Here is a 144179-nt window from a genome sequence, read left to right on the forward strand (position 1 = left end):
AAATCATCAATTACTGGTTTTATTCCATATTTCATATGCATCAATGGGTATTGTCGCACACAAGGTCTGTATTCAGTTTTAGGCCTAATTTGTTCGGGCAGGGTTCCATTTATTAACCCAATATCAGTGGAATCTTTAGAACATAATTTCTCTAGTATATGTTTTCACAGCTCTTCCTCTCTTTTTTCTGTTGACAATGAATCACATTCTTCTATTCAATCTTAATCTCCTCTTTTCTTATCAGGACAATCTCTAGCTATATGTCCTTCCTTCAGATTAATGTAAACTCCTTTTGTGATATGGTGCCAAAGTGAAACATTTATAATCACATTTTTACCCTATAATTTGAACTAACTCAGGGACATAAATCCTTATACTTTCAATGGGCTTACAAATTCATATTCACACTGTTCTTGCCATACACATATGGTTGGATCTTATCTTAACTTTGGGTGACCTTCTTTCAGCCAGGTGGCTTGTTTGATACAAATATTCCAATCAGCTAACCCCTATAGTTTACACAAGATGTATACCAGACACTGAAACACTCACCACAGTTTATATCAATTACTTATATAGTTTATACATTCAAATGACCATTTTATTTCAGTAGGATATGTGCGCTAGTTTTCTTTTTCTTGTTTTGCCTTTTTACTTTTCTTTTGTTTTTACTTTTATCTATTTTAATTTTTTTTCAATTATGTTGTAGCTACCCTTTTTAAAAAAAAAATTTTTTTATAATTACTTCCTGAAGTGCTGCCATGTTTATGTGTTCAATTTACCTCCAATGTATACTATCATCTATTATTATCTATCTAAATTTTAAACTTTTTTAGGATCCTGTTTATCGATAAGTTTCCAATCTTAACACTGCAGTGTATCTTTGGGTTTTATTTTTCTAATTCCTTTGCCCCATTTTTAGGAAATTTAGTCCAGTCTGTCAACACCTAGGGTGTTCTTGAAACTGGTTTTCAATCACTAGGGCAGCAACTTAAATTTTCTGTTGTGGTAATTCTCACTCTTTCGAGTGGAGGATTCTTGCCTTTGCATCCATGCCAGTCTGCTGCTTACGATCCTACTGTTTTAGTCAGTCAGTCAGTCAGTCATCTTCAGATTACCATCGCTATGTCTGCCGCAGCGGGTCACGGGGAGCCGGAGTCTATCTCGGCGGCATAGGGCATGAGGCTGGGGACACTCCGGGCACGACGCCAGTGCACCACAGAGCCACACACAAAGACATACAAACACACACACACACACACACACACACACACACACACACACACACACACACACACACACACACACACACACACACACACACACACACACACACATTTTGGAGGGGGCCCTGCGATGTTTGGAGAAGTCTGGACAGTGCTGGGCTCCCTCCAGACTTTTAATACACCACATTTGACACAGGGTAACACAGTAGCACAGGGTCGGGAGAATGCACACTCACTCCAACGGGCAATTTGGGACTGGCCAATCAACCTGAAGTGCATGCTTTTGGAGGTGGGAAGAAGCCGGAGAACCCGGACAGAACCCATGCAGACACGGGGAGCGAGCGTGTCTGCGGTTCGAGTACTGCACAGAGCGTGACTCAAACCCGGATCCGCCGTATTGTGAGGCGACAACGCTAACCACCGCACCACCGTGCCACACCCTAATGAATCATTAAAATGCAAAACATGTCAAGGACACAGAGTTGAATGTTGGCTTACCCTTTTAAAGGAAAAGCCTGTTGGTAGCTTGCTATTTAGTTGCATTATTTAGAGGCATGTTATACTACATTTTGAACTGCTGTATTGAGTCAGCTTTAGTATTCATTTTGATTGAGAGTCTGCTTATGTGCATATTTGAGACTCAGCCTTATTTTATTTCTGAATTGTATTTATTTGTATTCGTATTGCATTTTTGAGAAATGCACCTGGCCTAATAGGTTTGCTGATGTGTTTGGCCTTTTTTCTTTTGAATTTCATTTATAAAGCACACTTAACCAATTAAAGTGTGGATTTGAAATCTTCTCTTCTTGGTGCATTCTATTGATTAGTCATGCACTACAATTTTCTAATGTCCTAGAATTCAAATTCTTAGTTTGGGGTCCTTTAGCAGGTATGAGATTAAAATGCAATTAATTAGATTAATTAATGTCATGACTCATATGTCATTTCTGTCATGACTCACCTCAAGTTATTTCTGTTGTGACTTGTATCATGGTTCTTCTCGAATCAATTTGCTAAGTCTGTCCAGCACACAGATTAATTTGTGCAGGGTGTTTGTTTTTTATACAAACCTGGCTTTTGTTTTACGGGGAGGGGTGTTACCAGCATGTTTGCATGGGCGTGTGTGTATTTGTTTGGTTCCCCCTCAACACTTCACCGCCCTCCAGTCCTGGCTCCTCCCACTCCACCAGTTCCATCTCCGGCTCCTGATTGGTGCGGTGTGCTTCCGTTGAAGTTCTCCAATCCAAGAACCTCAATCAGAGCGGGAGCCCTCAAATACTCTTCAGGCGTTCAGATGTGGTAGCTGTTTCCCCATGGACAGTTTGCCTCATTTGCTCCTGCGACATGAGATGCTATGTATTAACCAAATTTGTGACCACATTGTGGAAGAGTGGGCCAATTTAGTCAACTGTCAGTTGCAGGTAGGCACTTGATTGTGTTAGCATCAGGAGTAGGGGTGCTGGTCACCACTTTTTTTGCAACTGTAATTAGATGACTTTGTGGATTTTGTTTTCACTTGTAATTTATAGAATAATTCAGCAGACCTCGTATGGTTATATTTGTTTGTTTGAGAAGCATCCTTTGGGTCTTTTGTTAGTTTTGAAAATCTTTCTTCTGTGAAGGGATTTAAAATAATATTTGGTTTATTAAATATTGTTATTTTAACCCTTTGACATCTGATTCTTCTTGTTGCAACTCCTTTAATGAGCTGGGTCATAAGAGGGATTTTGAATTTTAATCACTACTTTGAACACAACTGTTTGGGCTGGCGGGCTCCTAGACCCACTTCCCATACCTAAGTGACATGATCAAAAGGCTACTCTTCTTCTTGTAAAGATGCTCTCCTTGGCCTTCACATGAATACTGGTGACAAGGAAGAACAGTTTATTCTTTTCCTTTTGTTAAACTAATAAGGTTAGCTATAAATGATAGGTGACAGCCCTGAATCAACTACATTAAATAACTAATTGTATTTTTTCAAAGTGATATATAGAAGAAATAATCCTCTGTCGGTAAATTAGAGATTTTATTTATGAACATTTTCAATTTCATGAGACTAGTCACTGACCGTGACTCCGATCAAATCTGAAGCTCCTTGACTTCTAAAGATCCAGTCACTTCCATCATTACAAACCCTTTTATGTAGTAAATCAAATCAAAAATCAATACACAATTTCATTGATTTTGGCTTCACATTTGAGTGAATACATTTTTCCTTCATTAAGGTGCATAAAAGTTGATATGAAGTGAAGTTGGAGCTCACAATGTGTCCACACACACAAAAGAATCTTCATATAAGTTGGGTCAGAAAGTATACACACACACACACACACAAAGTGATCGAAAAAAACAACACATCACTATATATTTTTTGTACAGAAAAACAAAATGCCATAATGAAAATTGTATTTATTGTGTAACTAAAAGCAAAGAAATGTGAAAAAAATTAATTTGAGGTCAACTTAAACTTAAATTCATTGAGTGATTATATTTCAATGTTAAAATATTTTAACTGGCAAGTGCTAAACCAGAATTTAAAAGTCCAGTATTTCAATAGCCATTGACATTTCGCTGCAAGACTTAAAAATCATTTTATATCCATGTGCAGGACTGCAGGAGAACCCATTAGCTTCTAAAATCTTTTTTTTTAAAAACAAAAAAACATAACAGTACTGAACAAATGTGATGGATGGAAGGCTGATTTCATTGCAATACTCATATTCAGGTCAAGACCCAATCAATTATACTTGTAGACCGATGTGAGGTTAGATCCGATCCTAACAGACAATGGATATGAGGTTGGCTACATCTTGCACAAGTCACCACTTTTCAGTTCCTGAACAATGAAAGATGTAATTTGCATGTCTTTGTTAAATTTTGTCCATTTTGTCAGGTTTTTGTGATTTATATCCAGTCCATTTAATAATTTGCTTGTCTTTCTTGACCTTTATGCCAGTTTTGAGGTTAAAGTTAAGTTAAAGTATTCAATTCAAATACAAAAAAATTAGGTCAAAGACCAAGTTATTAATCAGGAAAATAATGAGCTAAGTGATTAATATGAATTGCTAAAAAATCATAATGTGATATAGCCATCCACTGTTACCCTACATGCCTCTGTATTACATAGTAGTTATGTGAGTGGGTAATCATTCCACACCACATAATTAAGTCACTACCAGCACACCAACACTGAGTCACAGTGTGCATAGCATTGTGAAGATCAAGCAGCATTACTGGTGTCACAGCATCCTTCCTCATTCCTGCTGGTAACCTAGTGAAGTTAGAGGAAGTATTAGAATGGCTAGGAAACTGACCGTCACAAACCAAACAATTAACACCAACACCAAGGAGAAATGAAGGGAAAAAAAGACATGCTGAAGATGATGTAATCGAATCAATAGGGTCAGCATTAAAGAGTCAAAGTCAAATTTACATGACTTCTTAATTTAATTGTGCAACACAAAACATCAAAATGCAGGGGAGAAAGGAATAGCAGACAAAGACCTTAGGTTTGCAAGAACAGAGTTGATGATCAGAGATGAACATTTAATCTGCAGAACAACCTTCTTGACTGTAAATCAGGGTGTTTGTAAAGACATTCAGTATAAACAAATAGCTGACATAATGGAGTTCCACCTTACAGTACACTAAAACATCTTATGTGGGAATCTGTCATTGACAGGAGATAACAGATGTGTGTCATCTTTTGTCAGAGGGTTTGTCTTTGATGAAGTGATGTCTATCTGTAGATTTTAAGGTTTGCTTGTGTTTTTAATCTTATTATAGAGGACATCATACACATTTAAATAGGTCATGAATTACACTGAGCACTGAGACTGAGCTTGGATATTTAAAGGTCCCATATTATGCTTATTTATATTAACATTCAGCTGCCAGATGTCCAACTACATTGTATTTGAAAAGCCTTGCCCCAAACTGATCCATGGTCCTCAAAATCTTTGAATATTGAAAGAATCACTTCCGGTCCAGACCCTTCGTTTAAAAGAGTCTTGTACCTCTGTCCATACTGCACGTGAACACTCATGCCACCGTCCGCTTTCCGTCCGCTTACACTTAGTCCAGGTTTTTAAAACTTTCCGTAACTTCGGTACTACATATTCCGCTCTTATTTTTCTCTTTTTTTCACTCTTGTTTTTCATGATATAACTTAATTTTTCTGCGGTGTGGAAAGCTTTCTCAGTCAGCTGAATGTGACTTGAAGCTCTATTGTGTAAACACAAGATGGCTGATCCAGGATTTGTGGAGAAAAACACAGTGTTTGCAAATGGGACAGAAATCAGTGGAGACGACAGCAGATGATTACGAACAGGAGGTAACTGAAGCTGTGTTTGTCACGTACAATGAGAGATCACTGGCTAACAACAGCGGGGAGCTAAGCTAACGCAGTCTAATGTACTTCAGTGAAACATGGGATGTTATCGAAGCGATAAGATGAAATGTAGAGGTCTTATATATGTGATGTATATTGAACAACTGTTTGCAGTTGGGCGTTGTCCCTATATTCCCTCCATCCGCTAACCCGCAGTGAGGAGGACAAAAGGAAGCTAGGACACTAAAGACTGTATATACCTGTGTATAAATTGTTATTCAGCTATTCTCTATTCTAATTTCTTTTTAGCTCTTCATCACTCTGTCAATCATTAAGTCAAGACGGGAGCTGTGACAAAACGTATCGTTTTGATCCTGTCTATCCAAACATTCCAAAAGATTCCAAATATTAATTGATGCAGGAAGCATTTGTTTTCCAGGTTAAAGGAGTTGGTAGGGTTAGAGAGGACCACTATGTATATGCAGAGAACTGAAAAATGTGTTTTTCATAAAAGGACCACTTTACGTTAATGGTATCATGTTGGAGTTTGTTGTCAACAGCTAGAGTTCTTTTAATAATCTGTTTGTAACGATGTACAGTATGTATTGTTGGAGTCTAATTACTTCATTTAATCCAGTTCTTAAACACATTTTCAGAACTAGGCTTAAAATCAAAAAATACATGATTTATATCCATATGTCTGTGTTGATTTGTAATATCTTTTTGTTTTTGATGAAAAATGTTAGAGCTGTTGATTTATGGAACAATACAAAACCATTAGCAGGAATGTGTGACATCCACTGCATCTTTATGCATGTGCTCATAAAACATTTACTCAATACTCGAATTGTGGTTAAAATTTCTACATATTGTCTTTTAATGTAACTCTGAATTCAGTTGTGTGAACATCTTAATTAAAACAAGACATTAACAATCTTTACGAGATCAAAGGCAGACATGATAATCACTAAGATGGATCACTTCACTCCCGGTATCTGCAAACTGACTTTTAAAAAATAATGAAATGAAAGAAGACAAAAGGTTTTTGTGAAGAAAGACAAATATTAATTTCACTTTAGGACGCTTGATTAATAAAGATTATGGTACCTTATAAATAAAAATTAAGGACAGTGCAGTAGAACTACAGAAAACTTGTGCTTGTTTTTCTTTCACTGTGTGGACATGCTACAATTACACCACAGACTAAGTAGTGACTTGTAACTCCTATGTCTGATCTGCAATCAAGCTAATCTAAAGTTACTTTTATTTCAAATTTCGATGGGATGATTCTTTGAGGAAAATAAGTGTTGTCCCCTGTGGGAGAGAGGAATGGAGCAGTGCGCTTGACCTGCACCAACCAACTCCAAACATGCACCACATAAAGTTCATTCAGAGAGCAAGAAAGTCAAAATTGAGAAACCAACCCACAAAGAGAGAACATCCAGAGAGGGAGAGGAAGCATTTGCCACTCCATGTACATAAAAGGAAAAAACAAAAAAACAGAATGTGGAAGATCATTTTGAAGTTTTTTTTTTCTTGATTCCAGTAATGTTTTATTACAGCTCTTTATACCTTGCTCCTGAAGAGGGGTTTAGCACCGGGACCACAGTACTCGTTGTATATGAGCTTGAAGAGGAATAGGTGGAAGAGTGTTATGAGTGAGGTCACACTGAACCAGAAGAGGAAGGGCAGACCTGGGTACCTGTTGGCCATGTGCTCCTCGTGGGCCAAGATGGCCTTGAGGTGCAAAGTGTGGCGGAGGTCTTGTAGGTGGCGCAAGTCTGTGGAGATATACAGCAGTGGTGTGATTGGTTGGGTCACCATCACAGGGAAAATGTGCCCTTTCATCTCTGAGGTCAGCTCCACAGGATCATTGAGACAGCCTGCCTCGCAGGCATAGAGCTTTACTGGCTTTTCCTGGGGTTTCACTGACAAATGAAGAAAAGGCTTTGCCTCCATGTCCAGTAACACAGCCAGATTGATGAGATCTTGGTTGTAGTGGATCCCTCGTAGGGCATAGCTATTGTGTAACACATCTGGGTCTGCCTGGAACTGAAGGTGATTCTCGGTGAACTGAAGGCCACCAAAGCTAAGCACCATACCCTGCATGGCTCCATGGGCTCCTGCAGCAACCAGCACCTTGCAGCCTCTTTTTTGTAGAGTCAAAGTCCACAATGTAAACAGCTGCAGGATCTGAGCAGTACTACTCACTCGCTCAGGCCACAGGTTTTCTGCATGCATGGTGGCATGGCCACTGAAACAGTGGTCTGCATAGTTGAGACTGGACTCGAGACTACTACGCTCCTCACCACTTAGTCTTTGATCCAGCAGGGGAGCTATGGATGAGGACAGGATATAGTACAGGGTGGTATTGACTGTGCGACTTGATGGTGTGTGGGAGTCTGTGATCTTCCTCATTTCAACACCTGAGAGAACAAAGAATCATTAACAGAACATGAAATAACTCATATTATCAATGCTGTAATGGTACATATTCAGTTGAAATTCTGAAAAAAATATTCTCAAGTTTGGAATTGTTTCTAATAAAATAAGAAAATTATAAAATGTAATGCCACGCAGTAAGGACAGTACAGTGGTTTAAAATATTCTTGATGACTTTACAGAGAGCAGTTATTGTATTGTGGTATACAGAGGTTAAAATAAGTATTGAACATGTCACAATTGTTCTGAGCTAATATATTTATAAAGGTGCTATTGAAAAAAATGTCACCAGATGTCGGTAACAATCCATGCCAGCCACACATGCAAAGAAATAAAATAGTAGAAGTACATAAATTAAGTAATGTGTGATAAAAGGGAATGACAGAGGGGAAAACTCTTAAACACTTAAGCAATGGAGGGGGAAAAAAGCATGGAAAGCCAAAACACCAGCTGAAATCCACTAGTAATGAAAAAGCAATCCTGCCCCTTGTCAGTGAAAATTGATATCAGCTTTTTCAGTTTCAAATGATGGTCAATAAAAAGGTGTCTTATTGCCCAGGTGATGAACAAGAGACATTTCATGGAGGGTAAAAGCAAAATGGTCTCTCAAGACCTTCACAATCTTTTTAATGTTAAACATACTGATGACATTGGTTACAGAAGGAATTGTAGGCTACTGGATGTTTCACTGAACATTGTTGGAGCCATAATCTGAAAATGGAAACAACACCAGTTCACCATAAAAAAGCCACAACTAGGTGCTCCTTTAAAGATTTCTGATAGACGAGTTATAAGAATTATCAGAAGAGTTGTACAGGAGCCAAGGACCATTTCAGGAGACCTTCAGGAAGACCTGGCATCAGCAGGTATAATTGTTTAAAGGAAATGCACTCAACAGACAACGAAAAACAACTGATGAACGCGTGAGGAAGCACCTGTGTTTGCTGCTGTCCGGTCTCAGCTGGCGTTAGCTACCCACAAGCTGAAGCCGATCAATAAAGTGGTATTTTTCCCATTTATATAACTTATTTTAAACACATATTTTTCTAACAACACTCCACCTACTATGGCTTCTCCTGCCAGCCTCTCCTCCGTCTCTTCCCCCATCTAATCTTGCTCCAAATGTCTTATGTTCAGTTACACCTCGACCTCCATTAGCGAGTCAGGAATCTGTTTAAAGTATAGCTTTGTTTTAACGCTGGAGGCGAGGCTTAGGTCTCGTCCACACGATGATGGATTTTTTTAAAAATGCAACTTTTTAAAAACGCATCGAAAACGATTTGCGTCCACACGACAGCGTATTCAAAAAAATCTCCATCCACACGTAAACGCAGCAGTGCGTTTTCGAAGACGGCTATAAGCATGCCAAACCATGTGGTGGCAGTATTGAGTCAAATATGATCCAATAGGAATCCTCCGTGTTTTGTTGTCAGAACACACGGGCCCATAAATATGATGTCATAGCGGTTTTCGTCGCAGGCAAGACATCAGCATTTTTAAAAAGTTGCAAAAACGCCGTCCACACGACAACGCAGACCCAGCGTTTTTTTAAAAATCCACCTCGGCCAGCGTTTTTAAAAAGTTGCGTTTTCGTTCCGGATATCTGCGTTGTCGCGTGGACGGAAGGCGTAAACGCAACAAAAAAAGTTGCGTTTTCAAAAAGTTCTGGCATCGTGTGGACAGGGCCTTAGTCAGGTCGAGGGGCGACTCCGTTCCATCGAGCACAGGCATAGCCCCGCAAAAAGCAGCCCCCAGACAGGTTTAGCGGGAGCGGAGCACCCTAGCTTAGCGCCGCAGCTAGTAGGCTCGGCTACCACTAGCGGTAGCGTAGTTCCGCAGCTAGTAGGTCCCGCTGGCACTAATCCTAGCCGCCCACCACCCTCAGCGTCCCCCGAGCAGCTGGAGAAACAGCATGGTTGGATAACTGTGAGGGGGAGACGTAGGCAGAAGAAGCCTACTGGACACCACCAACCTCAAACTACCCCCCCCCCCCATTTGTGTCTCAAACAAGTTTGCCCCCTCAGTTGCACACCGACTGAGAAGCACACTCTGGTTATTGGCTCTTCCATTTTGAGACACGTTAATTTAAGACAGCCAGGGGCCACAGTTAGCTCATCCCTGGGGCCAGAGCAGGTGACAGAGAGGGAGAGTTAAAGTTAATGAGTAAAACTAAACGGAGGTTTAAACAAATTGTAATTCATTGTGGAGTAAATGATGCTCGCCTAAGAAAGTCAGAGGTCCTAAAAGCTAACGTTGAGTCGGTATGCACATTTGCGAAGACACTGGCTAACAAAGTACTTTTCTCTGGTCCCCTCCCAATTTAACTAACGATGAGATGTTTAGCCACATGTCATCTTTTAATTGTTGGCTGACTAGGTGGTGTCCCAATAACTCAGTAGGCTTCATTGATAATTGGAAAGCTTTTAGGGGCAAGCCTAGTCTCATTAGGAGGGATGACATACATCCTACCTGGGATGGTGCAGCCCTCTTATCTAAATATATAGTTCAAAGTCTATCCTGTAAATCTTGACACGCCAGAATGGAGATCAGGCAACAGCGTTGCAGTCCTACACGCTTGTCTGAGTTTCCCCTACTACAGTCCCCAGCCATAGCTAACTCTAATTTACGATATACGATGTCGCCGCGGATGGACGCCTCGGCACAGAGCTCTCTCTTGTTCTACTTCATTTTGTGTTTTTTGTCGACCTTCGGGTCTTTTTCTGAGTGCTATCCCATCACCTACTCCTCTGAAAAACTGCTGGCCATCAGACAGTTCTTACCCGGTAATTTTATTCCGCAGTTTGCGTCAGATCCGAGCAGTTTTGCGGAGATCTTGATCGGCGGAGCTGCGGCCCTTTATGGGTTGCGGCCACGCAGACGTCGGGGTAAGAGAGCTGGCGTGCTGGTGAGACTCCGCCAGCAGGGATTCAGGACCCCGCTGCCATCAATACATCTGGCTAACCTCCGCTCACTACCCAATAAACTGGACGAGCTGCACCTCCTCTGCGGGAAAAATATGGACTTTGCACGTTCCGCTGCCCTGTGTTTCACTGAAACTTGGCTCAGTGAATCGATCCCCGACGGCGCTCTGCATCTGCCGGACTTCACCCTTCACAGAGCAGACCGCGTCAAGGAGCGGTCGGGGAAAACCAAGGGCGGTGGATTATGTTTCTACATCAACGAAGGTTGGTGTAAGGATGTCACAGTGCTCAGCAGGTTCTGTGGACCGAACATTGAGACATTCTGCATCAACTGCAAGCCCTTTTATTCCCCGCGGGAGTTCTCCTCTTTTGTGTTCGTCGGTGTTTACATTCCACCGCAAGCTAATGTGGATGTCGCACTCCATACATTAGCGGAACAAATCACGGACATTGAAAGGAAACACCCGGACTCATTTTTAATCATCCTGGGGGACTTCAACAGAGCGAAACTAAGCAACGAGCTCCCTAAATACAGGCAGCATGTGACCTGTCCGACGAGGGACAACAACACGCTGGATCACTGCTACACGGTAACTAGGGACGCTTATCGCTCGGTCCCCCGCGCAGCTTTGGGAAACTCCGATCACTGCCTCGTCCACCTCATCCCAGCCTACAGGCAGAGACTGAGAACATCTCGGCCTGTGGTGAAAACGGTGAAGAAATGGACCAACGAGGCAAAGCAGGAACTGCAGGAATGTTTTGACTGCACCGACTGGAGTGTTTTTGAAGCTGCTACAAACAACCTGGATGATTACACGGACACTGTGACAGCCTACATTAGCTTCTGTGAGGACCTGTGTGTGCCAACCAAGACCTTCCGCACATACAGCAACAACAAGCCATGGTTCACAGCCAAGCTTAGACAACTGCGCTTGGCTAAGGAGGAGGCCTACAGATCTGGGGATAGGGCTCTGTACCGGCAGACCAAGAACACACTGACCCCCCTCAGTGTGACCGTCCAGGAGGTGAGTCAGCAGTTCCACAGACAAAAGATCAGGAAGGCGCCAGGCCCTGATGGTGTCTCCCCCTCCTGCCTCAAGGTCTGTGCGGATCAGCTGGCTCCGGTCTTCACACAGATCTTCAACAGATCCCTCCAGCTGTATGAGGTACCCTCCTGCCTCAAGCGCTCCACCATCATCCCGGTCCCCAAGAAACCCTCCACCACAGGACTAAAAGACTTCCGGCCTGTCGCTCTGACATCTGTGGTCATGAAGTCCCTTGAACGCCTCGTGTTGAGCCACCTGAAGGACATCACAGGACCCCTGCTGGACCCCCTGCAGTTTGCCTATCGGGCAAACAGGTCAGTGGATGATGCAGTCAACATGGGACTGCATTTCATCCTGGATCATCTCGACCACCCAGGGACATATGCACGGATCCTGTTCGCTGACTTCAGCTCGGCGTTCAACACCATCATCCCTGAGCTGCTATCCTCCAAACTTCACCAGCTCACAGTCCCCTCTGTCATGTGTCAGTGGATCACCAGCTTCCTGACAGACAGGACACAGCAGGTGAGGCTGGGGGCGATCACCTCAGACACTCGAACAGTCAGCACCGGTGCCCCCCAGGGTTGCGTCCTCTCTCCGCTGCCCTTCTCCGTCTACACCAACGACTGCACATCTACGCACCAGGCCGTCAAACTCCTGAAGTTTGCAGATGACACAACTGTCATTGGACTCATCCAAGGCGGGGATGAGTCTGCATACCGACAGGAGGAGAGACAGCTAGTGGACTGGTGTAGTCGCAACAACCTGGAGCTGAACACGCTCAAGACTGTGGAGATGACAGTGGACTTTAGGAAGTTACCCTCCCCTCTGCTCCCCCTCACCATCGCAAACAGTCCTGTGGACTCTGTGGAGAGCTTCAAGTTCCTGGGGACTACTGTTTCCCGGGACCTGAAGTGGACTCTCCACATCAGCTGCATCCTCAAGAAGGCCCAGCAGAGGATGTACTTTCTCAGGCAGCTAAGGAAGCACGGTCTGCCACAGGAGCTGTTGGTCCTGTTCTACACGGCAGTCATTGAATCGGTTCTGTGTTCCTCCATCACAGTCTGGTTCGGTGCTGCCACCCAAAGGGACAGAACAAGACTACAAAGGACAATCAGGTCAGCTGAGAAGATCACTGGGACCTCCCTGCCCTCCCTCCAAAAGCTGTACTCCTCAAGAATTAGGAGTCGGGCAGGGAAGATCATCTCAGACCCAACACACCCTGGACACTGTCTATTTAAAAGTCTACCCTCTGGGAGGCGCTACAGAGCCCTCCTCTCAAAAACAACCAGACTTAAGAACAGTTTCTTCCCCGAAGCCATAAGACACTTCAACAACAAACGTTAAATATCTGTCTCCAAATCCCTGCAACATGCACTCAGCACCTGTACATTGTGCCCCCCCCCCCACCTACTGCATTTTGCATCTTACATTTTGTATTTAGTATAGTTATTTATAATATTTAAAGTATTTAGAATAGTTAAGTTATGAATGCACAGTTTGAGACACCACCTGCCGGAAACAAATTCCTCGTCTGCTTTCTACAAACGATGGCCAATAAAGCTGATTCTGATTCTGATTAACTAATACACACCCCATTAAGACTGTCTGTCCCTCGGACCTATAGAAGTGTTAGACTGCTAAAATCTAGAAATACTTCAATTAACCATAGTAACTTAATTCACATTAAATGTGTACTCAGACAAAATTCAGACAGGATAATTAAATGTGGTCTTTTAAATATTAGATCATTATCATCTTAGGCTCTTTTAGTTAATGATCTAATAACCGATCACAGCACTGATATGTTTGGACTAACCAAAACCTGGCTACATAAGGATGAATATGTTAGTCTTAATGAAGCTTCTCATCCCAGCCACATCAACAGTCATATAGCGCGTGATAGTGGACGAGGAGGTGGCGTGGCAGCCATTTACATCTCTAACTTTGCAATAAACCCAAAACCTGAGTCTACCTACAGTACTTTTGAGAGCCTTAGCATGCATGTGCTACAATCCTCAAATAAACTAACTGATTCTATTGAATTTGTAATTGTATATCGTCCTCCTGGACAATCTTTTTTGATAGAATTTTCTGAATTTCTATCTAATTTGGTTGCTACCAAAGATAAAGTTATAGTAATAGGAGAATTCAATGTTCATTTCGACAGTGTGAATGATAGTTTCTGCGTTGGGTTCAAGTCTATGCTAGATTCTCTAGGCTTCTCACAGTTGATGGATGGTCCTACCCATAAATACCATCACACCCTCGATCTTATTCTTACCCACGGTAGATATAAGGCACTTGACTATTTTCCCCACAAAATGAGTTCTTGTCAGATCACTCCCCAGTTACTTTTGACTTTGGCCTAATTAACAATAACCCAAAAATAAAACGATCTTGACTAGATCAATCACTGATTAAGTAATAACGAAATTTAAAGAAAAAATCCACTCAGCCTTGGAGTCAGTATGCTCCCCTGACCCCCATTCCAGTACTAGCCAAAATGAATTTCTCACAGTGTCACTAACATGCTAAAACAACTCTAAAACAAACTCCCAGCCTCGGTCCGGGGGGTACTCATCTTATTTAAGAGTAGACTAAAAACTCTCCTCTTTGATAGAGCCTACAATTAGAAATAACATCCCTCCCACTAGATATGCTGCTATAGGCTTAGGCCACTGAGGGTATTTTTCTCTGGAGCTTTGTCACTTCTCCTTCTCTATCTTTCTATGCTCCTAGAATTTATTAACACTGTCAAATCACACACTTTGTCTGCACGATACTGCCGCTGTCTTTGTGCCTCTGTTCCACAGGTGGAGAACGCGGATGGAAGACAGGATATCCAAAGGCCCCCAATTCAGCGACAGCTCACTATGGACATTAAACTTTAACTGGCCTATCTGCCACTCTCTCTCTCTCTCTCTCCCTCTGTCTCTTTTACTTGACCTATCTCTTTCCCCAATGTATTTCTCTTTCCCAACCAACAGTCAAGGCGGACGACCGCCCTCCAGAGCCTGGGTCCTGCCCGGAGTTTCTTTCTCAATGAGGGAGTTTTTCCCCTGCCACCGTCGCTTATGGTTGCTCTGGAGGGCATTGTTGGCTTTCTATCTGTAAAACGCTTTGAAATGTCTTCAGATGTGATTAAGCGCTATATAAATAAAAGTTGATGAGTCAATTGAACAGCCATGGCCTGTATGCATTGTTGGGGGTCAAATGTGTTTATGTTTACACTGTTTATGTTAAATTATTATGATAATTATAATTATTAATTAGGTTTTTAACTAACTAATTTTAAACCAATGTTAAAACCAACTAGTTTTTGAACTAAGGTTTTGAATTAACTAGGTTTTAAACTAGCTAGCTTTTAAGACTAATTTTTGAACGAACTAACTAGGTTTGGAACTAACTAGTTCTTGAATTAACTATGTTTTAAACTATGTTTTGAAAAGAACTAACTAGGTTTTAAACACATTTTTGTACTAACTAGGTTTTAAACTAGGTTTTTAAAAGAACTAGTTTTTGAACTAAATAACTAACCCACCATGTTTTAAACAAACTAGGCTCTAAACTAAATTATGTACAAAATTATGTAAAAATAAACCAATAAATACCTGAAATTGTTTAAATTGGGGGCCATAAAGGTACAATATGAAAGTTTAACTTTCTTAATGGAATTATGGAAATTAAACAACTTTTCCACGACATTCTAATTTTTTGAAAAGGGTCTGTATTATGTTATTATTTAATTACATCCCGCTTCAAAGTGGTGATGTAATTGTCAGTGTTTGGATAACATAGAAAGACAAGGGAGGACAGTGTGAGTAAGACCATAGATCAAAGCAATAGCTTTGATCTATGAAAGTAGGTCAGAGCACTAGCTTTGATCGTCGACCTATGCAAGTAGGTCAGGGTAAAATTTTAAATTCATGAGTGTCATGGGATATTGCAGTCTGTGACTGCCTTGGTTCTTGTTCTTATTTACTTACATACATACATTTTCTGCCGCTTCATCCGCCATAGCGGGGGTCAGGGGGAGCTGGAGCCTATCTCAGCTGGCATAGGGCGTGAGGCGGGGGACACTCCGGGCACGACGACAGTGCACCGTGGAGCCACAGAGACACAGACAACCACGCACACACACACTCACTCACTCCTACAGGCAATTTGGGACCGGTCAATCAACCTGAAGCGCATGCTTTTGGAGGTGGGAGGAAGCCTGAGAACCCGGAAAGAACCCACGCAGACACAATTTGTTTTTGTTTATGTTTACACTTCTTACATTTACACTGTATATTTACACTTTTACACCTATCCAGCTCTATTTGCTTTCAGTTGCCCCTTGGGGACTAATAAAGTTTTTTTTAATTGAATTGTATTGAATTGAATTGGCACTGCGCAACTGTTTGGAGTTGGGAACATCGTGTGTGGCAAATCTCATATACAGTAATTGAAGAATAAATGGAAAAATTCATCCTGCTATCTGCCAGGATGAAGAAGATGAAATGAGGGGTGAAAAATTCAGCGACATGAATCCCAAATAAGCAACCAAACACTTCATTTCAGAGAAAGGAATTAAAGCTGCAAGAATGGCTCGGCCAATCCCCTGACTTGAATCCAATAGAAAATCTCCAAACAGGACTAAAAATCGGAGTTCATAGAAGAAGTCAAAAAACATTTAAGCCTTAAAGACTGTTTGTGAGGAAGAATGAGTCAAAATTCTACCTGAACAACACATACAACTAGTTTCTGCATACAGGCGGTATCTTCAGGCTGTAACTACACAGATGCATGTGAATGAAGTGTGTCATTCAAAGTATCTTAATAAATAACTAAATCCTTTAATAATACCCATAAGAAAATTACTTTTTTTTCCACTTCAAAAATTCATATATCTACATATATCGCACAAACAAACACACATGACTGTAGGCATGCGGGAGGTAGAGTGACAGGCTGCTCTCATGTGGACGGCAACATGAGCAACTTGTAAGGGTGCAATGCCTTGTTCAAGGGCAACTCGGCAGTGAGCAGACGGTGAACTGGTACCTCCCGCTGTCAGTTCACAGTCAAAATATTTTGGCCCACACGGGTATTTGGTTTTGGCCCTCCGGTCCCTAGCCCAAGTCTTAGTGGACTGAGCTACTGCCGGCCAAATTATTTCTTCTGCATTTTGTTTCCACCTGCTCCTTTGTTAAATTCTTTGATTAATTTGTCAGTAACATTACGAAAAACTTAGCAGATTCAGATTTTTCCTATTATATTAGATGTAGACTTTCAACATTTTTTAACTATGCCAAACTACCAAACTGATTTCCACAAAAGTTAATACGAATCCCATTATAAGTGTAAATTAAGTATTCAACATAAAGCAAATAACAAGACTGAGAGACTACCTTTTCCTTGACTGCTGGTGATATATCTCAACTTCTTTCCGATCAATTAACCGATTAATATTATTTTGAATACCCGATTCTGTTCGAGAACATTAAAAAATATAAAGTTTTTGGTTTTGTTTTCATTCCTGGTAAAATACAAAAAAGTTTCTGGTTTTCGTTTTCATTCCACGACTAGTTCAAATCCCTGCTTCCAATGTCTGTAAAGCATGAGTGCGAATACAACTTGATACAGCTCCACCTGTAACTGCAATCTCCCTTAAGTATCTGACTGCAAGACTTATTTTGAGATTATCACATAGTTTCTGCTGTTAGAATTATACTGACCTCATTTATCTCCCTGCTTAAAATTAGTTTAGTTTGAGACAGAATGCCAGATCCCTAAGGAATTTTGTGTTATTTTTTTGTGTGGTTTCTATTTATCGATTACTACAGTATTAACCTACTTCTAGAGGAAAAAACAACAACAACATTTACATTCACTCTGATACTTGTTACAGGAAATTAAAAGGTATAAATAAAACTTTTGAAAATAACAGGCTACATTTTCTTGTACATGCAATAGTAATAACTTACTGTTATTTGTGACAACCATTTTTTTGTTGACAGAATTTTTTTTTCAAGTGATATTATTATAGATGTGTATGATGTCTATTTTCCTTTTTAATCTAAAATCACTTATGTCTGATCTGGCTTTCAGGTCAAATTAGGTTAAATCACTCTGTTTGGTTGGTCTTATAATCCAAGTACTTTTTTCCTGAAATTTTGTGAGTTTTTATGAGCATCATCCATAAAAGACAACATTTTGACCATTTTTAAAAAAAAAAAATCAATGTGAAGTTTGTTTGCTCTATTTAACCCCAATAAAAAACATTAAAACAATTAACCCCACTTCACCTGAAATGAAGAGGTCCATCCAGGCCTGTTGGTGATCCACAATGAGCTCATCCACACTGGCTGTCAACAACTCTGCCAGCTCCTTTTTTGCTCCATCTTTGAGGGCACTGAAGGTCTCCTCTGATTTAGAAGACTCAATGGGTCCTGAGGTCCACACAACTGACAAGATATTATCAGTGTATTCTGATTTAGCAGAGACCTGGATCCTGTTGTCCATCTTCTTGGAGATCACCACCACCAATATGATACGGTTATTCTCCACTGATACTCTGCCGGAGGAGAGTATGATCTCTCTGGACTCCAGGTTCTCCACACTAGTGGAGAACTTATTACCATAGGAAATTTCAGAGGAAACGTCCAAAATGGCAGCTCTGTCAGACGGGTTACTGATGTGTATTCTTTGGACGTAAACGTTAGGTCTGCTTCTGTGTGCAATAAACTCCTCTCTGATGGTGATACAGTCCCGGGGGGTTTGCGGGGCAGCTGGTGAGGCACATCGAACCGACAGAACAGACCCTTTTCTGAACCACAACATCGTAGCCTGAGCTTCTGCCCTCTTCCCCTCGAGATGGACTCCAAATCTCGGGGAGTATTCAGTCTGGTGGACCGGAGCCGAGCCGGGTTGCGAAGATGACGCTACCCATAGTTTGTTCGAGTCAATATCAATCAGAATATGGCCATTTCCTGATACAAAGGGTGTATCGAGTTGTTCTTCGGATGTGCTGTATAAGCCCTCGCCTCGATCTACAAGCGAGTTCCACCTGTGGATTTCAGACAACAAACACTGTCCAGCTGCACCTCCAGGCATATCCGAGTCGCCGAAAAACTTCCATCTGCGTTCTGTTCCCAGGTACCAGTAAAACATGAGAAACAACAAAAGTCCAATGAGGAGTCTTCTCAACCAGCTGCTCGATAACAATCCTGGTAGACTTTTCAGTCTTTGCTGTAACCACATTGTGATTTTAAATTACGTAATCTTGGCTATGGGTAATTTAGGATGTCACATTAAATTATTTTGCATTCAAAGTATAGTCCACAACAGCGAAAGCTAACAAATTGGTCTTCGCTACTTTCTTGCTGAATTGGCGTTGCTAGCTCAAGTAGCACTGGGAACGAAAGCTGTCAAAAATGTGTTGTTTGCCGCATCGTGTTTTTGTCATGTTTTTCACCTGGTCTGTTTAAAAAAATCCAGCAATTGTATCAACAGTTATTGCGTGGTCTGTTTAGCTGGACTCAGGCTGAAAACACCACTCGTCTTTACAAATTAGCCTACAACCAGCACTCGACACTTCTGGTTTGTCACAACTGTCGTAAAGCGAAACGAAACAGCAACAACCGGAAATGTCGCGAAAAAACAGTAACCTGTAAATGTGCATGTATTTAATGAAACTGGTATATACGATCCAATAAAAAAATCACAAATCACTGAAGTATATTATAACATGGAAGAGAAATCTATTCATATGAGTTAATTTCTTAACTTAACATATAAATAATGTTGCTAAAAGGCAAAATGTGTAAATCCAAGGAGTTAATCATTCTTAACAATTGTTACGGATTACACTTCCATTGATAAGTGTTGAAGATATTTCAAAAATAAAAATTTTTAAATTCCATTCCTGTCTTTTGATTGGGTGAAGAAAATGAAGATGCGTCTCAAACTCGTTCCTACCTCCGGCTCCGGACACAATCACGTAGACGTAGCAGGGTGAGGGGCTACCGCTGTTGGAGTTTATGGTCCTAAGAAGTTCGCATTCTCGAACAAATTTTTAGCACTGTACTATTAAATTAAAAGTATTAAGTTTGCGCCTCGGGTATTAAAAAGACTGTGGGGTAAACTAGGTAAAATGACACTGTCGTCTTTGCTATTGTTTGTAGCATTTTTTGTTGGTGTTTTTTTCCCACTGAAAAAGTGTGAAGAGCAGCAACCCCCCGAAGGTACGTTAGGAATTGAGTTCGAGATTGGCGTTGTTCATCCACTCTACCTAAATATACGTCGTGTTATCTATAAATTCTGTTGTTAATAATGGAGTCTGACATCACTTTGTCTCAGACCGTAACAATATCGTTTAGGAGAGTAAGACTGTTTTGTGCTGAGGGAGATGTGTTATCCCCTTTGAAATGAAAATCTCGAACATTGGTATTTCCGCCACAGACATTAATGCTTAGCTGCACATTCTAGCAGAGTTGGTAGTGAATAAATCGTTTTGATATTAAGAGGAAAACACCTGCATTATGTGTTTCAACTATCCAGAGTAATAGTACTGTACTCTGGATAGTTGATAAAGTACTTTTCTGCAGAACAGGAACAGTTGCTGCTGGCATAACATTAAGCGTAAGCGACATGAATTTATAGGTTACTCGTAAGTTCTTCAAATATTAAAACTCGACAAGAGAAAGCTACAATTCATGATTCTATGCCGCTGACGTGGACGGTACTGTGTTGGTAGGGTCCGGCTATGAGCGCTGCTATTCATAGTATGGTTAGAACAATCACAACGTTTAATTAGCATGGAACAAAAAAGTACAAATATTAGGAAGCAATATATTTTATGTCAAAACTTCAATGAACAAAACTGACCAAGAAGTAACAATTTTATTGCTTCATTGGGAAACAATTAGGGGTTAGATGGCAATAGGAGCCACTTCCTTATGTCGTTGAAGATGGTGTAGAGATCAACTGAGAGTGAGACGTTCGCTGGAGTATGACCGTAAAATGGAGGAAAGTATTTAGGAAAATACCATCGATCCGCCTATCCATTCGTTTTCTTGTAGACGAGACAATTGAAATCGCCTATAATAAATTGATTATTCACAACAAAAATGCTTAATGTGGGGATGTGAATGGTTAGTAATGCTTGAACTGGTTTCCTGATGGTTGCTGGGTTATTGCTGTTGTTACTTTGTGAATGCAAGACTATCATCAGTAATAATCAAAACACATAACTGTATTTTTTTGTATCTGTGGATTGCTTCATAGGATGTAATGTATCAATGTTTTGAAATTGTCTGTCTCTTCTTCCAGACAAACTTCTAGTTGTGACCATTGCAACCAGAGAGACTGATGGTTTCAAGCGTTTTTTAAGGTCGGCTAAATATTTTAACTACACTGTCAAGGTAGGAGTCTCTAGAGAAGGAATAAATTTTTATAATAAATAATTTTCTTGTCTTGTCAGTAAAGCCTCATTTTGTGTTCTTAAAAAGATAAGACATCAATGTTTTATGAACGAAATAGGTTGTCTCTACTGCAGTCAATGTTGTTACATTACAATGAAACGAATTTGAGTCACCAAATTCTTCTTTTTTTCAAAAGAAATTCTTAGGAATTATTTATTCATGTAACACGAAAGAAAACTATTGAATTATTGTCTTGACACTTAAGTAAGTGGATGTCTGTCTTTTAAGGTTCTTGGTCAAGGTCATAAATGGAAGAGCGACGGTTATATGGAAACCCCAGGAGGAGGTCAGAAAGTACGACTCCTAAAAACTGCACTAGAGGAGCTGAAGATTCAAGATAAAATCATCCTTTTTATTGACAGGTAAGGTGTCTTTCTTGCAAGTAGAATTTTGTGTTTGGTGGTGACTTACAGGAGTGTTTTATAATTTATATGTTCACCCCCAGGGCGGCACGGTGGCGCTGTGGGTAGCGCTGCCGCCGTACAACAAGGCGGGTCCAGGTTCGAGCCTCGCTCTGTGCGGAGTTTTGCTTGTTCTTCCCATGTCTGCGTGGGTTTTCTCTGGGTTCTCCGGCTTCCTCCCACCTCCAAAAACATGCACTTAAGGTTAATTGGCTGTTCCAAATTGCCCGTAGGAGTGATTGTGTGTGCGTGTTTGTATGTCTTGTATGTGGTTCCGCGGTGCACTGGCGTCGTGCCCAGAGTGTCCCCCGCCTCACGTCTTATTGCCAGCTGGGATAGGCTCCAGCTCCCCGTGACCTGCTACAGCAGAGGTACATGAAAATGAAATGAAAATGAAACAAACCCAGGTACAATTCCTTACCACTGCCTCATCCATCAGAATGTACTTTTGTGCCATTCTATGCGAAAATGTTGTTAAGAGTAATGAGCACAGCGATGAAACTCATCAACTTCCTTAGGACATCCACAACCCTTCAGTTTGTATGTCTCTGTGTAGCTCCGCATTGCACTGACGGCGCCTCATGCTCTATGCCAGCTGGGATAGGCTCCAGCTCCCCATGACACGCGCAAGCGGATGAAATGGGTAGGAAAATGAATGAAATGAATGATGATGTTCTCTCCCTTTTTGACACAGCTATGATGTGCTTTTTGCCTCGGGACCTAAAGAGCTGTTGAAGAAGTTCCACCAGGCTGGACACAAAGTGGTGTTTTCTTCTGAGAGCTTGATCTGGCCTGACAGACACCTAGAAGACAAACACCCTCATGTTACAGAAGGCAACAGATTCTTGAACTCAGGGGGTACGTTATTATGTTTTCCTGTCTTGTTACACAGCTGTGGTGGGTCACATTGTAGTAGGGCTTCCATAAATTAGTTTTTAAGTCATACAAAGCTCTTGTAATAATAAACCAATTTTTTTTTTAGTTTTTTTTGTTGGTCCAACTTTGGACAACGCAAGTTAGACGTGTTACTTAATGTAGCAAACCCCCTGTTCAGAGATGGCTTCTCCACTTTGACATGTCAAATGTCCATGTCAAAGTGCGACATCACCTTTCGCCCATTTACAATTAGGTCCTTTCAAAACTCCCAAAGAGAATGTCTCAGCAGATTAACCCAGGTGATATGTCTCATGCTAATGACCCTCATTGGTATACGAAGGCTTGGTGAAACTCACATTTCAACAACCCCATTAGGCATCGTTGAGGAGCCAGACTGGTTTCAACTATGGTTGTTGAAATGTGAATAGCACTGACCACACCCCACAGGGTTAATAAGCTGGGACAAGACCAGCCACCTTCAGAACTGACAAAGCCTCTTGGATGAGAGGCGAAATGTTTTCAAGAAACTTTCTTAAGTCGATTGATTTAAACAGTTTTAGATAACCATGACCTGGATAACTGAGAACCTACACAGACTACATAAATGTACTTTGATCACTACCTTTTTGGATTTTCCCTTTGTAGAAACGGATTTTCTTTCTCATTGTTAATTTGAGATAGAGGGTGTGGCCACATGTATGTGTGTACCAATGGACACACGTCCAAGTGGTGCTAATTCACATTGAGCACAGACGAAAGTGGGGAAATTTGTGCGATTGTGGCAGCGGGGGAGTCATACATACATACTTAAATAATACATACATATTAACATATGTATGAAATATACATATTCACATAAACATATTAACATTTATTATATTATCAACAATTTAAAATTTACATCAACACTACATACTACAAAGTACAGATTACATTGGTCATCACTTAGCTTTCGAACGTGGTGTTCTCTGAGAGGCCTGCTGGAAGGACTGCTGGTTGTATAACCTGACTGCCGAGGGCATGGTGGATCTGCTATAGCGTTCCTTCACACATCTCGGGTGATGCAACCTATCACTGAAGAAGCTCTCCAGTGATTGTAGCGTTTCCTGCAGAGGGTGGGAGTGGTTATTCATTATTGATGAGAGCTTGGCTGTCATCCTCCTCTCCACCACCACCTCCACTGAGTCCAGGGAGCATCCTAGACAGAGCCTGTCTTCCTGATCAGCCTGTCCAGTCTTTTCCTGTCGGCCGCAGTGATGCTGCTGCCCCAGCAGACCACCCAATGAAAAATAGCTGAGGCTACTACAGTGTCATAGTAGGTCTTGAGGAGTGCCCCCTGCACTCCAAAAGACCTCAGCCTCCTGAGCAGATAGAGTCTGCTCTGCTTACTAATCATGAGATTGGGAAAGGAGTTAACTGAAAAGGAAAAGGTACCTGTCAAAAGAGCAAGTTGTCCTAGTTTTCCCAGGGTCAAGGTCATCATCTCTTTTTCATCCCCTTTGCCGCCTGAGTAATGTGCCTTTTTGTTTCATCTTTCTATCAGCAATGGTTGTGAAGATATTCGGTGGACGACAGACAGACGAACACATGAACACTGACAAATTACAATACATCATCGCTTCGAAGCAGGATGTAAGAACAAAGACAACATCAAAGGCATATGAGACATATTAGATAGTGTTATTAAAATGATGTGAAACAACAGAGCTATTCTCAATATTTTATTGATAATAATATTAGAAGGGACAATATGAATATTGTAGAGTACCAGTCGAAATAAGTGGAAGCCAGGACTGATGTTGTAATGACTTTTAATAAAGGATTCGGTTCACAGACCAACAGTTCACAGACCAACGTAAGAGCTAAAATGAAACAACATGAAACAATGAGACAACAGCACATTAGCTTACTCTGCAAATAATAGTTTTTACAATATAAAATCAAAAATATGTACAATAAACATGAAATCTGCATTCCTTCCACCTCCAAAAGCATGCGCTTCAGGTTGATCGGCCGTTCCAAATTGCCTGTAGGAATGAGTCTGTGTGTGCATGATTGTCTGTCTTTGTGTGTGGCTCCGTGGTGCACTGGCGTCGTGCCCAGAGTGTCCCCCGACTCACGCCCTATGCCACCGAGATAGGCTCCGGCTCCCCATGACCCGCTGCAGCGGATATAGCGGTGGTAATCTGAAGATGACTGACTGACCTTTTCTCCACTCTCGACTGAAGCTAAAGTCCTTCGAACAGTTTACTCCCCCTTTTGTTTATAATGTTTTTATCACTGTTTCTCTCCCCGTACTCCTTGCCGTTTCTACACTAATTACCTTTTTTTTTACCTTGTGCCGCTACGTTTGTTCTGTGACCTTTCAAAATAAAACTTTCTTATTCACAGGAAATGGCAACATTAGAAAATAGCAGTGCGTTTCAAAACAAATCTTAACTATTTTACACACAGTGAATTGGGGTCATTTACACTCCCACCAAATTATTATGTGTTTTACATACAGAATAACTCAAAACACAAATAATTTCCTAACATGGATGGCCCGAGAATAAAACATGCATCTCAACCCTTAGTTCTCACATTCCACTTTTGCTTAAGGGCCTTTAGTAGCAGAACTAATTTATGAACTGGACGTTCAACTACAGATGTTTTGTGGGGATGACAGTCGTGTGCTTGAATAAGCTAACAAGGTTTGAACAACGTATTCTTCCTCCCACCTTGAGCACACCATCTCTGTCTAAAAAAACATCAAGATGATACAACTTGTTGTACTTTGCCAGCTGTTTCCCTTTGTGTAGTGCTTTGATTTCTTCCTGATATGTTTGACATTGCAAGTCTTTGATGATCACAAGCTCTGCGTTTTGTCGTTCATTCACAGTAGTGTGAGCATTTGACTTGTCTTTTAGGACTTGCCGTCTGATACAGGCTACAGCAGTGACAGCCTGAGACCAGGATGAAAACTTCTCCAGGCGGTCAGAAAGACTCACTTTTGTCGTTGTATACAATGTTTGAGCCCTTTTTACTTCTGAATCTCCGATTGGAAGCTCCAGCATTTCATTTTCTGGGGGGTGTATTTCCTTTTCACACATGAACTTGGGATCCACAAGCCAAGTGGATGACAGCAGTTCATCCACTGTTGTTCCCCTTGACACCTTGTCTACAGGGTTTTCATTGGTGGAGACATGAAACCATTGCTGTGGTGTTGTGCTGTTGCAAATCTTTTGCACCCTGTTTGCAACAAAAGTTTGAAAACGTCTGGCTTCATTATTCAGGTATCCTAGGATAACTTTAGAGTCTGTCTAAAAGAACTCTTTCAGATCAATGGAGACTAACTCTTTGATGAGTATGTTACTCACTGTTACCGAGACTGTTGCTGCTGTTAGTTCAAGCCTGGGGATGGTGGTTACTTTTGTAGGAGACACACGGGACTTTAGCGTGACAAAGGCGCAGTGTACATCTCCCTTGCTGTTCATAAGTCTCTGATAAGTACACTGTCCATACTCGGTGGTGCTCACATCTGAGAAATGATGCAGTTCTCTCCAAAGTTGATAGGCGTCTGGCAGTCTGTATTTTCTCAAGATCGATGAGATCCCTTTTCCATTGATCCCACCTAGGCCTCCAATGTTCAGGTACTGGGTCATCCCAACCAGTACCATGACGACACATTTCTTGCAGGATTCTTGTCCCACTGAGAAGATAGGGGGCGACAAAGCCAAGAGTGTCATATATCGATGCAACTGTGGACAATATTCCATGCCTTGTGGGAGGCTGGTCTTTCAGTGTGATGTTTAATGTAAAGCAGTCTCTTTCAGTGTTCCAATGCTGGGCTTGCGCTAGCCATTCGCCACTTTGCCATAGGCAAAGTAAATTCCAGATTGGCTACAAGGTTTTTAGACTGTGTACCCACAGTGGCGTTCTCATTTTTATGGAAAAAAGGCTAAAACTTACAACTTTTTCGCTCGCTAGCGCCGCTATTTCCGCTAGCGCCGCTATTTCCGTTAGCGCCGCTATTTCCGTTAGCGCCGCTATTTCCGCTAGGCCGCTCACTAGCGCCGCTATTTCCACAATCCGACAGAAATAGCCGAAGTGACCTGAACGCTCCCGATCATTAAATATGCACTCGAGTCATGACCTCCTTTCATCCAATGAAAAACCGAATGATTCTATTTATACGAGCTAAATCCGCAAATTGGTGTACGACAAGGCAAGGACAATCGATCGAAAGAAATTAAGAATCCCATGTTTTATAGTAGATTTTGCGTTAAAATTCTAATTGAACAACAAATGGTGAATGCTGAGAGGGGGTAGGAGTGGTGACAGACCGATCAGAAGGTAAATGAAAGATATTATCAATACTTTTTTGTAGTCTTAGACTTTTAATCCCTATGACCGGCAGGAATAACCAGCGTTGTATGTAAATGTGTATTCACCTCATTTGCTATTTTTCATTACTTTTTAAATTGAAATGAAAAATCATATTATTAAAAAAAATGAAAAAAACAAAACAAAACTATGGCATACCAATGGTTTTTGTGGTGGTCAAAGTTAAAATGTCTTCTAGTATAAGTAAAACTTACAGGTAAACATCGAGTAATATTTTGTATGTCTGTATCTTCAAATAGTGAATGCAAGTTTTCAATTGTTGAATCTCACATTTATACCTGTATAAAGTAGGATAGAAATAAAGATAGTTAAGCTTGAACTGTTGACCTTAGTGTATTTTTGTAGGTAAACGGAACAGAAGATTTTGCCCTCAGAATGCAGGAAAACAACCCCATTTTCTAAAAAATTTCCCGGGGGAGGCCCCCCGTACCCACCCTGTGGGGGGGTATCTCCCCTACGCCACCCCCCCCCCCGCGACAAGCATTGGTCGTTAACGCGCTGCGCCGCTGTCTTGGACAAAGAATGTGGCTTTTTGTGGCTTACTCAATTCTTTTACACTGAGCCACAGTGGCTTGGGCTTACTACTTCCTAGTGCAAGGCTAGCAATGAAGGCCTAATGCTCTCTCTGTTTGTTTCTCACAGAAAGCAAGGAACTTTGTTGTTGTGTCTATTGCATGTTCAGATGGTATGCTGTTTAGAACATCACTGTTGTTTGATACAAACTTATGGAGATGCAGACCACCTGTAGCACATAGTTTGCGTGCTTCTTGTACCAATTGTACGGCTTTCTCCATTGTCTCCGTGCTAACAACACTGTCATCCACATGAAAGTCTCTGGTGATGACCTGCACCCAATGGATATGCGAGGCTTTTCTCTTTGGCCAGATGATTTAGACAATAGTTTGCACATCCTGGGGAAGACACAGCACCAAAGAGATGTATTGTCATCCTGTACTCTTGTGGTTGTGCACTTAAGTCTCCATTTTTCCACCATAAGAATACGGAGGAAGTCACAGTCACGTTTTAGCACTTTAAACTGATGAAACATTTTTTCCATGTCGCACATCAGAGCTACTGGATACTGCCTAAAGCGGACAAGGACATCAGTAAGATTGTTAATCATGTCTGGTCCCGACAGAAGGTGCTCATTAAGGCTGGTTCCTTTATGCATGGCTGAGTAGTCGAAGATGGCACGCAGTTCTCTGGTTTCTCTTGGTGTTAAATGCCGTGATGAGGTAAGATACCATTTCTCACCAGGGATTCCATCATCCTGGACTTCCTCTACATCACCTCTTCGGATGATGTCACTCATGTAGTTGACATAATCCTCTTTGTATTTCTCATTTTTGGAGTTTCCTGTTCAGGTGGTTGAGTCTGACTTCTGCAAGCTGTTTGTTATCAGGCATGTATGGCCTTTCCTTAAAGGGCAATGGCATTTATTAATGTCCCTGTATATTTTTCCTTATGCCTGTTTTAAATTTGTCAAGGAAGATGAGATCCTCCTGTGACACTGGAAATCAGTAACTCCCATTGCATCAATGGGAGTTACTGAGGGAACCTCTTTACAGCAACACAATGAAAAAGGCTGTCTTTCATACATAAATCAAGGTAAGGTGCTGAACTACCAACTATGTTCCACCCTAACTCTGTTTGAACAGCATAAGGCTTGTCATTTTTGCCTAGTATCACTTGTGTAAGTGCTAAGGCTCTGGAACAGTTGTAACCAATCAAGAGACCTACTTCACAACTGAGGAGTGGTGGGACTTCATCTTTGATTGGTGACAGGTGACTCTAGTGTTTGGCTGTTTCACAGGTTGGTATGTGTTCAAGGTTTGCAGGTATATAGTCTTTTGTGTATGTAGGAGGTAGGGGAATGTGTGTTGCAGAGCTGTAACCTCTCACACAGAGGCCAGACACCTTTTCACTGTTTACAACTGCATTGTTTCCCATCACAGTGTTTAGTTTTAGTTCCACTGGACAAACTTCAACATGCAGTTCATGACACAGGTCTTGTGCTGATTTTCTTCACAGTCATTTAATATTTCCAGGCCTTTTACATGAGGCATGGCTTGTAAGCAAACATTCGTCAAGTCTGCAAAGTTTCTTAGTCCTTCATCATCTTTAGACTGTATTTTTGGCCAGCTTGATAACTTCTCTCTAAAGGCTCTTTGAATAGCAAATGCCTGGCTGTGTCACTGAAGTTTTTTCCAAGTATCTTGGTAAGCTGCTTCATCATTTCTGAAAAAGGTGCCTTGTAGGCATTTACGGGCTGGACCACTGACATACTTCTTTAAATAATACAGTTTATCTGCAGCAGAAATGCCCTTTTGGTCTATCAGTGACATGAAGGAAGTCTTCCACTCAATGAAGTGAATCGGCTCACCAGCGAACTCTGTCTGCTCTGGTACTGGAAGCCTGTTCATTGTTATGCTGTCCTGCATAGCTTGCGCTAGTTGAGCAACACCAAGGGGCGCAGAAAATATGGCTGTGTTAGCTGGGTGTAGTGCAGGGGCTGTGACACAGGATCTGGGTTCACCTGCTCACTCCTTACTGACAGGATGTCATTCACCTGTATTTCTCTGTCATAGGCTTAAAGTCTGGCTCGAGCTGCTTCTACATCCCTTTCAGCCTGCAGATGCTCCAGCTCAGATCTTTCAGTTTCCATTTCTTTCTTGTGTTGCTCCTGTAGAGCTTTTATCCTTGCTATTCTGCCTCTTTTGCAGCTAATTATGCTGCTGCATCAGCACATTTTGATGCAATGTATGAAGAGAGGGTGACACTTGACTGTGTAGTGGTAGAGCCATAAATGGACTGTGCGTAATCCCGATTTAATAGCTCACGCAGGCAAAATTTTTCACGTTCAGCATCAAATTATCCATTAACGTCTGAGAGTCTTTCATATTTGATTTTGATAATGTCATGAGTTACTGCTTAACATGCATCCATTTTTCTCCTTAAATCAGTCGTTGGTGTCACATGAGCTCTTATTTCCATGTAGAGTTTCATGATTTCATCTCCTCTTTCTCTAAAATATCTACAAGTGATGCCAGTTGTGCTTCACTTATATCTGACTTTAGTTTTTCTCTTGCTTCACATACTTGAGCTTTCCATTGTTCATTTACACTGGTAAGTCTTTTTTTCCTTTTTACTTCTTCCTCTTGATAAGCAAGCATTTTTTCTGTTGGTACTTTGATGCGTTCAGAGCGATGAGGCTCATCTACCGTGCTCTGGACTTTGCATTCCAAGTCATCCAACATTTCTTCTTTGAATTTAATTGTTTCCTTTATTTCTTGCCGTGTATTTTCACTTACATTTTGTAGCAATTCTTTGTAATCCTGAATTTATTTCAGCAAACAAGTAATTTGTTCATTAATGTCCTCAACACTCACAAATGAGGCCGTTGCTCCTTCCTTTGAGTGAAGTTTTCATTCAGCGTTTCATTTTCTTGACCAACGTCTGCCATCTGCTGTCCGATGTGGGTAATGCACCTTGAGACCGTTGAACTACGTTGTGCAGCATAGCGGTGGGGGATGGTCAGCTCTTACTGTAGCGTACCAGTCAAAATAAGTGTAAGCCAGGACTGATGGTGTAATGACTTTTAATGAACGATTCGGTTCACAGACCAACGGTTTAGACCAACGTAAGAGCTAAAATGAAACAAAATGAAACAATGGCACGGCACATTAGCTCCCTTAGCAAATAATAGTTTTTACAATATAAAATCAAAATATATATACAATAAACATGAAACCTTCAGGCACAAACAAATTCAATTAACTTACCTTGTTGCCAATCTCGTCTGGAGCTAAACTCCTTCCGTTTACTCTCCTGTTTGTTTATAACCTTTTTATCACTCGTTTCTTTCCCCGACCTCTTTGACATTTCTACACTAATTACCTCTTACTTACCTTGTGACGCTACGCAAGCTCTGCGACCTTCAAAAAACTTCCTTTTTACCCAGGAAATGGCAACGTCAAAAAATAAAAGTGCCGTTCACAATAAAACTCAACTATTTTACACACAGTGAATTGGGGACATTTACATATAATGTGGTCAACAGTTTTAACAATATTTTTGTAAATGTTGGACCTAATCTTGCAGGAAAAAATTCCTTATACATGGTCATTTGAGGAGTATAATAATAGCCTTATAGAGAGAAATCTGAGATCAATATTCCCCACGGCAGTGCAAGAAAAGGAATTACAGTATTTTCCGCACTATAAGGCACACCTAAAAGCCTATAATTTTCTCATTGACACGCAGTACTCAGTCATGAATGCTTTAGCCAGTGGACGGATAGCCCAACTACAGCCACTACTTTTTAAAATCTACTTCAATTTTTTTTTATTATATGCTCCTTATAATCCGGTGCGCCTTCTATATGAAATGAATTACAAAATGAACAATTCATTAAAGGTGGGCCTTATAATCCAGTGTGCCTTATAGTGCAGAAAATACTGTAATAGAAATGGTAAATACATGTAAATGCAAAACATCTACTGATTCAAATGAAATTGATATAAAAACTTGTAATTGGGGAGATTTCACAACCTCTAACATACAAGTGTAACTGATCATTTCACACTGGTAAATTTCCTAACAAAATGAAAACCGCTAAAGTTCTGAAGTACAGTCCTGTTTTTATACTTGCACAATTTTCGAAAATTTTAGAAAAACTATTCAACAACAGATTAGACAGGGTTATAAACAAATATAAATTACTTTCCAACAGTCAATATGGTTTCAGAGCAAAAAGTTAAACAGCACTGGCATTAACAGAATCAATCGAGGAGATCACCAATGCAATGGATCACAAATTGCATTCAGTTTGGGTATTTATAGATCTTAAAAAGGCTTTTGACACAATTAACCATCACATATTAATTAGTAAATTGGAATGATATGGAATCAGTGGGTTATCACTACATTGGATGTTTAGTTATTTAAGTAACAAAAAACAGTTTGTGAAGTTCATCAACATACTTGTGCATTGCTTGTGGCGTCCCCGGGGGACATTGTTTATATTGGGCATAAATGATATATGCAGTGGGACACTGAGAGGACTGAGGAGAGTAGACAGGAGTACAAGGATATGTAGCCTAAGTTGAAAGTAGAGGTAGCAAAGCCAAAAAAGGGGCTTATGATGACTTGTATGCTAGTTTGGACAGTAATGAGGGAGAAACTGATCTATACAGGCTGGCAAGACAGAGAGACAGAGATGGGAAGGACGTGCAGCAAGTTAGGGTGATTAAGGATAGGGATGGAAGTGTATTGACAGGTGCTAGTAGTGTGATGGGATGATGGAAAGACTACTTTGAAGAGTTGATGAAAGTGGAAAATGAGAGAGAACAAAGACTAGAAGAGGTAGCTGCTGTGGACCAGGAAGTAGCAAAGATTAGTCAGGATGAAGTGAGGAGAGCATTGAATAGGATGAAGAGTGGAAAGGCACTCAGTCCTGGTGATATACCTGTGGAGGTATAGAAATGTGTGGGAGAGAGGGCAATAGAGTTTCTGACTGGGTTGTTCAACAGGATCTTAGATAGTGAGAAGATGCCTGAGGAATGGAGGGAAAGTGTGCCTTTGCCTATTTTTAAGAACAAAGGAGATGTGCAGATTTGTGGCAACTGCAGAGGAATAAAGCTGATGAGCTTTCTTTTTCTTCTTCTTCTTCTTCTTCTTCTTCTTCTTCTTCTTCTTCTTCTTCTTCTTCTTCTTCTTCTTCTTGTTTTGACAAAAGACCTGAATAACTTTAGGAACATCTGGTGTTACAAAAATGTCCTATGCACTTTAGTTGATGACCACCTCACTTTTGCAAAGTTCCTGTTATAATGCACTAATTTTTATATTGTACTTCCTTTTGTTTCTTGGTGTTTAATGTTTTTGAGTGTTTAGTGTTTTTGAAATTTCATCTAATGAAAAATTGTAAAATGTTCTAAATGTTCTAAATGTTAAATGTGATTGGAGTCTTTTTTGCAAAAGATCTTCTGAGGCACTTTAATGCTTTCATCTAATGTAAAACTGCAAAATGTTTGAATGAGATTAGTGACATTAGTGCGGAGTTCGCATGCTCTCCCCGTGTCTGCGTGGGTTCTCTCCGGGTTCTCCGGCTTCCTCCCACCTCCAAAAGCATGCGCTTCAGGTTGATTGGCCGGTCCCAAATTGACCATAGGAGTGAGTGTGTGTATGAATGATTTTTTGTTTCTATGTGGCTCCGCGGTACACTGGCGTCGTGCCCGGAGTGTCCCCCGCCTCACGCCCTGAGACTGCCAGGATAGGCACTGGCTACCCCGCGACCTGCGTTAGCGGATTAAGCGGGTTGGAAGATGAATGAATGAATGAGATTAAAGTGTTTTTGCAAAAAAAATAAAAAACATTCTTGTTTTGATTAAAGATTTTTTGTTTTGATTTTTGCAAAAACACCTTAATCACATTCAAACATTTTGCAATTTTACATTAGGTGAAGCACTAAAGTGCCTCAGAAGAAGATTTTTTTCAAAAAAAACTTCAAACACATTTAACATTTAGAACATTTGGAACATTTAGAACATTTTACAATTTTTCATTAAATAAAATTTCAAAAACACTAATCACTCAAAAACATTAAACACCAAGAAACAAAAGGAAGTACAATATAAAAATTAGTACATTATAACAGGAAGTTTGCAAGTTTTGCGTCTCCACAGATAAAATTTAAAAGCTGCCACTTTCTCTGATTCGATTTATTGTACCCAGCACAGTAGATGAATTTCCTGATGCTAAAATTTTCACTGAACAAATTAAAAACATTCGTTAGAAGAGTGAAGAGCACTGCAAGTCTCCCACACTCACTGAAAGCATGAAAGACTGTTTCACGAGGGGACAGAAAGGACACTGGCTGGAACACCGCAGGGGTAAAAACAGAGATAAAAGTATTGGAACTGATGGCACCATGTAAAATCCTCCACTGGGGGCCGGCTGTTTTTCTTGAGGGGAGGTTTGTACAGAAGTCTCCACTGTGGGTCAGGCCCATTTCCCGTCATCCTGTTGGCCCAGGCAGTGGGTGCTCTGTCACACAGGCTTCTCTTGTTGATTGCAAAAAATATTCTTCTTTTTCTGAAGCACTTCAGTGCTTTCATCTAATGTAAAATTGTAAAATGTTTGAATGTGAGTAAAGTGTTTTTGCAAAAAAAACAAAAAAAAACTTCTTATTCTTCATATTCTTATTCTCATTCTTCTTATTCTTCTTTAGTCCAGGGCAATGGAGAGTGTGGAAAAGAGGTGAAGAAGTGTGTACAGGCAGGAAGAGGAAGACCAAAGAGGAAGTTGATGGATGTAGTGAGAGGTAGTCAGTGTGAGAGAAGAGGATGCAGAAGACAGGGTTAGATAGAGGCAACTGATTCGCTGTGGCGACACCTGGAGGGAAAAGCCTAAAGGAGAAGATATAAGACATGCAATGCAAACTATCAAGAAGTATTTCAGTTCTGAGCAAAGCAAATCACTTTCTGGACCACAAATCACTCCACATTCTCTGCTCATTTATTTTACCATATTTACATTACTGTGCAGAATTTCGGGGCAATACTTAAAAATTTACAGTGTGTCCTCGCGTGATCGCGCATCAACGATTGCGACTCCACCTCATCACGGATTTTTGGTCGGCAGTCACATGATACCGTACGCACTTTCTATTGGCTGACGATATCCGGAAGTGCACTCGTGCTGTCAGTGTTGGACTTTCCTGAGACGCAAAAGTGTTTTAAACAGTCTATCAGAGTGTTGGAAAAGATAAAACAGAAGGTGGTTTAATAACAGTATGGGGAGGGTCATAAAAGTTTAAATTACTGTAAATAATAAGATAAATAGATCGCAATCTTGATAGCGGATTCCTCAATCGCGTGTGGTTCCTGGAACGCATTAACCACAAAAACGAGGGCGCACTGTACAATACAGCCGCTATCCATTTTGCAGAAAAGACCCCTAAGAATAGTTCATAACACCAGTTAGAGATCAAACTAATTCATTATTCTTAAATTCAAAACCATTAAAATTCATAAACCAGGTTCATTTTCAAACAGCACAAATCATGTATAAAGCAAAAACAATTTACTTCCTTGGAATATTCCAAAATCGTTTTTTAAGAGTTGGGGATTTTAATCTGAAGGGTGAGCTAAATTTAAAACATCAAAGGGCACGAACAGTTTTAAAAAGTTTTAGTATTTCTGTTTGTGGAGTGAGGCTGTTGAATGGATTGGGAAATGAGCTCAAGCGATGTCCAAGTATGACCCAGTTTAAAAAGCGGTGCAAACATGGTTTATAAGTGGTACAGGAGGGAAGAAAGGCTTTAAAGCTCCCACATTATCCTTTTTTTAATTCATGTCATTCAGCTGCCAGATGTCCAAATGTCAAATTAATCCGTGGTCTTCAAATTCTTTCATTGAATATTTGTAAATCCTCTACTGCTCCGTGAAGCTCTGTTTTAATGGGGCGTAGCTCTCAGCCCCCCCCCCCCCGTCTGAGCCTTCCATATCTCCAGCCTCCTCTGAGCTGACCAATCAACACTGCGCGTTAACATGCATTTGTTGCCCGTGCGAAACCGCCTGCATTACAGATCGGTTCGATTGCCATTGACTGCAACTTTTTTAACTTTAAGTAACTTCACCGCTAGTTATTTCCCTCTAATTTTCGTGTTTAGCACTCATGATATAACGGTTGATTTTTCGGCACTAAGTGTGGACCTGCTTTCTCAGTCTTTGCTGAACAAAGACTCATGGCTCATTGTGTAAACATGATCAGACCGGCCCGTGAGATAATTGCACTGTGTTTTCTGAAAATTGTTATGGACAACGCGAGCTCATGGATAACAAGGGAGCTAAGCTACGCAAACTAATGAAACATGAGTTTTTACTGGTAAGACCAAGTTTTTCTCTTATATTTTCACGTATGTGTGTGCGCTCAAGATCCTGTGCAACCAGGATCTGGAGCTAACAGCTGTTAGCATCAGGCCCTACTACCCGGCGTGTGAATTTTCACACGTCATTGTCCTCGCCGTCTACGTCCCCCCACGTGCGGACCCAGACACCATTTGTTTGACCACCTCTGATCTTTGGACCCGGCACCAGGAGGCGCTTGTCATCATCACGGGGGACTTCAACCACGTCACCCTGGACTCATCTCTCCCTACAGTGACCCAGTGTGTGAACTGCCCCACACGGAAGAACAGAACCATCGATGTGTTCTACACAAATGCCAATGAGTCATACACCCCCCCTTCCCCAATAGGTGAATCAGACCATAACCTCGTATACCTTCAGCCCACCTACAGGTCCTTCTCAAAAATTTTGCATATTGTGATAAAGTTCATTATTTTCTGTTATGTACTAATAAACATTAGACTTTCATATATTTTAGATTTATTACACACAACTGAAGCCACAACAAGCCTTTTATTATTTTGATGTTGATGACTTCTGCAAAATAGTAAAGAAAAACCAAAAATCCTTATCTCAAAAAATTAGCATATTTCATCCGAACAATAAAAAAAAGTGTTTTTAATACAAAAAAAGTCAAACTTCAAATAGTTATGTTCAGTTATGCACTCAATACTTGGTTGGGAATCCTTCTTCAGAAATGACTGCTTCAATGCGTCGTGGCATGGAGGCAATCAGCCTGTGGCACTGCTGAGGTGTTATGGAGGTCAGGATGCTTCGATAGTGGCCTTAAGCTCATCCACAGTGTTGGGTCTGCTGTCTCTCAACTTCCTCTTAGCAATATCCCACAGTTTCTCAATGGGGTTCAGTTCAGGAGAGTTGGCAGGCCAATTGAGTACAGTAATACCATGGTCAGTAAATCATTTACCAGTGGTTTTGGCACTGTTAGCAGGTGCCAGGTCGTGCTGAAAAAATGAAAGTGCTCCAAAATCTCCTGATAGATAGCTGCATTGACCCTGCATGTGATAAAACACACTGGACCAACACCAGCAGCTGACATGGCACCCCAGACCATCACTGACAGTGGGTACTTGATACTGGACTTCAGGCATTTTGGCATTTCCTTCTCCCCAGTCTTCCTCCAGACTCTGGCACCTTGATTTCCGAATGACATGCAAAATTTGCTGTCATCCGAAAAAGTACTTTGGACCACTGAGCATCAGTCCAGTGCTGCTTCTCTGTAGCCCAGAGGCCTGTACCATAAAGCTGGATTACGGCTTAGCGAGATAACTTCAGGCTTAACCCTGGCTTTTCGGTACCATAAAGGTGGATAACTTTCTATCGGGCTACGTTGTCGCGGTAACCTATGCTGAACACCTAACCTGCTCTGGAGCAGGATAAGTTCAGGAAAAGAGCTCAGCAGGTATAACAGCCCCACTTACTGACCAATCAGTTCTCTTGGAAAATGGGCTGTCCGTTTTATGAGAACCTGGTGGATCTTGGTGAACAGCTTGTGCGAAGAGCGCTCAGGCGCGAGAGAATATTTAGAGATCGCTGTAATCCGTTCGAATTGCCTGAACTGTACAAAAGGTATGGGTTTTGGGGAGAGGGATTACATTACATCTGTCAGCTGCTGACAGTCCCGCAGACAGTGTGCATTGCACTAAGGTTCTTTGCCACAGTTAATATATTTCTTAGTGATGTTCGTAATTATTATGATGTCCTTAAATCCCTCGGTGGATGGGTTACAAGCAAGCCACAGATAAAATGCCATTAATGAATTATGTGTTTAAGTAAATCATGGATTGATTCATTTATTTAAAGGTATGTAGAGCTATTCATGAAGTCGCGGGGGCTACAATCACATGCCATAAAGAAAAATGTCGTACACACATACATTTATGGAACACACAAATGTTACTGTAGTCAGATATACAAGTGCAGTCATAGTGGGGAAGTAATATTACAATGGCACTAACTTCCGCATTGACACAGTCGGCGATTTAGTGCCAGCGATCCTTGAGGCGTTTGGCAGCTGCAACTGTGTTGCTTTTTGCCTGGATTATTGATTTGTATTGCTCATACTTATTAATTATTATTGTTTGCTCCTCCGTTATGAAATATGCAGCTCGGTCCTGTTGCATGTTTGCGATTGGTTGCATGCAACAACCTCCGCCCTTTTTATGTGAGCGCGCACAGATCTAGAGTGGTGTTTTGTGAAAAACTTTAATAAATAGGTTCGTAGGAGGTGGGTACACAGAAAACTCACTCACACAATGAATCAAACCACTCCTCTAGGGATATAATGAATGTGTGATTTATTACACGCAGAGAATAGAAATACTAAGAAACAATAAGTACAAACAAACAAACAATAAGTCAAAAGACCTCTATGATGCTAGACTAAATGTGTCGTTTAGTCCCCGCAGCGCATAGCAGAGCACAGAAACAATTCTATGATGCTAGAATAAACTTGTAGTTTAATTCCCCACAGAGCACAGAAACAATTCTATGATGCTAGAATAAACTGGTAGTTTAATTCCCCACAGAGCACAGAAACAATTCTATGATGCTAGAATAAACTGGTAGTTTAATTCCCCACAGAGCACAGAAACAATTCTATGATGCTAGAATAAACTTGTAGTTTAATTCCCCACAGAGCACAGAAACAATTCTATGATGCTAGAATAAACTGATAGTTTCATTCCCCACAGAGCACAGAAACAATTCTATGATGCTAGAATAAACTGGTAGTTTCATTCCCCACAGAGCATAGTAATAAACAAACAAATATTTGGTTGAGCTAAGACAATATATGGTGGCATTCCAAATATGCTTCGCCTCTTACCTTGACATAGGGAAGGAGAGCCCACAACCCAGGCAGAGTAGCTTCAACCAGGCTGGGCGTCCGTAGGTAACCCGCAGCTGACTCTCTTTGGAGTATGAAACTCCTCACCTTTTATACCCTTGAAGAAGAAAGGCCTGCATGCGAGCAGGAATGGCCAGTTCCAGCTCTCAGGCAGCCCTCCCTTTGGTGGTACCCCCAGCTGAGGAATAAACATCACCACCCTCGAGAATGCAGTGTAGGAGGTTTCACGCACTCGTAAACCATCTTTATCAGGAGACCTTACACTTTTGGAATGCACCAAACCTATCACACCAAAACTAAGAAACCTAAGAAATCTTTATTACACCTTGGAATGCAATTTAAAGGCTTTCATGCACCCATAAAACATCTTACACCTTGACTGAAAACAGGTCTCCATCTCCTCTCCATCGGTTCTCCTTTGAGACAGGTACTGGGTCTGCTGCATCTGGTTTAATGGGCTGTGACCTGCTGTGACCTCTTTGTCCAAACACACTAAGATGTGACTTAGCCCAGCGGTTGCATGGAGAGGTTTTGAAGCAAGTTCTCAGTAATGACATGATAAGAGTCAAATCAGGACACACACAATACAAATTTCCATTACAAGTGGACATGCCTGAATTGAATTAGTGAGTTGATAGCCGGCTTTATGGTACCGAAAATCCAGAGGGCGGATTTCTCGGTAAGTGAAGCCAGATAAGTAAGAGGAAGCCCGGCTCGGTTCATCAAGCTTTATGGTACAGGCCTCAGGTCAGGCACTTCTGCCGCTGTTTCTGGTTTAAAACTGGCTTGACCTTGTCAGGACAGTCAAGTGTTACCTCTGGGTAACCAAGGAGGTGAAGGCTGTCCTGAACAGGAAGAAGCAGGTGTTCAGGAGTGGGAATGAGGATGAGATGAGGGATGCCCAGCAGGCAGTGAGACTCTGCCTGAGGGAGGCTAAAGAGAATTACAGAAGGAAGCTGTAGAACCAGCTGGAAACCAGGTGCGGGTCATCTGGAGTGGCATGAGGTCCATCACCGGCTACGGAGAGGGTCGCAGTACAGTGGAGGGGAACGTGGAGCGAGCTGACAAACTCAACAGCTTTTTTAATCGGTTCAGCTCCCCCACCACTCCATGCCCTTGTTCCCAGAGTTCCCCTGGCCCAGCTGACCTGAATCCACATGCCTCCTTCTCCCCCCCTCCCTCTCCGTCCACCTCACCTATCTACCTTGGGCCAAACACAGATCTTTCACCCACCTCAACTCACTCTCAGGCCAAATGGATCAACATGCCAACCCCCCACACACGGCCATCACTGCGGAACAGGTTAAGTCTGCGCTGAGGAGGCTTCGCCCAAAGAAGGTGGCCGGACCAGACCAGGTCCCCCAAGACTCCTCAAGGCCTGTGCTGCCGAACTGGGGGAACCTCTACACCAGGTCTTCGACCTCAGTCTCCAGCTGGGGAGGGTCCCGTCCCCATGGAAGACATCCTGCATCTTCCCTGTGCGGACACGCCCCATAGGGCTCAGTGATTATTGAACAGTCGCTCTCACCTTGCATGTGATGAAGACCCTAGAGCGACTGGTCCTGGAGCTCGTGCGTCCCCAGGTGCAGGGCACGATGGACCCTCTCCAGTTTGCCTACCGGCCCCAGGTTTGGCTTGATAAAACCGTCCTGTACCTCCTCCACAGGGCCCTCTCCTACTTGGATGTCAGGAGCTGTGCAGTGAGGGTGCTGTTTGACTTCTCGAGCATTTTCAACACAATCTGGCCCCGGCTCCTGCAGGAGAAACTATCATCCATGGCTGTGGACCCCTATCTCATGAGCTGGATCGTGGGCTATCTAAAAGACAGACCCCAGTACGTCCGTATGGAGGACTGTCTGTCATCAGTGGTGACCAGCAGCACAGGGGCTCCGCAGAGAACAGTACTCTCCCCCTTCTTTTCACCCTCTACACGACGGACTTCCAGCACAACTCGGACACATGCCACATGCAGACGTTCTCAGTAGTGGAGACTTATAAGTACCTGGGGCTGCAGCTGGACAGCAGACTGGACTGGTCACACAACCTGGACTGTGTATACAAGAAAGGTCAGAGTAGGATGTACTTCCCGAGGAGCCTGGCCTCCTTCAACATCAGCTCTGATCTGCTTAGACTGTTTTACCAATCCATCGTGTCCAGTGTGCTGTCCTACGCCATTGTGTGTTGGGGTGGTGGTGCCAGGAAATGGGACAACGAGACCTAGAGACCTGAAAAAGTGTTATTTTCATAATAGGACCCATTTAACAATCAGGTATTATAAATGATTATTGTGTTCGTTTATATGCACAATGTTTATTTTCAGTACTTATGATTGTGTAATTTATTCTATTTCTGTTTTTGTAAATATGTTTAGCTATAAATGATTGAGATGACTGATAGTTAATTAAGTAGTTGAGAAGAGGTAGAGTTAAATAAGCTTATGCTTCATCTTACTCCTTTTTGGACATGTTGGAGTCATTGTATTGACTATTATTATTGTTTTTGTCTACTTTCAATGCTCTTGTTTGTTTGTCTATTTTTTTGTTTTACTTCCACATGTACAAAATTTAAAAAAAAAGAAATCATTCATTCATTGTCACATTGAGCCATCGATTTAATTATCGCTGTTTGATTTCATTTTGACGAATCTGAAAAATTTCCATCAATAAAATATATATGTGGTTCAATATCTTACCCAAAAAATTTGCTTATAGATAGACGTATGAAACAATTTGTTTTTGTAAAAGAGAAAGATGTCAACAGTCTGTGTTAGATATTTAAATATGGGGGCATTCATCATCACTGACTTTTGAAAATAAAGCAAGAAACTTATCTTTGACAAATTAGTGAGTGATAACAATATGACAGTTAATGTATATGAACATGGCAGTTCAATTTTGTTAAATGAACGAGTCTAAAGATTTTTTTCCTTTCTAATTTCAATTCCCAGGTTTCATTGGCTACCTTCCAAACATCAAAGAAATGGTTGCTGAGTGGAAGGGGGAAGACAGTGACAGTGACCAGTTGTTTTTCACAAAGATTTACATTGATTCAACAAAAAGAGTAAGAAATATTTCAATGCAATTTATTCTACTGTACTTTGATTTCATGAGATATTAAAAAAAATGAACAACTAATGACAGTTTTATTATACAAACAAACACACACACACACACACACACACACACACGAAAAGTTAGGACACCCCATTCAATAAAAAATATAGGTACAGTATTCCCTCTTTTATTCGTGCTTCAAGATGCACTGCTTCATTACATCGCGGATTTTTAGTACGTAGTCTCGTGATATTGTACGCACATGCTATTGTCTGACAGCATCCGTGTGTGTGCTGCGTTCCAAGACTCACAGAATGCAGCGTACTTCCGAGTATTAAACACACACTTTTCTTAAATACAAAAGTTTTTTAAAGTGTGGGAACAGGTAATACAGATACAGTATAAGGTGGTTTAATATCAGTATGGGGAGTTTTCATAAAAGTGTAAATTACCTTTAATAAATAGTTTGTCGCTATATCGCCAGATTTCATTGTTCACAAGTGATCCTGGAACCCATCAACCACAAGTAACGAAGGCTTACTGTATATCAATGTCCAATCTTGCGATTTTTTCTCTTCTGAAAAAGAAAGTGATTTAATTGGGGCTGGCAGTGGCTCAGCGGTAGAACGGGCGGTAGAGCGCGTGAGCCAATGCTCCCAAGATCGACAGCTTTCTTCAAATTCGGGAAGGTTAGGCCTTTTCTGGATCGGATTCTGTGCGGGTGCAAGTCTCTGTATCGACCTGATTGCGTATCCATTGACGAGCAGATGATACCCTTCACGGGAGCCTGTCCATGGAGACAATATCTGCCGATTAAGCCAAATCCAGTTGGCATAAAGAACTTTGTGCTATGCAGATGGCATTGTGCTTGACTTTGAGCTCTATCAGGAACACAGTCACTGATTGAGAAGGTAGAAGAACCAGAAGGCCTGAGTTTGGGAAGCCTAGTCATTGACCACCTGGCACAAAAGTCTATTGCGACTGATGTTTCACCACCATCAAAGGTGCGCAGCGAATGATGGAGAAGGAGCTGTACATAACAGGAACAATAATGAAGAACCGACTCGCTGTAACGGACCACAAGTTAGCAACAAACAAAGCCATGAAGAATGCAGGACGAGGTACCTCATCAAAAGTGTCTGCTGAAGATGAAAAGTTGTGTGTAGTGAAGTGGTATGACAACAAACCAGTATTGATGATGTCTGCTGCACATGGTACACAGCCTGAAGCCATGGTACACAGCCATGGTGCCAGCGCTGGGACAAGAAATTGAAACAATATGTCACTGTCTCACGGCCAAGCATTGTTGGTGGGTACAACATGAAGATGGGTGGTGTTGACTTGATTGACAGAATGATTAGCTATGATCGCATGAGCGCCTGTACAAACAAGTGGACAATAAAGGTGTTCATGCACTTCACAGATCTGGCTTTAGCCAACAGCTGGCTGCTCTACCGCAAAGACCAGAAATGAGCTGGACCAAAGACGAGACCCATCGGGTTCCTTGAGTTCCGTATGGAAGTGGCAGAGAGCCTCTTGGCCCAGCATCATAGTGCAGATGCAGACCTGTCAGGGGAATCAGAGGAAGATGACTAAATTCAAAGGGTAAAATCATCATGTGACAAAGTTGCCCCATGTCTCAGTCAGCAGGAGTGCTAATGCCCATCTCCCAGAGATGGTTGGCATGAAGAATGCTATGCGCTGCCGACAACCAGGCTGCACTGGAAGAACCCGAGTGCGTTGTGTGACCTGTAAAGTGTACTTGTGCCTGCAAACTGAACGCACGTGTGTGTGTGTGTGTGTGTGTGTGTGTGTGTGTGTGTGTGTGTGTGTGTATGTGTGTATGTGTGTGTGTGTGTGTGTGTGTTCATTCATAACAAATTAAAATGAATAATTGTTAGAACTTGATTTTCTAAACACATTAGTAGCCTGATGCAACTGTGATTTAAGAATTATTTGAATGTTTTATATTTATATGTTTCAATAGTTTTAACTGTCCAAAAGGGGAATTTTAACATGTTGTTTTTACTTTATAATATTCAAAACATGTTCAAAAATCTGTTTGTATGTGTTATTAATACATTGTAAAGCAGTCCAGGAAAAAACAGCTGTGTTCAAGTTGGAAATAAAGAGTTTTTCATTCTGTTACACAAAGGTGACTTAATAGTGTTTTTTTGAAATTCGAAACAAGAGTCCACATATGTGGACATCTTTTATCTCTCATAGTATATCACATCAAAGGATGATGCTTAGTTTTTCTTCTTATTAGGTTCCTATAAGCCCAAATAGCAAAAAGAAATAATGCATGTAAAAAAACAGCTTGGTACTTTGCGTTAAAATCTAATTGAACAACAAATGGTGAATACTGACAGAGGGAAGGAGTGGTGACAGACTGAAAGATGATTGAAAGATATCATCAATACCTTTTTGTAGTCTTAGACTTTTAATCCCTATGACCGGCAGGAATAACCAGCAATGCATGTAAATGTGTATTCACCTCGCTTGCTATTTTTCATGCCTTTTTAAATTGAAATGAAAAATCATGTTATCGAATTTAAGAAAACATACCAATGGTGTTGGCGGTGGTGGTGATCAAAGTTAAAATGTCTTCTAGTCCAAGTAAAACTTACTAGTAAACATTGAATAATACCAAGAATCATATTTAACAAAATCAAAGTGTCTAAGTCAAAGTTAAAATGTCTTCTAGTCTAAGTAAAACTTACAAGTAAATATTGGGTAATATTTTGTATGACTGTATCTTCACATAGTGAATGCAAGTTTCCAATTGTTGAATCTCATATTGTTGAATCTCACCTGCATAAAGTAGGATAGAAATAAAGATAGTTAAGCTTGAACTGTTGACTTCAGTGTATTTTTGTACGTAAACTTAACAGAAGATTTTGCCCTCAGAATGCACCAAAATGCAGGAAAACAACCCCATTTTCTAAATGATTTCCTGGGGGGGTACCCCCACCACGACAAGCTTTAGTTGTCCATGCGCTGCACCGCTGTCTTGGACACAGAATGTGGCTTTTTGTGGCTTGCTCAATTCTTTTACACTGAGCCACAGTGACTTCGTCATACTACCTCCTAGTACAAGCCCAGACCCCTAGGAAGCTGATAACTGAATTGTTTGTGGGTCAGTGACAGCAGCCAGACTGCACTTCCAATAAAAGAGCTTCATTCTAAAATGTCTGGAAGTATGAAAATGCAGTTGAAGTACAAATACAATTTAGGAAGGAATCCCCTCTTCATGACAAGCTAAGATTTTCTAGGACTTTGCTGAAATGTTTTCAGTACTTTTTCTTCTTTGGTGGGACTTGATGATGTCTGTGGTTTTCTGGGATGCTTCTTGTGGATATTCTAAACATCAGCTTCAAGCTTATGTCTAATTCTCTAATTATCTCTAATTCTCGTGATAATAACTTATGTTATTATCGTCACCGTCTACCCGAATCAGAAGCTCTGGCTGAATGCAGAGGTGAGAGCTCTGCTGAAGGCCAGGGATGCTGCATTCAGGGCGGGGGAGGCAGGGGCACTAAGGGCAGTGAGGAGGGCTCTGGATAAGGGAATAAAGAAGGCTAAATCCACTTATGCTCAAAAGATCCAGGTTCACCTGACTTCAGGGGACCCACGGAGTAGGTGGAAGGGCATCAAGTGCATCACTAACTTTAACACCAGGAATGCACAGGGCCCGACAGACCCCTCCCTAGCAGATGCCCTCAATAAGTTTTATGCCCGGTTTATGCCCCTCAGTGTGGCCACAGAGGATGTAAGGAGGACCCTGCAAAAGATCAACCCTCGCAAGGCTGCAGGCCCCGACGGCATCCCAGGGAGAGTGCTGATGTACTGTTCCCACCAGCTAGCAGAGGTGTTGACAGACATCTTTAACACCTCACTGCAGCTAGCAACAGTCCCCAGCTGCCTGAAGTCCGCCACCATCGCCCCAGTCCCCAAAGGCCACTCGGTGAAGGAGCTGAATGACTATCGGCTGGTGGCCCTCACCCCGAAGTGCTTCGAGGAGCTGGTCATGGCACACATAAAGGACTCCATAGACATTACGGTGGACCCCCACCAATATGCCTACAGGAGGAACCGCTCCACCGATGATGCCATCTCCTCTGTGGTCCACACATCCCTCACCCATCTTGAGAGCAAGGACTCTTACATCCTCCTGCTCTTCCTGGATTTCACCTCCGCATTCAACACCATCATCCCCCAGACCCTGGACCAGAAACTGTTAGAGCTGGGACTGTTTGCCACCATAGGGAACTGGGTCCTGGACTTCCTGGCAGACAGATCACAGACTGTCAGGATGAACAACACGGTCTCCTCCCCAATCTCCCTCAGCACCTGCTCCCCACAGGGTTGCGTGCTCAGCCCCCTCCTGTTCACCCTACTAACTTATGACTTCTCAGCGAAACACCGGAGCTGTCATATAGTAAAGTTTGCAGACAACACAGTAGTGGTGGGATGCATCCACAACAATGATGAGTCCAAATACAGAGAGGAGGTGGAGCACCTGGTGCACTGGTGCAGACAGAACAACCTCTGCATCAACGTGGGGAAGACTAAGGAGATGGTGGTGGACTTCAGGAAGAAAAGACACTCTCCTCCCCCCTGCACATCGGAGGAGGAGCTGTGAAAGTGGTCCCCAGCTACAGGTACTTTGGGGTTCAACTCACTGAGGACCTCACCTGGAGCTATAACACCTCTTTCCTGCTCAGGAAGGCCCACCAGCGGCTCTACTTCCTCAGGAAGCTGAGGCGTGCTGGACTGGGGATCCCCGTCCTGAAGGCCTTCTACAGGGGAGCGGTGGAGAGCATCCTCACCACCAGCATCACTGTGTGGCACGGCAGCTGCTCTGCAGCAGACAGGAAAGCTCTGCAGAGGGTGGTGAAGGCCGCACAGAGGACTGTAGGGGGTGGCCTACCTACCACCACAGAATTCTACACAAGTAGGTGTAGAAGGAAGGCCACCCACATCATGACAGACCCCACCCACCCAGCACACTGTCTGTTCCAACCCCTCCCCTCAGGCATGAGACTACGGAGCATCCAGAGCAGGACCACCAGGCTGAGAAACAGCTTCTTTCCAGAGGTTGTTAGACAGCTGAACTGCTGTGGTGCTCTGTATGTCACCACAGACACACGGGGATTTGCTGCAACATGGTGCTTCATCAGGTGCAATAGATAGAGCACCTACACACTTAAGCTGCTGCATTGTAAATAAATTTTTGATGTTCAGACACTTACACTTTATACATTTAGCATTCTTAACTTTTCTCTGCTCTCTTATTTATCTTAAATGTTAACCCTTTTTTTCCCTTGTTTTTTTTAACTTATTTTATCTTATTTATCTTATCTTATTTATCGACCGGGTTTACCGGGACCTTCAGCGACGTATTTTGTACTGTCATATGTTAAAACGTGTGTCAGCATGACAAATAAAGACTCTGATTCTCTGGTTCTCTGATGTTAGTATGTCTTTTTGAAACTTTCTCTTCAATTGTCTGAACTTCTACTGCATTTTCATATTTCCAGTAGCATTTCCTTCGAAGTTTAGCCTGGCTGCCATCATTGACTGATTAAATGTATGCTTAGATAATCCATCCCACCTCACAGGTTTGCCACATCAAGATGCTGATCTGACATCATGATTAGTGCACAGGTGTACCTTATACTACCCACAATAAAAGGCCACCCTGAAATGTGCAGGGTTTTTTTTTCTTTATTGGGGGTCTGGGGATCTTATTGTAACTATTTGATAACAATTTATTTCTATGTTTCAGAAATCCATAAATATCACATTGGATGCCAGATGCAGATTATTCCAGAATCTTCATGGAGCTCTTGGTGGGTGAATAGAATGTCAGTCAGTCATCTTCAGATCACCACCGCTGTATCCGCCGCAGCGGGTCACGGGGAGCCGGAGCCTATCTCGGCGGCATAGGGCGTGAGGCGGGGGACACTCCGGGCACGACGCCAGCGCACCGCGGAACCACACACAAGGACATACAACCATGCACACACACACTCATTCCTACGGGCAATTTGGAACGGCCAATCAACCTGAAGCGCATGCTTTTGGAGGTGGGAGGAAGCCGGAGAACCCGGAGAGAACCCACGCAGACACGGGGAGAGAGCAGTAGTAGTTTTTTAATTTGTCCATCGAAGAAAAACATTCCCTCAACACTTTTTTCATTGACTAGAAAGCTTTATGTTGCCGTGTTGCAAATGTTACTTTGTTTACAACAGTACTTTTAAGAAATGTTCTGGTTCTCATGCCATTCAATAGACAAAATTCTTCTGACTTTCTTGTTTTTTATATACTGTATAAGCTATTAGCCATACTTGAGTATAAGTCAATATGAAGAGTCTGCAGCAGTATTTTAGTCATAGATTTTGAAAAACATAGATTTTTGGGGGAGCGTCCATTTCTTAAAACATCATAGTCAAACTCCTTTAATCTATAATGACAATTTAAACAACCTTGTACAATATAGGATTGCACGGTAAAGGCTCCTCTTGATACATACCGGATTTTCAGCACCTTGTATTATCAATAATGTCGTGCTTGTATGTTTGTGTGTATGTTTTCAGATGAGGTGGTGCTGAAGTTTGAAGATGAACGAGTACGAGCCAGAAATTTGCTATATGATACCTTCCCTGTCATCATCCATGGGAATGGACCAACAAAGGTACAAGAATGTACTGTCAAAACAAAACAGCCTGATGAGTGATGTGGAAATTTTTTCACGACTAAATTAGGAGTCAATCACAAATACTGAATTGAGAATAAAGACTTAAAAAACTGAGATTTTTTCAAAACTAAGGTTTTTGCAAAATGGATGGAAATGGCTATAGTGAATACTTTCTTCCAGAAGAGGCAGGAACATTTTTTTGGTTTTGGCACTGTGAGCAGGTGCATGTCCTTCTCCCCAGTCTTCCTCCAGACTCTGGCACCTTGATTTCCGAATGACACGCAAATTTTGCTTTCATCCAAAAAAAGTACTTTGGACCACTGAGCACCAGTCCAGTGCTGCTTCTCCGCTGTTTCTGGTTCAAAACTGGCTTGACATGGGGCATGCAGCACCTGTAGCCCATTTCCTGCACACGCTTGTGCACAGTGGCTGTGGATGTTTGTACTCCAGACTCAGTCCACTGCCTACGCAGGTCCCCCAAGGTCTGGAATCAGCTCTTCTCCACAATCTTTCTCAGGGTCTGGTCACCCTGACCAGACCCTCTGGACCCTGTCCAGAGCTCCTGGACAGTTCTGGAACTTAGAAAGGAAAAGTACCCCGAGTGAGTAAATGTAAAACCTCCTAGACTGCATTATTCGGTTCCACTTGTTCATTTCCTTCAGCCTTTCCCACATTAAGTATAAATACCATTCCACCATGACTGATGATCATTTGGAAGTGTGATTAAAGCTGGTTGTCAGCAACTGCTGTCTGGACTGTGCGTCCCTGGCTGATTTCATTCAGTGCAAGTCATCCAAGTTAACTCAGCACATGACAAAAAATATACATAGTTGTTTTGTGTTGTTCAATATGGGCTCGTGCGGTTATGTAAGGTGCATTGATTTGCATTGCACATAAAGAATTCTCATTGTATTTATAAATAAATCTATGTTTTGCATTTTTGTAGTTGGTAGATCATTTTGACTTGGTCATTTTATAAATAGCTGTGGTCGCAAAATTTGTAAACTTTTGGCCAACTGTTCACGTTTCTTGTCACAGCTCTTCCAGTCAGTCAGCAAACTTTGTTCCATCCATCCATCCATCTTCCACCGCTTATCCGTAGTCGGGTCGCGGGGGCAGCAGCTTCAACAGGGAGCCCCAAATTTCCCTTTCCCCGGCCACATCCACCAGCTCTGACTGGGGGATCCCAAGGCGTTTCCAGGCCAGTGTTGAGATATAATCCCTCCACCTGCTCCTGGGTCTGCCCCGAGGTCTCCTCCCAGCTGGACGTGCCAGAAACACCTCCCTAGGGAGGCGTCCCGGAGGCATCCGCACCAGATGCCCAAACCACCTCAACTGACTCCTTTCCACGCGAAGGAGCAGCGGCTCTACTCTGAGCCCCTCGCGAACAGCAGTGTTTCTCACCTTATCTCTAAGGGAGACACCAGCTATCCACCTGAGAAAGCCCATTTCAGCCGCTTGTATCCGCGATCTCGTTCTTTCGGTCATGACCCATCGCTCATGACCATAGGTGAGGGTAGTAACGAAGATTGAACGGTAGATGGAGAGCTTTGCCTCTCGGCTTAGCTCCCTCTTTGTGACAACAGTGCGGTAAAGCGACAGCAATACCGCTCCTGCTGCCCGCTACTTTGTTGTACCAGGAAATTTAAGAAGACCTGTTACTTTTCACTACATTTTGCACCAAGTCAATCTTAGGTGTTGGTCTGCCTTTCTTTTTTTTAAGTTTCTCCTCCTACGGAAGATTATCAAATGGCTTTGTCAAAATCAGGCTAACAATATTTGCATCGAAAGAACGAACTAACAAAAGTGTGAGTGTGCTTTATTTATAGTGTATGAATTGAACAATGGTAATGGCCAAGTAATTTTGCCAAGGAAGTACCAAGGAATGGGTTGCCATATTTGAAGTTCACTTGCAAAATCTGCAATGGTACTGAACTCTAGTGATGGTGTATATCTCAAAAAGCTATTGATCAAAAACAGATTTAGCCTTTTAACTCTAATCATCTTATGAAAGGCCACTGTCCTGGCCAGCCGAGGCCAGACCACTACGCCATTCCCTCTAGAGATGCTGACCATCCAGGGAAAGGACAAAATTGAGGCATTTATCCAATGGCTGTCAAGTTCAGAGGCATTTAAAAATTAATATCACTCATTGAAGTGAAGGGACGCTTGACTTCTATGGAAATGTATGAGAAGCTAACAAAATCAAGTTAGTCAACTTGTGATAAGTAGCTGACTCTGAACAAACTCTTCAAGTTTTCTAGTGAATTGTAGTCAGTAAAATGTTAGCACAACAGTACACATTTTTACCATTACATTTTTAACATTTTAGGGGAAGCTTCCCTTCCCTTCCGGTCTTAAAGAAATTTGCCTCTGCCTCAGACCCTGGAATCATTTAAGGAAAAAAATACTTTAAAACCTTGTACAGGGAGAACCACAGATGAGGTTTCCCTCTCCCTTAAATATTATATCTCCAGAGCATCATAATCATGGCAGACATCAATGATGATTGAAGGCAAACAGAATATACATTTAATATATGCTTATTAGTTTACCAGGCCAGATAGGACTTTTAAGACCTTCACTACGAGTAAATGTTTGCAGTGGTTAATTGGCTAATAACACTAATAACACTAGAAGACTAAAACTACAGCAGGCTTGTCAAAATGTTTAGAAATGTTACTAATAATTATTTTGTGTTTCAGCTCCAGATAAATTACTTAGGTAATTATATACCCAACACTTGGACATTTGAAACGGGATGCACAGCGTGTCATGAGGATCTTCGCCCACTCACAGCACTTAAGGTCTGTTTTCAACTCATGACTGTCTTTCTGTGATAGCGATTTGTCACAGCTACATTTCAACAGGACTGAAAATTATTTTCAGAGGTACTTATTTTCGTTAAGAAAATATGTTTCTCTTAAAATGGAGTTTTATACTTGTTTTATTTCAACAGGAGAATGATTATCCACTGGTGTTGATTGGAATCTTCATTCAGCAGCCCACCCCCTTTGTCACAGTGTTCTTTGAACGTCTGCTTAAGCTTCAGTATCCAAAGAACAGACTCAAACTGTTTATTTACAACCAGGTAACATTTAAAATTCTAAGTTTCTCATGTGTGAGTGTTTGTCTTTGACTTGTAAAAAATAATGCAAGCCAATCTTTGACTTTATAAGGCGCTGAAGTGAAAATACAGTAAAAAAGATACACTACAAATTACATTTACATTACACTACACATTAGACTACACATACAAATTGCTAAGACAATTAAGTACTTCACGGGGCAACTTCTTCTACTACTTAAATTTTAAATACATGTTCTGTAGAAAGTGATCGTTGTGATTTCAGATGTTTTTTCTCAGAATATTGCAGCTCTTCCCAGCTTCATAGGTATTTTTCTGCTTAATGGGAGAAGGGTATTGTTCAGAACAAATTTATCTCAAAGTATTAGTTAAAAGACAAAACTGACAAAGCCATACATATAGGTCAGTGGTTCTTAACCTTGTTGGATGTACCGAACCCCGACAGTTTCATATGCTCACTCACCGAACCCTTCTTTTGTAATTTTTTTTTCTCCAAATTTAAGACATAAGTATGTGTTTTGGTGTATTTAATGAATTGTGCATTAATGTCACCTTTTTCAAAGAACAAAACCAAGACAGTGCATGAACTCACATGAAATGACCTACCTGCAAATCAGTGGGACTTCTGCTGTTGTTATTGAGAGACCGATTCAGATATGCGTGGCTTCACCTTGGCAAGTGCTACTCTTAGGTCATTTTCACAACAAAGTCTGTTTCTTTTGTTTTCTATGCAGCTTAAGGAATTGTTCCTTTATTTTTGCCAGTGCGAGACTAGAGTTGCTCAACTTGACATTGCAAATCATGCAGATAGAACGCTGACTCCCATCACGTTCCGTTAAACAGTTCATGTAAATAAGTTGGGTCTGCTGTCTCTCAACTTCCTCTTAACAATATCCCACAGATTCTCAATGGGGTTCAGTTCAGGAGAGTTGGCAGGCCAATTGAGTACAGTAATACCATGGTCAGTAAACCATTTACCAGTGGTTTTGGCACTGTGAGCAGGTGCCAGGTCGTGCTGAAAAATGAAGCCTTCATCTTCATAAAGCTTTTCAGTAGATGGAAGCATGGAGTGCTCCAGAATGTCCTGATAGCTAGCTGCACTGACCCTACCCTTGATAAAACACACTGACTAACACCAGCAGCTGACATGGCACCCCAGACCATCACTGACTGTGGGTACTTGACACTGGACTTCAGGCATTTTTGTTTTTCCTTCTCCCCAGTCTTCCTCCAGACTCTGGCACATTGATTTCTGAATGGCATGCATAATTTGCTTTGATCCAAAAATAGTACTTTGGACCACTGAGCAACAGTCCTGTGCTGCTTCTCTGTAGTCCAGGTCAGGCGCTTCTGCTGCTGTTTCTGGTTCAAAAGTGGCTTGACCTGGGGAATGCGGCATCTGTAGCCCATTTCCTGCACATGTCTGTGCACGGTGGCTGTGGATGTTTTTACTCCAGACTCAGTCCACTGCCTCCGCAGGTCCCCCAAGGTCTGGAATCGGCCCTTCTCCACAATCTTTCTCAGGGTCCGGTCACCTCTTCTGGTTGTGCAACGTTTTCTGCCACACTTTTTCCTTCCCACAGACTTCCCACTGAGGTGCCTTGATACAGCACTCTGGGAACAGCCCATTCGCTCAGAATTTCTTTCTGTGTCTTACCCTCTTGCTTGAGGGTGTCAATGATGGCCTTCTAGACAGCAGTCAGGTCATGATTGCGGTTTTGAGTAATGAGCCAGGTTGGGAGTAAAAACTCCCAACCAAATTTTTGCAGGTGTTTAGAGTGGATTCGTTGATTCAGATGATCAGGTTAATAGCTCGTTTAGAGTACCTTTTCATGATATGCTAATTTTTTGAGATAGGAATTTTGGTTTTCATGAGCTGTATGCCAAAATCATCAGTATTAAAACAATAAAAGACCTGAAATATTTCAGTTGGTGTGCAATTAATTGAAAATATATGAAAGTTCAATTTCTATCATTACATTATGGAAAAATATTAACTTCATCACAATAATCAAATTTTTTTAGAAGGACCTGTATACAGTATGTGTGTGTACAGTAATCCCTTGTTACTCGCAGTTAAAGCATTCCAGGACCACCCGTAAAAAATGAAATTCCGTGATATAGCAACGAACAATTTATTTTATTATTTATGGTAATTTAAATGTTTATGAACCCTCGCCATACTGATGTTAAACCACCTTATATCTGTATTCCCTTTTCCCATACTCTTATAGACTGTTTAATACACTTTTGTATTAAAAAATTTTTTACACTTCCGTGTATTGCAGTGAGTCCCAGAACGCAGTGCACTTCCGGATGCTGTCAGCCAATAGAATGGCGCATGTGGGTTCACGTGACTACCTACTAAAAATCTGTGATGTAGTGAAGCCATGAATCTTTAAGCGTAAATAAGCGAGGGATTATTGTATATATTTTTATACGCACACACACACACACACACACACACACACACACACACACACACACACACACACACACACATATAAATGATGTACAAAAATGGACTCTGTTGCAGTCTCTTCTTAGATATATGCACATGGAGGATATGGACAGTCTCAAATGAAATGCTCATTGTAGAAAAGTACAGCTGCAGGAATGAAAGATCTAAAAAGATCAGTGGAGCACTGTGGCATCACCATATGCTCAAAATATATATACATGTATATATATTATATTTTATATATATTTATTTATTTATTTTTTTATGTAGCAGCAAATAACAAAAATAGGTACATCACGGTACTTTGCAAGAATTAACAGGTGTAGACAAACTGAACATCTATACTAAGCCTCGAGCAGATCCAAGGTTCTGTGAAGCAGTCTGTTTCCACAAGTTGGGGTTCTAGAGAAAAACATTTAGGATTGGAACTGTCAGGGTTGAGCAGGCGAGAACTCACCAGTCCTCAGATACCCAGAATGTGTGTTTATTGTTTCCAGAAACAACATGAGATGAATCATGTGAGATTTCAGCTAATCGAAAAGTTTTATAGAACAGACAAAATTAAGTGAAACATAAACTCTGACGGAAGGTCCTTGTAGTTGAATCAGACCTTACCTGAATGGTGTCAAAACAATGAAGAACTAAGAGTCTAATCTATGCCTAGATTTTATAGTGTTTCTGGGAGGCTTTTTTCACTTAAATATTTCGTCCTCATACAGACAATGCTGAGTGACCTTGGCATGGTTTTATTATCTAATGGATCGTTTCTGCTATCTGGTCTAAATGCTCTGCCATTCCGGACTTGAATTTTTATCACCCAGACCTTAAGTGCAAGAAAAACTGGTCACCTGTGTTAATCACGTCTGAGAATATGCAGAACACCCCCACCTATATACAGTATCGTGGAATTTCCGCAGGTTCCCACTTGTATGCTTTTATACTGTACATGTATACTAGCTGAGCTGTGAATAACTTTTCAAGTATAATTATGATATATATATACAATGATTGCATAATTTGGCTTGCGCGTATATGAGTAAATATCACAAATGTTCGACTAGGTTTACTATATAATAATGTAATTAGTGTTAATGTCTTAACAATTTATATACTGTAAATTAATTACCTAACTGAGTAAATATCTTAGCAGAACATACATGGAGAGAGAAAAAAATTGGTAGGATAGAGGAACATAGACGTGTACTGACACAATTTGTTTTATTTAAGAGTCCACATATTAATATGAATTACCGTGTTGGCCCGAATATAAGACGGTGTTTTTTGCATTGAAATAAGACTGAAAAAGTGGGGGTCGTCTTACATTCGGGGTCTAGACAGTATACCCATTTACAACGCTAGATGGCACCAGATATCTTTAAAGCGAATGCTGAACTTAACTCCACAGGCCAAAGTGAACCCCTGTCATGAAGACGAAAAATAAAAATAGCCGAAAGAAAGAAAAGAGAAGAAAATAAGAGAAGAGATAACAGAAAATGGAGAAATGTAGTGACAATCTGGAGAAAAGTGGGTCGAAGATCGGCCTGGTTAACCTGCAGCTGAGGAGAAGTTATGATGCAGACTTCAAGATGATGGTGATAAATGAGGCAGAGTTTTCAAACAATTGCAAAGCGGCTGTGAAATATGGTGTCACAGAGCGTAATGTACGGAGATGGAGATGTTTTTCCTTATTCAGATTTGTTTCAAGACTACAATTACAGTTAGACTTCACTTTGATGGTTAATGCAGTTATTGCAATTTTGTTGTTTTATCACAGTAGATTGTTTTATTTACATTTCAAAAACCAGAAGCCATTCATTATAAGCCATTCTTATATTCGGGCCAATATGGCCCAAATATAAGATGTTCATTTTTTGTAGCTTTCGTGTTTTTCATTCATATACTCTCATGGTATTTCTGAATGGCCATATTCAACCCATAAAGTAATTTCGCATACCTTGTCAAAATTAATTTTCTGATAATTTCTCCACCTCTGGCAGGAAGCCTGTCATATGCATCATGTCAGCTCTTTCCTGCAAGATTATGGAAGCCTCTATCGGGATTTCAGATTCATTGAGTCTGAGGAGAATATGGATACAGCTGCTTCACGCAATCTAGCCTTGTAAGTTCCTTTTTTTTTTGTCTTGTCTGCATGTATTCTCATAGTTTAACCCCATAAAAGGGGGTCAACCTTTTATGAGATCAGTGCTTTTTTTAGTCTTGCAGCAAAATCTTTTTTATATTTTAGTGCGTGCATGTGACCGTCACCAGTCCTCTCTGAGAACTAAATTGTCAGTCTTTATTAGAATTTCCTATTGTGAGCGAGAGAGGGAAGTGCTGCACCTCTGTGAGTTAAGGAGGAAAGCAAAAGGAGACAGGGAGAGAAAACACAAACAAAGGTGGTGGATAGACAGGCAGCGCTGTTGGAGTGAAAAAGGTTTAGGCTGTTTTATCCTATCTTAGAACTGATATCTCAACACCAATGTTACAAAACATCAGATTAGTGGAGGTCCTGACAGTATAGAATAGGCCACCAGAGGAAACCAGTGTAGGAGGAAGATAGAGGGCATAAGATTGTGATGACTGAAGTGAGACTCATCACATTCTGACGGGACCCAATGGTTCTCAATAATTGGACTCGACAGGAGCTGGTAAGCCCTGACCCAACATGCATGTGTGATGAAACCAACACCCAGATAGGCTACCAGAACTCAACAGGGCAACGCTAGCCAAGCACTCCCAACCCCGGCAGCCAGGAGCATCCAGAAGCCATCCCACGAAGAGCCACCGGGGGCACCGAGAACCACGTAGACCCAGGGACCAAAAGGAGGCAACGGCCACCACCGCCAGGGCGCACAGGACAGGCCCAGGGGGCACGGGGCAAGGAGTTGCATTAAAATTGGAGGATGGGGGGGGGACTAGTGAGGTGTATATGGGGAGGACGCAGCGCCCTAGAGCACTGCAATCCGCCCCACAACCATGCCCTTGCCCTCACCCCCATCCATTCCGAAAGCCCTAATTGTGCCCTGCATGTGCCTAAAAGTTATCATGTATTGTGCAGTGTGAGATATGTGAAGTGAACATTAGGAGGCAATCTGGTGTGGGCCCAGCCCACATGAACAGGTCCGTGAGGGGGACCAGGATCACAGCTGGCCAACCACCCTGAGCCCGCAACCCGGCCTGGCCATGACCACCAGGGCCCCGGCAAGGCCACAGGTGCCTGGCGTCTACCAAAGCTACCGATGACCAACCAGCAATCGACCCAAGCCACCAACCTGCCCCGCAACAACAACAACCCAGAAACGCACCACCACAGCACCACAGAGGGGAATGATGGCCATGCATGCCCCGCCCCACCAGGCCCGACCGTCGGGCCACAGAGGGCCAGCCCTGCAGGACCGAGGCCAGCGGGGCAGCCCAAAGCCACCACACCATCCAGGGGAGGCCGCCGCCGAACAGCCAGGTGTGCCCCCCCCCCACCAACCACACCCCTGAGGCATTTTCCAGCGCCACCGCCGGTCCACCAGCCAGACCAAAGGTCAATAGTAGGCTCAACAAAACAGCCCGATGAGCGGACAGAAGACGGCGGGCCACTAACAGAACCCGACCCCCAGCCAGCGACATCAGCCAGCAGCGCGACAGCCCCAGCAGCACCCAGCAGACCCCCCACCGCAAACAGCGACATGGAGACTGAACCCACGGCCTGCCCGGAACCCACGCCGCACCCGGATAGGGTGTGATAGGGTGTGTCATCCCTCCGGCCAACCCCACCCCAACCCTGCCCACCACCCCGAGAGGGAACACCCAGCCCCACAGCCAACCCCAAGGAAGCGGAGGGCCCTCAGCCCCCACGAGGCAGGAGAGGAACGAGAAGGGGCGGGTAGAAAGGAGAGGAGCGACTAGGAGGAAGCAGAGCAGAGATGGGAGAAGGGAGCAACAGGATGGGCCACCCACCCCACACCCCACAGGCCAACCCAGAGCGCCCCAGAGGAGACAGGCACAGCCACCCCCAAATCCCCAGAGACCCCAGGAACTCAGCACCCCCAGGGCCCAAAAGACGAGATAACAGATACAACAGCTGCCAAGTTGAGGTGCCAGGGCCAGGGTTGGGTTTTTAAGTCTCCAAATGTCATGTAATCCAAAGTCTTTCATATAATCCTGTAAAACTTGAACTGATTGTAGTTGTTTTGCTTGTATTGTTGAAATATTTGATCGATCCACTGAGGGATTCAGAACTATGTTGAAGTCACCACCAATAACAGTTGTTGAGTAAGCTGATAAGTCAGCTAAATGAGAGAAGACTGTATGGAAAAAAGCTGGACCATTGTTATTGGGTGCATATAAATTACCGATTGTGTGTAGTTTATCAAAGATCAGAATCAGAATCAGTTTTATTGGCCATCGTTTGTTGAAAGCAGACGAGGAATTTGTTTCCGGCAGGTGGTGTCTCAAACTGTGCATTCATAACTTAACTATTCTAAATACTTTAAATATTATAAATAACTATACTAAATACAAAATGCAAGATGCAAAATGCAGTAGGTGGGGGGGGGGGGCACAATGTACAGGTGCTGAGTGCATGTTGCAGGGATTTGGAGACAAATATTTAACGTTTATTGTTCAAGTGTCTTATGGCTTGGGGGAAGAAACTGTTTTTAAGTCTGGTTGTTTTTGAGAGGAGGGCTCTGTAGCGCCTCCCAGAGGGTAGACTTTTAAGTAGACCAGGGTAGACCAGTGTCCAGGGTGTTTTGGGTCTGAGATGATCTTCCCTGCCCGACTCCTAATTCTTGAGTACAGCTTTTGGAGGGAGGGCAGGGAGGTCTCAGTGATCTTCTCAGCAGACCTGATTGTCCTTTGTAGTCTTGTCCTGTCCCTTTGGGTGGCAGCACCGAACCAGACTGTGATGGAGGAACACAGAACCGATTCAATGACTGCCGTGTAGAACAGGACCAACAGCTCCTGTGGCAGACCGTGCTTCCTTAGCTGCCTGAGAAAGTACATCCTCTGCTGGGCCTTCTTGAGGATGAGATTGTTGCCTGAATAATAATGTATCTGCCCTTAGGGTCTAAAACTGTACTGTTTAAAGTGAAAAGAATTCTCTTATGGATTAGAATAGAGACTCCTCTTTGCCTGTTGTTATAACAAGATGAAAAGATGATATTATAGTTTGGATCGGTGAGACATTTTTCTTCAGATTATAGTAAATGTGTTTCCTGTAGGAGGAAAATATCTGCTTTTAGTTTGGAGACATAGTTCATGATTTTAATTCTTTTTGTCTGTGAGCGCATGCCGTGTACATTCCAGGAAACTAAATTTAAATTAATCATAAGAATATATGTCGAAGAAGGAGAGGAGGAAAGTGCATTCGCTCGAAGAAAGAGAAGAGGAACACCAAGAGTATAGGACTAAGAGTAGGGACGTTGAATGTTGGAACTATGACAGGAAAAGGTAGAGAGTTGGTTGACATGATGCAGAGGAGGAAGGTAGACATACTGTGTGTCCAGGAGACTGGGTTTCTGACTGTGTTGTTCAACAGGATCTTAGATAGTGAGAAGATGCCTGAGGAATGGAGGAGAAGTGTGCTGGTGCCCATTTTTAAGAACAAGGGAGATGTGTAGAGTTGTGGCAACTACAGAGGAATAAAGCTGATGAGCCATACAATGAAGTTATGGGAGAGTAGTGGAAGCTAGACTAAGGGCAGAAGTGAACATTTGTGAGCAGCAGTACGGTTTCATGCCAAAAAAGAGTACTACAGATGCAGTATTTGCTTTGAGGATGTTGATAGAGAAGTACAGAGAAGGCCAGAGGGAGCTGCATTGTGTTTTTGTAGATCTGGAGAAAGCTTATGACAGGGTGCCCAGAGAGGAACTGTGGTATTGTATGAGGAAGTCTGGAGTGGCAGAGAAGTACTGTATGTTAGAGCGGTGCAGGACATGTATGAGGACTGTAAGACAGTGGTGAGGTGTGCTGTAGGTGTGACAGAGGAGTTCAAGGTGGAGGTGGGACTGCATCAGGGATCAGCTCTGAGCCCCTTCTTGTTCGCTATGGTGATGGACAGGCTGACAGACGAGGTTAGACAGGAATCTCCATGGACTATGATGTATGCAGATGACATTGTGATCTGCAGTGAGAGCAGGGAACAGGTGGAGGAGAAGCTAGAGAGGTGGAGGTTTGTCCTGGAAAGGAGAGGAAGGAAGGTTAGCCGCAGTAAGACAGAGTACATGTGTGTGAATGAGAGGGACCCAAGTGGAAGAGTGAGGTTACAGGGAGAAGAGATCAAGAAGGTGGAGGATTTTAAGTACTTAGGCTCAACAGTCCACAGCAGTGGAGAGTGTGGAAAAGAGGTGAAGAAGCGTGTACAGGCAGGATGGAATGGGTGGAGGAAAGTGTCAGGTGTGATGTGTGATAGAAGAGTTTCAGCTAAAATGAAGGGAAAGGTGTACAAAACTATAGTGAGACCAGCGATGTTTGGTCTAGAGACAGTGTCACTGAGGAAAAGACAGGAGACAGAGCTGGAGGTAGCAGAGATGAAGATGCTGAGGTGCTCTCTGGGAGTGACCAGGAAGGATAGGATCAGGAATGAGTACATCAGAGGGACAGCACATGTTAGAGGTTTTGGAGATAAAGTCAGAGAGGCCAGACTGAGATGGTTTGGACATGTCCAGAGGAGAGATAGTGAATATATTGGTAGAAGGATGTAGAGTTTTGAACTGCCAGGCAGGAGACCTAGAGGAAGACCAAAGAGGAGGTTCATGGAGGTAATGAGGGAAGACATGAAGGTACAGTGATACCTCTGTACTCGACCGCCTCTATACTCGACCAAATCGGTGCTCGACCAAAAAATTCGAGTAGAAAATGTATCGGACCCCGAACAGATTTTCGGTACTCGATTAGCCGAGTCGACCCGAACGCGCTCCTCGGCCAGCGGGTAAGCGTCAGTTCGACTCAGACCGCCAGCGGAGTAACATGTACGCAAATTACGTACGCAAAGACGTACGGAAATTATAGCAAAATATGAAATGGGTGTACGAGTGTCCGACCTCGCGTCGCAGTACGAAATGGCAAAGTCAACCATTTCCACTATCTTGAAGCAGAAGCAACTGACAATGGACAGGTTCCTTCTTAAAGAAAAGAGGAAGGCTACTGCCCAGCCAGATTCACCTCCACGGACGAGAGAGAGAAGGGAGAAAACCCCTGGAGGCGCGTTACCTAGCATCATCATGGAAGGGGATTCCCCTTCCATGATGACGCTAGTGCCATCAACCACTCTCCAAAACGTAAGTAAATTATACAAAATGGTCTATAATGCTTTATCTTTATCATATACTGCTTGTGCACATTTACGTCTTCATTGTTGTTTAGATACACGTTCTTATAATATTTTAGGTATTTTTCTAAATGGTAAGAACGGATTAAAATACTTTCCATTATTTCTTATGGGAAAATTGGTTTCGGTGTTCGAACAAATCGGTGCTCAACCACCACCTCAGAACGGATTATGGTCGAGTACAGAGGTATTACTGTAGTTGGTGTGAGAGAAGAGGATTCAAAGGACAGGGCTAGATGGAGGAAATTGATTCGCTGTGGCGACCCCTGAAGGGAAAAGCCGAAAGGAAAAGAAGAAGAAGATAAGAATATATGTTCTGTTTTCAGATTAATGATGCTGTAACATAATTTCGTTGCGTGTCTGTCCGATTTTTCTGACCTATGCACAACATGATGTTGAGGTGTCAGGTGTTGGATCCAAGATATGTGTATGTTGCAGAAAAACATATACAGCATATTGAAATGTATTGTATATATACATTGAAACAAAGCACAACACTGTCTGATAAACTAAGTTAACACCATAAAAAAACATAATAAATAAAAGGGGTAGGAAGAGTTAGGGTGAGAGGGGTGAGTGTGTAGGAGGGGGAGGGATGGGGATACATATAGTCACCGGCCACTTTATTAGGACACCTGTCCAACTGCTTGTTAACAATAATCAGCCAATCACATGGCGGCAACTCAGTGCATTTAGGCATGTAGACATGGTCAAGACAATTTCCTGCAGTTGAAACCGAGCATCAGTATGGGGAAGAGAGGTGATTTTAGTGACTTTGAACATAGCATGGTTGCTGGTGCCAGAAGGGCTGGTCTGAGTATTTCAGAAACTGCTGATCTACTGGGATATTCACGCACAACCATCTCTAGGGTTTACAGAGAATGGTCCGAAAAAGAAAAAATATCGAGTGAACGGCACTTTCTGTAGGTGGAAATGCCTTGTTGATGGCATCGAACTTTGAGGCAGGTGGGCTACAGCAGCAGAAGACCACGCCAGGTGCCACTCCTTTCAGCTAAGGACAGGAAACTGAGGCTACAATTTGCACAAGCTCATCGAAATTGGACAATAGAAGATTGGAAAAATGTTGCCTGGTCTGATGAGTCTCGATTTATGCTGCGGCATTCGGATGGTAGGGTCAGAATTTGGCGTCAACAACATGAAAGCATGGATCCATCCTGCCTTGTATCAACGGTTCAGGCTCGTGGTGTAATGGTGTGGGGAATATTTTGTTGGCACTCTTTGGGCCCCTTGGTACCAATTGAGCATCATTGCAATGCCACAGCCTACCTGAGTATTGTTGCTGACCATGTCCATCCCTTTATGACCACAATGTACCCAACTTCTGATGGCTACTTTCAGCAGGATAATGCGCCATGTCATAAAGCTGGAATCATCTCAGACTGGTTTCTTGAACATGACAATGAGTTCACTGTACTCAAATGGCCTCCACAGTCACCAGATCTCAATCCAATAGAGCATCTTTGGGATGTGGTGGAACGGGAGATTTGCATCATGGATGTGCAGCCGACAAATCTGCGCCAACTGTGTGATGCCATCATTTCAATATGGACCAAACTCTCTGAGGAATGCTTCCAGCACCTTGTTGAATCTATGCCATGAAGAATTGAGGCAGCTCTGAAGGCAAAAGGGGGTCCAACCCGTTACTAGCATGGTGTACCTAATAAAGTGGCCAGTGAGTGTATATACAGTATAAAGACAAATAAAAGGAGAGGGGGGGGTGCCTAGATGTAGGAGAATTTTTGGGGAAGTGTAACTTTTATATTTATCATAATTATTATTATTATTGATATATTAACATATCAAAGTCATTCAAGAATATTTATCTGACTCATCAGAAAAGCCAGGGGGTGGTGGAGGGCTCACGGAACAGCTGGCCATCGATATAAAGTTTATCCACGATCAGAGCTGTCTGTTTACCCTTCTGTCTGTGCTCCTTCATGATGGGATAGAGCACTTTTCGCCTCTCATTGATCTCCTTGGGGAACTTGTCATTCATCCCGTATGTCGTGCCCTTCAGCTCCCAACCTTTGCTTTTAACGATCCCTTTCTGTTGAAAGTGTTCGAATTTCACGATGATGGGCCGGTGACGGTCTCCTCTCCGAGGAGAGCCGATGGACGCGGTGGAACGTACAGATAGCAACTTATTTTTTAATCTTACTAATTGAAAGTTGAAGATTCATTATATAAACCGGCTATTTTTGAATAAAGTTATTCTAGCAGCTGGGGGCCGCCATGTTGGATCTCACTTCTGCGTGACGTCGTTTGTCATCAGTGCGCCACAGCTAGCCTTGTAAGTTCCATGCAACCAGTGGTTGACTAGATAGACATATCTGGAATTAAGATACGTTTCTAAAGATACTAAACTTCCTTTCAGCTTGTACCATGAGGGGTCACCACAGCATGTCATCCTTTTTCCATTTTAGATGAACGCTCATATTTGTTTGGCAAATTCTTTTTATGCTGGATGCCCTTTCTGTGTCCCTGAGAATGTTGGGGATTGAACCCACCAGCATGCATTCAAAGCATGCACTCTACCACTGAGCTACTGTACATCATCAGCTTATCTTTCTATAGAGCAGTGGTCCCCAAACTAAGGCCCATGGCCCCGCCTCTACAGTCTCACTGACTTCTATGCCCCCTCCCAAATGACATAATAATCGAAAAGGGTTATTAATATTTGGTTCTGGAAGGCAATAAATGTTTACATTTAGGCACCCCTGAGATTGTCAGTTTTTGTATTACAAACTGACCCGGCCCCCCATCAGAGAAGGAAAAGTTATGTGGCCCTTACAGGAAAATGTTTGGAGACCCCTGCTATAGACTTGGTTCTACAAAATCATATGCATTCTGTTAGATTCTTCTTTTCCTTTCAGCTTTTCCCTTCAGGGGTCGCCACAGCGAATCAATTGCCTCCATCTAACCCTGTCCTCTGCATCCTCTTTTCACACACCAACTATCTTCATGTCCTCCCTCATTACATCCATAAACCTCCTCTTTGGTCTTCCTCTAGGCCTCCTGCCTGTCAGTTCAAAACTCAACATCCTTCTAACAATATGTTCACTACCTCTCCTCTGGACATGTCCAGACCATCTCAGTCTGGCCTCTCTGACTTTATCTCCAAAACCTCTTAACATGTGCTGTCCCTCAGATGTACTCATTCCTGATCCTATCCTTCCTGGTCACTCCCAGAGAGAACCTTAGCATCTTCATCTCTGCTACCTCCAGCTCTGTCTCCTGTCTTTTCCTCAGTGGCACTGTCTCTAGACCAAACAACATCGCTGGTCTCACCACAGTTTTGTACACCTTTCCTTTCATTTTAGCTGAAACTCTTCTATCACACATCACACCTGACACTTTCCTGCCTGTACACGCTTCAACTCTTTTCCACACTCTCCATTGCTCTGGACTGTTGAGCCTAAGTACTTAAAATCCTCCACCTTCTTGATCTCTTCTCCCTGTAACCTCATTCTTCCACTTGGGCCCCTCTCATTCACACACATGTACTCTGTCTTACTGTGGCTAACCTTCCTTCCTCTCCAGGACGGACCTCCACCTCTCTAGCTCCTCCTCCACCTGTTCCCTGCTCTCACTGCAGATCACAATGTCATCTGCATACATCATAGTCCATGGAGATTCCTGTCTAACCTTGTCTGTCGGCCTATCCATCACCATAGCAAACAAGAAGGGGCTCAGAGCTGATCCCTGATGCAGTCCCACCTCCCCATTGAACTCCTCTGTCACACCCACAGCACACCTCACAACTGTCTTACAGTTCTCATACATGTCCTGCACCGCTGTCACATACTTCTCTGCCCCTCCAGACTTCCTCATACAATACCACAGTTCCTCTCTGAGCACCCTGTCATAAGCTTTCTCCAGATCTACAAAAACACAATGCAGCTCCATTTGGCCTTCTCTGTACTCCTCCATCAACATCCTCAAAGCAAATACTGCATCTGTAGTACTCTTTTTTGGCATGAGACCATATTGCTACTTACAAATGTTCACCTTTGCCCTTAGTCTAGCTTCCACTACTCTTTCCCATAACTTCATTGTATGGCTCATCAGCTCTATTCCTCTGTAGTTGCCACAACTCTGCATATGTCCCTTGTTCTTAAAAATGGGCACCAGCACACTTCTCCTCCATTCCTCAGGCATCTTCTCCACTATCTAAGATCCTGTTGAACAACCCAGTCAGAAACTCTACTGCCACCTCTCCTAGACACTTCCAAACCTCTATACGTAAATCATCAGGACCAACTGCCTTTCCACTCTTCATCCTCTTCAATACCCTCCTCAATTAATTCTGACTAATCTTTGCTACTTCCTGGTCCAGAACAGTCACCTCTTCTAGTCCTTGTTCTCTCTCATTTTCCACGTTCATCAACTCTTCAAAGTACTCTTTCCATCTTACCATCACACTACTGGCACCTGTCAATAGACTTCCGTTCCTATCCTTAATCACCCTAACCTGCTGCACGTCCTTTCGTCTTCTGCTCTGCACCATTTCGTCTTCTGCTCTGCCTTTGCCCTCTTCATCTTCCTCACCACCAGAGTCATACTGCACACCGCCATCCTATGCTGTTTGGCTACACTCTCGCCTACCACTACTTTACAGTCACTGATCTCCTTCAGGTTACACCGTCTACACAAGATGTAGTCTACCTGTGTTCTCCTACCACCACTCTTATAAGTCACCCTATGTTCCTGCTTCTTCTGGAAGAAAGTATTCACTATAGCCATTTCCATCCTTTTTGCAAAGTGAAGTACCATCTATCCTTCTAGGTTCCTCTCCTGGTTACGAGACCTGCCCATCACCTCTTCATCTCCTCTGTTTCCTGCACCAACATGTCCATTGAAGTCTGCACCAATGACAACTCTCTCACTTCTAGGTATGCTCTGCATCACTTCATCAAAAATCCAAACAGAATTTCTCCTTCTCCAGCTCACATTCTACCTGTGGAGCATACCCATTAACAACATTGAACATCACACCTTTGATTTCTAGCTTCTGACTCATCACTCTGTCTGACACTTTTTTTACCTCCAGGACATTCCTAACAAACTCCTCCTTCAAGATAACACCTACTCAATTTATTTTCCTATCTACACCATGATAGAACAACTTGAACCCCACTCCTAAACTTCTAACCTTACTACCTTTCCACCTGGTCTCCTGGACACACAATATGTCTACCTTCTTCCTCTGTATCATGTCAGCCAACTCTCTACCTTTTCCTGTCATAGTTCCAACATTCAACGTCCCTACTCTCAGTCCTATACTCTTGGCGCTCCTCTCTCTGCGTGCGAACACACTTTCCTCCTCTCCTTCTTCGACCAACAGTAGTCCAATTTCCACCGGCACCCTGTAGGTCAACAGCGCCAATGGCGGTCGTTGTTAACCCAGGCCTTGACCGATCCGGTATGGAAGTCATAGGTTTGATTTGCATGTTTGATTTGTTAAAAGTTTTACGCCAGATGCCCTTCTCTGTATTTATCCGGGCTTGGGACCGGCACAATAAGACACTGGCTTATGTCCTCTTGTGGAATACATGATTTAATTTTTAACTCAATTTTAACTTAATTTTTATTTGTGACCTCAGGTCACAAATATTTTTACAAATTTCATAAGAAAACACATTTTCGGGTTAATAAACAAACTAAGCAAAATATAATTGTAATTATACAATGTGGTTTGTTTACTTTTGTGTTTGTGAAGTATGAATCAATCAAAAATTGGTTTGCTCAACGCTTTGAAAAAAACGACATCTTGAATAAATGAAAACAGAAAAAGAGAACATTTAAATGGACATCAACCTTTAGAAAACATAAAAGGATATTCCATCATGTTTTCAACAACAGTTTTGGACTACTGTTAAGAATACAAATACTTTGAGGTTATTTAGGAGAAAACAAAGAAACATTGTTTGATGTGATTGTTGTTCCACTACCCGTTGCTTCACTAAACTATACTTACTATTCCATCCATCCATCTTCCACCGCTTATCCGTGGTTGGGTTGCAGGGGCAGCAGCTTCAACAGGGAACTTCCCTTTCTCCTGACACATCAACCAGCTCTGACTGGTTGACTGGGAGATTCCAGGGCATTCCCAAGTCAGTGTTGAGATGTAATCCCTCCACCTGGTCCTTGGTCTGCCCCAAGGTCTCCTCCCAGCTGGAAACGCCAGGAACACCTCCCTAGGGAGGCGCCCCGGAGGTATCCGCACCAGATACCCAAACCACCTCAGCTGACTCCCCCCAAAGGAGCAGCGGCTCTACTCTGAGCCCCTCAAAATATCAGTGTTTCTCACCCTATCTCTAAGGGAGACACCAGCTATCCGCGTAAGAAAGCTCATTTCTGCTGCTTGTATCCGCGATCTTGTTCTTTCGGTCATGACCCATTGCTCATGGCCATAGGTGAGGGTAGTAACGAAGATTGAACGGTAGATAGAGAGCTTCGTCTCTCAGCTTAGCTCCCTCTTTGTGACAACAGTACGGTGAAGCGACTGCAATACCGCTCCTGCTGCCCCAATTCTCCATCCAATCTCAAGCTCCATTGTTCCCTCACTTGTGAAAAGGACCCCAAGATACATAAACTCCTACACTTGTGGAAGAACCTCATTCCCCACTCGGAGAAGTAAAGAATGAGAAATAAAAATAGCTTACTTATTTAAGTTCTTTTTATTTCTTTTGTCCAAGGTAACACTACAGTAGCAATTTAATGGTAACCAGGATGCAGTGACATGCCAACCTGATGCAATAACTCATTTCATCAGGTTGATTTCTCTTCCAACATGACTGTGGACCAGTGCACAAAGAAAAGTCCATTAAAACATCTGATGTGTATGAAGTTGACTGAACTGACCTCAACCCGATAGAACACCTTTGGGATGAATTAGAGCTGAGACTAACACCCTGTGTGCACGTAAGTTTAAAAACGCACCTTTTTTTACTATGGTTAGGCCTATTGTCCACACGACAATGCATGTCCATGACAACGGATGCATTTCAAAACGCCAGCCAAAGTGACGCTTTTACGATTACAACTGTCCACATGCAAACGCCCGGTATGCGTTTGCATGTGGACAGTTGTAATCGTAAACAGGCCGTCTTACAAATGTGTTTCTTGAAGAATGGTCAGAAATTTCCATATACACACTCTAACCCGAACCCTAACCACACTTTTAAAACGGCCTTTCCAGGTGAGTTGAAGCTGTTATAGCTGCAAAGAGTGGACCAAGGTCACATTCGACCCAATTGATTAGGAATGGAATATCACTTATATTCATGTGGGTCCAGGTAGGTGAGCGAATACTTGTGGCAGTATAGTATAGATTGATAGATGCTTATTATGTTACTGTCCTGGCAAAAGAAAAAAAAAAAACGTTGCAAATATAATAACTGAGCCAATACAGTACATTATTAGGTTATTAGCGAATAATTATTATGGTATCGGCTCAGGCCGATGTTATTGGCCTATTGCGTTTTCAAAAAGACGAATTTATTACATTATTGGCTGTTACTACATTATCAGCTATACAGTGGTACCTCTACTTACGAATGTCTCTACTTACAAAATTTTCTACTTACGAAATTTCTCAGCAAGAAAATATTGCCTCTAGTAACGAAAGATATTTTGACTTACGTAAAGTAAAAACAGTATCAGCTGATACTAACAGCTCCCACAGGGTCCTGAACGCAACATTCTCATTGCTGCTCTGCCATTGGCTATTACGTAGTGTCTTCCTGGCATCCCATTGGCTAAGAGGGACCTCTGTGTGGCGCTAGATCGGTGTTTATGCAGGGTCCCTGTCATTCGGCTCTCGACCCATGAGGTGTTCTGATAGTTTTGCGCAAATATACTGTATTAAATTTTTGAGTATTCACTATTCACCCCAAGAAAGTGATGGAAAAAAGAGGAAAAGAAAGGACGAAGAAAAGTTTTTTTGTCCATACAAACAATGCAAGAGATAATAGAAAAGCATGAAAAGGGGAGATGCGTTTGGTTTATCTCACCAAAAAATATGGCCGTAATGCATCTACAATCGCCACGTTATTAAAACAAACAGAAGTTTAAGGAGTTTAAGGCATTGCGTGGGTGGTTGGAGAAGGTCAAAAGGAGGACTGGAATTCACTCTGTTGTTTGGCATGGTGAGGCAGGAACGCATGAACCAAAGAGGGCAAAAAACAATGAGGACGGCAGTTAAAAGGTAAATAACCATCAGTTTTATTCTTTATTCTCTGTTTTTTACATTATGCACAACTCTCATTTATTGTGTACAGTATTTTCCGCACTATAAGGCGCACTAGACTATAAGGCACACCCTCAATAATTTGTTTTATAATTTATTTCATATATAAGGTGCACACAATAAAAGTAAGTAAATTGTATTTGATAAATCTTAGTTCCTACCCTCACCTATGGTCATGAGCGATGGGTCATGACCGAAAGAACGAGATCGCGGATACAAGCGGCTGAAATGGGCTTTCTCAGGCGGATAGCTGGTGTCTCCCTGTTTTGTGAAAAACTTGAATAAATAGGTTCGTAGGAGGTGGGTACACAGAAAACTCACTCACACAATGAATCAAACCACTCCTCTAGGGCTATAATTAATGTGTGATTTATTACACGGAGAGAATAGAAATACTAAGAAACAATAAGTACAAACAAACAATAAGTCAAAAGACCTCTATGATGCTAGACTAAATGTGTCGTTTAGTCCCCGCAGCGCATAGCAATGCAAACAAACAATTCTATGATGCTAGAATAAACTGGTAGTTTAATTCCCCACAGAGCACAGAAACAATTCTATGATGCTAGAATAAACTGGTAGTTTAATTCCCCACAGAGCACAGAAACAATTCTATGATGCTAGAATAAACTGGTAGTTTAATTCCCCACAGAGCACAGAAACAATTCTATGATGCTAGAATAAACTGGTAGTTTAATTCCCCACAGAGCACAGAAACAATTCTATGATGCTAGAATAAACTGGTAGTTTAATTCCCCACAGAGCACAGAAACAATTCTATGATGCTAGAATAAACTGGTAGTTTAATTCCCCACAGAGCACAGAAACAATTCTATGATGCTAGAATAAACTGGTAGTTTAATTCCCCACAGAGCACAGAAACAATTCTATGATGCTAGAATAAACTGGTAGTTTAATTCCCCACAGAGCACAGAAACAATCCTATGATGCTAGAATAAACTGGTAGTTTAATTCCCCACAGAGCACAGAAACAATCCTATGATGCTAGAATAAACTGGTAGTTTAATTCCCCACAGAGCACAGAAACAATTCTATGATGCTAGAATAAACTGGTAGTTTAATTCCCCACAGAGCATAGTAATAAATAAAGAAATATTTGGTTGAGCTAAGACAATATATGGTGGCATTCCAAATATGCTTCGCCTCTTACCTTGACACAGGGAAGGAGAGCCCACAACCCAGGCAGAGTAGCTTCAACCAGGCTGGGCGTCCGTATGTAACCCGCAGCTGACTCTTTCTGTCTTACTTTCTTTCTTTCTTTCTTACTTACTGGAGTATGAAACTCCTCACCTTTTATACCTTTTAAGAAGAAAGGCCTGCATGCGAGCAGGAATGGCCAGTTACAGCTCTAAGGCAGCCCTCCTTTTGGTGGTACCCCCCGCTGAGGAATAAACATCACCACCCTCGAGACTGCAGTGTAGGAGGCTTTCACGCACTCGTAAACCATCTGTATCAGGAGACCTTACACCTTTGGAATGCACTAAACCTATCACACCAAAACTAAGAAACCTAAGAAATCTTTATTACACATTGGAATGCAATTTAAAGGCTTTCATGCACCCATAAAACATCTTACACCTTGACTGAAAACAGGTCTCCATCTCCTCTCCATCGGTTCTCCTTTGAGACAGGTACTGGGTCTGCTGCATCTGGTTTAATGGGCTGTGACCTGCTGTGACCTCTTTGTCCAAACACACTAAGATGTGACTTAGCCCAGCGGTTGCATGGAGAGGTTTTGAAGCAAGTTCTCAGTAATAACATGATAAGAGTCAAATCAGGACACACACAATACAAATTTCCATTACACTCCCTTAGAGATAAGGTGAGAAACACTGCTGTTCGCGAGGGGCTCCGAGTAGAGTCGCTGCTCCTTCGTGTGGAAAGGAGTCAGTTGAGGTGGTTTGAGCATCTGGTGCGGATGCCTCCGGGACACCTCCCTAGGGAGGTGTTTCTGGCACATCCAGCTGGGAGGAGACCTCGGGGCAGACCCAGGACCAGGTGGAGGGATTATATCTCAACACTGGCCTGGGAACATCTTGGGATTCCCCAGTCAGAAGTGTTGGATGTGGCTGGGGAAAGGGAAGTTTGGGGCTCCCTGTTGAAGCTGCTGCCCCCGTGACCCGACTACGGATAAGCGGTGGAAGATGGATGGATGGTATTTGATAAACTGCAGCGGCTGTAGTTGCGCAATCCGTCCACTAGATAGAGCCTCGTTGCTCAGGCAGTAATGATTGCATTCATGACTTCCTGACTACCTTTGAATGGCCCCTATTGTTATGTCAATAAGCCATTCTGAGCCTCATCAAGGAAACCTGATCACTTGATCACTTTGCCATCTTAGAAAGAAGTCAACACGCATTAAACCTGACATTAAAAACTGGTTAAATTCATTACGAGTGCAGTCAGTGCCAACAGAGCGGATTATTTCCTGATCTGAAGTTCGAAGCAGATATTTAAGCTCCGACTTTCATCTTCGTTCATTAATTAAATATTGTTTCGATCGATCGGTAGTCCAGTTTTTAATGTCAGGCTGCTAATTTACTGGCAAATATGACACTGTTTTACTCCTAGAACTGACTTGAACGTTGGTGTCTCACCGCCGTGAATCTCACCGCACGTCGCTGCAGACAGAATACACAAGCCTGAATGTGCCCCTCCGCCGCCCGCCCAGAGCTATCAACTACATTTGTAAATCAATGCAGCACACCTTTGTCTAGCAGTGACTCAGCTCTTGGAATGTCAGAAAAGGCTGGAAGTTCACCTTTGAGGGTTTTTCATTCACCTTTATGCCAGTTTCTCCGTGTGTTTCCACAGACTAATAGAATGGACCGTCACTAGATTCCAGCACAATGGCATTTTTAAGACCAATTAAGTTTAAAGTGGGTTATTTCCAACGCCAAATAGTTAAGAAATACTGAGATCAGTCAGTCAGTCAAACTTTGTTAATAGAATTGTTGAAAGTTCCTCATGTTTTGCTATGTAATCACCAGTACTCCTACAGTCTGCTCTACCATCTGAGAGCAGCTCAGTCAGAGCCAGGACCCCTTGACTACCGTTGTTAGCGGGCGTAGGCCCTAGTGCCTTGTGAGGGTGCTCCTCTGGTGGCGGAGTGCAGCATGACTGCCGGCCAGACTGCCGGCTTTTTTTCAGCGATCATGTTTTTAACCAATATTAATATGAATATGAATCCATACATAAGACGCACCGGATTATAAGGGGGACAATGTGTTTTTGAAAAAATTTTGAGGCTTTTTAAGTGCGCCTTATAGTGCGGAAAAAACGGTAATAATCTAATATAAACATGTATTTGTTACATGTTTTGATGCATTTTTATGCTTTAGAAAACATGTTGGAATTTTTGGGGGCTTGTAACGGGGCCTTTCAATGGAAAATACGTCTCTACTTACGAAACTTATGGACATTGCTGTGCTTGAACATTGGCTTTGTTATGGACAAACTGATTAGCACAGAAGTCCAATAACAGAACGCCACTCATGTTCACATCAGGGGGACCGTTCATCCCACTCACCCCTTTCAACATCTCAATGTCATTGTCCATGTGAGCGTTGAAGTCCCTAAGAAGAACAATTGAATCCCCATCTGAAGCACCATTTCTTACCCCTCCCAGGGACTCCAAGAAGGCAGGGTTGTCCACACTGCTGTTTGGCCGGTAGGTGAAAACATCAGTGAAACACCTGTCCCTAACCCGAAGGCACAGGGACACGACCCTCTCATTCACCGGGGTGAACTCCAACAAATGACAGCTGAGCTGTGGGGCTATGAGCAAACCCACACAAGCCTGTCGCCTCTCACCTTGGGCAACACCAGAAAAGTGAAGAGTCCAGCCCCTCTCAAGGGTTTCGGTTCCAGAGCCCGAACCGTGGGTGGAGTTGAGCCCAACTATATCTAGTTGGTACCTCTCAACCTCCCTCACAAGCTTTGGATTCTTTCCCCTTGTGATGTGACATTTCCTGTCCCTAGAGCCAGACTCTGTCTTGGGATTGAGTTTTCGAGCCCCATGCTGTCAGCTGCCACCCAATCCACACTGCACCCGCACCCATACTATAACAATGAGTGAAGTAATTCTCGATTATACCTCAGTTTTCAAAAACAGAAAAATGATACAGAAAAAAAAAATCAAATTACTTCATTTTACCGTACTTAAAATCTGTCTTACACAAATATTGGACTCTTAAAATCAATAGGAAACCCTTAAAAGTGCATAATATAATTTTACTGCTCAATAAATAAGAATAAAAGCAGAGATTAAAATACGTGCAAGTTTTCTGGAGCTTATCCCAGAGGATTGAGGGCATGAGGCAGGGTACACACATGGCATTCTCCCTTCTCTGAGGCTGAGCCTCTTACTTGGTGGTGTTTCATCTTTTATACACGTTCATTAATGTTCGGGGTCAGGCTCTGAGCTGAGGAAGTCCTCAGGATTGAGTGAAGGTATTTATCAGTAAGACGGCTCCTGTGTGATGTTTCGTTTAGCTTCAGCAAAGAAAACAATTGTTCAGAAAAGTATGTTCTGCCACACATAGAGAGCGTACGAGAAGCTTGGATTCACAGCTGGGGTATTGTTTCAGGGTTGAAAAGTGCAAACTCGGCAGCACCCACTCTCACATTTTTCCTACACTGTGTAATTGCACTGGAGCTCAATCTACTCCATTTGTAGGTTTGGTGGTGTGCTTTCCATGTCAACAGCAAAAGGATTGCTGAGGATCTAAAGCCTGCTTTTCTGGGCTTCAAAGTCAGCAAATAGGTGATGGACGTCTGCTGCATGTATGTTGAGTTTATCAGCAAAATGTGCACTCGGGAACACAGCTTTACAGAGCTTCCCTTTCATGGTCTGGCAGCTGGGAAAGTGGCTCAATTTTTCTTTCCGCATCTGCGTCTCCCACAGATTTCAGCTTGGTTTTTAAACGTCTTCACTGTACTGTACATATCAGAAATGACCTCTGGTTCTCAGTTATCCAGGTCATTGTTATCCAAAGCTGTTTAAATCAATCCACTGGATTCTGAGAAAGTGTGTCAGAAATGACACGCTCTAGTCCCTGCAGCTTCAGGTTCATTACATTCACATAGCTCGTGATTATCACACAGCAACAGCATTTCCCACAAGAACCCTTCATCTTGGAGCTGTGTTGTGCTTTCCCTTTGCTGTAAGTGAACAGACTGATCTCCTAACGCAGCTCAAAATATCTTTGCAGCACCTTTCCCTGGATTAGCCATCACATTTCTGTGTGATACCACAAGTCACCATACTCTATATCTAACTCGCCCAGAAATAATTTGAACTGGCGCAGATTTAAACCTTTAGTTTACTTTATTTGAAGGGGACAATGTAATGTCATAAAACACATGCTTATCCATGGTTGAAAAAGCCAGAATTGGCCAGAAGGCTAGTTTTCATCTGTAGTCCCCTCGCCATGGTGTATAAAAAGCAGTGAAAGCAATAAAATAGTAAAATCAGTAAAATACATCCACAATATAGTAAAAAATATACATAGTCAAACACTACTATTAAAAGAGAATCACACATATCAAACATAACATTTGATCACAACATCAAACATCACAACTGGCATTTTGTTTAGTGTTGGCAGCTATAGGAGGTGATACGCCACATTTTCAAATTTTTAGTGAAGGCCTTGTATGTTGTGAGTAGTTTAACCTCCTCAGGTAATGAGTTCCACTCACTAGCGCCCCCCACTGACCAGTCCAACTTACTGAAAGAGCTCCTGCGCAGAGGAATGAAATAGACACGTCTGACAGAGCCTCTAGTGACTTGCTCAGAGCTGATTCTTTGGCTGATGAACTCTGCCACAGGATCTGGAGCCAAATCATGCAGTACTTTGTAAATCCGACTGTCCCAGTCTAAGAGGCTGTATTTTTTTAAAAATTGCACAGTGATGATAGTGTCTAGGTTTTTTATCCAGAACTTAAATTGCTTGTTTGTACAAAGCTTTCAATGGTTTTTGTGCACTCTGACCACCCTGGGACCAACTGATTAGGCAATAGTTGAAGTGACTGAAAATCATTGAATACAAATACATGTTTGCGGCTTCAGATGACATTTCATTTCGAATTCCATGGAAATGTCCAAGATTTAACTTGATTTTTTTTTTACACAATTTGTCTATATGGGCTTTAAAGGAGAGCTGTGAATCTATTATTAACCCAAGATATTTATATTGGCTGACAATCTGTATTTTGTTCTCCATTAATGTGTATGTCAGGGTCAGGTGATACTCTATTTGTTTTGGTGAAATACATTCCTATGGTTTTAGAGACATTTAGCTGTAGACAGCACTCCTGCAACCAAGTTGTGACACAGGACATTGTAATGAGTTTAGCGGCAACAGTTTCTTTGGAGCGGCCATGAACAAAGAAAACAGTGTTGTCTGCATACATTACACATTCGGTGTTAGGACAAACAGTAGGCAAATCATAGATATAAAGACTAAATAAAATGGGGCCCAATACTGATCCCTGTGGGACTCCAGAGGTAAGGCGAAGAGAACCAGATCTGCAGGTGTTAACTGATACAGATTGAGTTTGATCATGCAGATATTCAATCCATCTCACAACGTTGTGAGAGAAGTTGAATTTTAAAAGCTTGGTTAGAAGGACAGAGTGATTTACTGTATCAAATAAGCATTTGATACAGTGATACACTGAGGTCCAAAAAGACTGCACATACAACTCCACCCCTTGTCGAGAAACTATTTTATTTTCTCAATGAGGCGGCATGTAGCCATTTCAGTAAAATGCTTGGATCTGAAACCAAACTGCATGGGGTGGAGAGAGGGGGAGCTGCTCTTTAAGTGATGGACAATCTGCTGTGCCACCCATTTTTCTTCAATTTTGGAAATGGCCAGAATTAATGATCGAGGCAATAGGGGTGGCGAGAGCTGAACCTAGATCTTTGAGCATGTTTGTGTCCATTCCAAGAACAGCCTTTGATTTTGATGGTTTAAGTGATTGAATTAAATTGATAATTTTGGTCTCAGTAATATTTGTAATGGTAAAGGACTGCATTTCAGACAATTCAATGTCCTTTGTTTTGCAGTAAATTTATCAGAGATTTCTGAAACAGATTCAATTAAGTGGTTATTGGTTCTGATGTTAACTGCACGTGTTATGGTGCTCATGACATGTTCCATTTTCAAGGCTTTGCCACACAGTAGCTCCTGTTGTATGATGCAGTGATAAGCTGTCAGCTCAACTATGATTTTTTCCTTCCGCATGCTCTTGCTTATCCTTGACACCAATCTGCAATGTATGGGCACCGGAGTTGTACTGTAAATCCCACAAGTCTTTCCCAAGGCAGCTCCATCTCATTTACACATTTGTACCATGCATAGGACGTAATGCTAAAAACTCTTCTGTTATGCTCAGACCGGAGTCTACTCCACAGACTACAATTGACAGCAAATTAATGTCAAGATCTAAGATGGCGTCGTGCAAAGTGGCGACTATTGCAGTAGCTCCCTTGTGGGGTTTTTTTTTTTTTGTATCATTCTCTTTAATTTCTGTCCTTTCATTTTTGTTTTATACTACTTGTTGTTGCCAAACCAGTTAGGCTGAGAAGGAGTCGTCGGGGCCCCAGAGCTAGGGCAAAAACCCCCGGGGAATATTGTGAGTCTAGCGTGATATGTTTCAGTGAGACATGGCTGCACCCACACATCCTGTACAACAGCGTGGCAGTACCCGGCTTCAGTGTTGTTCGTGCGGACAGAGATGTTATTAGCAGCGGCAAGAAGCAGGGACAAGGGATTGCACTGTATGTTAGTGAGAAGTGGTGCAATCCCAGACACTTGCACATGAAGGAACGTCTCTGCAGCCCAGACAATGAGCTGCTTGCTGTAGAATGCGGCCATATTACCTGCCTCAGGAGTTCACTTCTGCAGTTATAATTGCAACCTACATCCACAGGCTTCCAATTCAACTGTTTCTGCTTAGGCTCACGTTTGAAAATAGTTACTTATTTTTGGGCACACTGCTTCACAAACTTTAAGCATATAGTTTCTGATAAATTCTCCTTCTATAAATGGCCGGGCCTATTTTGTAAGACCTAATTTTAATTATTCCATGTAATTTAGCCTTTGTTCCGTGTCCATATACTTGTCTTAGTCTGTGTGTTTCTCAGACATTTGATGTGCCTTCTTACATTATGTTCTTTCATTACAGCCAAACTTTCTCCACACAGAAGACACACAGGTTCGCCTTTTACCTTCATGAACATGTACTCTGCCTTCCACCTGGCTTGAACCCACTGTTCTCAACGTCCACCTTCCGTTTAGCTGTTTTTGAGGACGGGGTAGCTGAATTAACATCTGCTCTGACTGCTTATGAATAATGAAGCCGAGGCCCGCTTTCTGTGCAAAAGTTACTTTGTGGGCTACCGTTGCATTGTGGGGAATATAGTGTTGGTGTGTGCAAAACACCAGCGGGTGGCTGTGGTCTGCAGGCCAGTTCTAATAGTAATTAATTATCCGGGGAGCCGTAGATAATTAATTTCCAGGCCGGATCTGGCCTGCAGTCCTTACATTTGACCAATGTTCCCTCTAATTTGTCATGTGTCTGGGCAAACACACAAGCTCCCTAAGAAGGGTCCTGTTCTGGAAGAAATGACACATACAGGTCCTTGACTCTGGAGGGAAGTCATCCACCTTGACCGGTTGGGTGGCAAAGGAAATGTACTGGGATAGAGACAGGGCAATGAAAAGAGAGAGAGAGAGAGAGAGAGAGAGAGAGAGAGAGAGAGAGAGAGAGAGAGAGAGAAGAGAGAGAGATAGAGAGAGAGAGAGAAAATGCACAAATCTGACTTAAATGTTACCTTATTTTTCACGTTGTGGTACGCTTTGTCCAGGTTAATGGCTTTGTCTGTCTTAATTTGAACTCTCTCAAAAAGAAAAAAATCTCAACCAGTTTCACAGCTTGTCCTCCTATTTGAATCTTCACATGTTCTCTGACAATCATTACATCTTAAAAGAACCACTTTTTTTTTTACTTTGGCTTGGTGAACGGATGTGTCGCTGCCCATTGTTTTACAGCTAACTTTCCTGATGCGTATAGCAGTGTGCACATGTAGCAACGTCAATGCTCTGATTGGCTGCGTAGCGTCAGTGAACCTTATTGTATCATTGGCTGGACACCTGTCACTCACTGAGTTAAAATTCACAAATGCAACTCACACACCATAGAACAACTCACGGCAGCAACACACAACAGTAATAACACACGGTATATTACAATACGTTTACTGTATACCGAATTTTTAATTTAAGCGCAACATAGAATTTATTGTGCACTGAGACTGTGCGAGCAGTCTGCAATCATGCAGGTGTGCAGCTTAGAGAGAACGCTGCCTTTGACATATATGCAGTGAATTATTCAAGGTACGAAACTTTACACGCTGAGATGTTCACAGAAACGCAACAAGGAAAATTGGGGAGATGAGTGTTGGAGATGTGAGTACACAGTGGTGCTGTTCGGCAGAGGTTGCTGAAGAAAGGGCAACTGCAATAATTGGATATGTGGGTTTTCCCTGAGCTCTGGTGAATTTGTGACTCTAAACGAGTAACTAGTAAACGAGTAACTAGTAAGGGTGTCAGACCGTTTTTTGGGATAGTAGAGAAAATGAATGAAAACATGAAAAAAAATTGCCATAACCATTTACTTATGGTATACTCTGTAAAATAAAAGAATATAACATTATTAAAGAAAATGTCAATATGTTAAGTATCAAATGTTTATTTTGCTCAGTATCTCTCAAGAAAATCCTTTTAATTAATACAATTCAGGCAGTAGACTAGAGAGTATCCAGCACAGCACACAATATACATAATACATAATGTTTTGTTATAGGTACAAGACCCTATATGCAATGTACCGCTGTCAGATAGAAAAGAAACATGCAAAGATGTCCCTGAGATTGTCCAACACAAGAGCAGTATACATTGAAAAGCACATATGAGTGGTTGGAATGGTGAACAAGAGCCTCTGCACCCAGTATGGACTAGACATACCAAAATCAAGATGGAAAATACCTCAAGCGTTTGTTGACAACAGCGCCAGGGTGCTATGTGACCTCCAACTTCCAGGCAAACAGCTGCTAGCTAACCAACTGGAAATAGCGGTGATGAGCAAAGAGAAGAAGGCGGCGTTAGTGACAGTTATGTTAATACCATCTGATGTTAACATCAGGAAGAAGGAAAGATATTTTAAGAATACCAAGGGTTGAAAGAACAGCTGAAACATACTGTATGTTACAGATCAAAGTTGTCACAATCCTTGCTGTAGTGAAGGTCTCTGGTCAGAATGGGAGAGTGGCTCCAACAGAATTAATACAAGCTAAAAGGCAACATTGCCAGTTTATGTGGAAATCCATATATCAGTTATGTAGTTTCTGTGTCAGTGTTGTTCTCTACATTTATGTAACATGTATACTAATCTTTTTTTTTTCTTCCTTGTAGTGATACATGCCGAAAGGACAAAGACTGTGACTATTTCTTCAGCGTGGACATTGAAGTGGTCATAATGAACAAGAACACGCTCAATATTCTTATTGAACAAAATCTGCAAGTATATTCATCAGTATTTCAATAATTGACTGTACTCATGCTGACTGAAGTCATATAATCGGAAACCACACACAGTGGCCTATTTCTAATACACCGAAGTGCATGGCCTATGGTTCTAGTAACTGTCATTTGGCCAGATGAAGAAATATAGTAACACTCATTTCACTCTTAGTTCTATTGTGGCCCCCATGGTAACTCGAGCTGGTCAATTGAGGAGCAACTTCTGGGGAGCCCTCAGTGCGGATGGGTACTACGCCAGGTCAGAAGACTATGTGGAAATAGTTCAAGGACGCAGAGTGTAAGTTTCTTCCAAAAACTTCTGCAAGACTTGACATTAGTAGATAAGTGAAGAGCTATCATTAAAACTGGAAAGAAATTCTGCTGTTGTTACTTCCCAGATTACTATTGAGAAGTCCAGTGAAGTTTCTTTACTTAAACAATGTTTCTAAGATTCACAGCAAAACAGTGTTGGCAGCCTTCCCATGAACATTGGAAGAGGGCAGAGGGTCAATATACAGGGTTTCAGTTTTAAAAACGAATAACTTGCATTTGCATATCAGCACAGTTGTGCGGAGGGTAGTGCTGCTGTCCCATAACGAGAAAGTTTGAGTCCACCTGGGCCCTTTTCCGTGCGCAGTTTCCATAATTTCTCCATATCTACATACATCTACACAGTTCTCTCCAGATTGTCTTGCTTCCTCCTATCACCAAAAACATGCAACTTAAGTGAGTTGGTCACTCAAAAATCATCATTAGGTGTGAGTGTGAGCCATTGTTTGTGTCTATGTGATGAGCTGGCAACTAAACCAAGGCGTGCTCCTGGTCTTTCTCGTAAGCAGCTGGGATAGACTCCAGCATAATCCATGATAAGTGGCAGAAGGCAAGACGTAACGATTGTCCCATCTCCAAGAAGATGAATGAATAAACTAGCATGTATCATGTTATATTGATTACTTCGGCATCCAGCAAGCACGGAGATCCATTTAACTTGCTTTAAATTGAACTGTTATTGGGACTCAAGCACACATTTTTCAATAGGTTAGTTATTTAACATGAAGGTTATACCCAAAACATATGTCAAAATGCAGATTTTGCAAGCACACCACTTATTATCAGCAGAAAATGTCATGTTTAATATGTGCATGTACCCCTTCTTGCTCATTGATTATCTCTCATTCCACATCTTTGTCCGCATTATCTGGACTTGGGTCGCGGGGGCAGCAGTTTCAACAGGGAACCCCCAGGCTCTACTCTGAGCCTCTCACAAAGAGCTGGTTTCTCACCCTACCTGTAAGGGAGACACCAGCTACCCGCCTGAGAAAACCTGTTTCGCCACTTGTAACTGCAATCTTGTTTTTTACGTCATGACCCATCGCTCATGACCATAGGTGAGGATAGGAACAAAGATTGAATGGTAGATGGAGAGCTTAGCTTTTCGGCTTAGCCCTCTCTTTGTTGCAAGTGCGATAAAGCAACTGCAATACCTGGTGCCTAAATGATCCATTGTTCCCTTACTCATGGACAAGACCCCAAGATACTTACAGTTCTCCACTTGTGGCTGAACCTTATTCCCCACCTGTAGTAGGCAATCCACTGGCTTCCTGCTAAGAGCCATGGCCTCAGATTTGGAGGTGCTAATCCTCATCCCTGCCGCGTCAGACTCAGCTGCAAGCCAGGCCAGTGAGCGCAGAGGGTACAGGCTCATAATGCCAACAGGACCAGGTCATCTGCAAAATACAACGATGCAGTCATCAGACCACCAAACTGCAAACCATCCTCACCACGATTACGCCTGGATATCCTGTCCATGAAAACAGAATTGGTGACAAAACACAACCCTGGCGAAGACCAACATCCACTTGGATCAACTCTGACTTACTGCTGAGAACACAAACACAGCTCTTACTTTGGGCATACAGGGATTAGATGGCCCCAAGGAATGACTTCCTCACTCCATACTCCCGCAGTATCTCCCACAGTATATCCCTTGGGACGCCATCATAATGCCTTTTCCAAATCCACAAAACACATGTAGACTGGATGGAGATACTCCCAAGCCCCCTCCAGGATCCCTGCAAGAGTAAAGAGCAGGTCCGTTATTCCACAACCAGGACGGAATCCACATTGTTCCACCCTGGTCTGAGGTTGGACAGTTGGCCAGACTGTAGCTTCCAACACCTCCTTTCCATGAGTAAACTTTCCCAGGGAGGCCGAGGCGTGTGATACCCCTGAGTGTGACACCCTTTGTTCTCCCTTTTTAAAGAGGAACCACCACCCCAAATCTGCTACTCTTTTGGTATTGTCCCAGACTTCCACACAATGTTAAAGAGGCATGACAGCCCCTCAACACCCAGAGCCTTCAGTATTTCTTGGAGAATCTCATCAAAACCCGGGGCTTTGCCACGGTAAATTTGTTTAACAACCTTGGTGACTTCTCCCAAAGAGATTGTTTCACAGCCCCTGACATCTTACAGCTCTGCCTCTGAAACAGGAAGGGTCAGTTGGGGTAGTTGAATTGAGGAGTTCTTGAAAGTGTTCCTTCCACCGATCGACAACCTCCTTAGTTCAGGTCAACAGAGTTCTATTGTTGCTGTACACAGTTTGGATGGTTCCCATTTCCCCCTCCTGAGGTGTCGGACAGTCTTTTAGAACAACTTTGGTGTCGTCCAAAAGTCCTTCTACATGGTCTCTTCAAAGTCCTTCCAAACCCACTTTTTTGCCTCCATTACAGCCGAAGCTGCAGTCCTTCGAGCCTGTAACTTGCAACTGCCTCAGTAGTCCCCAGGGATAACATGCTTCTGAAGCCCTCCTTCAGTCAAAGAGCTTCCTTGACCACCGGAGTCCACCATGGTGTTCGAGGGCTACTGCCCCTTGAGGTGTCCAAGACCACAGCTCTCAGCTGAAACTTCAGCAACGAAAGCTTTGAAAATCAACCATTCAGGTTCAACATTCTAAGTCTCCACAGGGGATAAAAGAGAAGGTCCTTTGGAGTTGGGGGTTGAAGGCCTCACAAATATAGTCTTCCTCCAAATGTTCCCAGTTCACCTGCACTACTTGTTTGGGCTTACCAGGTCTATCCACAAGCTTCCCCTTCAACTGACCCAACTCACCACTAGGTGGTGATCAGTTGACAGCTCTGCCCCTCTCTTCACCTGAGTGTCCATAACACATGGTCAGAGGTCAGATGATATGATCACATCATTGACCTCCGACCCAGGGTACTCTGGTACTAGGTATTTTATGAGCATCCTTGTCTTCGAACATGGTGTTAGATATGGACAATCCATAACGAGCACTGGCTGCTCGAGTTTAGACCATTGAAAGGCCATTCCTCCCACTCACACCCCTCCAGGTGTCTCCATCATTGCCAACATGTGCATTGAAGTTCCCCAGGAGAACAACGGAGTCCCCTACAAGGGTCCCTGGAAGGACACCTTTTAGGGACCTCAAGAAGGCTGAATACTGTAAGCTGCTATTTTGTGCATACGCAAACAGTCAGACACCCCCCCCCCCGCCCCCCCTTACACACACACACGGACACGGACACAAAGACACACACAGCCTTAAGGCGTAGGGAGGTGACCCTCTCATCTTCAGGATAAACTCCAACAGAGCTGGGGCTTTTGAGTATCCCCACACTTGAGTTGCGCTTGGTTCGAGTATGCGCCTGATGCCTGACGCAACTCCAGAAAAGAACTTGGTCAACCAACTGTCCAGGAGTTTGGTTCCAGAACCTAGGCAATGCATGGAGGTAAGCCCCACCAGAACCAAGTGGTATCGCTCCACCTACTACACAAGCTCTGGTTCCTTCCCCACCAGTGAGGTGACATTCCATGACCCCAGAGCCAGCTTGTGTCACCTGGGTCTGGTCCATCTGGACCCCCTGTCTTCACTGGCACCCAAAGCACCCAACCCCATTGGGCCACCCTGCTGGTAGAGGGTCCATATGGATTGGGAAAATCTATGTTGCCTCTTCAGGCTGAGACCAGCTGGGTCCTGTGGTAGACCCAGCTACCTGGTGCTCGCTGACAAGCCCTCCATCCAGGTCTGGCTCCAGGTGTGGGCCCCGGGCTTCGTCCAGACAAGGTCAGGTTTTTTGCTCCTCTATTTTCATGAGGATTTTAATACTGTGCCTTGTCTGACCCTTTACCTGAGACCTTTTTGCCTTGGGTAACCCTATCAGGAGCATAAGGTTCCGACAACAGAGCTTTCAGGATCTTTTCTGGTGTTGCCTAGGATGAGAGGCAGTAGGCTGTTGTGGCTTGTTTATAACCTTACAGCAAACTCATCACATGTTGGAGATTACCCTGGTGAATGAGATGGTCTCGTCCCTGCACCTTCAGGTTGTGGATAGGTACATAACTTTAATTTCGGCCTATGGGCCGAATGGCATTGTGGGCTACGCAGCCTTCTTGGAGTCCCTGGGATGGGTGCTGAATAATGCTTTGTCCAAGGACTCCATTGTTCTTCTTGGGGAGTTCAGTGCTCACATGGGCAACCATGCAATAGGAAATTATGAACTACAAAGTACATATGAACAAGAATTGTCATACTCAACACAGCTTTCCACTGTCTGTTCAAATTTTGGTTTTTTTGGGGTTTTTTAGAGCGAGAGAGAGCTAAAGAGACAGAGCGTGTGTGTGTGTGTGTGTGTGTGTGTGTGTGTGTGTGTGTGTGTGTGTGTGTGTGTGTGTGTGTGTGTGTGTGTTTGCGCGTGTGCTACGTAACAACCACCGGGACGCAACCCGGCACCGAGTTGCGGGACATTAAGTACCGGGTGGCACAGAACATTTGAATTTCTTTTTTTTATTGATTTACCAGTCTAAAAATGCTTTATTTTGAAATGTGACATCCGTGCGGAATGACTCACAGAGGAATGCATGTGTCTTATCACGCTTGACAGGTCTCAATCATGTGACAGGTTACCAGCCGTTACCACTAAATTAAGTGACCACAACTGAGCCAGTGTTCTGGATTAAAGTCAAAGCAGATTATTCTGAAATTGCCCAAAAAGTATCGAAAACCCTGCTTCGATTTCCAACCTCCTGTCTTTGTCAAGCAGGATTTTCTGCAGTGACCGTAAAGAAAACCAAACTGCAGAGTAGACCATACATCCGCAACACACTACGGGGGTCATTGTCTCCCGTCCCCAACCACTAGTTCTCATTATTGTAATTATTATTATTTGATTGACTTGTTCAGCCTTTTATTGGAAATGATCAGTATTTCTCCTACGTTGAATGCACTGATTGTAAGTCACTATATTTCAAAATAAACCCTAATCAGTGCAGTCACTTTAATCGAGTTTTTAATATAATTATTTCTTATAATTATTTAGTTTACAGATATATTGATTATCAATTTATGAAAAAAAGGTTTATTGTCTGCTGAAGGCTGCATTTTACATAAAACCTCTTCGGCTGATTTATTATTAGACTGCAGCCGTCCTGGCATCATTATCGATTATTTAGCAAATGAAGGCTGGTCCCTGAAAATATTTTCTTATTTGAAACCGGGTTATGAGGATTTTCCTTCAGCACTAGTATTGAGGTTTACTCATATCATGCTCGTAAAAATGCTTTATCCGTACCAGATACTCGTCTAAAACGAGTACCCAACTCAACCCTAGTATCATCAGACCTGACTTTGTGTCTTGGACAATCGAGTGAAGAGAGGGGCAGAGCTGACAACCAATTATCATCTGGTGGTGAGTTGGATCTGCTGGTGGGGGGGGGGGGGCAGCACGCCCAAGCATGTTTTGAGGGTCAGTTGGGAACATCTGGTGGAACCCTCTGTTAGTTAAGTCTCAAACTACCACTTCTGGGTAAGCTTCTCCCAAATCCTAACAGAAGTCATCTCATGGATCTTTTCATACAGAGCTGAGGCCTGTACCATAAAGCTGGATTATTGTTTAGCGAGATAACTTCAGGCTTAACCCTGACTTTCTATCGGGCTACGTTGTCGCGGTAACCTATGCTGAACACCTAACTTGTTCCGGAGCAGGATAAGTTCAGGATAAGAGCTCAGCAGGTATAACAGCCCCACCTACTGACCAATCAGTTCTCTTGGAAAATGGGCTGTCCGTTTTATGAGAACCCGGTGGATCTTGGTGCACAGCTTGTGCACGAAGAGCACTCAGGCGCGAGAGAATATTTAGAGATCGCTGTAATCCGTTGGAATTGCTTGAACAACCACTGTACGAAAGGTACAGGTTTTGGGATTAGGGGTTACATTACATCTGTCAGCTGCTAGAGCCTTATGTCAGTAATGTAACGCAACGCAACCACGCGCTGACTGTCCCGCAGACAGTGTGCATTGCACTGAGATGTTTTGCCACTGTTAATATATTTTTTAGTGATGTTCGTAATTATTATGATGTCCTTAAATCCCACGTTGGATGGGTTACAAGCAAGCCACAGATAAAATGTCATTAATCAATTATTTGTTTAAGTAAATCATGGATTCATTCATTCATAGGTACTTTTATGTATTCTGTTGGCGATGCCGAAAACCTCGGGAAGAACACAGTATGTAAAGCTATTCATAAAGTCGCGGGGGCTACAATCACATGCCATAACGAAAAATGTCGTACACACATACATTTTTTGAACACACAAATGTTACTGTAGTCAGATATACAAGTGCAGTCATAGTGGGGAAGTAATATTATAATGGCACTAACTTCTGCATTGACACAGTCGGCGATGTTTTGTCAGCGATCCTTGCGCCGTTTGGCAGCTGCAACTGTGTTGCTTTTTGCCTGGATTATTGATTTGTATTGCTCGTATTTATTAATTATTATTGTTTGCTCCTCCGTTGTGAAATATGCGGCTCGGGCCGGTTTGTTGCATGTTTGCGATTGGTCGCATGCAGCAAACTCCGCCCTTTTTATGTGAGTGCGCACAGATCTAGAGTTGACATGCCTGAATTGAATTAGTGAGTTAATAGCCGGTTTTATGGTACCGAAAATCCGGAGGGCGGATTTCTCGGTAAGTGAAGCCAGATAAGTAAGAGGAAGCCCGGCTAGGTTCATCAAGCTTTATGGTACAGCTAAAATGAAGGGAAAGGTGTACAAAACTGTAGTGAGACCAGCGATGTTGTTTGGTCTAGAGACAGTGTCACTGAGGAAAAGACAGGACACAGAGCTGGAGGTAGCAGAGATGAAGATGCTGAGGTTCTCTTTGGGAGTGACCAGGAAGGATAGGATCAGGAATGAGTACATCAGAGGGACAGAACATCGTAGAGGTTTTGGAGATAAAGTCAGAGAGGCCAGACTTCATAGAGTGGCTGGGGACACCTTTACAGGTATGGGGAGGAGCTCAGTCACCAGAGAGGAGCTCTGACTATGGAATGGAGCCAGCTGAAGTGGCTCGGGCATCTATTAGGTGCGCCTCCCTGGAGAGGTGTTCTGGGCATGTCCCTCCGGGAGGTGGCTTTGGGGAAGACCTAGGGCATGCTAGACAGGCTACATCTCTCGGCTTGCCTGGGAGAGCCACCAGATGCCCCAGGAGGACCTAGTTGAGATGTCTGGGTAGGGTGAGGTATGGGCATCCCTGCTTATATTGTTGCCTCTTTTGACCCGGTTCTTGATAAGCAGTCGAAGATGAATGGATGGATGGATGATGGATTTTTAAATTTACATTGAAAGTCGCTATAAATTTCCTCTCTAGTTCTGGTTCTCTTTTGGTGGAGATAGGTACATACAGGGATATTGAGAAGCTGTGTTTGAGTGTGAGTCTGAGGGCGCCCATCTCACATTCCATTAAATGGGTGGAGCCTGCTAGCGGCCAAAGGGAAGGTTTCACAGAATGTTGTCAGGAAGGCTCAAGACCTGCCCATGTGTCTTTTTCTAAGAATTTGTCTCCAACTTTGCTTCACATCATTTGTTGTACAATCTTCAAATCCTATGTTACTATCATCGTTGGAATCACCTACAAACTTTTTTTACCACACTTGTAGTGGGGAACTCACTTATAGAAGAACTTGAATTATCACACCTGCAGGTAGGATAAGGAAGACATGCTCAGCTGTGTGGTAGCATGTTAAAATGGTCCTTAATAAATGCTCTAACACTGTCTTTTGTATTAGGGGTGTGTGGAATGTTCCATATGTATCCAGTGTGTACCTGATTAAGGCCAGCCTCCTTCGTACAGAGCTCACAGATTACAAGCTTTTTAACTCACACAATGTTGACCCTGACATGGCATACTGCCACACCATTCGCAACAAGGTCAGTAAACAGAAACGAGTGGAATTCTGTATAAAATTATTAATGCTGACATTATGTCAAACCGTTTGAGTTATAGATTATGTTTTGTCTTTCTTTTCTTATTCTGGTACTTTTAATTATAAATAATGTGTTATTGTGTTTTTTTCTAGGGAATCTTCATGCATCTTACCAACATGCATAGTTTTGGTCACATCTTATCAACGGAAAATTATCAGACCACCCATCTTCACAATGATCTGTGGCAGATTTTTGAAAACCCACAGGTATAAATCTGAGGGAAAGCCTGAATATATCTATACTGCATTGTTAATTGTCATATTATTGGCAACAGGGTAACTGTTACCATAGATAGATAATCCTGGAGGAAATTGTACATAATAGTAGACCATAATAGTCACTGGCTGGCCATTTCCCTCTGGTGTCATGGTTTAACAAGAAAATTCAGTTTTCATGAAAGTGTCTCACTATTTTGTTCCAGATTGCAGGTCATATAAACTCAAGGAATCTGACTGTTTTATTGATATTTTAAACATACCAGCCAAAATTATTTCAGAAACTGTTGTATCAGTACAGTATTTTCTGCACTTTAAGGCGCACTGGATTATAAGGCTCACCTTTAATGAAATGTTTATTTTAGAATTTATTTCATATATAAGGCGCACCAGATTATAAGGCGCATATAATAAAAAAAAATTGAAATACATTTAGGGCGGCACGGTGGCGCAGTGGTTAGCGCTGCTGCCTCACAACATTGCGGACCCGGGTTCGAGTCCCGCTCTGTGCAGAGTTCGCATACTCTCCCCGTGTCTGCGTGGGTTCTCTCAGGGTTCTCCGGCTTCCTCCCACCTCCAAAAGCATGCGCTTCAGGTTGATTGGCTGGTCCCAAATTGACCATAGGAGTGAGTGTGTGTGTGACTGATTGTTTGCTTCTATGTGGCTCCGCGGTACACTGGCGTCGTGCCCGGAGTGTCCCCCGCCTCACGCCCTGAGACTGCCAGGATAGGCACTGGCTACCCCGCGACCTGCGTTAGCAGATTAAGCGGGTTGGAAGATGAATGATGAATGAAATACATTTAAAATACTAGTGGCTGTAATTGCGCTATCCATCCACTAGCTACAGCATTCATGACTGTGAGTACCTTTAATCGGCTGTGAACGACCCTGTTACGTCAATTAGGCCATTCTGAGCCTCATCAAGGAAACCTGATCATTTGATCATTTTGCCGTCTTAGAAAGAAGTCAACACGCATGGGTTTTTCCCTTAGCTGCTGAGATTTACTGATAAAAGTACTACAAAATATGGTAGTACGTAATTATCTAAATACATAGTCAAATTAGATTTTATTTCTATAGCTCTCAGTGACGTGTGGTGAGGTTCACGGAGATAAGAGCCAACCAAACCAAGTGGCATATTTGCCACTCTGTCTGGCAAAATTCTCCATATTAAAAAACCTGACATTAAAAACTGGTTAAATTCATTACGAGCGGACCACTCAGTTCGAACAGGGCGGATTATTTCCTGATCTGAAGTTCGAAGCAGATATTTAAGCTTCGACGTTTGTCTTGGTTTATTAATTAAATATTGTTTCAGTCGATCGGTAGTCCAGTCGGAGGTGGGGTGCAGCTTGTTTAGGACACAGTGTGTCCTAATAGAACTGACTTTAACATCGGTGTCTCACCCCCTGAATCTCACAGCACGTCGCTGCCAGAGAGAATGAATACACAAGCCAGAATGCGCCTCCCCATTAACATGTTGTTTCAGGTATCAACTTCTTCGTTTCCTTTCGGCTTTTTCCTTCAGGGGTCGCCACTGCGAATCAATTGCCTCCATCTAACCCTGTCTTCTGCATCCTCTTCTCTCACACCAACTACCTTCATGTCCTCTTTCACTACATCCGTAAACCTCCTCTTTGGTCTTCCCCTGGGCTTCCTGCCTGGCAGTTCAAAACTCAGCATCCTTCTACGAATATATTCACTATCTCTCCTCTGGACATGTCCAAACTATCTCAGTCTAGCCTCTCTGACTTAAACTCCAAAACCTCTACGATGTGCTGTCCCTCTGATGTACTCATTCCTGATCCTATCCTTCCTGGTCACTCCCAAAGAGAACCTCAGTAACTTCATCTCTGCTACCTCCAGCTCTGCCTCCTGTCTTTTCCTCAGTGACAGTATCTCCCTCCTTACTGTCCAACCAAACAACATCGCTGGTCTCACGACAGTTTTGTACACCTTTCCTTTCATTTTAGCTGAAACTCTTCTATCACACATCACACCTGACACTTTCCTCCACCCATTCCATCCTAGTTGTACACCCTTCTTCACCTCTTTTCCACACTCTCCATTGCTCTGAATTGTTGACCCTAAGTATTTAAAACCCACCACCTTCTTGATCTCTTCTCCCTGTAACCTCACTCTTCCACTTGGGTCCTTCTCATTCACACACATGTACTCTGTCTTACTGCAGCTAACCTTCGTTCCTCTCCTTTCCAGGAAAAACCTCCACCTCTCTAGCTTCTCGTCCACCTGTTCCCTGCTCTCACTGCAGATCACAATGTCATCTGCAAACATCATCATAGTCCATGGAGATTCCTATCTAACCTCGTCTGTCGGCCTGTCCATCACCACAGCGAATAAGGGGCTCAGAGCTGATCCCTGATGCAGTCCCACCTCCACCTTGAACTCCTCTGTCACACCCACAGCACACCTCACCACTGTCTTACAGTCCTCATACATGTCCTGCACTGCTCTAACATACTTCTCTGCCACTCCAGACTTCTTCATACAATACCACAGTTCCTCTCTGAGCACCCTGTCATAAGCTTTCTCCAGATCTACAAAAACAAAATGCAACTTTGTTTGGCCTTATCTGTACTTCTCTATCAACATCCTAAAAGCAAATAGCTTCCACTACTCTTTCCCATAACTTCATTGTATGGCTCATCAGGTTTATTCCTCTGTAGTTGCAACAACTCTGCATATGTCCCTTGTTCTTAAAAATGGGCACCAGCACACTTCTCCTCCGTTCCTCAGGCATCTTCTCACTATCTAAGATCCTGTTGAACAACCCTGTCAGAAACTCTACTGCCACCTCTCCTAGACACTTCAAAACCCTGCTCACGTCATCCTGACTAATCTTTTAAACATCCTGGTCCACAGCAGTCACCTCTTCTTTTCTTTGTTCTCTCTCATTTTCCACGTTCATCAACTCTTCAAAGTACTCTTTCCATCTTCCCATCACACTACTGGCACCTGTCAGTAGACTTCTGTCCCTATCCTTAATCACACTGACCTGCTGCACGTCCTTCACATCTCTATCTGTCTTGCCAACCGGTATAGATCAGTCTCTCCCTCCTTACTGTCCAACCTAGCATACAAGTCATCATAAGCCCCTTGTTTGGCCTTTGCTACCTCTACCTTCACCTTACGCTGCATCACCCTGTACTCCTGTCCACTCTCCTCAGTCCTCTCAGTGTCCCACTTCCTCTTAGCTAACCTCTTTCTCTGTATACACTCCTGTACCTCCTCATTCCACCACCAAGTCTCCTTATCTACTTTCCTTCCAGATGACACACCAAGTACTCTCCTACCTGTCTCCCTGATCACATTACCTGTAGTTGTCCAGTCATCTGGAAGCACCTCCTTGCCACCCAGAGCCTGTCTTAACTCCTTCCTAAAAGTCATGCAACACTCTTCTTTTTTTAGCTTCCACCATTTCGTCTCCTGCTCTGCCTTTGCCCTCTTCATCTTCTTCACCACCAGAGTCATTCTACACAACACCATCCTATGCTGTTTGGCTACACTCTCACCTACCACTACTTTGCAGTCACTGATCTCCTTCAGGTTACACCGTCTACACAAGATGTAGTCTACCTGTGTTCTCCTACCACCACTCTTATAGGTCACCCTATGTTCCTGCCTCTTCTGGAAGAAAGTATTCACTACTGCCTGTTCCATCCTTTTTGCAAAGTCAACTACCATCTGTCCTTCTGCATTCCTCTCCTGGATACCAAACCTGTCCATCACTTCCTCATCACCTCTGTTACCTGCATCAACATGTCCATTGAAGTCTGCACCAATGACAACTCTCTCACTTCTAGGTATGCTCTGCATCACTTCATCAAAGTCCAACCAGAATTTCTCCTTCTCCTCCAGCTCACATCCTACCTGTGGAGCATACCCACTAACAATGTTGAACATCACACCTTCTATTTCTAGCTTCAGACTCATCACTCTATCCGACACTCTTTTTACCTCCAGGACATTCCTCACAAACTCCTCCTTCAAGATAACTCATACTCCATTTCTCTTCCCATCTACACCATGATAGAACAACTTGAACCCTGCTCCTAAACTTCTAGCCTTGCTACCTTTCCACCTGCTCTCCTGGACACACAGTATGTCTACCTTCCTCCTCTGCATCATGTCAACCAACTCTCTACCTTTTCCTACCATAGTTCCAACATTCAACGTCCCTACTCTTAGTCCTATACTCTTGGCGCTCCCCGTCTTTTTCTTTGTGCGAACGTACTTTCCTCCTCTCCTTCTTCGACCAACAGTAATCCAATTTCCACCAACGCCCTGTAGGTCAACAGCGCCGATGGCGGTTGTTGTTAACCCGGGCCTCGGCCGATCCGGTATGGAAGTCATAGGTGTGATTCGCATGTTTGATTTGGCAAAAGTTTTATGCTGGATGCCCTTCCTGATGCAACCCTCTGTATTAATCCGGGCTTGGGACCGCTACAATAAGACACTGGCTTGTGCCCTCTTGCGGCTACATTAATAGCATTTATATTAATAGCATTATATTAATAGCATTAATTTATATTAATAGCATTAATAGCATTTTTTAGACTAATTAAGTTTAAAGTGGGTTTTTCCAGTGCCACAGTAGTTGGGATGTAGTGATCAGTCAGTCAGTCAAATTTTATAAATAGAATTGTTGAAAGTTCCTTATGTTTTGCTGTGGAATCGTAGCCGGTTACCGGTGCCGTCAGACAGCAGGTTCACTGAGAACGGCACTTCGGTGACGCCCCTTGACTACCTTGTTAGGGGGCATAGGCTCAAGTGCCTTATAAGGGTGCCCCTGGTGGGGTAATGTGGAATGACTTCCAGCCAGACTGCCAGCTTTTTTTCAGCGATCATGTTTTTAACCAATATTAATATGAATATTAATCCATATATAAGGTGCATCAGATTATAAGGTGCACTGCGGGTTTATGAGAAAATTATAGTTTGTGTGCGCCAAGTGCTGAAAATACTGTAAAAAAAAATGTGCCAGAGCAATAGTAATCCTGCAGATAAAGCTATAAACCTATCAAATGAGCAATAGCAAAAGTTGCGAATTGGGAAGACTTTGTAATATATCATTGTATTTTTGTGTTTCTTTCAGGACTGGCGAGATCGTTACATTCACGAAAACTACACACACATCATAAAAGACAAGCTGATCGAAACTGTGAGTGACATTAGAGATTTATCTTTATAAACATATGAGTCGTTTGAACTGGACAGTGGAACATGATTGACTACTTAGATTATTTCATTGATAAACATATACAGTATTTGTCAACCTTATGCAGTTTCACTGACTTTGAATTTACTGATGATATATAATATACACTACTCAAACCAAAATAAAGGGAACACTTAAACAACACAATATAACTCCAAGTCAACCACACTTCTGTGAAATCTGTCCACTTACGAAGCAACACTGATTGACAATCAATTTCACATACTGTTTTGCAAATATAATGGACAACAGGTGGAAATTACGGGCAATTGGCAAGACACACCCAATAAATGAGTGGTTCTGCAGGTGGTGACCACAGATCATTTCTTAGTTCTGATGCTGTGTAGCTGATGTTTTGATCACTTTTGAATGCTGGTGGTGCTTTCACTCTAATGGCAGTGTTTTTGTTTGTGTGCATCCTTTGTGTGTGATGCACCTTTTTTGACAGGGACGCACGATTGTCAGACAGCCTGTGTCCCTGTGACGCAAGCTTTAAATGCACTCTGGAGCAGATTCCTACTTACTGGTTCCGCAGCGCGTCCGTTTCATGATCAGGGCAGAAAGATGACTCTTGAGACAATGATTGAAGTTCATGGTACTTTACTTAACAGAGCTCTGGGTCGTTCTCCAATACAACAAACATCCGTGCATGTGATATGAGAAGGACAAGTTCTCATCTCAAGACAGTGGTTTATGTACTACTATTCAAGACAGGCATGACATCACATGACTCCTTTACTGGGATGCAATTACTAGTAAATTTAATGGGATAGTCTTAGAAACAGATGGTGAATGCATAATAATCTCAAGGTCCACAAGCCACTGGGGCGGCAGTGGCTCAGTGGTAAAGCGGGCGGTAGAGCGGGTCGTCCTATGATTTAAGATCGGCGGTTCGATTCCCACTCCCGCCCCAAAAAAATACCCAAAGGTGAGCTGACAGTGGGAGGTGTCAGCTCACCTCTGGAGCACTGCCGAGGCACCCTTGAGCAAGGTGCTGTCCCCTTTACAAATTGCTAATTTGAGGCGCAACAAGAAGGAGCTGCCTGCCACTCTACCTCCCCTGCATGCCTACAGGCCCCCCTGTGTGTGTGTGTGTGTGTGTGTGTGTGTGTGTGTGTGTGTGTGTGTGTGTGTGTGTGTGTGTGTGTGTGTGTGTTCGTGTGTGATACAGGGGCCTGTACTCACAAATATATATGTATGCATGCGTTTGAATCATTAGCTGGATTGTAAGTTCTTAATTTGCCTTCGGGGATCAAACCAGTATATAAAACTAAAAATAAATAAAATAAACTATGTCTTCAAAGGCTAGGAAACTGAGCTTATTCAGCAGGTGTTGATTGTATCTTATGCGAGGACCTTATCTACAGTTCAAAAAAAGAACAAAGTGTTTGTGTGTGTGTATGGGATAAATTCTGTGGAAGGGGTTCAACTAAAGTTCTTCTAACCCTAAAGGTTTAAAGGTCTAGATAATGTTTACTTCCAGTATCCTGTGTAATAAACCTGAGCAATAAACCTTAGCAACAACCCTAGGGAAAGATACCTAAGGGTAAGATAATGATCAAAGGGTATAAATGTTATTTCCTTGTAAATGAAACTAATATTCCGTCAACTTCCATTCAACAAAAATATTCACTATTTTTCCATTTCTCCACTTAAATTTTGAACCCTGAAATCGACATTGTTTTGATCTTGTGTGAATTTCTCGGTAGTTTCTCGTCACCTGTGTGATTCTGTCTTATGAAAATCGACCAAACAGCAACACGTCTGCTCGTTTTACACGCTGCTGTGAGTGAGGAGTTAGTTAGACCCTCCAGAGCAAGTATAAGCGACAGGAGAGTCCTGTTGGGTTTCTCTGTCTGTTAAAGCACTTTTGAATGTCTGCCGATGTGATTAAGCGCAATACAGATAAAGGTTGATTGATTTATTGATTATCACATGCCTCCGAAAAAGATGCACAAGTTGGAGAAAAAGCAAGTGACAATGAGTGTTCTTTTATTAAAAAAACAAATCAAAAGTTAATGAAGAAAAAGAGACAGATATTACTGAAAGATATTACTGAAATGTGTGTGGCTCTGTCAGCTTGGTGCAGTGTCCAAAGGAGAATATATGAATTATAGGCAAAGAAAACTATTGAGTGAAAAGCAAAAGTGAAAAAAAACACCAACTGTTTTACATATTTATTTCTAAAACTGTTTTTAATGACTGCCAGGCTGTAACATTTTAATAAAACTAATATATAATTTTACTCTTTTTTACGTAAACAATTATGTTATTAATAAAAAGTTAAAATTAACAATTTCTTTACCTTTATTGCACTGTTGGCAAAACTCAATCCTTGTGTACGCTTCTACTGTATATTCTGTTATTACTTTTGGGATGCATACATGTCATGTTGGGATGCACAGATTTTTCTTGAACCACATCCCAGGGATGCACTACTTTCTTGAGGTAAAATGAACTCTGTAGTGGTAGCATGAGACGGAGTCTACAACCCACACAAATGACTCAGGTAGTGCAGCTCATCCATGATGGCACATCAATGCAAACTATGGCAAGAAGGTTGGCTTTGTCTATCAGCACATTGTCCAGAGCATGGAGATGCTACCAGGAGACAGGCCGGTACATCAGGTGCTACCTCCTTCTTTGTCCAAAGGTGTTTAAGTTAATCCACTGGACTTTAAGAAAGTTCTTGAAGACATTTCGTCTCTCATCCAAGAGACTTCTTCAGTTCTGAAGGTGTAGGGTCTTGTCCCAGCTTATTAACCCTGAGGGGTGTGGTCACTGCTATTCACATTCCAACGACAGTCGTGAAACCCGTCTGGCTACACATATAAAATGTAGCATCATTCCTTGGGTCAGAAAACCTTAAAATCTGCACTGCAGCATCTTCGGCATCCAGTGGTCACGTGGGCATCATACATCATTGGCAACATACTTAGCTTGGCAGCCATAGAACACAATGCGATCAACAAAGCGTTAAACCCGATAAATGTCATGGTTACCTCAGAGGTGAACGGTTTTGTCAACACAACAGGACGAAAACACAAAGACAAGGACATAGCCTTCTTTAGAATACCTTCTGGGAAGCTAGGAAATGGAGAGAATGAATAAACCGGGTCAAAATGACCAAGGAACCGAGAGTCTGTCATGAGCACTTTACCTCAGAGGATTTCCAAAAAGATTTGAAGGTAAGATCATTTTCAGACAACCCATAGTATTTATTCTGAATTCCCAAGGTTTAGTGGATAAGAGCTATTGGAGGTACTGTATAAATGTTTTTATGACCAGATTATCGTGCGATTATGGCACTCGCGAAAAGTAAACAATATCAAAAGTGATAGACAGGTAATTTTACTGAGAAGATCTGTGACACTGAAATAAAAGATACAAAAACAGCATGTCAGGTCATGATGCCTATGCATTCAAAAATACAAGACATATTAATATAAACTAGAGATGTTATTAATTCCACACAGTCCAACAGTAACAAATGGCAGCTAGCTCGATGCTAACATAATATGAAAAAAATTTTGAGCATGGGGTCAGCTTTGAAGCGCAATTAACTTTTCCATACACACAATAAACCAAAACGGGACATTATAACTAGTTGGATATCTCTCTCAGAATCTGATTCAGATGAAGCCACCTGGGATGAGTTGCTAGATGTCCAAACTCCCATCCTCCACATGATAATTTTACGGGATAATTACCCCCCAGGTGGGTTTACAGGGAACTCGTCCTCGGCATCCGATGATGATGACATGATTTTAGGCGATAAATAATAGTGAAAATGTCGGCTTGTTACATTGTCGCTTGCTTTATATGCATTGATATGGATTCACCCCAGTGTCTACGATTGCGTCACTTCCGCTGTCATCGCGGGCTCCATAACTTATGATAAATTTTGTTTTTCTAAGTCCCCATTGCTCATAAAAAAATAAAAATGCCACCAAGCCTTTTTTTTTCTTACATACCTCAGATACAGACCTGGTTCATTTTGACTTTACTGTGCCTTTAAAGGACAATACAGTATTTTCCGCACTATAAGGCGCACTGGACTATATGGCGCACCCTCAATAATTCGTTTGTTTTATAATTTATTTCATATATAAGGCGCACCGGATTATAAGTCGCACACAATAAAAAAGAAATACAATTAATTTGATAAACTGCAGCGGCTGTAGTTACACAATCCATCCACTAGATAGAGCCGTGCTGCTCAGGCAGTCATGATTGCATTCATGACTTTCTGACTGCCATTGAATGGCCCCTATTGTTATGTCAATAAGCCATTGTGAGCCTCATCAAGGAAACCTGATCACTTTGCCATCTTAGAAAGAAGTCAACACGCACATTAAAAAACCTGACATTAAATTTATTACAAGTGCAGTCAGTGCGAACAGAGCGGATTATTTCCTGATCTGAAGTTCGAAGCAGATATTTAAGCTCCGACGTTCGTCTTCGTTTATCAATTAAATATTATTATGATCGATCGGTAGTCCAGTCGGAGGTGAGGTAAGCTATTTGCTGCTGTGTGTCCTAAACAACTTATTAACCAGTTTTTAATGTCAGGCTGCTAATTTACTGGCAAATATGACGCTGTTTTACTCCTAGAACTGACTTTAACATCGGTGTCTCACCGCCGTGAATCTCACAGCACGTCGCTGCCAGACAGAGTACACAAGACTGATAGTGCCCCTCCACCGCCCGCCCAGAGCTATCAACTACATTTGTAAATCATTTGCAGCACACCAGACACCTTTGTCTAGCAGTGACTCTGCTCTTGAAATTTCAGAAAATGCTGGAAGTTCAGCTTTGAGGGTCTTTCACTCACCTTTATGCCAGTTTCTCCGTGTGTTTCCACAGACTAATAGAATGGACCGTCACTAGATTCCAGATCAGAGTCAGAGAATCAGAGTCTTTAATTGTCATGCTGACACACGTTTACGTATGACAGTAAGAAATATGTCTCTGAAGGTCCCAGTAAGCCCAGTCGATAAATAAGATAAATAGGATAAGTTAAGTAAAGATAGGTTAAAATGTAAGATAAATAAGAGAACAGAGAAAAGTTAAGAATGCTAGATATACGGTATAAAGTGTAAATTGAAAAGTGTCTGAACAGCAACATCTATTTACAGTGTAGCAGCTTAAGTATGTGGGTGCTCCATCTATTGCACCTACTGAAGCATCATGTTGCACCAGATCCCCGTGTGTCTGTGGTGACACTCGGGGCGTCATGAGGGTGACTACAGAGCACCACAGGAGTTCAGCTGTCTAACAGCCTCTGGAAAGAAGATGTTCCTCAACCTGGTGGTCCTGCTCCAGATGCTCTGTAGTCTCTTGCCTGAGGGGAGGGGTTGGAACAGACAGTGTGCTGGGTGGGTGGAGTCTCTCATGATGTGGGTGGCCCTCCTTCTACACCTACTTGTGTAGATTTCTGTGGTGGTAGGTAGGCCACCTACCTACAGTCCTCTGTGCAGCCTTCACCACCCTCTGCAGAGCTTTCCTGTCTGCTGCAGAGCAGCTGCCGTGCCACACAGTGATGCTGGTGGTGAGGATGCTCTCCACCGCTCCCCTGTAGAAGGCCTTCAGGACGGGACCCTCCAGTCCAGCACGCCTCAGCTTCCTGAGGAAGTAGAGCCGCTGGTGGGCCTTCCTGAGCAGGTAGGAGGTGTTACAGCTCCAGGTGAGGTCCTCAGTGAGTTGAACCCCAAGTACCTGTAGCTGGAGACCACCTCCACAGCTGCTCCTCCAATGTGCAGGGGGGGAGGGGAATGACTTTTCCTCCTGAAGTCAACCACCATCTACTTGGTCTTCCCCACGTTGATGCAGAGGTTGTCGCGTCTGCACCAGTGCACCAGGTGCTCCACCTCCTCTCTGTATTTGGACTCATCGTTGTTGTGGATGCATCCCACCACAACTGTGTCGTCTGCGAACTTTACAACATGACAGCTCGGGTGTTTTGCTGAGCAGTCATACGGCAGTAGGGTGAACAGGAGGGGGCTGAGCACGCAACCCTGTGGGGAGCCGGTGCTGAGGGTGATGGGGGAGGAGACCGTGTTGTTGATCCTGACAGTCTGTGATCTGTCTGCCAGGAAGTCCAGGACCCAGTTCCCTGTGGTGGCAGACAATCCCAGCTCTAACAGTTTCTGCACCAGAGTCTGGGGGATGATGGTGTTGAACGCGGAGGTAAAATCCAGGAAGAGCAGGCGGATGTAGGAGTCCTTGCTCTCCAGATGGGTGAGGGAAGTGTGGACCACAGAGGAGATGACGTCGTCGGTGGAGCGGTTCCTCCTGTAGGCATATTGGTGGGGGTCCACCGTAATGTCTATGGAGTCCTTTATGTGTGCCATGACCAGCTTCTCAAAGCACTTCATGACTATCGGGGTGAGGGCCACCGGCCGATAGTCATTCAGCTCCTTCACCGAGGGGCCTTTGTGGACCGGGACAATGGTGTCGGATTTCAGGCAGCTGGGGACCATTGCTAGCTGCAGTGAGGTGTTAAAGATGTCTGTTAATACCTCTGCTAGCTGGTGGGAACAGTCCTTCAGTACTCTCCCTGGGACGCCGTCGGGGCCTGCAGCCTTGCGAGGATTGATCTTTTGCAAGGTCCTCCTCACATACTCTGTGGTCACACTGAGGGGCGTGTCGTCGGGGGGGGGGGGGTGTTAGTTTGGTGCTTGGGGGGATGTTGGGGTCCTCAAAGCGGGCATAAAATTTATTGAGGGCATCTGCTAGGGAGGGGTCTGTTGGGCCCTGTGCATTCCTGGTGTTAAAGTTAGCGATGCACTTGATGCCCTTCCACATGCCCCGTGGGTCCCCTGAGGTCAGGTGACCCTGAATCTTTTGAGAATAAGTGGATTTGGCCTCCTTTATTCCCTTATCCAGAGCCCTCCTCGCTGCCCTTAGTGCCCCTGCCCCCCCCCCCCTGAAAGCAGCATCCCTGGCCTTCAGCAGAGCTCTCACCTCTGTATTCAGCCAGTGCTTCTGGTTCGGGTAGACGATGATTGTTCTGGTGTTAGTCACGATGTGACTAACACCAGGAGTGTGTCCGTCAGTTTAACTAGGTTGAAGTCTCCAGCTACCGCGTAAAACGCCTCCGGGTGCCTGGTCTGCAGTGAGCTGATGGTGTCGTGCAGCTCACGTAAGGCTTCGTTACTGCTATCGTGAGCATTAGCACCCGGCGGAATGTAAACAATGGTGACAGCACAATGGCATTTTTAAGACCAATTAAGTTTAAAGTGGGTTATTTCCGACGCCAAATAGTTAGGAAATACTGAGATCAGTCAGTCAGTCAAAGTTTATTAATAGAATTGTTGAAAATTCCTTATGTTTTGCTACGTAATCACCGGTGCTCCTACAGTCTGCTCTACCGTCTGAGAGCAGCTCAGTCTGAGCTGGGACTTTGGTGACGCCCCTTGATTACCGTTGTTAGGGGGCGTAGGCCCCAGTGCCTTGTGAGGGGGCTCCTCTGGTGGCGGAGTGCAGCATGACTGCCGGCCAGACTGCCGGCTTTTTTTCAGCGATCATGTTTTTAACCAATATTAATATGAATATCAATCCATATATAAAATGCACCGGATTATAAGGCGCACTACGGGTTTATGAGAAAATTTTAGGCTTTTAGGTGCGCCTTATAGTGCGGAAAATATGGTACGTCAAAGTTGGATCAGCCTGTAGTGTGTTTTTCGGCTTTAATTTTGAGTAAAACTCCAAATCCAGACCTCCATGGGTTGACTCATTCGATTTTCATTGATAATTTTTGTGTGATTTTGTTGTCAGCGCATTCAACCATGGAAAGAAAAAAGTCATGAAAATTTTTCATTCATTCAGATCTACAACATGTTACTTTAGTGTTCCCTTTATTTTTTATTTTTAATAACTGTTTGTGTGCAAGTGTGTGTGTGTGTGTGTGTGTGTGTGTGTGTGTGTGTGTGTGTGTGTGTGTGTGTGTGTGTGTGTGTGTGTGTGTGTGTGTGTGTGTGCGCACTTCTGTTTATCTTTTATGTTCTTGTATCTTATGTCATTTTGTTTGATGTCTTCTGTCTCAGCCTTGTCCTGATGTATACTGGTTCCCAGTTTTTTCTGACATTGCCTGCAATCACCTCGTTGAAGAAATGGAATACTTTGGCAAGTGGTCAGGAGGACGCAATGTGGTATGTTGTCAAATGGGTTTTTGCTGGGGCGGAAGGTGTATTTTTAGTGTTCATATCCTACTGCGCTGCTTGCATCACTGTTTTTGTAGATGTGTAAGTATTTTTCTTTCTCTTCATAAAGTAAATGATTAAAAGTTGCCATGGAAAATACTGCTTTCTGCATTTTATTTTAAATTTAACCCTGAACAAGAAAATTAATTTTCGGATGTGAGGCTCCAGTTGCGCTGGTAACAGTTGCACAGGACAGATGGAGCGGGAACTTATGCATGACATGTAATGCATATGTTAACAGGTAGTAGCTTGGTCTGAGCATTGGGTCATCTTAAAGAGGTAGTTTGCAAACCAATTTTTGACTGAATATTTTTAGTGCCAGTAACTAAATCCATCCGTACAGATCAGAGCATCATGTTGAAGAAAATGCTGATCTTCCATTTCATCTCATGTTTTTGGACGAGTTACTTTTTTGTACTTGACCAACATTATTTGCCATGAATACATGCTGTAATTTTTTTGAAATTGCATTTAAATTATCAAGTTTTCTTGATGATTAATTGATTGAAATTTCCATCTACAAATGTATTTTCTTGTTTGTAGGACCCCAGAATCCAGGGTGGCTATGAGAATGTTCCTACAGTTGATATCCACATGGATCAAATTAATTTTGAAAAGGAATGGCACAAATTCCTGCTGGAGTACATAGCTCCGATAACAGAGAAACTGTATCCTGGTTATTATACCAAGGTAAGATGTGTGATCAATGGTGGAACCACCAAGTGGCCTATCTGCCAGTCAGCTGTGGACCAGGAAGTAGCAAAGATTAATCAGGATGAAGTGAGGAGGGCATTGAAGAGGATGAATAGTGCAAAGGCACTCGGTCCTGATGATATACCTGTGGAGGTACGGAAGTGTCCAGGAGAGGTGGCAGTAGAGTTTCTGACTGGGTTGTTCAACAGGATTTTGGATAGTGAGAAGATGCCTGAGGAATGGAGAAGTGTGCTGGTGCCCATTTTTATGAACAAGAGAGATGTCCAGAGTTTTGGCAACTACAGAGGAATAAAGCTGATGAGCCATACAATAAAGTTATGGGAAAGAATAGTAGAAGCTAGACTAAGAGCAGCAGTGAGAATTTGTGAGCAGCATTATTGTTTCATGCCAAAAAAAGAGTACTGCAGATGCAGCATTTGCTTTGAGGATGTTGATATAGAAGGACAGAGAAAGCCAGAGGGAGCTGCACTGTGTTTTTGTAGATCTGGCGAAAGCTTATGACAGGGTTCCCAGAGAGGAACTGTGGCATTGTATAAGGACATCTGGAGTGGCATAGAAGAATGTTAGAGTTAGCATCACTTGAATTAGAGATGACTTTGAAGCTCATTTAACTGTTCAGAATGTCACCAAGAAGCGTTCCGGAAGACTACGGACATTGGCCAGCCCCACAGAGGAAGAAATAGTTCTGGAAATGTTTCAAAGCCAAGAAAGTCTGTGCAGCAACTTGTCGTGAGGAAGGGGCGTTCTGAACAGTTCAATCAGCTTCCAACTCATTTCTAATTCAAGCAATGGTAACTCTTGCTGGTTCTTTTTGAAACCCCCTCCTAAATTGTCTTTCCATTTTAACTGCATTTTCATACTTCCAGTAGCATTTTAAAATGAATTTTCTTTCTTTGAAGTTTAGTCTTGTTGCCATCTTTGACTTCAGTACATTTAATCTGTAAATTTAATCTGTAAATAACAATTTAGTTATCAGCTTCTAAAGGCTTTATACAATTATTGGGACACCCTGTATATTTAAATAGGACAGTTTTTTCTTTGGTGGAGGGGATTTGTGCTCGTCCAGGGGGCAGAGCAGGGAGGGAGCTGAGCCTCCTGACTGCCTGGTGAAAGAAACTGTCCTTGAGCCTGCTGGTTTTGGCCTGCAGACTCTCAATGGTGCCTCTGTAAAAGGTGAGCATAATGGGGGGTGGGGCTCTTGCTCTCCTCAGTTTGCAGAGGAAGTAGAGGCTCTGTTGGGCTTTTTTGGCCAGCGATGCAGTGTTGCGGCCCCAGAACAGGTCCTCAGAGATGTGCACACCCAGGAACTTGGTGCTGCTGACCCTTTCCACTGCAGCACCGTCGATGGTTAGTGGAGCATGCTGGATGCGAGTTCTCCTTAAGTCCACAACAATCTCCTTCATCTTCTCGTTTTGGCTGGACCTCATTTTGATATGCTAATGCAGAGATCAACGTGTATTTCTCCACTCTTCAATACACAATCTGGTCCTTAGTGTGCCCTCTTCTGTGTTGTTGTATCCCCAGGATCTCCCCTCACAATTCGTCAGCACAGTGTGCTAGTTCCTCCAAACTAGCTTCTCTCATTGTGTACTGTATGTGCTGAAGGTTCCCATGACTAATGGTCTCTGGGTTTGAGGTCCAGTCATCACGGTGTTCTCCCCAACGAGGAGACCAGCCCCACTGTCCACTGCAATGTTCCTGTGGACTCTTGTTTCTGGAAATGATTTTGTTCTCCATGAACAAAAATAAGTTACCGTGTTTGAGCTAAATCATGAAAATGACAAACATTGCTGTCATACTGTCACTGACAATAAATGATCCAACTGCAGTTTCACCTCTTCCTTCCACACATTCTCTTCAGACAGCATGCAGAGGATAGAAGCAGAAGCATGAGATTGTCTGATTGATACTTCTGAAATTCAAAAAAACTCCAAGAAGGCTTTACCTAATATGTTATAAAGGGTTTGGTCGTTGGCGCTATTGTATATTTTTAACTATTGGTTAGATCACTGTGAAATATCGTAAACAATGATATTGGACAAGATGATTGTCATGTTGTAGTTCTCAACAATTAAAATTAAATGCAGAGGAGATGGCAAGAAATAAAGGTGACATGACAGGTGCACAGGTTAACTGCATCTCAAGAACTGCTAACAGTAACTGCAAGAGAAATGCACAGACCCTGTTGTAATGATTGTAATGAACTGCACAAATGATTACATAATCTCTGTGTTTTACAGGCTCAATTCGACTTGGCCTTTGTAGTTAGATACAAACCAGATGAGCAGCCTTCTTTGAAGCCACACCATGATGCCTCCACATTTACTATAAACATTGCACTTAATCAGCTGGGCCTTGATTACCAGGTGAGGATGTTTAAAGGTTCACAGAAATATGTTATCTACAAGGGACTGTCACTAAAAAACAGGACCTGTGATTAAGTAACAAATAATATTTACCAGGCGACACAGTGCTGCAGTGGGAGGCGCTTACACCGCACAGCAAGGTGGTTCCCGTTTGTATGGTGATGAGAGAATAATTATACAGTATTTACCAAAAATGTGATCCCATTATCTATGTAACCTTTCATATCAAACATATACAACTTTGAATGGATTTTAATTGTACAAATACCTTCTTCTTTTCCCTTCGGCTTTTCCCTTCAGGGGTTGCCACCGCGAATCAATTGCCTCCATCAAACCCTGTCTTCTGCATCCTCCTCTGTCACACCAACTACCTTCATGTCGTCTTTCACTACATTCATAAACATCATCTTTGGTCTTCCTCTAGGCCTCCTACCTTGCAGTTCAAAACTCAACATCCTTCTACCAATATATTCAGTATCTCTCCTCTAGACAAGTCCAAACCATCTTAGTCTGCCCTCTGATGTACTCATTCCTGATCCTATCCATCCTGGTCACTCCCTAAGAGAACCCCAGCATCTTCATCTCTGCTCCCTCCAGCACTGTCTCCTGTCTTTTCCTCAGTGACACTGTCTCTAGACCAAACAACATCCCTGGTCTCACCACAGTTTTGTACACCTTTCATTTTAGCTGAAACTCTTCTATCACACATCACACCTGACACTTTCCTCCACCCGTACCATCCTGCCTGTAGACTCTTTTTCACTCCTTTTCCACACTCTCCATTGCTCTGGACTGTTGACCCTAAGTACTTAAAATCCTCCACCTTCTTGATCTCTTCTCCCTGTAACCTCACTCTTCCACTTGGGGCCCTCTCATTCACACTTGTACTCTGTCTTACTTGCAGCTAATCTTCATTCCTCTCCTTTCCACGACAGACTTCCACCTCTCTGGTTTCTCCTCCACCTGTTCCCTGCTCTCACTACGGAACACAAAGTCATCTGCAAATGTCATAGTCCATGGGGATTCCTATCTGACTTCATCTGTCAGCCTGTCCATCACCATAGCGAACAAGAAGGGGCTCAAAGCTGATCTCTGATGCAGTCCCACCTCCACCTTGAACTCCTCTGTCACACCTACAGCACACCTCACCGCTGTCTTACAGTCCTCATACATGTCCTGCACCGCTCTAACATACAGTACTTCTCTGCCACTCCAGACTTCCTCATACAATACCACAGTTCCTCTCTGGGCACCCTGTCATAAGCTTTCTCCAGATCTACAAAAACACAATGCAGCTCCCTCTGGCCTTCTCTGTACTTCTCTATCAACATTCTCAAAGCAAATACTGCATTTGCAGTACTCGTTTTTGGCAAGAAACAATACTACTGCTCACAAATGCTCACTTATGGCCTTAGTTTAGCTTCAACTAGTCTTTCCCGTAACTTCATTGTATGGCTCATCAGATTTATTCCTCTGTAGTTGCCACAACTCTGGACATCTCCCTTGTTCTTAAAAATGGGCACCAGCACACTTCTCCATTCCTCAGGCATCTTCTCACTATCTAAGATCCTGTTGAACAACCCAGTCAGAAACTCTACTGCCACCTCTCCTAGACATGTCCATACCTCCACAGGTTTATCATCAGGACCGACTGCCTTTCCACTCTTCATCCTCTTCAATGTCCCCCTCACTTCATCTTGACTAACCTTTGTTACTTCCTGGTCCACAGCAGTCACCTCTTCTATTCTCATTTTCCTCATTAATCAACTCTTCAAAGCACTCTTTCCATCTTCCCATCACATTACTGGCACCTGGCAATACACTTCCTTCCCTATCCTCAATCACCCTAACCTGTTGCACATCCTTCCAATCTCTATCTCTCTGTCTTGCTAACCTGTATAGATCAGTCTCTCCCTCCTTACTGTCCAACCTAGCATATACAAGTCTTCATAAGCCCTTTGTTTGGCCTTTGCTACCCCCACTTTCATCTTACACTGCATCTCCCTGTACTATTGTCTTTTCACCTCAGTCCTCTCAGTGTCCCACTTCTTCTTAGCTAACCTCTTCCTCTGTATACACTCCTGTATCTCCTCATTCCACCACCAGGTCTCCTTACCTTCTTTCCTTCCAGATGACACACCAAGTACTTTCCTACCTGTCTCTCTGGTCACATTGGCTGTAGTCATCTGGAAACACCTGCTGACCACCCAGAGCCTGTCTTAACTCCCTCCTCAAAGTCATGCAACCCTCTTCCTTTTTCAGCTTCCACCATTTTGTCCTCTGCTTTGCCTTTGTCCTCTTCATCTTCCTCACCACCAGAGTCATTCTACACACCATCCACCATCCTATGCTGTTTGGCCACACTCTGGTCTACCACTACTTTACAGTCACTGATCTCCTTCAGATTACACCATCTGCACAAGATCTAGTCTACCTGTGTGCTCCTACCTCCACTCTTATAGGTCACCCTTTGTTCTTGCACCTTCTGGAAGAAAGTATTCACTGTAGCCATTTTCATCCTTTTTGCAACGTCAACCACCATCTGTCCTTCTGCATTCCTCTCCTGGATACCAAACCTGTCAATCATCCCCTCATCACCATTGTTCGTTGCACCAACAGGTCCACTGAAGTCTGCACCAATGACATGCTCTATAGATATGCTCTACACCACTTCATCAAAGTCTGACCAGAATTTGTCCTTCTCCTCCAGCTCACATCCTACCTGTGGAACATACCCACTAACAATATTGAACATCACACCTTCGGTTTGTAGCTTCAGACTCATCACTCTATCTGACACTCTTTTTTACCTCCAGGACATTCCTAACAAACTCCTCCAAGATAAGTCCAACTCCATGTTTCTTCCTATCTACACCATGATAGAACAACTTGAACCCTGCTCCTAAAATTCTAACCTTGCTACCTTTTTACCTTGTCTCCTGGACACACAGTATGTCTACCTTCCTCCTCTGCATTATGTCAACCAACTCTCTACCTTTTCCTGTCATAGTTCCAGCATTCGACATCCCTACTCTCATTCCTATACTATTGGCGTTCCTCTTCTCTCTCTTCCTACAAACACACTTTCCTCCTCTCCTTCTTCGACCAACAGTAGTCCAATTTCCATCGGCACCCTGTAGGTGAACACCATCGATGGTGGTTGTTGTTAACCTGGGCTTCAACCTATCCGGTATGGAAGTCATAGATTTGATTTGCATGTTTGATTTGGCAAAAGATTTACGTTGGATGTACTTCCTGACACAGCCCTCTGTATATATATACACTGCATATATATACTGTATACAGTTGTGTTCAAAATAATAGCAGTCCAACATGAATTACCTGTTTTTGGTAGAAATTATATTACTGCGTGGCAAATAATTTACCAGTTGCTGTAGTAGGGTCATAGAAAACCAACAAAGCCAACATTCATGATATGTATGCTCCTCAGTCTGTGTAATTGAATAATGAATTGAAGGGCCGTGTTGAAATAATAGCAGTGTGGAGTTCAATTAGTGAAGTCATTCAATCTGTGAAAAAACAGGTGTCAATCAGGTGGCCCTTATTTAAGGATGAAGCCAGCACATGTTGCTCATGCATTTCTCTCTGAAAACCTGAAAAAAAAGGTTGTTCCAGACATTGTTCAGAAGAAAAACATACTTTGATTTAAATGTTGATTAATGAAGGGAAAACATATAAAGAAGTGCAGAAAATGATGGGCTGCTCGGCTAAAATGATATCCAGTGCTTTAAAATGGAAAGCAAAACCAGAGAAACGTGGAAGAAAACGGAAGACTACCATTCGAATGGATCGAAGAATAGCCAGAATGGTGAAAACTCAGCTCCAGGATGATCAAAGACAGTCTGAAGTTACTCACTGTGAGTACTGCGACAATTAGAAGACGCCTGTGTGAAGCTAATCTATCAGCAAAAAGCCCCCGCAAAGCCCCACTGTTAAAAAAAGACTTGTGCTGAAGAGGTTACAATTTGCCAAAGAACACATTAACTGGCCAAAAGAGAAATGGAGAAACATTTTGTGGACGGATGAGAGTAAGATTGTTCTCTTTGGGTCTAAGGGCCGCTGACAGTTTGTCAGACGACCCCCAAATACTGAATTCAAGCCGCAGTATACTCTGAAGATAGTGAAGCATGGTGGTGCATGCATCATGATATGAGGATGTTTCTCTTATTATGGTGTATGGCCTATTTATCGCTTACCAGGGATCATGGATCATTTTGGATACATCCAAATACTTGAAGAGGTCATGTTGCCTTATGCTGAAGAGGAAATGCCCTTGAAATGGGTGTTTCAACAAGACAACGACCCCAAACACACCAGTAAGCGAGCAGCTTCTTGGTTCCAGACCAACAAAATTAAAGTCATGGAGTGGCCAGCCCAATTCCCGGACCTTAATCCGATAGAAAACTTGTGGGGTGACATTAAAAGTGCTGTTTCTAAGGCAAAACCAAGAAATGTATAGGAATTATGGAACGTTGTCAAATCATCCTGAGCTGGAATACCTGTTCACAGATGCCAGAAGTAGGTCGACTCCATGCAACACAGATGTGAAGCGGTTCTCGGAAACAGTGGCTATACAACTAAATATTAGTTTAGTGATTCATAGGAATGTAGCCGCAAGAGGACACAAGCCAGTGTCTTATTGTGCCGGTCCCAAGCCCGGATAAATACAGAGGGTTGCGTCAGGAAGGGCATCCGGCTTAAAACTTTTGCCTAATCAAAGATGCGAATCAAACCTATGACTTCCATACCGGATCGGTCGAGGCCCGGGTTAACAACGACCGCCATCGGCGCTGTTGACCTACATGGCGCCGGTGGAAATTGGATTTACAGTGTCACTGAAGAAAAGACAGGAGAAAGAGCTGGAGGTAGCAGAGATGAAGATGCTGAGGTTCTCTCTGGGAGTGACCAGGAAGGATAGGATCAGGAATGAGTACATCAGAGGGACAGGACATGTTAGAGGTTTTGGAGATAAAGTCAGAGAGGCCAGACTGAGATGGTTTGGACATGGCCTAGAGGAAGACCAAAGAGGAGGTTTATGGATGTAATGAGGGAAGACATGAAGATAGTTGGTGTGAGAGAAGAGGATTCAAAAGACAGGGCTAGATGGAGGAAATTGATTCGCTGTGGCGACCCCTGAAGGGAAAAGCCGAAAGGAAAAGAAGAAGAAGAAGAAGATTCATAGGAATGCTGAATCCTGGATATTTTCCAGTTTATACAGTAAATATTTGAGTTTGTAAAGTAAAAAGCAGACACTGCTAATTTTTTGAACACAACTGTATATATTCATATATATATATATATATATATATATATATATATATATATATATATATTTCATATACAGTGATCCCTTGTTACTCGCGGTTAATGCGTTCCAGGAACCAACCGCAAAAAAGAAATTCCGCAATACAGCGACAGGAAAAGGAACGTTTATGAACCGTCCCCATACTGATATTTAATCACCTTTTGTCTGTATTACCCTTTCTCACACTTTATAGACTGTTTAAAGCAATTTTGTGTCTCACGGAAGTGCACTGCGTTCCAAGACTCACAGAACACAGCACACTTCCAGATGCCATCAGCCAATAGAATGTGTGTACAGTATAACGTGACTACATACTAAAAATCTGCAATTAGGTGAAGCCAGACATGTTGATGTGCGAATGCGTGAGGGATTACTGTATAAATAATTTTTAGAATTTTAAAAATCCGCAATGTAGTGAAGCCGCACATCTTAAAGCACAAATAAGCGAGGGAATACTGTAGATAGATAGATAGATACTTTATTAATCCCGGAGGAAATTGTATATATCCACTGCTCAGGCATTACATAACAAATAATACTGGATAAATACCAGGAGAAAAAGAAACACTGACATCACAGGACATACCACAAGACATACACTATACTAACAGACACATGCAGCACTAACAGGACTTATATACTAAACTATAACTAAAATATAAAAAGTATAAAATTAAAATATAAACAGTATAGAATTGAATTAAAATATAAAACAGTATAAAAATATAAACAGTATAAAATTAAACTAAATTAAATCCATTCAACCCCGTGGTGACCTCGCCACCTCCCCCCCGCTCCTCCTGAGAGAGTCATTGTACCCCCTGATGGCACAGGGCACGAAGGAGGACCTCAGCCTCTCTGTGGAGGCGCTGTGTGACAGCAGTCTGCCGCTGAAGGTGCTTCTCTGCTGGGAGACGGTGGTGTGTAGGGGGTGCTGTACGCTTATTTTTGAAAATATCAGTTTTCATAACACAAATATTATATAAAATTGGAATCAGAATGGAATCAGTACAATATGACATTTTCTTCCTGTCAATATTTCTACCACATGGTGGTTAAAACCTTACATTTATGTAATTTCTATAGATAGATCATTCTTCACCCTGACAGACCTATGCAACGACTGTATCATTGCAGCCGCTGCATTAAATATAATGGAAGTCTGTCTGTCTCACGTTCCGTCCTTCCCTCACTCATGAACAAGACCCCAAGTTACTTGAACTCCTCTACTTTGGCCAGTGACTCCGCACCGAATTGGAGAGGGCAAACCACTTTTTGTGGTTCAGAATCATGGCCTTGGATTGGAGGTGCTGATCCTCATCTCACTTGCGTCACAATCTGCAAACCACTGCAAACTGCCCAAGTAGACGCTAAAGGGCCAGGTATGAGGCCAACAGTACACCATCCACAAAAAGCATTTTGGCTACCCCTAGGAATTCTGTCCATGAAGATTATGAACAGAATTAGACATAAGGGGCAGCTCTACTGAACATGCCCCTACAACAAATCTGACTCACTGCCAGCAATTCAAACTGAGCTCCAGCTTTAGTCATACAGTGATCAGATTAGCAAAGGGCCCTGAACTCTATACTTCTATAGCTCTTTTCTTAAATATTATTTAAAAAAGGGAACTCGATACTTTCTTACATTATTTTGTGTAATAAAAGCAACAGAATACACAGAAAATTACTGCATTACCCATAAGAGCAATTAGGTCGTAACTGGAATAAATAGATATTAATTAATAGTTTGGGGTTTTATGATGACCAGTAAGATTTTATGTGATCTTTTGTAAACTCCTGCAGTTTAAATCAATCTTCATGGAAGATGACCCTGACTGTGAACTTTTTAAACAAGGATAAAATTCATTAAACCACCCTGTGTTCCTCTCAGATGAAATTTTGTGTTCTTTTGTGACTGCAGGGTGGTGGATGTAGGTTTCTCCGTTATGACTGCTCCGTTCAGGCCCCTCGTAAAGGCTGGGCACTTATGCACCCAGGCCGCCTCACCCACTATCATGAAGGCCTACCGACTACCACTGGTATCAGGTACATTGCAGTGTCCTTTGTGGATCCATAAACTCCAAAAGTTGATGCCCGCTGATCCACACCAAACACGTCACAGGCCACATCCCAGTCGCTTTCTATTATCTGATGTTGAGTGTTGACTGTACCTGTATAATTTTTTTCGTCTGCTTCTTTTAATAATTGTATGTATGTTTAAATAATTAAACTTTTGACTTGATAAATCATCAGCAATAGAATATTTTTTTAACCTTTACAATGTATTTAACAAGAACAGAGGCTGAGTGGGAGAGTACATTGCTTTGAACATGTCATCATCAAGTTTGATTAGTATATGTTCAAAGTTGCACTACAATCATTTAATCAGAAACCTTTTATTGTCATTATACAGTACAAGTACCATACAATAAAATTTTGTTCACACATCCTGGCTAGATTAAATGGTTATACAAAAATACACAATTCTTTGTTGAAGCAGGCTGCTTCAATTTTTTTGTCATATTTTGACAATTACGTGACAGTCCTGTTGTGTTCCCAGGACTGCAAAACTTAATGAGTAAAACCTGAAGAAACTCAAAAATAGATTATTAAACTGGCAAAAGCAGCCAGCGATCTCAAGGTTTCAAAGGCAAATGTGTTTGCAAGCACAAACTAGTCACACAGTTTACATGCTTTAAATATGAATGTCGAATTTGTGAACTCCCTACAACATATTTGTGCAACAGAATACACACAACTCCGTTCTCTGGAAAAGGTAGATTTTAATTTTGATCCAATTTAAAATGAAATTAATTTAAAATGTTCCTTTTTTTTAAACAACTTGTTTCTGTACGCTATCACAAATGTATCTTCAGGTATTATAATTGTTGTCTTTTACAATGCCACCATCAGTGAAAAATGAGCCACATTTGGAAGACTTCTATTTCTGAAAACTGCTTTGTGTTCCTCACATCAGATGACTGAATGACTTATTGTAAGATGCCAGGTTATGGTTGTTGAACAATTCGAAAACGAATTCAAGATTTAATTTAAAAATAAAAAGCAAAGAAAACACCACCTTCGGAATTTATGACAGCTTGCAGTCTCTGAGGCAAAATACACCTCATCCAACCTTCGCTGATTTCTTTTGCCAGATCAGCTTTGCAGGTTAGAGCCTTGTCATGAACCATGCCCTTTAGTTTTGACCACAGATTTTCATTTTGATTGTTCAGCAGACTGAACAATTTGTGGGCCATGACATTGACTTTTTCTCTTTTTTCAAGAAGAGTTTTTTGGTTTTTCTCCATGGCAAGATACATTATCATCCCAAAAAATGAATCATCCCTAAACATTTTTTCAAGTGGTGGATTAAAGATCCCAAGATGCCAATGTAAACTTGCATTTATTGGAGATGTAATTTGTTTATTTATTCAGTTTATTTTTGTTGTCTTTCCAGACATGTTATTACTACAGACTTCACTTTCATCAGTTTTGGAACATTAACAACAACATTCGAAAAGAAAAAAAAAAGGTTGACTGGTAGAAGCCATTGGCTTGTAAAATTCCCGTCCCCAGAATCAACAACATCTCTCTCATTGCAAAACATTATCAACCAAATGCATACATTTGCACGTCCCATTGAAATATTTTATTTTGCTACATTGTTGTTTTCTCAGCAATCCTTTCCTTTCCCCTGTCATGGTAGTCATAACATCTTGCATCTATTGACGACTAATCTGACTAGCGTTCACTGTCTCAGTTGCTGCACTAAGGTCACAGTGATATTTCTTCACAGGCATGACACATGTAGTTTAATAAGTCATTAACAGTGTAAGACTTAAACCATCATTTGTGTCAGAACTATAACCTTGCAAAGTCAAGTTTTTAAAAGCTTTTTTAAAGGCAGATAGATTTCCTAGATTCCTAACTTTGTTGTCAGGTTTGTTCGGGAGTTTGACACCAGTAAAATATAATGAAAATGTCTTTAGTGTAGTTCTTGCTTTCTCCTGTAAAAAAGCTGTGTTTCCTCTCAGTTGATAGCTGGATTCCTTATTCCTCAGCAACCCGTTCAATATTTACCTCATTCACCTCGAGCGGAGCCAGCTGAAGTGGCTCAGGCATCTGTTCCGTTTGCCTCCGGGACACCTCCCTGGGGAGGTGTTCCAGGCATGTCCTACCGGGAGGAGAACTAGAGGAATACCAAGGACATGCTGGAGGGATTATGTCTCTCGGCTGGCCTGGGAATGCCTCGGGTTCCCCCGGAGGAGCCGGAGGAGGTGTTTGGGGAGTGGGAAGTATGGGCATCCCTCCAGAGACTGTTGCCCCCGCGACCCAACCTTGGATAAGTGGTAGATGATGGATGGATGGACTGTGATATTAAAGGGACAGTAAACTCATTTTTAAGTGACATATATGTTGTTCATCATTATGAAAAATAGAAGAATTTTTTTTTTAGATGTCTAGCATCATCCCTTTGGTCATAAAACCTTCAAATCTACACTGCAGCAGCTTCCGCATCCAGTGGTTACGCGGGGGTCATACGTCATTGGCGACATACTTCTTTTCATCAGTCAGGGCAGCCATTAGAAAACAGTGCGATCACTGAAGCGATAAACCCGATAAAGAACAGGTTTACCCATTAAGTGAACGGTTTTGCCAACATAACAGGACAAAAACGCAAAGACAAGGACATATCCTGCAGGATAGCTTCTGGGAAGCTAGGAAGGAAATGGGGAAGGATAAACGGTCAAAATGACCAAAGATCCGAGGATCTGCCATGAGCACCCGGATGATTTCCAAATAGATAGGAAGGTAAGATCATTTTCGGACAATCCATAGTATTTGTTCTGAATTCCCAAGGTTTAGTGGATAGTTAATTAATGTCTGGAGCTACTCAAGATATTGTATAAATGTTTTTATTACCAGATTATTGCGCGATTATGGCACTCACGAAAAGTAAACAATATCAAAAGAGATGGACAGGTCAATTTAGTGAGAAGATCTGTGAAACTAAAATTAAAATATACAAAAACAGCATGTCATGTTCCGATTCTTATACATTTGTAAATACAAGACAAATTCATATAAACCACAGTTATTAATTCCACACAGTCAAACAGTAACAAATGGCGGCTGGCTCAATGCTAACATAATATGGAAAATCCCATTAACGGGCTAGCATGTTAGCATTGGTAGCACGATTAACTTTTCCATACACACAGTAAACCAAAACAGGACATTATAACTAGTTCGATATTTCTGTCAGAATCTGATTCAGATGAAGCGATCTGGGATGAGTTGCTAGATGTCGGCAAACTCTCATCCTCTGCATACATCTGTGTGATTACACCCCCAGGTGGGTTCACAGGGAACTCGTCCTCAGTAACCGATGACAATAACATGATTTTAGGCGATTTCCTGATAAATAATAGTGAAAATGTTTGCTCATTACGTTGTCACTTGTTTTACTGCTTGCTTAACCAGCATTGATACCACGATTGCATCACTTCTGATAAATTTCGTCCTTCTAAGTCCCCATTGCTTATAAAAAAATTAAAATGCCACCAAGTCTTTTTTTTTAACTTATGTACTTCAAATACAGACCTGGTTCATTTTGACTTTGCAGCTTTTTTTCCCGCAAATAACATATACATTTAGTTTTCGTTAGGCTCATTGATAATTTGTTTGTATCAAACCATAATTGCAGCTTCTCCAATTCCTCATTTACTGACTGGACTAATTTATGTGTGTCATTTCCTTTGCAAAGGATGGTTGTATCATCTGCGAAAAGAATCATTTTAAGGACATTGAAACCTTACATAAATCACTTATGTAGAGTATAAACAATGTTGGACCCAACACTGACCCCTGTGATACCCCACAAATGATGTCTAGTGTATTTGATGTCCTCCCTCCCAATGTGACATCAATTAGAATTTCATGATCAATTGTGTCAAAAGCTTTTTTGAGGTCAATAAAGATTCCTATGGAGTACATCTTTTGATCTATGGAATTAGTAATGACTTCTATTGTTTCTGTTTCACTCGCATCCCAATTTTTATATATTAGAACCACTTTAGCAATCTTTATTTTGTTAGGAAACACCCCAGTTTGAAATGATAAATTACATATGTGTGTGAAAGGTAACAGAATTCCATCCAGTATGTCCTAAATTAGTCTCATATCAAATCCATTCACATCAGTAGAAGTTTTTGCTATGCATTGGCTGACCAGATGTCTTATCTCTGTCGTTCACTGGCGCCAGAAACATTGACTTTGGGTTACTTCCTCTGATGTTGTCAAAATAATCCCAGTGCAAGTGTGAGATAGGAATGTTTTCTGCCAGCTCAGGCCTGACACACACAAAGAATTAATTAAATATATTAGCTACCTCATCCATGTCTTCTATTTTCATATTTTTAATATTAAAGTATTGTTGATAGGATGGTTTGGCCTTATTTTGTTTTATAACATTGCTTACTATATCCCATAGTTTTCTGGTGTAATTCTTATTTTCTGCTAGCAGATTAGTATTCTTTCTTGCAAGTTTTTATTATTACATTTAATTTATTTTTTGTATTTAGCCTCTGTTTGTTCTGTTCTTTGCTTGATAAACCTTTTATATTATGCATTCTTTTTTTCAACAGTCACGTAATCATCCATGGTTTTTTCACCCCTTTTTTTGGATGAATCTTCTTCCCCGGGCATTGCAAATTGTACAATTAACCATTTTTTCAATGAAGTAGTCATATGCACTGTTGACCTCATTAGAAGTGGAAACATCAGACCAGCTTTGAGTCATTAGGTCAGTTCTTAAAGCATCCATCCTTTCTTCAGTCTTGACTCTCTTGTAGAATGTTTGGACCTGTTCCTGACACACACTTTGCTACCAGTCATAGTTGGTAAATATTGGGAGCTGATCACTTATATCATTGATCAGCAGTCCGCTCATAGTCTCATTGAGCATAACATTGGTGAAGATATTATCAATCGAAGTAGCACTATGAGTCTACTTGGTCTAGTGATTAATGGCTGTAAACCAAATGTATATATAGTATTAATGAAGCTTTTAGTTTGTGCATTTTTGTTGGGGTTTAACAGATCACTGTTGATATCACGACATAAAAACACATGTTTGTGATTAATTTTCAAGAGGACAGTATTTTCCGCACTATAAGGCGCACCTAAAAGCCTATGATTTTCTCATAATCCCGTAGTGCGCCTTATAATCCGATGCGCATTATATATGGATTGTTGTGAAGAGCAGGTTGGAGGAGGAGCTGAAGGATCACGAAGTGGGAGGAGCAAGAGGAAGGACAATTTATAAATTGGATAAAGAACGGGTGTGTGTCCTTTTTCCATGTGTTTGATCCTTACCACACCTGACAGAAATGTTTGTCTGCGTTATCATGTGAGTTCCCTTTGTATCCATGTTTTAATGATTTGTTTAGCTGGTATCTTTAGGTTGTTTGATAGACGTATGCCTTGTGTTGTTGTTCGGTTGTATAGAGATATTTGTGTTACATCTTTCATGTATGCTTATCCTTAGTTTCTGTTCTGTTTAGATAAAAACCAGACTTCATTCTGTCAGCCCCATTGATTTAGCTGCTGCCCTTAAAGTAATAATAAATGGCAACTAAAGGACTCTTGAGTCTTTCCGTGTGCCTGACCCCACAGCCATAGTGTTTGTCAAAGTCCCTGTAATCAGCCCACCTGCAACATATCCGTACACAAGTATTTTATATGGATTAATATTAGTATTGGTTTAAAACAAGATTGCTGGGGAAAAAAGCCGGTAGTCATGCTGCACAATGCCACCAGGGGCACCCTCAGAAGGTATTCTGGCCGTACTATGCCCCCTAACAACGGTAGTCAAGGGGCGTCGACAAAGTGCCGGTTCTCACTGAACTGCTGTCTGACGGCAGAGTAGCCTGTGGAGAACACCGGTGACCGGCTACAATAATTTTCAACAACTCTATAATTTGTTGAATTTTCAACAACTCTAATAAAGTTTGACTGACTGACTGATCTCAGTATTTCCCAACCACTGCGGCGCCGGAAATAACCCCCTTTAAACTTAATTGATCTAAAAAATGCCATTGTCGAGTGTCAATGCTGTAATCTGGAATCTAGTGACGGTCCATTCTATTAGTTTGCGGAAACACACGGAGAACCTGGCATAAAGGCGAATGAAAGACCCTCAAAGCTGAACTTCCAGCCTTTTCTGAAATTTCAAGGGCTGAATCACTGATAGACGAAGGTGCCTGGTGTGCTGCAATTGATTTTCAAATGTAGTTGATACCTGAAACAACGCGTTACAGGGGGTGGCAGGGGGGCGCATTTATGCTTGAGTATTCTGTCATGCAGTGACGTTAAAGTCAGTTCTATGAGTAAAAAAGAGCGTCGCATTTGCCAGTAAATTAGCAGCCTGACATTAAAAACTGGTCAAAAAATTGTTTAGGACGCACAGTGCAGCAGCAAATAGCTGCACCTCACCTCAGACTGAACTACTTATCGACTGAAACAATATTTAATTAATAAACAAAGACCAACGTCGGAACTTAAATGAACTTAAATATCTACTTCGAACTTCAGATCAGGAAATAATCTGCGTTGTTCGAACTGTGTGGTCCACTCATAATGAATTTGACCAGTTTCTAATGTCAGGTTTTTTAATATGCATGTTGACTTCTTTCTAAGATGGCAAAGTGATCAGGCTCAGAATGGCCTCACTGACATAACAATAGCCGTTCACAGCTGATTAAAGGTACTCACAGTCATGAATACTCTATCTAGTGGACGGATAGCGCAACTACAGCCACTAGTTTTTTTAAATCTATTTTAATGTTTTTTATTATTTCAGTCTTATAATCTGGTGCGCCTTATATATGAAATAAATTATAAAATAAACAGTTCATTAAAGGTGTGCTTTATAATCCAGTGCACCTTATAGTACAGAAAATACTGTAAATTTCCCACACATTCTGTGAATTCTTCTATTTTAGAATCAGGTGCTCTGTAGACATAGCTAACAACAATATTTTTGCCTTTTTTTAACAAACACTTCCACAGATACACATTCTATTATATTGTCCACAGATATTGACATTTTTTAGAATCTCAAACTTCATGTTATTTTCAATAAACGGAACCCCCGCCAACCGCCGCCTTTTATTTTTCCTGTTAACCCTAATCATTTTGTATCCCTCCAAATAGAAATCCATGCCTTTGCTTTCATTAATCCAAGTTTCTGTCACAGTAATGATTTTAAATGGATTTTCAAACTGATTTATGTAATCTGGATTTTCAAATTTATCTATGTAATCCTTAATGCGTCCAAAATTGGTGGATAGACTCCTACTGGCACGGCCTCACCTGCCGTCATGAAAGAAAAAAATGGAAGAAATAAATTAAATGGTTTTGTTTATCGAGCGATGTGTATTATAAAGCTATTTTCCATTCAACGTCACCAATTTTAGGTTATTTTTACTCAAAATCGCTGAATTTTCACATTTATTGCTAAAATACTGAGGAGAGACCTGTGGTGTCAAGTTGGTCAGTCTTTAGTGGAGGAACTTTGACATTGTTTGGAACAACATGAGTTGCAAGCCACACATCCCCACCATGAGTTGCAGTCTCCTCCTGCTCCAAGCCGCTCATCTCTCCTTCCTCCAACTAAATCCTTGTTGCCTACACCAGAGCCTCCACCATGACCATCTGGGTCCCACTGTCTCATCCAGCCTTCTTAACCTCTGACTTGCACTCACACCTAGGGCCCTTTACATATTCAGAGTTTAAACCAGTCTGCCCCCCACATAGAATATCTTGCTGCCTTCAGTGTAGCACTTTCACTTAACCAGATGAATCCTGCAGTACCAAGCATCTCCATTCCTTAATCCTAAACTTGGATACCATTGGGATTGGTTGACGCAGCACCTCCTATTTCCTCTTTGGGTAATGCATCTCTGCATGTGCCTCCCACCCGTTGTGAGGTACCACAGCTGCAGAGGCTCTCCGTCCCTGCTACTACTTCATATGCAGTTCCAGCATCAAGCCTTCTCCCACATGATGCCTCCTTAGCCTCCTGTGTAGCACCCCCTGGTTCAACACAACCTGCAGCACAGCCGACTGTGGTGATGGAGCCCTCCGTCCGGCAGCTTCCTTACCCGAGAGCCCCATATCCTCCAGTTCGAATGAGATCAGCTACTGTTGATGTTCATTCTTTCCCTCAGTCTCAATCTACCGTGGCAGCTCCGCAACAGACTCAATCTGCCACTGGGGCTCTCCCTCCTCAACCATTACAAGCTGTCACAGGTGTCCGTCCTTTCCCTCCACTATATACTTATAGTGCTGCTCCTTCGATTCACCACATACCAGCTACAGTTGGTGCCCTTCCGCAGCCTCCACACCCACAGGCAGCTGCTCCCCTCCATCCTGATGTGCTACAGCAACCTGTAGGGTCAGTGGTCATATGGCCAGCTTACCAAACTACTGCTTACCGGTCCCGCCATGAAGGCCCTTCATTCTCTCATTTTTTTGGCGATGACCCACAGGATTCTGGATTCTGCTCGCCACCTTGCATTCTCCTATGCCAACAGCCCATATCCTTACAATGGTGCATTAGCTGCCCTGCAACAACGTTTTGGCCAGCCCCATCAGCTGGTACTTAGTGAAATAAGTGCAGTTCAAGCTCTCCCCTCCCTTCGACCTGGGGACTCAAAAGGCTTCAGTGATTTTTCTAGCAGAGTTAGAGCACTTGTCAGTATGCTACAGTCTCTAGGTAGTGTTGAAGGACAAGCAGAGTTAGCTTGTTCTTCCCATGTGCAGAACCTTCTGGCCAAGTTGCCTCCAGAGTTAGTTACCAACTATGCTCATTGTGTCCGTACCATCCATCCAGGAACGGCATACAACCTTGTCGACTTTGCTACCTGGCTGGAAACTGAGGCAGAGTGCCAGATGTTAACATCACAAGTCAGTTACAACTGACGGCTGCAAACTAATCAGTGTGGGAAGGAGAGGAAACCACCCATCACAGCCAATTATCCCATGGCCACAATACTGCATGGCACAAGCAGTTGCATGGCCAATTCCTGCTCCACAGGCCTTGAGACCTACCACTTCTCAGTCAACAGGTAGAAAACCAAAACCCACATGTTCATATTGTGACAAAAGACCATCAACTAAGTGTATGCCCTGAATTCCGCCATCTGAACCCTGACGATATCAGGAATTGGATTCTTACCAATAACCGCTGCTGGCAACATGCCCGTGAGCGTAGAGCACTGGACTGTGACCTCAAGAAGCCATGCCCAAAATGTAATGGAAAGCACCTTGGCGTCCTGCATGAAGCTAATAGAGGAAAGGCCCCCACTGGAGTATCTTACCTGATCTGCTCCAGCTGTAGTTCCAAAATCCTCCTGAAGGTTGTGAAAGTGCTCTTACAGAGGAGAAGAGCTTGAAACCTACGCCATACTTGATGACGGTTCCCAACGGACAGTTCTATTGCCCACTGCTGCTTCTTACCTTAAATTAGATGGGGCGGCAGAGTCCCTCGCTCTAAGAGCTGTTCGTCAATGCACTGAAATGCTTGAGGGCAATAAAGTGACATTCAACATCTCCTCTGCTTCCAACTCCCTTAAGAAATTCTTAATCAAGGAAGCCTCTGTTGATCTTGGCTTAGCTGAGCAGACTTAACCTGCTCACATCTTCCGCTGCTTTAGACACCTGCGAGGCCTACCCATCCTGCCATTCAGCCGGGTTCAGCCTGTCCTGCTTATTGGGTGGGACCATCCCCATCTTCTCTGCACCATTAAGAGGGTGCGTCTTGGTCCTGGTGAGGGCCCCGCTGCTGTACACACCTGCCTGGGCTGGGCTCTTCAGGGTCCAAATATGCTTTGCCTGACTCGAGAGGACTCTACTGCTGATGAGACAGAATCAGTGAATGTAGTCCAAACCCTGTTTCTTGAGAGCCACTCAGTCCAGTCCTATCTCTGCCACAATATGGAGAAGCTGTGGCAAGTAGACTTCCTTCCCTTTCAGAGCAGCAAACCCGTTACTAGATCCAAGCAGGACCTTGAAGCTCTGGATCAGCGTACCTCTAAGACAACATGTGTCACAGTAGATGGTATCAACCGATACACAACCCCTCTACCTCAAATTAAAACTGCCCAAGTCCGGGCACAGCCTGCGCCTGTCTCAACACCTGAGCCTAACCCTGTTTCCACATTCCAGGCTGCATCCAAGTCGGCACACCAGCCTGCTTCCACGTCCGTACCCCAGCACGTGGGTCCTTCCGGTGAACCAGCCTTTGTGTGAGGGTGCCGGATATCTGTATTAGACCTTTGAAGTGATTTAAATACATGCTATTCATTATTTTTCTGGCTGCATAAGTATTTAGTTTCAATCATGCAATAAACTTATCACTCTGTCTCAGTAAATTTCCACACTTGAACTCATCTAATTTGACACACACACAGACACACACACACATGGTTGCGGTGGCAATTTCCATTTGGAAGACGTAAGCAAACTACATTGCACAATGCAGTAATTGATCCTATTTTAACATTGGCAAAAACCATCCATTCATTCATCTTCGTAAGGGAACAGTCTCAGGAGGGATGCCCATACTTCCCTCTCCCCAGACACCTCCTCCAGCTCCTCCGGGGGGGATCCCGAGGCGTTCCCAGGCAAACCGAAAAACACGGTCCCACAAGCGTGTCCTTGGTCTCCTCCCAGTAGGACATGCCCAGAACACTTCCCCAGGGAGGCATCCAGGAGGCATCAAGAACAAATGCCCAAGCCATCTCAGCTAGCTCTGCTTGAGGCGGAGGAGCAGCGGCTCTACTCCGAGCTCAACCCTATCTCTAAGGGTGTGGCCAGCCACTCTACGGAGGAAACTCTTTTCAGTCGCTTGTATCCAGGATCTTGTCTTTTCGTTCATGACCCAAAACTCATGACCATTCGTGAGAAGAGGAACTTAGGTTGACTGGTAAAATCGAGAGCTTCGTCTTGCGACTCAGCTCCTTCTTTACCCCAACAGACCTATACAGTGACTACATCCCGTGACTATGTCCCGTGCGCCCTGGCGGTGGCGGCCGTTGCCTCCTTTGGGTCCCTGGGTCTGCGTTGTTCTCGGTGCCCCCGGTGGCTCTTCGGGTGATGGCTTCTGGATGCTCCTGGCTGCCGGGGTTGGGAGTGCTCGGCTGGCATGGCCCTGATGAGCTCTGGTAGCCTATCTGGGTGTTGGTTTCATCACACATGCATGTTGGGTCAGGGCTTACCAGCTCCTGTCGAGTCCAATTATTGAGAACCATTGGGTCCCGTCAGAATGTGATGAGTCTCACTTCAGTCATCAGAATATTATGCCCTCTATCTTCCTCCTACACTGGTTTCCTCTGGTGGCCTATTCTATATTATCAGGACCTCCACTAATCTGATGTTTTTTAACAATGGTGTTGAAATATCAATTCTAAGATAGAATTAAACAGCCTAAACCTTTTTCACTCCAACAGCACTGCCTGTCTGTCCACTACCTTGTTTGTGTTTTCTCTCCCTGTCTCCTTTTGCTTTCCCCCTTAACTCACAGGGGTGCAGCATTTCCCTGTCTGGCTCACAATAGGAAATTCTAATAAAGACTGACAATTTAGTTCCCAGAGAGGACTGGTGATGGTCACATGCATGTATTAAAAAAAGAAAAAAGAAAGAAAAAAAAGGAGAAAAAAAGAGGAAAAAAAAAAGAAAAAAAACAGTGACTACATCACTGCAGAAGCTGCACCAATCCGTCTGTCAATCTCACGTTCCATCCTTCCCTCACTCTTGAACAAGACCCCAAGATACTTAAACTCTTCCACTTGGGGCAAGACTCTCCACCGACCTGAAGAGGGCACACCACCCAATTCTGATCGAGACCCATGCCCTCAGATTTAGAGGTGCTGATTCTCATCCCACTCATGTCACACTCAGCTGCAAACCCTCCCAGTGCACGTTGAAGTTCCAGGTTTGATTAGGCCAATAGGACAACATCATCCGCAAAAAGCAGAGATGAAATCTATTGGTCCCCAAACCGGACTCCATCTGGATCCTGTCTGCACCTAGAAATTCTGTCCATAAAGATTATAATAGAACCTGTGATAGAATGCAACCCTTCCGAAGTTCAACATGCACCTGGAACAGGTCTGACTTACTGCCGGCAATGCGAACCAAGCTCTGGCTTCGGTCATACAGGGACCGGACAGCCCTCAGCAAAGGGCCCTGAACCCCATACTCTTGAAGCACTCCCCACAAGATACCTCGAAGGACACGATCAAATGCCTTCTCTAGAGCCACAAAACACATGTGGACTGGTTGGGCAGTCTCTCATGAACCCTAAAGCACTCGATAGTGTAGAGCTAATCCAGTGTTCCGCGACCGGGTCAAAACCGCATTGTTCCTTTTGAATCCGCGGTTTTAACTATTGGTAAATAGTTCTAATCCTCCTCTCCAGTTCCCTAGAATAAGCTTTCCCTTGGGAAGCTGAGGAGTGTAAATCCCATATAGTTGGAACACACTTTCTGGTGTCCCTGACTGCCATGTGACGTTACAGAGACATGTCAACCATGACAGTCCCTGCACATCCACAGACTTGAGGAACTCAGGGCAAATCTCACCCCCCCCCCCCCCGGGTTATTTGTCACCAAGGAATTTGGCAACCACTTCGGTGACTTCAGCTTGGGTGATGAACGAGTCCACCTCTGAGATCTCAGCCTCTGCTTCTTCTGTGTAAGACATGGTAGCGGGATTGAGGAGATCCTCAAAATATTCTTTCCACCGCCTAACAATATCCTAAGTCGGGGTCAGCAGGCCTCTGCCTCTGCTCTAAACAGTGTTGGCTTTGCACCGCTTTCCCCTCCTGAGGCGCAGAATGGTTTGCCAGAATTTCTTCGAGGCTGATTGATAGTCCTCCTCCACGGCCTCCCCGAACTCCTCCCAGACCCGAGTTTTTGCCTCCACGACTACTCAAGCTGCTGTTCGCTTGGCCTTTCTTGGCCTTCTGTACCTGTCAGCTGCCTCCGGAGTCGGACAATTCAACAAGATTTGATGGGACTCCTTCTTCAGCTTGACGGCATCCCTTACTTCCGGTGTCCACCACTGAGTTCGGGGGTTACCGCCACGACAGGCACCTAAGACCTTTCGACCACAACTCCGAGCAGCCGCTTTGACAATGGAGGTGGAAAACATGGGCCACTCTGACTCAATGTACCCAGCCTCTTGCGGTATCTGAGATAAGCTCTCCCGAAGGTGGTAGTTGAAGACCTCACTGACAGAGGGTTCTGACCGATGTTATTGTTGCTGAAGTAGGGGTGGGATTTCCAGGCCTTTGGATTTCCTGTCTTCCATACTTATGTCCCACCTGTCAGGTAGAAGCACAAAGACAGCGGCAGTATCTTGCAAGCAATTGAAAAGTCTAAATTAATATTATTAGAAAAAAAACAAAAAAAGAAGTAACAGAAGCTCCAAAGTAATTAAAGTAACTCCCTTTAATGGGAGAGACAAAGAAAATGCCCTCAGCAGACTCGGCCTTTTGCAGCTTATCCAGTAGAATCTGTGTTGTTTTTAATAGTAAGCTTTATTAAAGAGAAAGGATTTGAGTTTACTCTTAAAGGAGAGAAAGGGAGACAGATAGCTAAAGTGTCTGACTCCTGTTCTACTCTTAGACCTGACGGGTTACCAGAAATCCTGCATTTTCGGATCAAAGAGCCCTGGGAGTGTGATACAGTGATGTGTTGTGAGGTTTATCGCTGGTGAGGCACTGACTTCATCATAATCCGATGAAGATATTTACAAACATACTTACCTACAGTGTAGCTTATTCACCATTTAATAAACAACAGTGAGTGGGTTAATTTTAAAGTCTCATAGCAGGATGATTTACACATACAAACTAACAGGGGGCGGCACGGTGGCGCAGTGGTTAGCGCTGCCGCCTCACAACACGGCGAACCCGGGTTCTCACTTCTCTGTGCGGAGTTCACATGCTCTCCCCGTGTCTGCGTGGGTTCTCTCCGGGTTCTCCGGCTTCCTCCCACCTCCAAAAGCATGCGCCTCTGGTTGATTGGCCGGTCCCAAATTGACCGTAGGAGTGAGTGTGTGTGAATGGTTGTTTGTCTCTATGTAGCTCCACGGTACACTGGCATTGTGCCCAGAGTGTCCCCCGCCTCACGCCCTGAGACTGCCGGGATACGCACCGGCTCCCCTACGACCTGCATTAGCGGATTAAGCGGGTTAGAGAATGACTGACTGACAAACTAACAGACAAATAACCACATTTGATTAAAAGTACTTATGTTGTTACCTACAAGTTTTTTTTATGTTGACTCATAAAGACCATTCGCAGCTCCTTCTGAACAAAAGCATCAAAAAATTTTGAGTTGAGATATGTAATCCTCCATTTTTATAGTAAGGCAATGCGAGGCAATCCTGATGGCCCCAGCATATCGTCCCCTGGGGAAATCCCTCAAACCCACGAGGCAAACTGTCACTGTGTGGCCCCAGGACGCAGCCCCGGTGCTCCAGGACTGCTTCCAACACACAGACTGGCAGATGTTCAGGGAGCCACACAGGGGGGGAGAAGTGAACCTGGAGGAATACACTTCCTCTGTCCTCGGGTTCATCTCCAAGTGTGCGGACGATGTCACTAACACCAGAACGATCACCGTCTACCCGAACCAGAAGCCCTGGCTGATTGTAGAGGTGAGAGCTCTGCTGAAGGCCGGGGATGCTGCTTTCAGGGCGGGGGAGGCAGGGGCACTAAGGGCAGCGAGGAGGACTCTGGATAAGGGCATAAAGGAGGCCAAATCCACTTATGCTCAAAAGATCCATGGTCACCTGACCTCAGGGGACCCACGGAGCATGTGGAAGGGCATCAATTGCATCACTAACTTTAACAACAGGAATGCACAGGGCCCGACAGACCCCTCCCTAGCAGATGCCCTCAATAAATTTTATGCCCGCTTTGAGGACCCCAACACCCCCCCAAGCACCAAACTTACACCCCCACCCCCCCGACGACACGCCCCTCAGTGTGACCACAGAGGATGTGACGAGGACCCTGCAAAGGATTAACCCTCGCAAGGCTGCAGGCCCCGACGGCGTCCCGTCCCAGGGAGAGTGCTGAAGGACTGTTCCCACCAGCTAGCAGAGGTGCTAACAGACATCTTTAACACCTCACTGCAGCTAGCTGTCTGAAGTCAACCTCCATCGTCCCAGTCCCCAAACGCCACTGGGTGAAGGAGCTGAATGACTATCGGCCGGTGGCCCTCACCCCAATAGTCATGAAGTGCTTTGAGAAGCTGGTCATGGCACACATAAAGGACTCCATAGACATTACGGTGGACCCCCACCAATATGCCTACAGGAGGAACCGTTCCACCGACGACGCCATCTCCTCTGTGGTCCACACATCCCTGACCCACCTGTAGAGCAAGGACTCCTACATCCGCCTGCTCTTCCTGGATTTCACCTCCGCGTTCAATACCATCATCCCCCAGACCCTGGTGCAGAAACTGTTAGAGCTGGGACTGTCTGCCACCACATGGAAATGGGTCCTGGACTTCCTGGCAGACAGATCACAGACTGTCAGGTTCAACAACACGGTCTCCTCCCCCATCACCCTCAGCACCGGCTCCCCACAGGGTTGCGTGCTCAGCCCCCTCCTGTTCACCCTGCTGACGTATGACTGCTCAGCAAAACACCCGAGCTGTCATATCGTAAAGTTCACAGACGACACAGTAGTGGTGGGACGCATCCACAACAATGATGAGTCCAAATACAGAGAGGAGGTGGAGCACCTGGTGCACTGGTGCAGACGCAACAACCTCTGCATCAACGTGGGGAAGACCAAGGAGATGGTGGTGGACTTCAGGAGGAAGAGACACTCCCCTCCCCCCCTGCACATCGGAGGAGCAGCTGTGGAGGTGGTCTCCAGCTACAGGTACTTGGGGGTTCAACTCACTGAGGACCTCACCTGGAGCTGTAACACCTCCTACCTGCTCAGGAAGGCCCACCAGCGGCTCTACTTCCTCAGGAAGCTGAGGCATGCTGGACTGGGGAGTGCCGTCCTGAAGGCCTTCTACAGGGGAGCGGTGGAGAGCATCCTCACCACCAGCATCACCGTGTGGTACGGCAGCTGCTCTGCAGCAGATAGGAAAGCTCTGCAGAGGGTTGTGAAGGCTGCACAGAGGACTGTAAGGCGTGGCCTACCTACCACCACAGAAATCTACACAAGTAGGTGTAGAAGGAGGGCCATCCACATCATGAGAGACCCAACTCACCCAGCACACAGTCTGTTCCAACCCCTCCCCTCAGGCAGGAGACTACGGAGCATCCGGAGCAGGACCACCAGGCTGAGGAACAGCTTCTTCCCAGACGCTGTTAGACAGCTGAACTCCTGTGGTGCTCTGTAGTCACCCTCACGACGCCCCGAGTGTCACCACAGACACACAGGGATCTGGTGCAAAATGGTGCTTCATCAGGTGCAATAGATGGAGCACCCACATACAGGTAGTCGCCGACTTACGACCGCGATTGGGACCGACAGATCGGTCGTAACTCAACTTGGTCGTAAATCGACTCTTAAGTAAAAATAAAATCCAGCAGCGCTGGTTCTTGGCTGTGGGTCGGCCGGATCGTCAGCTGGGGCAGCGTGTGGGTTGGTGGGAGCGGGAAACGATCTTTTCATAATCATTGTGAGCTTTGTCTGAATTGTTCGTTTCTTTTTCTCCTCATAAATTTCACGATATGGACGGAAAGCGTCGTTTGCCATCCGTTCAATCCTTGCAAATGTTTCTATGTTCTATGTCCATTTCTTCAAAGTGTGCACGGAGTTTATTTTAACAGGGAAAAGCCTTCTGACAAGCCTTTGGTGGTGAACATTTTTTCTGTTTCCTCCTCTTCTTTCTCTGCTTCTCTTCTCTCTTCTTCTTCCACTCTTTCTTCTTCCAGCGCGATCAGTTCTTCATACAGCGCGATCATTCGTGAGTTCTCGAAGGAGAGGTTTTTTGCCAGTTTCACTATTTTCTCTCGAATCTGATCAAGTTCTTCGTCACTTTCAAATCCAGCAGAAGAGTTCACGTAACGCTTGACAGTTTTCCCATACGCCATTCATACATTTCTCTGTCACAGCCTCCTAAGCAGCCCAGCCCATCAGTAGTGGGCTGGGTTATTGATCTCAGTGTGACTGAACAGCGTGTGTGCGCCGTGGGGACTGAAGAGAGCGCGGGAGCCTCAGAGCGTGAGTACTGTGGCTGGAGGGAATGCCCGCATTACCCGGACATTGTGGTCGTAAAGTCGATCGGTCGTAAGTTGCATAGGTCGTAAGTCGGCGACTACCTGTACTTAAGCTGCTACACTGTAAAAAGATTTTGCTGTTCAGACACTTTTCAATTTACAATTTTCAATTTACACTTTACAATTCTTAACTTTTCTCTGTTCTCCTATTTATCTTACATTTTTAACCTATCTTTTCTTTACTTATCTTATTTATCATATTTTATCTTATTTATCTTATTTATCGACCGGGCTTCCTGGATTCTTCAGAGACATATTTCATACTGTCATATGTTAACGTTTGTCAGCCTGACAATAAAGACTCTGATTCTGATTCTGATTCATTCATATGCCCATTTTATTTCAGTGGGATATGTGTGCTAATTCTTTCTTTTTCTTGTTTTGCCTTTTTACTTTTCTTTTGTTTTTACTTTTATCTATTTTTATTTTTTCCCCATTATGTTGCAGCTACCCTTTAAAAAAAAAAAAAAAAAAATATATATATATATATATATATATATATATATATATATATATATATATATATATATATATATATATATATATATATATATATATATATATAAAGAGAAAAAAAAATGTAAAAAAAATAAAATAAAATAAATGTCCCTCTCACCCTTTCAGGGTGGTATCTGTGTGTCATCCTCAAGCTCGGGTCCTCTACCAGAGGCCTGGGAGTCTGAGGGTTCTGCGCAGTATCTTAGCTGTTCCTAGGACTGCGCTCTTCTGGACTGAGGCTTCAGATGTTGTTCCAGGAATCTGCTGGAGCCACTCTTCCAGTTTGGGGGTCACTGCCCCAAGTGCTCCTACTACCACGGGGACCACATTAACCTTGACCTTCCACATCTGTTCCAGCTGTTCTTTCAACCCTTGATACTTCTCAATCTTTTCATGTTCCTTCTTCCTGATGTTGGCGTCAGCTGGAATCGCCACATCTATCACCACTCATCTATCACCACTGCTCTCTTCTGCTCTTTGTCCATCACCACTATGTTCGGTTTGTTAGCCAGTAGCTGTTTGTCGGTCTGGAAGCTGAAGTCCCACAGGATCTTAGCCTTGCCGTTCTCAACCACCTTCGGTGGTATGTCCCATTGGGATTTGGGTACTTCTAGTCCATACCGGGTACAGATGTTCCTGTACACTATCACAGCTACTTGGTTGTGCCTTTCCATGTATGCTGAGCTGGCGAGCATCTTACACCCTGCTACCACATGCTGGACTGACTCTGGGGCTTCTTTACATAGCCTGCACCTTGGGTCAGATCTACTGTGGTAGATATTGGCCTCTATTGCCCTTGTACTTAGGGCCTGTTCTTGTGCTGCCATGATCAGTGCCTCTGTGCTGTCTGTCAGTCCAGCTTTATTTAGTCTTCTTGATATCAGCCACTTCCTCTATCTGACGGTGGTACATGCCGTGTAGGGGCTTGTCCCTCCATGTTGTCTCCTCCTCCTCCTCTTCCTCCTCAGGCTTCTGCTGTCTAAGGCATTCACTGAGCAGTTCATCTGTTGGGGCCATCTTCCTGATGTACTCTTGGATTTTTGATGTCTCATCCTGGACAGTGGCCCTGATGCTCACTAGTCCTCGGCCTCCCTCTTTCCGCTTAGTGTACAGCCTCAGGATGCTGGACTTGGGGTGAAACCCTCCATGCATGGTGAGGAGCTTTCTAGTCTTGATATCTGTGGCTTCTATCTCCTCCTTTGGCCAGCTTATGATCCCAAAGGGGTATCTGATGACCGGCAGTGCGTACATGTTGATGGCTCGGACCTTGTTCTTGCCATTCAGCTGACTTCTCAGGATTTGCCTTACTCTCTGGAGGTATTTGGCTGTGGATGACTTCCTTGCGGCCTCCTCATGGTTGCCATTAGCCTGTGGGATTCCAAGGTATTTGTAGCTGTCCTTGATGTCTTCTATCCTGCCCCCTGGTAGGTTGACCCCTTCAGTTCTGATCATCTTGCCTCTTCTTGATACCATCCGGCCACATTTGTCTAATCCGAATGACATCCCTATGTCGTCGCTGTAGATCCTGGTGGTGTGGATCAGTGAGTCAATTTCTCGCTCATATATATATATATATATATATATATATATATATATATATATATATATATATATATATATATATATATATATATATATACTTCCTGAAGTGCTTCTATGTTTTAGTGTTCTATCTATTATCATCTATCTAAATTTTAAATTTTTTAGGATCCTGTTTATCAATAAGTTTCCAATCTTTACACTGCAGTGTATCTTTGTATTTTGCTTATTCCTTTCCCCATTTTTAGGAAATTTAGTCCAGTCTGTCAACACCTAGGGTGTTCTAAAAACTGGTTTTCAATCAGTAGGGCAGCAACTTAAATTTTCTGTTGTGGTAATTCTTCAACTCTTTCGAGTGGAGAATTCTTGCCTTTGCATCCTCACCAGTCTGCTGCTTACGATCCTACTGTTTTAGTATGAAATAAAAATACCAAGTGGTATTTTATTTCCATTCACACTCTCACTCTCTCACAAACGTTTGTTTTACGGAATTTAAGCATCTATTTTGCAAGACTCCGCCGTCCTCTATTTCCCACGGAATTTGTCGGACTCCGCCGTCCCCCAATTTACACGGAATTTGTCGGACTCCGCCGTCCCTCGTTACCTGCTAGTGACTAGTATTTTCAGGGTTTTTTATTTTCACTTTTCACAATGACCCTCAGTCATTCACTTAAACAAAAAACAACTCACCACAGTTGTCTTTCCTCTCTCAAAATACCGTCAAACCCGTGGATCCCAGCTGGTGATTTGGAGGCCGTTGTCTTAGTCACCCGCTGGAATCCTTAGGTATATTGGCATTCAGCTCGAAGGACCAACTTAATGTCAGGTTCAAACAACCTAGAACAGGGATTCCCAAAGTGTTGTGCGCGCACCCCCTGTGGTGCGCGAGCTGCCGCTAGAGGGTGCGCGAGTGTAATGGCAGCTGATCACCTTGACATCACCTCTGTTTCCTGTACCAACATGTCCAATTATTAAATAAATAATTTAAACACTTTTTAATGGAGGATTAATAGTTTTTTTGATTTAAATTCATTCACGTAAATCATTTGTAATTTTCAATTAAAAAACATTTTGGGAAAATTTTAAATAAAAAAAAACAAAAAACAAAATGCACTTGGCTTTCTCCTAGCTACGTGCTAGCTTGTTGTGATAGCAACAACAATAATATGCCAAAATGCATAACTGGTTGAAAACGGGCAGTCTGTCCGGTATTAAATCTGGGAGAAATGAAAGAGGACAGGATACATTTGCCACGACTGAGAGCTGTGCAGTCCACCAGGCTGAAGAAATCGAGCAGGAAAAAGAGAGTGATGATGACGAGACAGGGGAAACTGACAATGAGGAGCACAGAACACAGAAAACTCACCCAGACACTTCATCGGGAGAACGGGGTAAAGAACACAATAAGACTTGTACTTGAAAGAGAAAATATGATGTTGAACTTGGGCCTATGTTATTTTGATTATTTGTGGCAGAGTAGCATATTTGTTACCATTTAATAACTGTTAAATAGGCCTATTTGTTACATAGTAATAACTGCTGTTCATCACTCATCTGTAGTTGGCTCGCTCGGCAACCATTTTGACTTAAAATATTATTATTGTCATTTTTAAAGACTCTGATTCTTCTCCCCACCGTTTCTAAAGTGAGAGATCATCAGGCCCATTATTGCACAATCTATTCTGTGTTAACAGGAGCCTATATTATTAAACTTGATATGGCTATAAAGACTATGCCTTCTTTCTTTTCTTTTCATGTTTCGGGCATTGGGGTGCGTCAGCTAAGTTGGGAGGTAGAAGTGGGTGCGTGGACTGAAAAGTTTGGGAACTGCTGACCTAGAACATTTAAACACACTCACAAAAAGGAGAAGACAACAGTTATATTTTTTACTCGCGAGGAGAAAGGACAGAGATGTGATCAGTTACAGATCTCGACCCTGTTCTCAACATGTCTCTGCCGAAACCTCTTTTTATTTCAGTTGGGCAGTCCCTGTTTATAATGTGTCCTAAAGGATGTGGGACAAAAATATCAGCAATGCACCATGTATGGTATAATGTCACAAGAGTAACCTCTTCCTTTAATGGTATTGTCCTTTTTTCAGCAGGTCAAGGTTTACATCTTAAACTAGCCATCAGTTGCTACCTCAATTGTGACCTTTCGACCTCTACCTAAACATAACTCAGCAAGACACACAAAAACACATACACATTTACAGTGTAAATGTTCATGGTATGCAGTATAAAGAATAAAAGAATGTACATCAGTAAATATGGGATAACTTATGTACATTATTCTAAACCACCAGAGTCATCCTACACACCACCATCCTATGCTGTTTGGCTACACTATCGACTACCACTACTTTGCAGTCACTTATCTCCTTCAGATTACACCGTCTACATAATATGTCGTCTACTTGTGTCTACCTGCCTCTTCTGGAAGAAAGTATTCGCTGTAGCCATTTCCATCCTTTTTGCAAAGTCAACTACCATCTGTCCTTCTGCATTCCTCTCCTGAATACCAATACTGCCCATCACCTCCTCATCACCTCTGTTTCCTGTACCAACATGTCCATCAAAGTCTGCACCAATGACAACTCTCTCACTTCTAGGTATGCTCAGCATCAATTCATCAAAGTCCAAAAGGAATTTCTCCTTCTCCTCCAGCTCACATCCTACTTGTGGATGTGAGCTGGAACATCCTTGTTTCTAGCTTCAGACTCATCACTCTGTCTGACACTCTTTTTACCTCCAGGACATTTCTAACAAACTCCTCCTTCAAGATAACTCTTACTCCATTTCTATTCTTATCTACACCATGATAGAACAACTTGAACCCTGCTCCTTTCCACCTGTCTCTTTGACAGACAGTATGTCTACCTTTCTCCTCTACATGATGTCAACCAACTCTACCTTTTCCTGTCATAGTCCCAACATTCAAGTCCCTACTCTCAGTCCTTTACTCTTGGTGTTCCTCTTCTCTCTCTTCCCACAAACATACTTTCCTCCTCTCTTTCTTCGACCAACAGTAGTCAAATTTTCACCAGTACCCTGTAGGTCAACAGCACCAATAGTTGTTAACCCGGGCCTTGACTTGCATACTTGCAGGTATGGAAGTCATAGGTTTGATTCGCATGTTTGGTATGGCAAAAGTTTTACTTCGGATGCCCTTCCTGACACAACCCTCTTATTTATCCGGGCTTGGGACCGGCACAATAAGACACTGGCTTGTGCCCTCTTGCGGCTACAGGGTAATAAGTAATACCCCTTCTAACCCTAACCCCTTCTAACCCTAAGCCCTTTATATATATATCCATCCATCGATCCATTCTCTTCCACTTATCCGGGGTCGGGTCGCGGGGGCAGCAGCTTAAGCAGGGAAGCCCAGACTTCCCTCTCCCTAGCCACTTCATCCAGCTCCTCCAGGAGAATCCCAAGGCGTTCCCAGGCCAGCCGGGAGATATAGTCTCTCCAGCGTGTCCTGGGTCGTCCCCGGGGCCTCCTCCCGGTAGGACGTGCCCGGAACACCCTCAACAGGGAGGCGTCCAGGAGGCATCCTAACCAGATGCCCGAGCCACCTCATCTGGCTCCTCTCGATGCGGAGGAGCAGCGGCTCGACTCTGAGTCCCTCCCGGATGACCGAAATCCTCACCCTATCTCTAAGGGAGAGCCCGGACACCCTGCGGAGGAAACTCTTTTCGGCCGCTTGTATCCGGGATCTCGTTCTTTCGGTCACGACCCATAGCTCGTGACCATAGGTGAGGGCAGGAAAGTAGATCGACCGGTAAATCGAGAGCTTTGCCTTTCGGCTCAGCTCCTTCTTCACCACGACGGACCGATACAGAGTCCGCATCACTGCAGACGCTGCACCGATCCGCCTGTCGATCTCCCGTTCCATTGTACCCTCACTCATGAACGAGACCCCAAGATACTTGAACTCCTCCACTTGGGGCAGGATCTCATCCCCAGCCTGGAGAGGGCACTCCACCCTTTTCCGACTGAGGACCATGGTCTCAGATTTGGAGGTGCTGATTCTCATCCCAACCGCTTCACACTCGGCTGCGAACCGTTCCAGTGAGAGTTGGAGATCACGGATTGATGAAGCCAACAGCACCATGTCGTCTGCAAAAAGCAGAGACGCGATACTGAGGCCACCAAACTGGATACCCTCAACGCCTTGGCTGTGCCTAGAAATTCTGTCCATAAAAGTTATGAACAGAATTGGTGACAAAGGGCAGCCTTGGCAGAGTCCAACCCCCACTGGAAACGAATCCGACGTACTGCCGGCAACGCGGACCAAACTCTGACATTGGTTGTACAGGGACCGAACAGCCCTTATCAAGGGGTCCGGTACCCCATACTCCCGAAGCACCCCCCACAGAACCCCCCGAGGAACACGGTCGAACGCCTTCTCCAAGTCCACAAAACACATGTAGACTGGTTGGGCGAACTCCCATGCCCCCTCAAGGACCCTGCGGAGGGTGTAGAGCTGGTCCACTCTTCCACGGCCAGGACGAAACCACACTGCTCCTCCTGAATCCGAGATTCGACTTCCCGACGGACCCTCCTCTCCAGAACCCCTGAATAGACCTTACCAGGGAGGCTGAGGAGTGTCATGCCCCTGTAGTTGGAGCACACCCTCCTGCCCCCCTTCTTAAAAAGGGGGACCACCACCCCAGTCTGCCAATCCAGAGGCACTGTCCCCGAAGTTCACGCGATGTTGCAGAGGCGTGTCAACCAGGACAGCCCCACAACATCCAGAGCCTTTAGGAACTCCGGGCGGATCTCATCCATCCCCGGGGCCCTGCCACCGAGGAGCTTTTTAACTACTTCGGTGACCTCAACCCCAGAGATAGGAGAGAACCCAGACTCTGTTTCCTCATGGGAAGGCGTGTCTGCGGGATTGAGGAGGTCTTCGAAGTATTCTCCCCACCGAGTCACAACGTCCCGAGTTGAGGTCAGCAGCTCCCCATCCCCACTATATACAGTGTGGATGCTGCACTGCTTCCCCCTCCCGAGACGCCTGATGGTGGACCAGAATTTCTTCGAAGCCGTCTTGAAGTCGTCCTTCCAAGGCCTCACCGAACTCCTCCCACGCCCGGGCTTTTGCCTCAGCAACCACCAAAGCCGCATTCCGCTTGGCCTGCCGGTACCTATCAGCTGCTTCAGGAGTCCCACAGGCCAAAAAGACCCGATAGGACTCCTTCTTCAGCTTGACGGCATCCCTTACCGCTGATGTCCACCAACGGGTTCTGGGGTTGCCGTTACGGCCGCAGCTGCGGTCAGCCGCCTCGACAATGGAGGCGCGGAACATGGTCCACTCAGACTCAATGTCCCCCGCCTCCCCCGGAACGTGAGTGAAGTTCTGCCGGAGGTGGGAGTTGAAACTCCTTCTGACAGGGGATTCCGCCAGGCGTTCCCAGCAGACCCTCACAATACGTTTGGGTCTGCCAGGTCGGACTGGCATCTTCCCCCACCATCGGAGCCAACACACCACCAGGTGGTGATCGGTTGACAGCTCCGCCCCTCTCTTCACCCGAGTGTCCAAGACATGCGGCCGCAAGTCCGATGACACGACCACAAAGTCGATCATCGAACTGCGGCCTAGGGTGTCCTGGTGCCAAGTGCACATATGGACACCCTTATGTCTGAACATGGTGTTCGTTATGGACAGTCCGTGACAAGCACAGAAGTCCAATAACTGAACACCGCTCGGGTTCTGATCGGGGGGGCCGTTCCTCCCAATCACACCCTTCCAGGTCTCACCGTCATTGCCCACGTGAGCATTGAAGTCCCCCAGCAGAACGATGGAGTCCCCAGTGGGAGCGCTCTCCAGCACCCCCTCCAAGGACTCCAAAAAGGGTGGGTACTCTGAACTGCTGTTTGGTGCATACGCACAAAAAACAGTCAGGACCCGGCCCCCCACCCGAAGGCGGAGGGAGGCTACCCTCTCGTCCACCGGGGTGAACCCCAATGTATAGGCGCCAAGTCGGGGGGCTATAAGTATACCCACACCTGCTCGGCGTCTCTCACCATGGGCAACTCCAGAGTGGAAGAGAGTCCAACCCCTCTGGAGAGGACTGGTACCAGAGCCCAAACTGTGTGTGGAGGTGAGCCCGACTATATCTAGTCGGAACTTCTCAACCTCACACACCAGCTCAGGCTCCTTCCCTGCCAGAGAGGTGACATTCCACGTCCCAAGAGCCAGCAGGATCGGATCGCCAAGGTCCCTGCCTTCGGCCACCGCCCAGCTCACAATGCACCCGACCCCTATGGCCCCTCCCACAGGTGGTGAGCCCATGGGAAGAGGGACCAACGTTGTCCTTTCGGGCTGCACCAGACCGGGCCCCATGGGTGCAGGCCCGGCCACCAGGCGCTCGCCTTCGAGCCCCACCTCCAGGCCTGGCTCCAGAGGGGGGCCCCGGTGACCCGCATCCGGGCAAGGGAAAACGTGTGTCAATGTTTTTCATCATCATGAGGGGTCTTTGAGCAGTACTTTGTCTGGTCCCTCACCTAGGACCTGTTTGCCATGGGTGACCCTACCAGGGGCAGAAAGCCCCAGACAACTTAGCTCCTAGGATCATTGGGACACACAAACCCCTCCACCACGATAAGGTGACCACTCAAGGAAGGGATATATATATATATATATATATATATATATATATATATATATATATATATATATATAGATATATATATATATAGATATATATAGATATATAGATATAGATATAGATATATATATATACACCCAACAAAAATATAAACGCAACACTTTTATTTTTGCTCCCATTTTTTATGAGATCTATAATTCATTCCAGATACACAATATTACCATTTCTCTCAAACATCTGTCTAAATGTGTGATAGTGAGCACTTCTGCTCTGCTGAGATAATCCATCCCACCTCACAGGTGTGTCACATCAAGATGCTGATCTGACATCATGATTAGTGCACAGGTGTACCTAATACCGCCCAGAATAGATGGCCACTCTGAAATGTGCAGTTTTGTCACACAGCAAAATGCCACAGATATGCCACAAGCATTGAGGGAGCGTGCAATTGGCATGCTTACAGCAGGAATGTCAACCAGATCAGTTGCTCGTGCATTGAATGTTCATTTTATCCACCATAAGCCGTCTCCAAGGCGTTTCAGAGAATATGAGGTCTTAACCTTTGTCCAGATCGTCGCCGTAACAGACGTGAGTGGGCAAATGCTCACATTCGATGGTGTCTGGCACGTTGGAGAGGTGTTCTCTTCACGGATGAATCTCGGTTTACATTGTTCAGGGCGGATGGCAGAAAGCGTGTGTAGCGTTGTGTGGGTGAGTGCTTTGCTGATGTCAATGTTGTGGATGGAGTGGCCCATGGTGGTGGGGTTATGGTATGGGCAGGCATCTGTTATGGACGAAGAACACAGGTGCATTTTATTGATAGCATTTTGAATGCACAGAGATACCGTGATGAGATCCTGAGGCCCATTGTTTTTTCATACATCCATGAACATCACCTCATGTTTCAGCAAGATTGTCATGGTTCTGTTCTGTTTGTGTGCTTGGCAGGTCTGTTATTGTGAAGACTCATTTTCTCTTGACAGGTCAAGCTGTGGCAGAGGGTGTGCCTGGATCGTAGGAGTTGACGAGGCACACCAGTTCCCACTCTGCTCATCAGCCCCATTTTAAAAGGCCTGGCTTTTCCCTAAGAGGGTGCCATGTGCAGTCCAACATTGTTTAATATTATGATAAATGATATCTTTGAGCAAATACAACCAAACGTAGGGAAGTCGTTATTTGCGGATGATGGGGCCTTATGGGTTAGGGGGCGTAACATACAATATTTACAGCAGAAACTGCAGAGTGCTATTGGGAGAGTAGAACGGTGGGCAGAGTGCTGGGGATTTAAATTCTCAGTGAGCAAGACACAGACAATATGCTTTGCAAGAAGACGTAAGGAAGTGGAATTGTATCTTTATGGCCAAAAAAATGGAACAGTAAGATTTCTGGGTTGTGAATAGATGAAAAACTAATGTGGAGACAGCATATAGACAGGCTTATTAATAGATGCAAAAAAGTGAATAATTTATTAAAGTGTGTAGCTGGAAGGAACTGAGGAGCATCAAGAACATCACTGTTAGGGATATACCAAGCTGTGATGAGAGCCACATTATACTATGGGTGTATAGCATATATGTGTCAGCTGCAGATACTCACTTGAAGAAACTAGAGGTGCAGCAAGCTCAAGGATTGAGAATATGTTGTGGGGCATACGTACAGTATATAACCTCCCCAGAAGCAGCTATACAGGTTGAAGCAGGAGAACAGCCACTGAGAATTAGAAGAATTAAAATCATGTTGGCATATTGGATTAATATAAAGGGGCACGGAGAGGATCACCCCACAAAGAGTACCCTGAGGGAGTGTTGGGAATATGAAAACAGCAGTGCAGCCAGTTTTGGTAGAATTGGGAATGGAGTTGCAGAAAGGGCAGGGTTAAGCCAGATTCATGTTGGAAAAACGGTTCCAGTGTCAAGGATTCCCCCATGGTTGTTTGTGATGCCAGAAGTAAATTTTGAAATCAAGAAACTTCTTAAGGAAACGAAGAGACAAAACACAGCTGGGATCATAGCCATGAAATACTTGGAAGAGAAATATGGTAATAAGCAAATAATATTCACAGATGGATCAAAAGACCCAGATACTGGCCGAACTGGGGCTGCAGTGTATATCCATACAGGAAAAATTAGAATAAAGCAGAGGTGTTCAGATCACATATCAGTGAATGCAGTAGAATTAGTAGCGATAATAATAGCATTGCAGTGGTTTGGTTTCTATAAAACCAAAACAGTAGCTGCTTCTTGAACAGTATTGTTTTCAATTCTCCTCTTCCTGGTCACATAAATTGTGAATATTGCCTCTCCAGAGATAAAATTTAAAAGCTGCCACTTTCTCTGATTCGATTTATTGTACCCAGCACCGTAGATGAATTTCCTGATACTAAAATTTTCACTGAACAAATTAAAAACAATCGTTAGAAGAGTGAAGAGCACTGCAAGTCTCCCACACTCACTGAAAGCATGAAAGATTGTTTCACGAAGGGGACAGAAAAGACACTGGCTGGACACCGCAAGGGTAAAAACAGAGATAAAAGCATTGGAACCGATGGCACCATGTAAAATCCTCCACTGGAGGTCGGCTGTTTTTTTCTTGAGGGGAGGCTTGTACAGAAGTCTCCACTGTGGGTCAGGCCCATTTCCCATCATCCTGTTGGCCCAGGTAGTGGGTACTCTGTCACACAGGCTTCTCTTGTTGATTACTTTTACACATTGTTTGTACAGTATTTTTTTGTTGGCCGTGTGCAGGCTGATTTGTCGTTAATCTCCGAGGAGAGGACCCTCCAGGTCTCCAAACAGGGGATTGATGTGTACCTCAGGGAAAGGATCTTTGCTGTCCGGCACAGTCCCTGTACTATAGTCAAGGAGAAGGGTTCTCTCCTTCCCAGACAGTCTTTTCCTCCACAGTTGTAGCACCCTCTGAGCCACCCTGGTGGACTGGATGTTCAGCAGGGAGCTCACAGCCTGGGCAGCCGCCAGCGCAGGCCCGGCGTTGTCCACCAGCTGCTGGAGAGTCATGGTCCCGGTTCTGCAAAGCGCTGCAGACTGCCCAGATGTGGCTCCACTGCAGACATCCAACCTGGCACCATGCAGTAGTGCAGGAATTCCCAAAGTGTGGTGCGCGCACCCCCTGTGGTGTGCGAGCTGCCGGTTAGGGGGTGCGCGAGTGTAATGGCAGCTGAGCACCTTGAAATACGGAAATAATCAAAAAAATAATTTAAACACTTTTTAATGGAGGATGAACAGTTTAAATATTTAAATTCATTCACGGAAATCAGTTGTAATTTTCAATTAAACATTTTGGGGAAACTTTAAATAAAAAAAAAAAAACCAAAATGCACTTGGCTTTCTCCTAGCTACGTGCTAGCTTGTTGTGATAGCAACAACAATAATATGCCGAAATGCATAACTGTTTAAAAACGGGCAGTCTGTCCGGTATTAAATCTGAGAGAAATGAAAGAGGACAGGATACATTGACCACAACTGAGAGCTGTGCAGTCTACCAGGCTGAAGAAATCCAGCAAGAAAAAGCGAGTGATGATGACGAGACAGGGGAAACTGAAAATGCGGAGCACAGAACACAGAAAACTCACCCGGACAGATTATCGGGAGAAGGGGGTAAAGAACACAATGAGACTGAAGCGACACCGTCCAAGCACAAAAATGCAGAAACTGTTGCAAAGTTTCTGTGCCGTCAAATCGTTCCGAGGTTCGGGAGTCCACTAAGAATAAGTTCAGACAATGGAAAAGAGTTTGTGGATAAAACCATGAAATGCATGTTGCAGAAGTTAGGAATCAAGCAGAGATTTGGATGTGTGTACAATTCTCAGATACAAGGTATTGTGGAGAGAGTGAATGGGATTTTGAAAAACAAACTTGAAAATTTGCATGTGCACGGGTTAAATTGGGTAGATGCACTGCCACTTGCGCTCATGGCATATAGATCAAGTGGTCATGGAGACCTGAAAATAACACAACATGAAGCTTTAACCGACAGGTCAATGCCTTCTCCAATTTAAAAAAACAGCTAAGGGACCTTCTCTTGATATTTTGACAAATGACAGGAAGTCGTATGTCAGACAATTGACTAACATCCACAGGAGCATCTCTGCTCGTGTTATCTCATTACAGGCAAAAGCTGACCGTGAGGAGAATCCACCTGCAGTAACACCAGTAGATTTGGTGTACATAAAGGTGTTCAGACGGATGTGGAACATCCCCCGACGGGAGGGTCCGTACGAGGGGGTAAGAGCCACTTCCACTGCAGTGCAGGTCAAAGGATCCCTTACGTGGTATCATTTAAAGTATTGCCTTAAATGATCTTCCATGATGGCGGCGCACAGGGTTACAGTGGCTACACAGTAGTGGTGGGACGCATCCACAATGATGAGTCCAAATACAGAGAGGAGGTGGAGCACCTGGTGCACTGGTGCAGACGCAACAACCTCTGCATCAACGTGGGGAAGACCAAGGAGATGGTGGTGGACTTCAGGAGGAAAAGTCACTCCCCTCCCCCTCTGCACATAGGAGGAGCAGCTGTGGAAATGGTCCCCAGTTACAGGTACTTGGGGGTTCAACTCACTGAGGACCTCACCTGGAGCTGTAACACCTCCTACCTGCTCAGGAAGGCCCACTAGCGGCTCTACTTTCTCAGGAAGCTGAGGTGTGCTGGACTGGGGAGCCCCGTCCTGAAGGCCTGTAATGGAAATTTGTATTGTGTGTGTCCTGATTTGACTCTTATCATGTCATTACTGAGAACTTGCTTCAAAACCTCTCATGCAACCGCTGGGCTAAGTCACATCTTAGTTTGTTTGGACAAAGAGGTCACAGGAGGTCACAGCCCATTCAACCAGATGCAGCAGACCCAGTACCTGTCTCAAAGGAGAACCGATGGAGAGGAGATGGAGACCTGTTTTCAGTCAAGGTGTAAGATGTTTTATGGGTGCATGAAAGCCTTTAAATTGCATTCCAATGTGTAAGATCTCTTAGTTTTCTTAGTTTTGGTGTGATAGGTTTGGTGCATTCCAATGGTGTAAGGTCGCCTGATACAGATGGTTTATGAGTGCGTGAAAGCCTCCTACACTGCATTCTCGAGGGTGGTGATGTTTATTCCTCAGCGGGGGGTACCACCAAAGGGAGGGCTGCCTGAGAGCTGGAACTGGCCATTCCTGCTCGCATGCAGGCCTTTCTTCTATAAGGGTATAAAAGGTGAGGAGTTTCATACTCCAAAGAGAGTCAGCTGCGGGTTACCTACGGACGCCCAGCCTGGTTGAAGCTACTGTGCCTGGGTTGTGGGCTCTCCTTCCCTGTGTCAAGGTAAGAGGCGAAGCATATTTGGAATGCCACCATATATTGCCTTAGCTCAACCAAATATTTGTTTGTTTATTACTATGCTCTGTGGGGAATGATAGTTTATGATAGATGATGGTTTAATGCCCCCAGCCTCCACAGGGATGCATG

At 43.3% G+C, this 144179-nt stretch overlaps 2 protein-coding genes across 7 annotated transcripts; one reads left to right on the forward strand and one right to left on the reverse strand.

Annotated features, from left to right (window-relative positions):
• Positions 1–3240: 3240 nt before the first annotated feature.
• Positions 3241–19580, reverse strand: kiaa2013 (KIAA2013 ortholog). The gene is made up of 3 exons (XM_068329822.1): positions 18259–19580; positions 7129–7982; positions 3241–4497 (listed from the first exon to the last, which is right to left on the reverse strand). Exons 1-3 carry the CDS (start codon positions 19211–19213, stop codon positions 4447–4449), a joined length of 1860 nt encoding a protein of 619 aa, XP_068185923.1. The 5' UTR covers positions 19214–19580; the 3' UTR covers positions 3241–4446.
• A 367-nt stretch (positions 19581–19947) lies between these two features.
• Positions 19948–113072, forward strand: plod1a (procollagen-lysine, 2-oxoglutarate 5-dioxygenase 1a). 6 transcript variants are annotated; one of them, XM_068329767.1, is made up of 19 exons: positions 19948–20196; positions 21284–21375; positions 21664–21797; positions 22531–22694; positions 41821–41933; positions 47718–47781; positions 48529–48626; positions 51335–51436; positions 51589–51720; positions 56176–56297; positions 80280–80384; positions 80560–80685; positions 88476–88617; positions 88767–88880; positions 94007–94072; positions 102181–102285; positions 102880–103026; positions 105291–105416; positions 112666–113014. In XM_068329767.1, exons 1-19 carry the CDS (start codon positions 20106–20108, stop codon positions 112819–112821), a joined length of 2199 nt encoding a protein of 732 aa, XP_068185868.1. In that variant the 5' UTR covers positions 19948–20105; the 3' UTR covers positions 112822–113014. The 6 variants fall into 6 exon arrangements, with proteins under 6 accessions (XP_068185868.1, XP_068185876.1, XP_068185890.1 ...); XM_068329782.1 differs by having other exon boundaries at positions 20165–20196; positions 21284–21344; positions 112666–113012; XM_068329775.1 differs by lacking the exon at positions 105291–105416 and having other exon boundaries at positions 112666–113063.
• The last annotated feature ends 31107 nt before the right edge of the window (positions 113073–144179 follow it).

This window comes from Antennarius striatus, chromosome 2, assembly GCF_040054535.1.
Source record: "Antennarius striatus isolate MH-2024 chromosome 2, ASM4005453v1, whole genome shotgun sequence".
Lineage (NCBI taxonomy): Eukaryota > Metazoa > Chordata > Actinopteri > Lophiiformes > Antennariidae > Antennarius > Antennarius striatus.

Coding starts and splice junctions, on each gene's coding strand:
- kiaa2013 (XM_068329822.1), bottom strand. CDS start 19,213: ATGTGGTTACAGCAAAGACTGAAAAGTCTACCAGGATTGTTATCGAGC. Junction 7,983..18,258: donor GATGGACCTCTTCATTTCAG/GTGAAGTGGGGT, acceptor TTGTTCTCTCAG/GTGTTGAAATGAGGAAGATC. Junction 4,498..7,128: donor AACCCCTCTTCAGGAGCAAG/GTATAAAGAGCT, acceptor TAACTTCACTAG/GTTACCAGCAGGAATGAGGA.
- plod1a (XM_068329767.1), top strand. CDS start 20,106: ATGACACTGTCGTCTTTGCTATTGTTTGTAGCATTTTTTGTTGGTGTT. Junction 80,385..80,559: donor ATTCTTATTGAACAAAATCT/GCAAGTATATTC, acceptor TTTCACTCTTAG/TTCTATTGTGGCCCCCATGG. Junction 94,073..102,180: donor AAGACAAGCTGATCGAAACT/GTGAGTGACATT, acceptor CTTCTGTCTCAG/CCTTGTCCTGATGTATACTG.